General features: G+C 37.6%; 2 protein-coding genes, 1 long non-coding RNA gene and 1 pseudogene across 3 annotated transcripts; 2 read left to right on the forward strand and 2 right to left on the reverse strand.

The window, feature by feature from the left end:
* Positions 1-10,077: 10,077 nt before the first annotated feature.
* LOC135157354 (uncharacterized) lies at positions 10,078-11,410 on the reverse strand (annotated as a pseudogene).
* Positions 11,411-36,868: 25,458 nt separating this feature from the next.
* On the reverse strand, positions 36,869-40,815 carry LOC135157176 (uncharacterized). The gene is made up of 3 exons (XR_010296230.1): positions 40,379-40,815; positions 38,702-38,826; positions 36,869-38,195 (listed from the first exon to the last, which is right to left on the reverse strand). It is a non-coding gene; the product is annotated as an uncharacterized LOC135157176 (long non-coding RNA).
* A 5,030-nt stretch (positions 40,816-45,845) lies between these two features.
* On the forward strand, positions 45,846-51,289 carry LOC135157355 (uncharacterized). Its single transcript, XM_064112585.1, has 2 exons — positions 45,846-49,910; positions 51,266-51,289. Exons 1-2 carry the CDS (start codon positions 45,846-45,848, stop codon positions 51,287-51,289), a joined length of 4,089 nt encoding a protein of 1,362 aa, XP_063968655.1.
* A 19,690-nt stretch (positions 51,290-70,979) lies between these two features.
* LOC129280153 (EGF-like repeat and discoidin I-like domain-containing protein 3) lies at positions 70,980-120,399 on the forward strand. Its single transcript, XM_064112586.1, has 8 exons — positions 70,980-71,004; positions 83,917-84,093; positions 100,625-100,705; positions 102,799-102,879; positions 115,097-115,177; positions 118,144-118,376; positions 119,330-119,428; positions 120,214-120,399. The coding sequence occupies exons 1-8, from the start codon at positions 70,980-70,982 to the stop codon at positions 120,397-120,399; spliced, it is 963 nt and encodes a 320-aa protein (XP_063968656.1).
* The last annotated feature ends 20,422 nt before the right edge of the window (positions 120,400-140,821 follow it).

The following is a 140,821-nucleotide window of genomic DNA, read 5'->3' on the forward strand; positions in this document are numbered from 1 at the left end:
AAATTACGATGCGAAGCCAGCTGGAGATCGTGATTTCGCCTCTGAAAAGTTAAGCATAAACAGCACTCCCAGAACCACGTTTACGATCGGCGTTTTAGATCGACGTTTGAAAACGCTGATTCTGTCCTCGCAATGGAAGCATAAACACACCCTTAGATACTCATCTCCATTCATGTTGTTCTCAAAGAAGAACTTACCGATGACGGCCCCAATACCATAGACACTCCACACAGTCACCTTGCCTCTGTTGTCATTCACGTTGTAGGCAAAGTCAAGCGGTTGCTCTCCGCGGGTCGATATGCCCTGACGTTGTTGGTATTAACCCGTGCGTTCAAGGCAAACCTGCTTCATCTCCTATCAGCAGATCTTCTAGGACATGTAGGAAGCGCTGAAGACGGGCAGGAAGCCACTGGCAATATTCCTAAGCGTAGTTCTCGATCCAGTGGTAGCAGCTGCTGAAGCTTGATCATCTGATATAGATGAAACCACAGATCTAGGCGTGTGATCCTGTTGCGCGTTGAAGAAGAGAGTCTCAGTCCATTGCGCCGGCTTGATACTCCTCCTGCTGGATAATTCTGCAGGGCGTTGTGAAATGCCTGGATATTTGCAGGAGTCCTGCTCATTCTCCTCCCTGAATTTCCCCGGTTTTTGTTCTGGCTTGTTCCCATTTCTGCAATTTTTTTTAAAAACATTTTTGTGCACGGTATCTCTTGAGGGGAATCGTTGGGGGTAAACCTCACGATATCGTTTAAGAGCAGCGGCAACACTGTTGGTACGATGATACTCCCTCACCAAGAAGGAGCTCTGCTGGGGTGAGAATTGTGGCCTATCCTTCTTAATACATGACTACCAAGTAACTTAAGCACTACGGTCATGACGGTATGAGCAAGCTGTGAAAGTGTCGGCATTGTCATTAAGATCTGAAAAATGAAGTGTGTTTTACTTAAAGGGAATTAACAATAACTATGTTAATATATAAGTTCAACCTACATTGTCAAAGTCAAACAGGCCTTAAAGGGATGGTCTGGGCTGAACATATTTATATCTACAAAAATAGAGTTAAATTCACAAAGCAAAATGCTGAAAATTTCATCAAAATCGGATATACAAATAACGAAGTTATTGAGTTTAAAAGTTTATCGATATTTTGTGAAAAAATTCATGTGCACATTGTTATGACTATTCATGAGGTGGGCTGATGATGTCATTTCCCCACTTTCCTTTTTTTATGTTATTACATGAAATCATAATTGTTTCATTTTTTCATACATGTGTAAATGATGTGTCTCCATGATGAATAAAATTGCGGCAATAAATATCTAATGAACTTAATCAGTTGTCTATCCAATTGTTTTGGTTCTTGATAGAAAATTTTGAATAAACCTAATTTCATATAAATATAATAAAAAAAGAACAGTGGGGATATTACACCATCAGCCCACGTAATGAATATTCATAAAGACATGCCTAGAACTGTTTCACCAGAATAATGCAAATCTTTAAAAATCAATAACTTTGTAATTTTTCATCCGATTTTGATCAAATTTTCAGCATTTTGCTCTGTGAATTTTACTCTATTTATTGAGATATAATTATTTCCAACCTGGACCATACCTTTAAGGGCATGGGCAGCAATTAGAATCCAATTACATTCCATTTTCATTCAAATTACATTCCCAATTTCATTTCAAGCTTTACTGAGTGAGAGGAGTCTCTGAATAGTCTGCAATTAACGTTGCAATAATTAAACCTTGGCAAGGCTTGTAATCATCATAACAATAACCATACTGACATTGCGTTGCTCTGGCTATCACTGACTGTGGACCGTCATTGGAATGTAATTGAATATACCGTATTTAGGAATGCAGTTGCTGTCCGTCCCATGTGCTCCTGAAATTTTGTGGAATATCATCATGTTTGAATTATTGCTCTTCAGTATTTGCAAGATGACTTGCAAATTGAAAAAAAAACATTATTAATATTATCTCTTTCTTTTTTCGGGGGGGGGGGGGATCTGAATTAATGCTTCATTTTTGCCATTGTCACCAAATAAATTGATATAACTCTAGGTACTGTGAGCATGTTGAAGATTAAATACTTGTTTACATCGGTTCAGAGCTTATGCAGCACCACTCTGCGAAGGATTCAACTTTGACTATGAAAGAACACAATTCTGTACGCAAATGCATTTCTGGCCAATTGTAAAAAGGTGGGCTGTGCTCACTCACTCATTCATGAAATATTTTCAATAGCAACAGTGTCATCATAAAGGTTAGGTCCATTGTAAAATATCTATAGTAATAAAAAATTAAAAATTCTTGAAATTTTTGTGTATTATATATATTCTAAGTGCCTGCTTTTTTATACACACGGGTATAGTATCATTGATCACTCATGGATTCTAGTGAGATGAAAAAAAAATATAAAAATAAAGGTTTGAACATTTTAGCCCCATAATTTACACAAACAGTTTCATTCATTCATTGTTTAAATAATGTATTGGAAATCATCAATTAATTCACTAAAATATAACTTCACACAAAACCTCAAGTTTTGCTCCCGATTGTATATATTGAGGTTACTTAATTATATTGTCCTGAATGACTACTTATTAAAAGACTTTTCATTAAAAAGGTAGAATTTAGGGGCAATGCTCCCCTTCTGATTGATAAAAGTTCATTGTTTTATTTAGACTGCCCAGTACAACACCCAAGTGCCTGTACAACACACTAGTGTCCCGTACGACACACAAGTGTCCCGTACGACACACAAGTTTCCTGTACGACACACAAGTGTCCCGTACGACACATTATTTTGTTTATGATATATTAACAGAAATATTCAGCCAATTGCGGTTTCTAACATAATGAATGTCTTTAGTTTGATAGGACTATCATTATCATCAGCCAAATAAATTGATTGAAGAAGTCAAAGAGACATAAAGTAAGAAAGTTTGGCTTCAATTTAGAGATGTCCCGTACGACACATTTTGAGTGTCCCGTACGCCACAATGTTCTCGAAAATTGTAATTTGCTTTATTTATTCATGAATGTTTATTTTGCTTTCTTTCATAGATGTGTTTGTTCTTGGGTAATTGAATATCAAATTGAGTTCAGTTTCTATGAAAATTATCTGTCCAACTCACAGACTTTAGAGTACAAACTTGAGGTTTCGAAAAAAGCCAATTTTTCTGCGTCCGTACGACACATTACTATTTTAAATCTGTATTATACAGGATGTGAATTCAAGTCATGTTAAGTCTTGGTTTTTCTAACACTCTGGTAGTACTTGATGATCACCTTTAGTTACTGGAATATTTTTTGTTTTTCTTGTAAAAAAACTGTCAAATGTTTTCTAAATGTCCCGTACGACACGTATGGAATCACCCTAAAGTGGTTTTTTTAAGTCTTAGAACGACCGTTACTGGTTATGTCAGTAATTTTGGATTGATCAAATTAATGTCAATTGTCTATGATCTTGAGCCAATGTTGAATCCTTAACATTAATCTCATCTGGAATGTTATCATAAGACCTCAATAGTTCCTTAGGTGATTTGACCTTGGAACCAATTGACATTGCATTTAGTATTCAGAACAATTAAATACAAGCATTATGCCTACCTGGTGCCCGTTTCATAAAGCTGTTCGTAAAGGCCAGGTGGGTGTTTCATAAAGCTGTTCGTAAAGGCCAGGTGGGTGTTTCATAAAGCTGTTCGTAAAGTTACGCACAACTTTACGCACGACTGGAACATGTTCTTGGGTCATAACTCAATTGCATAGGGATATCACATACCACAAGAAAGGATCACCAGTCGTGCGTAAAGTCATTCGTATCTTACGAACAGCTTTATGAAACACCCACCTGGTCACACCGCCCGAGCGTTGTTGGAGCGGTCGTGGAGCGGTAGGGAGAGAGGGTCGAATTTCGCTCACAAATTTGGAGAAAAATCGAAAACAATTAAAAGTCGAAAAAAAAAATCGACAATGGTGAACGGTAGCGAGCGGTGATGATTTTTTTCTCTCCGCTCCACGACCGCTCGAACAACGCTCGGGCAGTGTGACCAGGCTTTTAGTTAAGAGCGACTTTAAAGGTATTGTTTAACTTTGTGAGCAGCCGATTTAAAAAATTCTCAAACCAAGATGAATCATGTGTACAAGTGCGTGTATTAGAACTTATAAACCCTGAAAACAACCATTATTGAGAATGAAAAGCTAAAACTACAAGGCAAACCCCGATTTTGTAAATAGGCGTCTTATAGACGCCTAAATAGTACACATAAGTGTATGGGATGAAATTAAGATGGTGTTTTCGGTCACTTTATATTTCAATTTTTGAAGCACTAAATAATTATTTTCGAACGCAATTTTTTCTGGGCTTCATTTTTTAAACATATCACAGACACAGGTGACAAGTGTGACCTTCTAGCTCAATGTTAACCAATCACTTTAAGAACGACTGGTGATCCTTTCTTATGCGCTAAACCATCGTCAATGAACATTTTGGTGCATACCATTCGCCACGAGAAAGGGTCACCTGTCGTTCTTAGCTTACGAACAGCGCTCTTAGCTTACGAACAGCTCTATAAAACACCCACCTGGTTTTTACCTCAGATGTAGATCACGAACAGGATAACTCGTGCCTGCAGGATAGAGGGGTGCCTTTGGGGATGGAGAACAGGGACATTCCCGACGAATCACTGGCAGCATCCACCTACGGTCAAAGTAACCACGCTCCCTGGCTGGCCAGGCTTAACCTTGACACTGCGTACGGATGGATACCTACGCTAGAAGATGCAAATCCCTTTCTTGAGGTAAATGGTTTCTTTTATGACCTGTTTGAAGAACTGCCAAATAAAAGGGCATGTATATTTATGAAAATGTGAAGTATATCAGTGACTTAAAAAGAAGGAATGTAGCCTACCGTAAAATCCAGATTCAAGTTACAATATCTTCTGTTGTGATCTACCAACAGTGGGAATTACGCAGAAACGTCATACAGTATGTCTGAATGTAATCATGAGTGTTTCATACTACTAAATATTTGGGTTACAATTTTTTTGTAAGAGTCATTGAATTGAACAAGGTGCATCATTTTGTTTTCCTTCTGGCTGTGCTTACTGAAGCATGACATGGCTTACATTCCCGGAGGGGCCACTTCCATTGACGAATGGATACCATGCGCGACCACGGGATCTTGAAAAACACCCTAAACACGTATTTTTCATATTCTGAAAATGCACCCCTTAACAAGTATTTGCGTGTGAAACCCTACCCTTTACAAGTATTGGAAACAAATACTTTTGGCAAGTATTCCCAGAATTGAGCCCCTAAACAATACAGCGATGTATTTTCATATTCTGAAAATGCACCCCTAACAAGTATTGGAAACAAACGATACTCTTGGCAAGTATTCCCTGAAATGAACCCCTAAACAAGTACAGCGATATTTTATTGTTATGTCACGCGTCCGTCGGTCGTCGGTTTTACCTTTACACACCATTATTTTGGTTTAGTACGGCCCGACCTTCCACACCTCGCGCAAATCGGACTCTAAACACGTAGTGTTTGGGCAAAAAGGACATCCTTTGTAAAACATTTTGATTTTGTTTTAATCATCCACGCATATTTGACCCTAAACACGTATATTTTTCCGAGCGAAATAGATACCCTTTTTTCAATATTTTTGTGTTTTTGACACCTTTATCACGTTACGTACGTAACGTGCCCTATCTTGAAAAAGACATAATTTTTACGTTTTTTTGTAAGTCCCCCCCCCCCCCGGGCTCTGTAGCTAACTGTCGACTTCCCCTTTCGAATTACTCCCGACCTTTCGTTGGAGAACGCAAACGCTTATTTGCGACGATAGTTGATTTTGGAAGAGACTTTTGGGCCCGTCGTCATGGTCGTAAAACTCTGTCCTGCAATGCAAATTGTGTGATATGAGATTTTTTTTCGTTTCGCATCTGGAACAGAAACATTCAATCTGCGTTTCGTGTGCAAAATTATGGTTCCTACACTGTAAAAACTGTGGTGTTAAAACTGACACCAGTTGGTGTTAATAGAGGACCACACCCTGAGGTGTTAAAACTACACCCTATAGATTGAACATAACACAAAAGAGTGTAAATGTAACAACCAAAGGTGTTGTAATAACACCTATGGGTGTAAAACTAACACCACTAATTTAACACCGGTGTAGAACAACTGGTGTGGTCCTATATGTACACCGGTTAACACCACAGTTTTTGCTGTGTACTATGGTAAAAGCGATATCCGATTTAGGACGACTTTCCAAAGCCACCGTAGTTCCTCCCAGAGCTCGAGAGGCCGCCCGGGGGGCCCATCCATTGAAGAGTGGATACCAGGCGCGACCACGCGTAAAAAGGGAAAGAGTGGGCAAGTATGTTACGTATAGGCCTATGTAACGTTATAAGGGTGTCAAAAACGATGTTTAAAATACTGAAAAGGAGGATATGTTTTCAATACTTGTAGGGTTTCACAAGCTAAATACTTGTTAAGAGATGCATTTTCATAATCTGGAAAAGCCTTGCTTCCCTTGTTTAGGGTGCTTTTCGAAACCGCATGGTCGTGCCTGGTATCCACTCATCAATGGAAGTGGTCCCCCGGGAATTCGAATCTAATCCCCCATTTCTGGGGAAAGTAAAACATAATGCCCATTACATTGTGTGCTTGAGGCATATCGTTTGTGTAGGAGTAAACAAAAGAAAAACCCGCAAATTCGGCTGGTACGCATGCGAAATGGTTTCGGCTGGAGAGGTGATTTGACCCATGGAATCAATTGCAAGAGGTCCACCAATAATCCACATTAAATGCAATATCGATTCGATGGACTGTGAATATTTAAGAGGCAGAGGCGTCGATCCTGGGGGGGGGGGGGGCAGGGGGGCAATCGCTCCACCAATGAAGATAATATAAGATAAGATTGATTTTATTTATACACGGTTAAAAAGCCCAAACAGTTCACAGACTGATTTCCATTGGGGCCGTGTGGAACATGATATACAATTGACATAGTAAACATTTTAAAACCAGTGTTTAACGTACAATATATATGAAAATAATATTTTAACCTAAACAGAAGCATCAATGAAATATTACAAAGGAATCATTGAAAGGTGAAGAGGAGGAGAGGAGAAGAAAAAAGGAAGAAGAAGGGAAAAGTGAGAAGGAGAAGAAAAGGACAACGGAGAAGATAACATAAGGAGAAAAGAAGAAGAAAATGATAATAAGAAGAAGGCGAAGAAATTATGTACCGTTCTCAAAAACATCAATAACATACAACATGAAATGTCTATCGGTAATTCGAAAATATTGGGGGGGGGGGCAAACATATCGTTTTGCCCCCCCCCCCAATAATTCCGCATGTGCAAAAAATAAAATAAGATTGTAATGTAACACAGAAATCAGCAAGCGAGATTGAGATACACAACTTGCTCTTTATCTAAAATCGTGCTCAAATGTCCACTTTTCACATTGGAATATAAAAAAATTCAGCTCGCAGTTCACGCTCGCATCATTTATGTAGCAAACCCCATACCTTTCATGATTAAATAGGTGAATAGAATGTCCCATTTTCAGCTCTAAACCTCAAAAGAACTCCCACTTCGATTTGCAATAATCTTTTGTTGGATATATATCTTGTTCTTTATTAAAAATGTCCATTCAACTCAATTTTTTTCAGATCGAAATATCAAAATTTTCAGCTTGCGCTTCGCGCTCGCATCTATTTTTAATTTTTAGATACCCATCTCAATCATTGGTACCAACAGAATATCAAGTTTCAGGTCAGAATATAAAGAAATTTCAGCTCGCGCTTCGCGCTCGGATTAATTTGTCGGTAAGATATGTGTCTCTATCTCATGAGTCATATATATATATAGGCATATGTGTGTGTGTGTGTGTGTGTGAGTTTGTTTGTTTTGTATGATCGAGCGCCTTTGGAAAGTTGATTCATGATTTTGCCCCCCCCCCCCCCAATCTGAAAAATGGATCAAAATAATGATACAAATGTGAATGGTAAAAACAAACAAGATTGATTACGATTAAATCATGCACCTTTAAACATGCATGTATAGAAGTATAAGGTAACCTAAAGGGGAATGAAACCTTTGGAACAAGTAGGCTTCTGTCGCAACAGGAAAATCAAAGAATAAAATCAAAGAAAGTTTGAGAAAAATCGGACAAATAATGAGATTGAAAACGTCAAAACGTTTGAAAGTATACTACAAATTACTCATTAAAGGTCAAGTCCACCTCAGAAAAATGTTGATTTGAATCAATAGAGAAAAATCAGACAAGCACAATGCTGAAAATTTCATTAAAATCGGATGTAAAATAAGAAAGTTATGTCATTTCGCTTATTTTCAACAAAATAGTTATATGAACGAGCCATTTACATCCAAATGAGAGAGTCCATGATGTCACTCACTCACTCTTTCTTTTGTTTTTTATTGTTTGAATAATAAAATATTTCAATTTTTACGAATTTGATGATTAGGACCTCCTTGCCCAAAATGTTAAAACAGTGGAATTCCACGTGTTCAGGATGGAATGAAACTTCATTTCACATGACACTGACGAGAAAATCAAAATATTTTATATTTCATAAAATAAAATACAAAAGAAATAGTGAGTGAGTGATGTCATCAGTTCCCTCATTTGCATACCGACCGAGATGTGCATATTACTGTTTTGTGAAATGAAGCGAAACTTTAAAATGTCATAACTTTCTTATTTTACATCCGATTTTGATGAAATTTGCAGTGTTATGCTAGTTGAATTTTTCTCTTTTTATTCAAATCAAATTTTTGTTGGGGTGGACTTGTCCTTTAATCGCGACTTAATTTTAGAAACAAGAATTTATATCAATGAACAATCAGACCGCAATAGGCCAGATTCATCCAAATCATCTCGTGGCCGAATGCTCTTCCTTGTGATCTCGTGATTCATGAGATTGTCTCATGAATACTTAACCTTACTAACCTTAAGTCAAATTAAATATCATTGCACCATCAGATAGAGTACATATTACTCTTTCATATTGGTCATTTGATTTTGTATAAAATATTTTTATAAATAAGTTAATTTCTGGCCTGAAAATGTGCCTCAAAACTGAATTTTCTTCCTCTATTTTCTTTTGCAAATTGTGCAAAACTTTCCGTTAGATTAAAAATATACAGTTTTACAAATAAAAATGTACAGTATATACAAGCAATATACAATTACGGCTGGTAACCCATATAATTCAGCTGCAACTGTAATTGTTTCTGCTGTTCTTCCTTGGGGCAAGTGCAGTGTAAGACAATATGACAAATCATAACATGAAATAAAGTTTCATTGATAATGATATAACGAATTACAGAACAAAACTATAAAGCCTCAATGATATCTATATCTCCATAAAGCTGAAATTTGGTACTTTCTTACTATGTCACTCTTGATATATAGCACTTTTTAAACGGGTCAAGATCACACTTTTTCCACCAAGTTACAAGACGAGATTTATAAAATTTTGGAGTAGCATGAAATCCATACTTCTGATTGGCTGGATAAGGTTCACAAAACAACAGGCGCGGGTAATTTGAAGAGATTGCCACGTGGTGAGTGTGACCTTGGAGGGCTCAGTGTGGGAATGGTTGGGATTTAAGTTGGTGTGCAATCTCTCTGAACAATCAAAGTGCAGTATTCTTGTTTTTAATCTGCTAAATGTTAAAAATGTTTTAAAGCATACATATTCAGCTTCATCATGACCTAAAATCATTTGGGCTCAAACAATATGAAGTGTAAAATCAACATCTTTTGACAGGTGAAAATAATTATTTTGTAGCATGCTTTAGATCAAAATTTTCACATACATTACAAAATTGTTATATAAATTTAAACACATGACATGAAAGAAGGATTCTTCTTCTTCTTCTTCTTTACAATGATACCAGAATCATGAAATTTGATATAAGTTTAGAACATCAATGGCCGCATAAAAAGAGGTGTTTTGGTTTGCACCCAGCTCATTAAATATTCTAAACCTCTCTAGTCTCTAATATCATGAGGACCTTTACTACTGACTGTGAAAGATTTTGCAGCACGTCTGTCTAAATTGCCGGTAGGTGAATAAATATACAAACACATTGGCGATGTTGTTAATATATTTCATTTGATAGAATGTATAGATGATGACTTGTTTTTTCACTATGTTGAGCTGATGAAAAGGAACCTGGTCGAGGATGACATTAGGTAGCCAGAGGATGAAGAATATGACAGTAATGATGATGACGACCTTAGTGGTCCTATGGTCGGATTGAGTGTTCTGAAGCTTGCTCGATGATGGTTTCGTTTTATTATTGGCAGGGTGATGTGGAGCTTTTCCAGTGTCTTTGATTGACTTCGTGTCAATCGTCAATGGTTGGCTTTTCTTCTTACTGATGGCAAAAAGTCTTCTCGTATTTGAGATTGCAGGTAGTGGTACGGACTCATTTTCTTGAAAGGAAGTCTGGTCATTTCTCGATTCTGCATCAATGTTAATGTTTGACGCAGATTTCTTGAGTATTCTTATCTCGATAGCATCTTCAGCATTTGATGTCGTTTTCATAACGGGCTTTTGTTGGTTGTCACAAATGTCATATCCTAGTTCGTTATTGTATGACAAAGAATAATTGGCCGTCATCTGCCTGTTGGTATCATCAAGTTCTGATATACTCGCGACAGTTGCACAAGAAGCTGGTGATTTTGGCAGTGTCTTGTCATTCACAGTTTTAGCTAGATCTCGACCAACGAAGACAGATCCGATCGTCAATTGCTGACGAATTATCTGATGAGCACGTATGATCTTGTAGATCCGAACGTACAAGACTGAAATGGCCAATGCAGAAACACAAAATACAATGGCCTGTGTTTTGGCGTAAACATCCCGGCCCCAGGGAATGTTGCCGTAGACATGGCATCCGTACTCACTGCCGAGTTTGACTGAGGTGGTGATGAAAAAGAATGGGATATGGAGCACGAAAGCGACTACGGCACACCCGATGGCGATCAAGGTAGCAGTTCGCCTTCCGATTCGCTTATTGAACGGCCGGCCTACACACTGCTTGATACCTATACACGGCCATCCAGATTGTGAGAAACAGTCCAGCATAGAGGGCCGATCTCGCTCCAACGATTTCGACTAAGCACGCCCATGGATGCTCATCGTGGTAAAACACCATGACGATCTTCATCCCGTTGATGATACTGGCGATGAGGTCGACGACGGCAAGGGCGATGAAGGTGATATCTGTGGCATTTTTGATACCCTGACGCGTAAAGACGCCTACAATTACCAGGTTACCAGGCATCCCAAAGACAATCGCCAAACAACCAACAGTCATTCTGAGGATGATAAAATCGGTGAACATGGTGCAGAAAGAGTGTCATCCAACGTCAATCCAAATTTGAAAACAGTGTTGTGTTCAACTCTTATATTCTTCAGAAAGACAAAGATGTTACGTGTCAACAGGTGGCAAAGGGGTTGTGTCCTAAAAACCAAAAGCTGCAATGGTAACTTCTGTCTGCTCGTCTCCGCTGCCTCAACGATCTCGCCAATATATAATGAGAATGAAGAAAACCAAATTTCCATTCAAGTGTGAATCCATCAAATACATAATAGAAGTAGATTTGTGACCTAACGGTAAAATATCTCGTCAATATTTGTTTCATTGTCGATTATAGTATGTCATAGGGTTATTGCCGTCAATCAAGTTTTAATTGGTTCCGTATAAATCAAGATATTGTGTGCAGATGTCATCGGATCATTGCTAAATGCATTAATTTGATACGAGCATTTCATGAACACAACTTGATAATCATAAATGTCATCGGATGTAGTTTTTTTTCTATCGAAAGCTTTGCCAACTAGTCACTTTATATGAAGTTCTACTTTTTATTGAACTCTGGCAAAACTTCGCTTATCAGAGAAACCTCGTCACCCTTAAACTGCTTTTCTTTTTTTCTTTTTTTACCCATTATCAACATCATCAACATCAGTCGCATCAGTGACAGGATGAGTAACCTTTTTTTGAAAGTGAATGCATTTTGTGATTAATCCTTTACCATGTAAATAGTGGAAGAAAGGGGAAGGCCGCAGTTTCATTTCAAGTTATATTTTTTTTATAATTACTTTTGAAGAAAATAAAAATAGATAAAAACCCCTATATTTTAGACTATTAATGGATCAATCATTGTGATCGAAAGCACGATTCCATTTACTAAGCATTTTCAAAGCTTTAGTATTCGTCATTAGATGAAAGAGCATCATTTCAACGAAGTTCTGATGAATAGGATTCAATCAGAATATCCTTGAATAAACTGAGCCTGATTTTCAGTTAAGAAAAATGATATTTCAAATTAAAAAAAATATGCTGAAAGGATCAGCACAATATCAAGAGAAAGTTGCTAAAAGAATCTTAGACACACCATCGCAGTCTGACAAACAAAAACGATTGTGACCGATGTAAGCTTTGTTACATTATTTTGAATGGTATATTATCGGTCGGTTTTGGAGTTGGTTTCGTTGGTATGACTGTATCATAAACTATTCTCTTTTCTATGGCCTTTTAGATTCAATCTCATATCATTGGGAATCGATATTAGGCATTTGCTTTCAGATCAAATTATCAGCAGGTAGGCTATAGAGATTATTGAGGTCAGGTTTGACTGAACCAGATATAACTATAGACGTGACCAACTAGACAGTCAAGAATAAATTATTGTATGGCGCTAGCATCTTCCACTTTTTTAAAGAAGTCTTTCAGAAATAATATAAATATCATAATTAAATGAGAGAGTTACACAAAATTGTAATGGTGAAAAAAGTGATATTCCCTATAAACCCCCAAAAATACAATATATATGTTGACGTAATCAAGGGAGAAGAAAAGAAGGAAAGAGGAAAAGAGGAATAAGAAGGAAAGAGGAAGAAAAGAAGGAGGAGAAAAAGAAGAAGGAAGAAGAAGAAGAATGAGAAGAAGGAGGAGGAGAAGAAGAAGAAGAAGGAGGAGGAGGAGAAGAAGAAGGAGGAGTTGAAGAAGAAAATAAAGAAGAAAAAGAAGAGGGAGAAAAGAAGAATAAGCTGAAGAAGAAGAAGCAGGAGGAGGAGGAAAAGAAGAAGAAGGAGGACGAGAAGAATAAGAAGACAAAGAAGAAGAAGAAGAGGGGGAAGAAGAAGAAGACTGAGGAGGGGGAGAATAAGAAGAATAATCAGGGGAAGGAGAATGAGGAGGAGAAGAAGAGGGAGGAGGGGGGGGGGAAGTAGTAGTAGTACTAGTAGTAGTAGTAGTAGTAGTAGTAGTAGTAGAAGTAGTAGTAGTAGCAGCAGTAGTAGTAGTAGTAGTAGTAGTAGAAGTAGTAGTAGTAGTAGTAGTAGTAGTAGTAGTAGTAGTAGTAGTAGTAGTAGTAGTAGTAGAAGAAGAAGAAGTAGTAGTAGTAGTATAGTAGTAGAAATAGTAGTAGTAGTAGTAGTAGTAGTAGTAGTAGTAGTGGTGGTGGTAGTAAGAGTAGTAGTAGTAGTAGTAGTAGTAGTAGTAGTAGTAGTAGTAGTAGTAGTAATAGTGGTAGTATAGAAGTGGTAGTAGCAGCAGTAGAGGAAGTAGAAGTAGTAGTAGTAGTAGTAGTAGAAGAAGTAGTAGTAGTAGTAGTAGTAGTAGTAGTAGTAGTAGTAGTAGTAGTAAAAGTAGAAGGAGGGGAGGAGAAGACTGGGTAAGCAGACAGCCAAAAACAGATGAGAAAGTGATAAGAAATTGAGAGAAGGGAAATTTTAATAGGATGACATACAAGCCGACATTTGGAAGGTGGGTTTGTAGACCAGGTCAACTTGTGTATAATGGGGGAGCGAACATTTTGAGGAATTATTATATTAATACAAGAAAGAGATGTCTGCATTGAAGTGTAAATTAGATTATCATTGTTATCAATCTAATATAACCCCAGACTCTCCGTAATCACCATACCAACTTAGAATGTTGTACAGTTCAGTTTAACTGTAATTCGTCGGTAAGGGCAAATACAAAGTGGCAATTCGAGAAAACACTAAACTGATTATTTATCTGTTCGTACAGAGATTTCAGCCGTAATAAATTCGAATTTCTAGTATGCATATCAGATTCAAAATTTATTTTTTCATAAATCTCGTTTTCAAAGTCATTTAACCGCGTTATATAAATACCTGGTCCCACTGGCCGACGGGTACATAACGTATTCATGAAGGACACAGCGGATGAGCAAAATTTCGCGGGTGGCTCCATCCGTTTTCATCAGCTCCAGAAAATGACAAAATTAGCAACAACAACAAAAATTGCAAAACAAAACAGACGTGAGTTGTATGTAGCGCGGATGTTAAACGGTTGTCCATCGCAAACCTTGCGGATGAAAATGGATGGAAATGGATGACAGCTCCGAAGTGGTAAGCGGGGGTTTTATTTACGACATGCGTATGCTTATATCCATTTTATTTCCGTGCTACTAACGATGTATAGACGTTCCATGTACGATGTCTTTCCTCCCTCTTTCTGCTGTTCAGCTTCAGTGGATTTGAGTAGCGAGGATGTCCAGAGGATCATGGGCGGAAATCCCAGGGGGGACAGGGGGACGCGCCCCCCTACTCAAAATAGAAGGGGGGCACAATATCAAATGCCCCCCCCTACTATTTTTGCTCTTTTGTGATGAAAAGAAATACATCAATCAATAAAAATCGCGGGCTTACATTCAGCTTCTCGCATTGCATTTTGAGATTCTGTGTGTGGTAGAGTTTGGAGGGGTGCATGAATCGGAATATTCTAAATGTTGCTATCAATCTTTCATCTATATAAAAACTTTCCTTTTGGTTCAATTAAGCCACTGAATATTTCTCCAATGGAGCGTTTCAAGAAACATTAAATGCATGTCCAAAAAAATCAAGGGCAAATTATTTCATTTACTACGGTTTAAAGTTGATTTGCATTCAACGCGACGGTTCAATTGCAACTCAACTTTCTTGCATCACCCAATGCACTCGATATGGAAACTTGCGCTTCATTTTCAAATGAACGATTCTTGCAACACTCTCATTAGTTCTCTCTTGCTTTCGTTTTGAATTAGGTAGATCTCCAGACAAAGCATTTGGTGACTGGCGTGATAACTCAAGGACATCGCGATCTGCAGTGGTGGACTACATCGACTTGGCTAGAGTTCTTTGATGGTCAGTTATGGAAATACATTTACGAGGATGACTGCGGCACCAGAACGGTAAGACGCTACTGAACGGATGGTAATTATGGGGATGGCAAATTTGGGGTTGGGAGGTCTTCCATCATGTCCATCGTGCTCTACCGAAATATGGTGTCAAGGAAAGTGATAAATTCAAAATGATGGCGTCACACCTCAGAATTATACTTCAAACTAACCTTTCAATGAATCTTACATGCAAATTGTTTAGTAAGCAGTTTTAGTATAAAAAAATTCCACCTAGCTAAAAAGGTAATACGTGTATCCATCTTTAAAGATAATTTTCATAACAATTGCGATTATCGTTGTGACTATCATTATTATTGTTGTTGTTTTTTACTCTTATGTTTAAAAGCATTGGTTGACGTGTGATTTGACCCTTACTAAAACCTAATCTGCAAGGCCCCACTTGTCACCTGTTTCTGTGAAAATCAATATCATGAATAAAGTGCTCCAAAAATGTGATCAAATATGGTGAATATAAACTCCATACCTACTTCATCGATCGTATTCATTCCATATACTACAATTGTTATCCCCGAAAAAAGTTAATCATGGTATTTTTTTTGTTACAGATGTTTTAAAGATTCTGCTCCGATTTTTTGTTGTTTCTAATACAACCTACACCTACTTTGAAAATCAATATCATGAATAAAGTGCTCCAAAAATGTGATCAAATATGGTGAAGATAAACTCCATACCTACTTCATCGATCGTATTCATTCCATATACTACAATTGTTATCCCCGAAAAAAGTTAATCATGGTGTTTTTTTTGTTACAGATGTTTTAAAGATTCTGCTCCGATTTTTTTTTGTGCTAATACAACCTACACCTACTTTGAAAATCAATATAATGAATAAAGTGCTCCAAAAATGTGATCAAATATGGTGAAGATAAACTCCATACCTACTTCATCGATCGTATTCATTCCATCTACTACAATTGTTATCCCCGAAATAAGTTAATCATGGTATTTTTTGTTACAGATGTTTTAAAGATTCTGCTCCGATTTTTTGTTGTTGCTAATACAACCTACATCAACATTCAGATTTTTTTAACGAGATCTTTGTAATGTAAAAGAATGTCCTTATTCAAACTCATAATTTTGTGATTATCAATCGCGCATTTTTGTGATTTTTTTTCTGCTTTTTGCTCTCGCCAGATTTTCCCAACCAACTATGACAACAACTCACCTGTCACCATTCTGTTGCCTGTGCCTGTTATTGCAGTGAAAGTCCGCATAGACCCCAAATCCTGGTCTACCCGGATTACCCTTCGCTGTGAAATACTTGGTCGCGAGATAACTAACATGACTGACTTTTTGTAGCCTTGATAACTAAGGCACGTTTAAGAGCATGGAAAACAAATGGGGGCGGGGAGACGAGTCCCCCGCCCTCCCAAGGGACTAAACATCCCACGACACCATTGCTCGTGTCTGTAGGTTATAAATAGACAAGGATTGTGCTGAGATAACACTTCAGTCTGTTCAAGTATACTTTAGATGAAGAATATATAGACAGCAAAAAGTATTTAAAAATGTCGTGTGGCAACTTCTGCTCTCTTACATTTTCATTTTGTAGATGTACTTATAAATATTATACGATTATTCTATGGTGACGTCATAAGCAGATAAGCGTAATTGCCTAGAAAGAGGCGGGGGTAAAAATTTGGAAGGATGAAATCTGCTAGCCAAGAAGGCATCGAGAATTTAAATCTGTTAATTGATTATTCATAACTATTATTGGTTTAAATAAATTATTTCGTATGCTGCAAGTGAGCAGCATACAATCGATCGGTGAGCTGTCAATTAGCAACCAATACTATCTTTTTGGGGGGGTTTCACACCGTCTTTCTTAACCCCATAGCTCCGGGGTTAACACCTTAACCCGGACTATCGCACAGCCACAGCTCATGAATATTGATGAAATTGCCACACAGAGCGTGATTAACATACAGCTTCTGCGATTGGCTAATGCTTAGCCCCAATTTTCCTTAGCTTAGGGGTTCACACTGCATCTCTTAACACCGAAATAAGCCAGCTAACCCTGCCTTGTTGCAGTACCGTACTAATAACGTGCTAGCCCACTTTGCTAAAATCTCGTGTGAAACCAAAGTGGGCTACATGTAAGCTTAAACCCGGGGAAATTGGTGGGGCTAACACCCCCCCCCCCACCCCTTAGCCCCACTAATTTCCCGGGGTTAAGAAAAATATGTGGTGTGAAGAGCATATTTCTGGAGTAAAACAAGTCTAGCACAAACACATCCTAAATTGTAAAGTGTGATTTCATTGGGTTTATAATTAGGCCTACAGGTATTTGAGTCATGACTGGATGAGTCATCTGACGAGTTTATCCAGCATATATTTGTTGAAGACAGTGATAACTACACCAGGATGAAAACAACACTGATAATGAATGGTAGACAAAGTGTAATAGTCGTCTGCCTATTTGTATTCTTGAATTTATTGGCAATCTTAAGTTGTATCACTGATTGCCTGTATTTTTGTAAGCATTTCATTCCATGATCTGCACCTCTACAGTATAAATGTTCTGCTCCAAAATGCCATGTTTTTCATTATTTTGGTTTGATATGAAATCATTTTATTTTTAAGAGAACCCTGGCAATGGGTATTATTCAGCTCTGACAAACTGTCAAATACCGTAATGACAGTAATTATTACAATCATCAATAATCCTCAATTGATTGACTGCCAAAGGCAAAAAGAAGTTATGCTGTGATTTTTTTCACACTCATCAGGCAAAGTGCACTGTAGACAGCTGGCAATTTTTGGCAGGTCTAGCTCAAAAGGGAAGTCTACACGTACAGTACATGTATTACATGTATGCTTTCCACACTGCACTTTATTTCCTCAACCCCGGGAAATTGGTGGGGCTAGGGTGGGAGGGTCTTAGCCCCACCGATTTCCTGGGGTTAAGCTTAATAGCCGACTTCGTTTTCACACTACGTTTTATAGCAAAGTGGGCTAGCACGGTAAATACATGTATGTAGTATGGTATTATCTGGCCCTGCAAAATAGTAGGGTTGTCGGCCAGTGCTATCGGTGCTAAGAGATGCAGTGTGAAACGAAGTAGGGAAAGGAAAAGTGGGACTAAACATAGCCAATCACAGAAGTCGAAATTGCACATTAATCGTGCACTGTCTGGTAAAATCATGAGCTGTGTGATACAGGTAGTCCAGGGTTATTAAATAAAAGGCGTTAACCCCAGCTAAGCAAATAGTATGGGGTTAAGAAAGACAGTGTGAATAAAAAAAGATAGTATGGGGTTAAGGAAAGTCCGGGGTTAAGGATAGTATTAAAAGGAAATGCAGTGTGAAAAGCATATACCTACATGCCCCCCTCAAACTACAGATACAGGCTCAATGGATCAGGTTCACATTGTACACCATTCTCATACTTTCTAAAACTACCTGTAATACTGGAATCGGTTCAAGAAACCAGTTTGGAAGATCGCTTTGCTACCGTTCCCATTTGATCACCCGAGAGTGGTTTTCAAAACCACTTCACGTACAGCGGTCTTGTTGCCATGGGAACACTCTCAGTGGGGTGACATGTTTCACAGGAAATTTGAAACAGTGTAGGCATTCCACAAATGTGCAAAGATTGCTTCCCGAAGAACGGTTGTGTCCTCACAGTACGCTAAAACCAGTTAAACAAGGCAAAGCGATCTTAAAAACTACATGTACCTCGTGAGGTGATATTCTGAACTGGTTTGAAAGATTGCTTCCAAGACCGCTTCGACCGTTCTCATTACAAGTTATTCTAGTTCCATTGAGCCTGCATTAATGGTCACATTCACATCAACTTGCTTTAGGATGCCAAGGTCAGGGACAGTCACTCCAAATGGAATAATCTGTACAAAAAGGGATACAAATTTTCAATAAACTCACAATATTATGGAGCATTTGTGCCTAATATAATGAAACCTAGTGTCATTATCTGTCATACATGACAGTTTGTCAATTTTTCTTATCCTGACCAGCTCACACTCATTTCCATACATCCAAACCAAGAATTTGAGTGATTGATCAATTTGCCATTCTGAACTACATGTAGGCATTTAACAAAAAAAACTCTCCCTCCCCTCATATTTCAAATAGAGAAAGGAACATTTTTTTTTCATGTTGATATGTTTATAATTTATATATTCCGACCATAATGCATGTATATTAGAAGTGATATAATCTTGTATATTTTTTGTACAGTATACATGTATGATCATTTATGATTTTATAATGAATAGGCCTAATTATCTCCAACTATTCCACACACAGCAATTTCACTTTCAGTGTAAAAAAGAGCAGATATTTTTCAAACAAAAACTGAAACTGTGGCCTCTCTTCAATGTCAACAATTATTTTGTTGGGAATGACATGATGAAACAAAGGGCTGTCAATTCTATTTTCATTTTGAGCTTATTCCAATTTAAGATACTTGTAGCCTAGTGACTGGTGACAAAGCAACAAGTGAAGGCCTCCCATTTTTTTAAGGGAAATTTTCTTAAGGCCTGTTTTTCCTTTTGACCAGCCAAACAGCCAGACACATTTATAAAAAATAAAAAATTCCTCAATATACTGTTTGCCCCCATACAATTCACAAAGTCTGAATGATGTGATTTAATGTAGACCTACATGTAAACTGTAATCTCTGCAAATTACCATAGTTACTGAGATACTAGAAGAAAACTAAAAATCCCTGATCTACGGAGAAGGCGGGGGATGGGGGGCATTTGACTTTGTCGCTGTACATAAAAGTCGCACAGCAACTTCCAGCAGTTAAAATAATAATAATAACGGTATATTTACCCAGGGTAGCCACTTCAGTTCCGAAAACTGTTCTCCCAGATCGGGCCCTGCTAATATTATTATTACCCGGCTATTAAAGCTAGGCTACCTATTCAGGTGTGTACACAGCTTTTTAATAGAGGAATTACTTCCTGCTGGTACCCATTTACCTCACCTGGGTCGAGTGCAGCACACTGTTGTTGAATTCCTTGCTGTAGGAAATTACGCCATGGCTGGGATTTGAACCCATGACATGTTTTGAAGTACTAAGAATAATCCACTGGGCCAAGACGCTCCACTTATCAATAAAGGGGCTGTTAAAATTGTCCTTTTGTCCGAATTAGAAACCACGTACTTGTAAGTATGATATGAACGTGTAAACCAGGCTTTAATTGGCAATAAACGGTGAACTTTGTGTCACCAGAAATGGAATTGGAAAACTGTAATGTGGGTGAATCATCATGCTGACAAGAGAGTTTAAACATACACTGTACATGTACAGTATTTAATACCAAATTCATCAATTCAAAGCAAACAGGAGGCGTGTGCATGTCTATTAAAAGTACAGTGTAAAATGTAAATTATACTGGGGATCACAATTCTGTATTAAAGTAATTCATATTGAGCAAAATCCCACATGGAACATGTCAACTGTGTATTTGTGAGAAGCTATGTAAACCCTTAACATTGTAATAAACAGTGAGTATTGACTAAATGTTTCTTAAAATGAAATGAACACATTGACAATGAGTATATAAAGTACTCATGTGCAGTATTTTAAAGGACAAGTCCACCCCATCAAAAAGTAGTGATTTGAATAAAAAGACAAAAATTCAACAAGAATAAGAATGAAAATTTCATCAAAATCGGATGTAAAATAAGAAATTTATGACATTTTAAAGTTTTGCTTAATTTGACAAAACAGTTTTATGTAGGATGATCCTGTTGTGTATGCAAATGAGGAGACTGAGGACATCATCCACTCACTAACTTTCTTTTGTACTTTATTATATAAAATAGGGAATATCCCATTTTTCTCCTCATTGTCAAGTGAAGCAAAGATTAATTCCTCCCTGAACAATTGGAATACTACATAGTATATGATTCTGACAGTCAAGTTGGTCCTTATTGTCAAATCTATAAAAAATGAAATATTGTTTATTTCAAACAATAAAAAACAAGAGGTAATGAGAGACATTGACTGTCTCATTTGAGTTGTGCATATCACTGTTTTGTGAAAAATATTAAAGCAAAACTTTAAAATGTCATAACTTTCTTATTTTACATCCGATTTTGATGAAATTTTCAGCATTTTGCAAGTTTGATTTTTCTCTATTTATTCAAATCAAGATTTTTGTGAGGTGGACTTGACCTTTTATGTATAAAAACAACTAGAAAATATCTTATTTCACCAACATCAATGAGTCCTGAGCAGCACACCAGCAATCATCAGTGTTTCTTAATATGTGTACAATAATTTCTTCTACTTAATTTTCATTAATTATGCAAATTACGCAAAATAACAATTACTTGCCTCTTTTTTTGCCAAATGAAGGTGATCATGATAGATAATTTATATAATTTAGTTGGCATCAAAACAGCATCATGTGGTAGATAATTTTCTTAATGACATTGTTTAAAGTATTGTTTTTGTAATTTCTAATGTATTTCTTTGTTTTTCTGATATAAATTACAAGCTTTTTTCAAGTTTAGTATTGTATGTACAGGGTCTTTTTTGATGTACATAATAAAAATTATCATTCCTTTTGTACTTTGTATGGTATAAAAATACAAGTGTGTTATTTTCTGATGTATTTGATTGTTTCACCAATTCCTTAAAATGTTTCAAAAGAGGTGGTCGATATGTGGTGGTCTCACTTTACTCTGCAATCACTGACGAGTCCTGGGGCCTGTTGCATGAAATGGTCTTTCGTAGAACCATTCTACGTAAGAACGAGATATCGCTCAACTGTTTCACAAAGCCGATTTGGGCGATACGAAGAAGGGTCCTTGGAAAGACACCTCCAGACATGTCCTACGTAGGCATGATCTTCTTTGCACACCGCCCGCCAGCGAATTTTTTTTCCGCACTCGGCATAGCAAATACTCCATGTGCGCATGTGCGTGGAAAACTCAACAAATTATTTATAAATAAAGAAATGTGCACTGGCATTGTTAATAAATAATTATTATTTATAAATAATAGAAAACTTATTTATAAATAATGGAAAAACGAATTGCAATTGTTTATAAATAATGAAGTGTGTAGTGTTATTATTTATAAATAATGAAAAACGAAAATCATTATTTATAAATAATGAAAAACAAATAATCATTATTCATAAATAATGAAAAACAAATAAAAATTATTTATAAATAATGAAAAACAAATAATCATTATTTATAAATAATGAAAAACAAATAAAAATTATTCATAAATAATGAAAAACAAATAATCATTATTTATAAATAATGAAAAACAAATAATCATTATTTATGAATAATGAAAAACAAATAATCATTATTCATAAATAATGAAAAACAAATAAAAATTATTTATAAATAATAAAAAACAAATAATCATTATTTATAAATAATGAAAAACAAATAAAAATTATTCATAAATAATGAAAAACAAATAATCATTATTTATAAATAATGAAAAACAAATAATCATTATTTATAAATAATGAAAAACAAATAATCATTATTTATAAATAATGAAAAACAAATAAAAATTATTTATAAATAATGAAAAACAAATAATGATTATTTATAAATAATAAAAAACAAATAAAAATTATTCTTAAATAATGAAAAACAAATAATCATTATTCATAAATAATGAAAAACAAATAATCATTATTTATAAATAATGAAAAACAAATAATCATTATTTATAAATAATGAAAAACAAATAATCATTATTTATTAATAATGGAATGTCGAACTATTATTATTTGCAAATAATGAAGTATTACTTGGAATTATATATAAATAATTAGAAATGTTATTTTATATAATAGCAATTATTTACAAATAAAATGTAAATTATATATAAATAATAGTTATCATTTTAATAAATAATGATTATATAACAAATAATTGTTCTATATAATATTGGTACAATCGGCGCCTCATGGCGCTCAGCTCCTCCCGACACAATTTTGTCGAACTGTTCAATCAGAGTCTGCGCTTGAAGACTATTGAGCCATCGTGCTGAAGTAGCACATTCATAGTGTACGTATGCGTACATTTTCTATGGCAGAGACATGGGCAGAGACCGGCGAGCAAGTCCACGCACATGCGCACATGGAGTATTTGCTATGCCGAGTGCGGAAAAAAAATTCGCCGCCCGCCACTGTCGGCACTGAGAGAAAATGCGTTTACGGCAAGCCACACTGACATATCACCTTTAAACATATTTTTTAGGGGGTTGATGATGCAACAAAAATATGCAGTAACAAAATAGCTACCGGTAATTGAATTTAAGATACAGATTAGGCCTATAGCTTACGAATCCATCACAATCATTACAAATGAAGATAAGTTCATCAAAGAAAAGATCATGGAAAGTCCATATGAAGAGGCGAGAGGCGCATTTTAAATCGTAGGCCCCTTTCAGCTCCTATGTCATGTTTAAGCAATCGCGGTAGTCTCTACTCCTAAACTTTGAAATGTTGAACATAATAATATATATATATATATATATATTTATATATTCATATATATTTTTTATATTCTCAAACCTTATATTCTTATATAAACTTCCAAAAATTAAGTGATCAACTAGTTTAAATATGACCAACGTTTATGATCATTGTAATTGTTAGCATTATTTCTGTTAATAGTATTTTTTCATTGCGGATTGCACAACTTTTTATATGTTTTAATTATTATTGCAAAGCACTACTTTATTCACTTGGACATGTTTGCAGCAATGTTTATATTTTCTCCGTCTTCTGTTACTCGTCATGCAACTGAGGTACATTGTATGTTTATACTCTAAACACTCAAATTTGTATTTCTTGCGTTATATCTGACAAATAAGATCAATAAATTAGATTTTTCACACGCAGCCTCTCATATTTTCCTTTTTAGCCTCATACAATCAGACACTGTTGATTTTGTTTACTCCATTCAAACCCTATTTTTACCTCAACAAATAACATATTAACGCAAAATTTGCTAAATTATCATTATATAAGTATTCTATATAAATACTGAACTAGGCCTAATAAAATGTCGAAATTACTTAGTTAAATCAATTTTTATATCGGACAAGGGTCTCTTTCGTTGAAATATCAATGAAAGGTGTCTCTAAAACTTAAACTTAAAGGACACCGCGCCGTGTTTAAATAAGGGAAATAATGACAATTTTGATTTTATTCAGTCTTTAGAGTTTTTTCTCTTTTTACCTCATAAAGTAATCTCCATACATCAATTCTACAATCAGTAATGAATAAAATATCATTTGATTTCCTTTTAATGAAATAAATGATTTTAATTTTCATGAAAAGTCGTCATTCGGAAATAAAATTTAAAGGTTCAGGTGACGATGAAGACTAAATTTTTTCCGATACTATCGATATCAAACGATGTCGCGGACTTGGAAGACAAAACTGCCTTCGTGAAACGGTAAGCACTGATTTGTCGCCAATCTTCCTATCGGAAGAATGGTCCTACTCCTAGACCTAGGACGTTTTTACGTATCGCTCATCTCGTCATGTAACAGGCCCCTGGCCTGGGCTCCGGCCCGGGTTACTTCGGCGGCAGAGGTCCTCCACCACTCGAGTTCGTGATACTGCCAATGCCATGGTCGGAGTACAAAGCAAAGACTCGGTCTCAGATGCATCTAATTAACATAATCTAATCTACTGGATTGAATGATGAATTATTTCTCACCTTACTCTCACTGGCATCACTCACATAAAATAGCACAAGATGATCGATAAGTCATAACGGCAGTCAAAATCAAAACATCTTCTAACGTTCATTTTATGACTTCGCACAAGGAAGAAAATCAGTCTCCAGCCTAGCCGGGGCCGTTTCGGTGGATTCTAGGACATCTACCCCCTGGACATCCACCCCCCGGACATCTACCACCCGGGCATCCACCCCCCGGACATTTACCCCCGGACATCTACCCCCCGGACATTTACCCTCCGGACATTTACCCCCGGACATTTACCCCCCGGACAAGTACCCCCCGGACATTTCCCCCCCGGACAAGTACCCCCCGGACATCTACCCCCCGGACATTTACCCCCCGTATCCAAAATATCCGTGAGTAGATGCCCGGGGGTAGCCTGTCTGGGGGGGGGGGTAAATGTCCGGGGGGTGGATGTCCAGGGGGTAGATGTCCGGGGGGTAAATATCCGGGGGTACTTGTCCGGGGGGTAAATGTCCTAGGGGTAGATGTCCGGGGGGTGGATGTCCGGGTGGTGGATGTCCGGGGGGTGGATGTCCAGGGGGTAGATGTCCGGGAGTAGATGTCCGGGGGTAAATGTCCGGGGGGTAAATGTCCGGGGGTAGATGTCCGAGGGGTAGATGTCCGGGGGTAGATGTCCGGGGGGTAGATGTCCGGGGGGTACTTGTCCGGGGGGTAAATGTCCTAGGGGGTACTTGTCCTAGGGGGTAGATGTCCTAAGGGGGTGGATGTCCGGGGGGTGGATGTCTGGGTGGTGGATGTCCGGGGGGTGGATGTCCAGGGGGTAGATGTCCGGATACGGTTTCGGTGATGTAGCTGCGCCCTCTAACGTTATATCTGAGGAGTTCTGAAATACAGCTGTTTGTCAGATGGGACAGCAAAAATACTTGCGAATTCGCAGGCAGTTCATAAAATTGATTGTCTGACTGACTGACTGACTGACTGACTGACTGATTGATTGATTGATTGATAGATAGACTGATTGATTGATTGACCTGGGTTGATTGACCTGGGTTGATTGACTGATTGATTGATTGTTCGCCGATTGATTGATTGATTGATTGAAAAAATGAGAAGAAAAACGCCGGGAAGGAGGAGGAGAAGAAGAAATTAAAGAATAAGCCGAGAAGAAGAAGAAGAAGGGGGATTTATCGATCGAGGAGGAAAAGAAGGAGAAAAAAATGAAGAAGAAGAAAATTAAAGAAGAAGGATAGGAGAAACTGAGGGAAGACTGGTGAAGAATTAAGGAAGAGAATGCCATGCAAGCCAGAAGAAAAAGAAGAAGAAGAAGGAAAAATACCATTCAACCTATTCATACAAGAAACAGCCTCATTCGAGCACATAGTACATACTTTGGCAAAAACGTGAGAATCTGCAGATTACCAGTGATACAACAAAACTCTTTTTTTAGAGTTCCCCCCCCCCCAAAAAAAAAAAAAGGACGACCTTTTTATTGACTTATTACGCCACATCTACTTCCTATATATCATTCTTTATGTCATCGTTCGGAGAAGAGACTCAGACGGAAGACTGAATATATATTTCGACGATTTTGTGAGATAATGGTCAAAATCACTTTTTTTACCTTTTTCGACGATTTTGTTGTTTGCCTATATAGTAACCTACGCTATAATAATTATTTTCAGTTGGCTTATGGGGTAAAAATGCTCCAAGCATAAAAAAACCCAGAAAATATTGAAAGGTATAAAGGCCAAGGAGCCATGTCTTTCAAGATAATTAATGATCAAGGGGTAGGCCAGAGCAACATGCCACCTATATGGCGTTGATTTTTTTTTTCTTTATGGGGAAGATTTTACTGTCACTTTAATTATTGAGTACACGGTCCAGAAATCTTCTTTCCTTTTCTTCACCGTATTCTTCCCTCTCTCTTCCCTTTACTTCTTTTCTTCTGCCTCTTTTTCAATCGTGTGTAGGTCTCGAACGTTTTCTTTTTGGTCCCGCGTCTTTCAATTAAAAACGAATGGTGCCCTATTTTCTATAAAAAAAAACCTTATATTAAAGCTCAAGTCCTGAAGAAAAAATCATGGTGTTGATCATGTTGATGGATCGATGTCCATATTTGAGGTTGATCGGATCAATCGAAGGCCCAAGAAAATTGTTCTTTTGTAAATAATATACGCCTTGGTATAGTTGCTATTGTCAAAGCACCTCATTAGGCGGCTGATCTCGTTCGATCAAAGAGAGAATCGGGTTGAACAGTTGAATGTCCATACTTGGTCCATGCCCTGATTTAGGCCTACTAATGATCATCAAAGGGAACGAGGAGGCTTGTGTCGAAACAGAAAAATCAAAGAATAAGAACAAAGAGAATTTGAGAAATATCGGACAAAATATGAGAAAGTATTGTAGTGATCGCAATATTGAAATGCTCATATATGAGCATTTCAATATTGCGATCACTAATGCCATGGAGATCTTCCTATTTGCAATGCAACAAAGATGTTTGATGTCACGTGAGAACAAGTTTCCATGATGAATTCTTTAAAAATCTGTATTACATGCCCTCCTATAGTCTACTGATAGATGTGATAAAAGAGGCAGTTTAAGTGAATATACACTAAAGTAGATTTTGTTCACAAGTGACATCAAACATTTTTGTCGCATTGCCAATAGAAGGATTTCCATAGGCCTACCAATAGTGATCGCAATATTCAAAAGCTCAGAACTTTTTCATTTTATTTGCCCGATTTTTCTCAAACTTTCGTTGATCTGTTTCTTTGATTTTTCTGTTTTCACACAAGCTAACTTGTTCCAAAGGTTTGATTCTCCTTTAATTCTTTCTGGACATGCATCAGTGGCGTACCCAGAGTTATCAATAGACAGAGTGGCGAAACCGGAAATGTGCTCTGATTGGTCCGATATTTCATGGAGCCCCAATTAGTTCCCTCTGCATATTTTCTGCGCTTGTGATCTTCTGATTGGTGCATGCCTCCGGAAATTTCAATAAACTACACGTTTTCTCACATTTAGTGATTAAATACCTCGACACTTTCAACTCATGGATACATTTTCTAGACGCTAATATTCAATATAAAGTGACCTTTTTGTAGATACATCTGGTGTTATTTTGCATAAATCGGCTTCCAAAATAATGTCGAAAAAGTGTTTGGTAAGAGAGAAAAATTGCATTTTTTCAAGTTTTGTGTAATCACGTGTTGCACAAATTACCTCAACGTGTTGAAATTAGTGTTTTACAATGACTGCCAAGGTTGAATGATCTTTTAACAAGTTGTTTCATATTATTTTGGGGGAAATCCATTTATTTTCTACCAAAAACAGTTCATAAAATTTAGCATATGGGACTACCCTTCATAAGACCCTAGCCAAAGATAAGGAGCTGCGCCGCCGGAGCTTTCGGCGGCGGAAACCTTAGCCCACCCTATATGCCGTAGGCGGTTAATTGCAGGGATAGCGCCACCAACTCAACGGGTGAAGGCACTTTTCAACTTAGTCTAATTAAGTATCATTAAAGGAGAATGAAACTCTTGGAGCAAGTTAGCTTTTGTGAAAGCAGAAAAATCAAAGAATAAGATCAACAAAACTTTGAGTAAAATAGGACTAGCAATAAAAGAGTTATGAGCATTTGAATGTCGAGATCACTAATGCTATGGAGATCCTCCCATTGGCAATGCGACCAAGATCTGTGAGTGTCACACACGTACAACTCTCCCATTTGGACACTGAAAATATACCCCAAAACATCTCTTTTTGCTCATTCTAATCATATGACAAACGATTCATCAATGATATAATGTTGTGAAACCTCTGTACTTGTCATCTCATACAGAGAACACCTCACCTTGTGATAGACTCTATAAAAGTGAGAATATAAGTGAAATAAGTACTAAAGTAATGAGGGAGTTGTACGTGTGTGATATCACGGATCTTGGTCGCATTGCCGATGGGAGGATCTACATGGCACTAGTGATCTCAATATTCAAATGCTCATAACTTTCTTATTATTCATTTAATCTTCCTCAAACTTTCGACAATATGTTTCTTTGATTTTTCTCTTTGATATGGATTCAGCTGGTTTCAAGGGTTTCATTCTCCTTTAAACAGGAATAACCGTCGTTTCTGGGGATTTATTCAACGATTCCTGACATTTTACTATAATCCCCATTTAAATATGTATTGGTGAGTGAGCCAACACAGTTCAGCGGAACAACCAAAATACAGAGAGAGACTGAACGTCTGATGCTTTTGGTCTAGACTAAAGTTAGATCTAATACTAGTCTTAATCTGAATTTTTATATAGATGGAAATATCCCATTAGAAAGGAAAGTATCCCTATATATATTTAGACTCTATTTTGTTATTAAGGCCAAAGTGTAAAAACTCCTGATTTTAGAAAACCTGTATGCCTAGGTCTAATTTAGACCCTAAGACTAGAGATTAAGACTGAAGGCAGCACTGCATGCAGTGCAGTTGAGACGTTACATTAAAATTTTTAATCTAACAAAGGAACTGCAGTGCTCGAGTCTATTTACTCTGGACTAGGGTCTAGTGAAGATCTATAGTAGATGTAGACCTAGTCTAGGCCTAGTAGATTAAAAAAATCCAAGTCCAAGACCAGAGCTTACCTATATCAAGACAGCAGTGATTCAATTAAGATTACTTTATTTATGCAAACAGAAGAAATGATGATTCAAAGTGCTTTGACCTGTGTCCTCACAAGCAATAATGGATCTACATCTACATGTACAAATATCAGATTGATTGCTGCCTGTAACCCATCTGTGTTTGGTGTGTGGTGATTGTCACGAGTTCATCTAGCTATTACTATGTTAGTACGAGTTCAGGGCCTATACTGACAGTACTCACTACTGTACCTTTATTCACTCATAGAGTACGTTAGCTTCGTGTGATTAATTCAATATGTGTTAACGTATGTATATGATTTGACCTCATAACTGTGACAACAACACTTACTTGGACTGATGACGAAAATGGCACAGGTCTAATAGTCACATTATGGATTATCTGCTGGTGATTGTACTTGCTCACTAATTTTGTTATCATAATGGCATGTGCTTTCAAAGATCATGCAATTAAGGTAATGACTTCAGTGACTACAAGTTTTAAGCATCAACTTTGGAAACGACCAGCTGAACAGAGTCCCGGGAACAGAGTTTATTCATTTAAAGGTCATAGACTGTAATCAATAATTATCATTGTTTTCTGGGGTTGCCACGCAGTCAAGATTAGCTTAAAGTGGCAACCCCTGCAATCTTCTAAAAATCATATTTGGTTTATTTGAAGATTTATGTCATTTATATTTTCTGATGTTATGTTTTATTTATTGTAATTATTGTATTATAATTTTTTTGGGGGGAAAAATGAATAAATAAATATATGAAATGAAATAAATGAAATAAAAAATATCAATATGCATTAATATAAAATGCAATTTGTTCAATGTTTTGATCGTCAGTTATCCGTATATTATTATTGTGTTTTCTATGTTAATGTGTTTATGAAAAAGTGTTGCAGAAACCAATATGAAATGAAATGAAATATCTCAGCTGATAATGTTTTAAAACAATTTATCAAGGAATGAATGTTAACACAATCAGAACCTAATGCAAGATCGAACTTAATTAAAATATATGTTCATTCCCCTTTGTAATAATTGTGCAATTTTGAAAGAATGAACAACTTTATATTGATATCAATTTTATGTATAATTGGTTTTTTATTTTCATAAATTGTATTTTCCTTTTTTTCCACAAGTGCATCATGTCATTGGGACTATTGTATGTATTACATTTTCAATAAAATTTCCTTGTCATCACCTTATGTTGTAGGATGTATATTTTTATTTCCATATACCCATATTTTTTTAGGTTATATCAAAATGCATTTCCATACAGTGCCTGTTATTCAAATTTTAAATTCATTAATAAAAATATAGTTTAGTTAAAATCGATTCAACAGTCTGAATGTCTAATTCACTGCATGTGATAATGTAAATGGGAAAATTGAAAAAAAAATTGTTCACCCTTATTCTTTTCACCAAGATATGATTTTCCAATGGAAATTTATTTTCATTTTTATTGTCATTCTAAATAGGCTTATATATAGGATGTGCACGCGCAAATCAAAGTTATTTATGATTATAATCAGTTGAGCTTTAGTGGATGTGAAGGAGGGAGTGGCATAACACAATATTAGTTATTACAAAACAAAGTATTGTTTGGATCCACCTTCTTGTGCATAGAGAAATGTATTTCTTACATGGAAATCACTTATGATATCTTATTTTTTTCTCTTTAAGATAAATCCTATCAGGTTATGCAGTCTAGTTATTTTGTCTCTGATTTTCAATATTCGTCCTTGATCCTGTTAAAGCTATAAGCTTTCCATCTTAAATATGCATTACAAGCGTTTAATTAGTTGAGACTCTGTTTTTCTTTTTTTCTTCTTTTTTTTCATTACACAGTGTTACACCACACAATAGAAAGGAAGAGGGAAATCCATTCGGAGAACGGAAGAGAGAGAGAGAGAGACCCAGAGATGAGAGAGGCAAAGAGAGTGATAGATAAAGGGAGGGGTATATTCACAACTAAAAGATTATTGACAGTTTCCACCATTTGCCAGAATTGTCAGATTAAATCAATCAGAGAAAATGGAAAAAACATTTTTGTTATGTGACAACTATTGCCAATCAGCAAATTCATAATCAAGTGAAATCACGTTTACTAGGAAAATCTAAAAGTGCCGAAAATACACTGTAAAAAATAATGAGTAAAATTTTACCACCATGATGGTGATTATGTGTCCAACCAATTTTGGACAGTATTATTTCTACCATGTTTACCCAATGCGGGAAGCAGATTGTCCAGTGAGGTTAAAAAATAATCAGAAATTACTTTAGAATGGACAAAAAATCATCACACTGGATAAATAAAAATGCCCCAAAGAAATGCCGAATGTAATAGGTCCATGGATGGGCACATAATTACCCTCCCACGTGGCTTACTTTTCACCAAATTTTTATATAGAGTGTTAGAAATGTTTGAGTTTATTATATAGATAATAATTTCAGAATGAGCCAAGATGATTTCACTTAGAATAAAAACATGGCAGCCGCTGATGAAAGGTAGGATATGAACAACTATAGTTTACATTTCTTCAGATATTTACAAGATATTAGGATAATGATGATCGGGCGCCACTGGTTGATCGCCCCTACTTTTTATTAAAATAGTTCAAACAAAGAAGAGAAATTTAGTAATAATACCCCTTATTTTTCGTTTGATAAAAAGTTGATATAACGCTTGGGTCCTTTGTCCCCTATTAAAAAGATAATAGTTTCAAGTTTCAAAATTTATTGATTAGAATCCCCACATATTGGATCATTCTCAATATTACAAATAATACTTTTGATAGTGATGATTGGGTGGGGGCAACAACTGCCTCAACTTTTTTTACTTACAAAAGAAGAGAGAGAAAGAAAGCAGGATATTCACCGCCCTGATGATGATGGTAATTATAACGATGACAATGATCATAACAAAAAAGATTGATTTCAATGATAATAATTAATAGTGACAATATTGATCGTCATATTAATAGTAATAGTAATGAAAACAACAATAAAAAAAAAATAATAATTTACCAGTAACATTCCCCTGTTCGTTATACAAAACAAAGATAAATGGTTAATTTTAATGTGACATAAAAAAGGGTAAGGTTGGTTTAATTTTTGCATAAAAATATTCGGACTGTTGAAATTATTCGAGATCATGAAATTCGATCTGAGTACAATGGTGCTATTTCCATTATTGATTGACAATCAGTGCAGTGAAAAAAGTGTAAGCTAGGAGTTGCCACCTGGGCCCGTCCCCCTAAATCACCACGGATCAATAGCCAATTTTGTCAGGGGACTATATTAAATTATGCTCTAACTTTTAATAAAACATATCATTTGAAAAGTCAAAATATATGCTTTTCCTTTATATTTTGTGATCACTGTACTTTTTTTTCTCTCCTTAATTGTTTATTTTCCACGTACGATATCGGTGGTATGATTGCAAAATTTCAATGCAGTGATTCAGAAGAAGAAAACTGCCCCCAGGCCGGGTGACCAGACGTACGTCCCGTATTTCCCGGGATGGTCCCATTATTTTGCTCCTTTGTCCGACAAACCCTTCCCGGGACGTCTATTTGTCCCGTATTTCAGTATATTGAACAAAATATAGTTAATACATCTAAAAGTGACGAATTTTCATCAAATAACCAACAGATAATCGATTACTAAACTCTTGCAAATTTTTTTTAGTTTTTAAAATTTTAAAATATATTAAAAACAAACCAAATATAATTATTATTTTTGTCAGATGATTGTTTTTGTTCGCTGGAAGTTTGAATTTTTTCCTCTTTCTTTCTTTTATATCCTTCTTTCTTCATCATTCTATCCTTTGCGCTGCTGACACTTTTTTGTTCCATCTATCTTTATTTCCTATCTTTCTTTCCTGATCCTTTCTCTCTGGGCGTTGTGGCGTGCGCCTGTAATCCAAGCTGTGGGGAAGTTACAAATTGATGCAGAGGTTCGAGGTTCGAGCCCTGGTCACGTCTTTCGGATGGTGACGTTAAAGGTCGGTCCCAGACGTAAATAATCATATCTGACAAAACTCAAATAGACACACATACACACTTTCTCTCGCTGTGTGTTCATTTTTCTTTCGTTCCTGCTTTCTTTTATTTGCATTCTTTATTAAATTTCCTTTTTATTATTTCCTTCCTTCTTTCTTTCTTTAAACTGTTCTTTGCTTCCTTCCCATTTCTCTCCTTTTTTCTTTTCGTAATTTTTCTCCTTCCATTATTTTTTCTTTTTTTCATTCTTTCCTCCCTTCATTATTTCCTCCCTCTCTTTTCTCCCTAATTATTTCATTCTTTCATTTTTTCCCTTCTAATTCATTTCCCTTCCATCCTTCTTCCTTCCTTTCTTTTTACCTTCCTTCCCTAGCTTCCCGATGCCTTCTTGTTTTTCTTTTATTGTTTCTTTCAAAGAATGAAAGAAACATTTCTCTTTCCGTCATTTTTTCTTTCCGCTCCTTTTTCTTACTTTCTTTTTTCTTTCTCTCCTTTATTTCGCCTTTCACACATTTGTTCATCTTTCCTTCCTTTCCTTTTCTTTCTTTCTTTCTATATTCATTTCAAAGAATGACGGAAACCTTTTTCTCTCTTATCCTTTTTTATCCTTCTTTTATTCTAACTTTTTTTCCGTTTTCCTTCATTTTTTATTTCTTTATTCTCAATTAATATATATTCCTTCTTTTGTATTTTCTTTCTCTCCTTCTTTCTTTCGTTCACCCTTCCTTCCCATTCTTCATATTTTTTCACTGTTTAGCCTTCTATGTTGATTTTTTTGTCGATTGTCCCATATTTCATTTTGTGAAATCTGGTCACCCTGCTGCCCCCTTCCCCCGAGTTTTCCAGTCCATTATGTCTTCAGCATCACCTTGTTAATTTTTCGTGTACCCATATTCCTTATTTGCCTATTTTCCTCTGTTTCCATTTTTCATTTATTGATCGAGTTAATAAAGTCTCTATAATTCATCACATTAATTTTCAATAAAAAAAGTGGAATTCATCTTGAATCATATTAATGATAATGCCAGACTGTCACAAGTGGATATTCAAAATTAACATTTTGTAATTTATTTTCCTCATTTAGTCTAGGGAGCTTATAATAATTTTCAAGGATTGGATTATTTTAGATAAGCTGTGAAATAGAGTTCTTTGCAGCGAGCGATCTGTTGTAAATATGCTTGATAGGTGATCACTGGTGTAGAACTCTATTCTTTATGACCGCTTGCCCGTGGTAGCATAAATTACGCAAATGAATTTGGGGTAAAGGTCACGAGCCACACCCGTCGCATTAGGTCGGGCAAGGCTACGTGCGTTTGGTTGGGAACCCGTCATTACGTTTCTTGTGTTGATTCGAAAATGTTCTGTTTCAGTTCCTGCCTGCAAGCTTAAGGAAAGCTGAGATGTTTTTTTGTTTTGTTTGAAGCCAGTGTTTGGTAATTTCTGTTGTCGAAGATGACACAGCTAAACCTACACTTCAGTTTCAATACATTCTTCTTTTTTTTTGGAAAACTCACGTGCGGTGGTAAGCCTTCATTTAAATCTTTATTCATTGCTTATCAGGAAATAATTTGTATTTTGAGGTTCTGATGCATTAATCTATTATTACTTATTATACAAGCATGATAGAAGGTATCGCTTATGGTTTAATAGCTTTTTTGGAAATGTTATAGTGTGAAAAATGATCAATTATGACTCAGGCAATAATTGAATTTCATTGCATTCCTCTTATCAACATTTTCATTTGTTTTCTAATCAGATATAGGATTGGTGTGTATGTGTATGAATGCGAGTGGTTGTGCTCAGAGGGCATTCGGTAAATCATAATGGTTTTCAGATGAGATTTCTAGATGAAATTTTGAATTATTCTTTAACAGAGTTTTCGTTGGGGTTTAAAGCTGCTGATAATATGACGTCAAAAGGACAGTCGAAGCATTCACCGATACATACAACGTAGACGTCAGAGGGCGCTGTCTCCGGTGGGGCGCAGGGGGGTGAAACTCCGCTTCTGCATCCGGTTAGACATGGGGAAATTTTGGAAGGTCAAAAGTGCACACTGCTCCCATTTTTCGTGTACAAGCCTATGGACACCACAACTTCATGGCACACCAGCGAAACGGAGGCGTGGTCATAATTGGCCTGCGCGCACAGCATAAAGATATGCAAATAAGTATATTGTTACTAATTAGCATAATGCGCGATGTGATTGATTATGAAATGAATTCATATAGTTGCGTCTTTGGTAAATAATATTAATAAGGTAGATTATGTCATTCATTCCCCCGTTCACCACCCGGTATTCAGTTGTTAATTCATCTTTCCTTGTTTACATATTTTCCTGTCGCGATTATTACTACATCAATTAATAAAATTATTTATTTGCTACAGCTATTTCCCTTGAAGACTGATGTGGAATCTTACAAGGATTTCATTAATAGGATTGAACTTAGGGATCTGCTTGCTCGATCTATTCATGCAGTCATCACTGCATATTATTTCATTACACATCATTAATAGCCATAATTATTTTTATGTTTGGGGGTTTTTTTAGGGGGGGGGTAAATACTTAAAATGATCAGAGAAATCTGAGCAAGAGAGCAAAGCAATTTAGAAGGCCATTTTGTCTTTATTTTGAAATTGAAATGAACAATCTGGAGCAAATCTTATAAAGATTTAAAAAAAAAAAAAATCTGAGTTTGGGATGGGAGCAAAATTAAGACAGCCCAGTACCTCCCCCCTTCCCCCCGCATGAATTCACTCTCATCAAGGCTATCTTAAAAAGGTCACTTCCAAGCAAGATGAAATTATATATTTGTACCTGCCCGCCCCAAAATCTATCCATCGATCCCACCCTTCCCCCCTCTCTCTTCCACACACACACATGCATGTACCACATAATCATGCGAGCAAACAATTATTCTCATATCATTTTTATCCCACTCTTAAATCAAACTCATTTATCTCTTTAGGAAGAATATCTAAATGTCACTGTATGCCATATTTTTATGGGCTATCTTGCCATGCATGCATGGTATTTTGATACTTTATGTTATACTCTTACCTGTTGTCCTAGTATTATACCCATAGATACCTGACAAATAAAATCAATCAATCAATCAGTAGCACCATCATATTACAGTCATATAGAAGTATTCTTCATTATCATCATTACCTACATCACAACACAGTTTGGTAGCAATAACATCATTATCACATATCTTTCACGCAATGTGAATAAATAAATCACGAATATCAAGATTAGAAAGTATATTTCAAATTAAAATATTTATTAAGGAATCAATTTCTGAATATGTGATCAAAATATTCCTATCCTCTTTTTCTCGCCAAAGCATCACATTACATCAGCAAAATGCATATAATGAATGCAACAGAAATTGCAAGGCTGTTACAAGGGAGGGGATGTAATTTTTTTGGTAAAATCTAGAGAAAACAAATTTAAAAAAATCACTTTCATAGGTATTGATAAGCCTTATATAGTCAATATAAGGGGACATCAAGGATGTCATTAAAAAAATTAACGATATACCTCTCTCTCAAAGTCGGTTACTCAAATATCAAGTAATTTTTTTTCAGCATTTGCTGACAAGAAATAGCATGCTAATCTAACCGAGGGCACTTCACAAAAAAGGGAGCACATTGCCACATTTCTCTGAAGTGTACCTTCCCAAATCTGCACATTAGTAAATTAGTAACAAAATTGCTTATTGTCTATTGTTGTGAAGTGCTGCTAGAGCTGTGTTCTATTTCCAACAATTTTTTTTTTTAATTTGAAGAGCTAATTTAGATCATAATACGGGACATGAACAATACAGTGCTACAAGAACAAAAAGAGATTAAAAACGAACAAAACAGTGCAACTTTTCACTTCCCCAAAAAATAAATTCAACAGCTTAATGTCCAGCACTACAGATCCTTGTTTCATAAAGACGTCAATTATGGTAAATTTGCCCCAATTGTAACTAGGAACTAGCATGGGAACCTCAATGTTGATCTGTTACTTTAATATTTCCATGGTAATTACCAGAATGGCAAAGAGTTAGAGTAGTGGTTAGACTTAATGAAATGGGGTCTAGGAGTGAGAGTGATTTCTTAATCCTTTGTTCTGTCACCTTGTTTTTTTTAGTATGCACATTTTCAATGAAAATCCATTATTTCTTATTGTCTTATGTATGTCTGTAGGCATGTACATAGCACAGAACTCAGTAAAGACCCATTCTGAATTGATTATATTACCAGAATACAACTTATCCCTTTCAAACTACTTATATCATTAACAGTTATTTCACTACTACTACATGTAGATGATTAGAACATTAATAAAGGGTGGGTAGGTGTGCCCTTTGGGAAAATATTTCAATCTTGTGTGAAACCTATGGACCTAAATATCAATACTCCAATTTTTTTTCTACAGATGTGTAGTTCAAGCAACATTCTATATGTATTGACATGTTTATTCAAATTCGTTCAATTTTTAAAATGTGTACTTGTGATGAAGTAGCTACTTGTTATGAACTTGGCCTCCATATTTCTTCTTATAATCTGCCCTGGTGATACTCAAACTGCCTGCGGAACCTGCATGGTAAACACAAAAAAGAAAAGAACAAAATGAGCTGCTGATATAAATTATTCTTACTCATCTAGTTCAGTTTATTAACAAGTTTTAAACTTTTAATTAGGCCCTAATCTTCCATGCAATATTGTTTAGATAATGCACATGTAGTAATCTATATAGCCAGATAAAAATCATAGATCACTATTTATAAAGCATTATTCATAGAACTTTTTTGATTAAGTGTGTAAACTCATTCAAATATATATCATAAAATTACTCTCAATATTTTGTCCTTTTTTATTTCTGTCTACAAAGTAACTGAGTTTTAAAGTGATATCACATATGACTCATGTAGATAAGATAAGAGACATGGACAATAAGTATGCATTGATGAGAATGGAAATACTGGTGAATCTGAATCCAAATAAATATTTACTCACAACGGAGCTTTACTTGCTATAGCCCTCCCCCCCCCCCCCCAATAAAAAAGAAATAGGAGGCCTTTTTTTAACGAAAACAAGCATACCTTACAAGTTTTCAGTTCAAATATCCTGTTCCTCATCAGATTGTAACTCTTGGTGATGTGTAAATGGTAGTTGACTTTGTACCTCTGACTGGGCTGGGACTGCTAAGAACTTGATCCCATTGGATCTGCAATTCAAAATACACACAATACATGTACTTTAGTTTAGAATTTTAGAGGTGATAAACAAAATTCCTCTTTTAAAACAATATTTTCAAAATTTCCAGCTAGTCCTATCCTAAGCCTATGAATATTCCCAACTAGAAAAAAGCTGGTCTTGACCGAAAACTTCCTTCTCTATGTATTATGCTCCACTGACGAAATAGGCATAGGCCTACCTGGCTCTGTTTCCACTGACCATCTTCATTGTCAATAAGAGTCAGTAAATGGTTCAAGCATATACGTGGCCTACTATAGCGAGGCCTTTTGTCAATCTTATACACCAAGCCAGCTTTGACAGATGTAGGATAATTATTATTTGTGTGATAAATTGGCTCTCGCTCATTCGTTGTTTTGTTTTTTTAATCGTCTAGATCTATAAACATGTGAATCTCTACATCTAAGTGAGTTCCTCTTTAAGTTTGATTTTGATTTTAAAAAAAAGTTAGCTTGCTTGCAAGTTTAAATGACCCTTTGCCTTTCACCATAAATATGGTCAAGTGAGGAGGACAATAAAGATAAATCAATTGGATCAGCCCTCTCTCTACTTATAGTATACTTATAAAATTCAGAATAGGGCACTTTAAATTTTGTCACCCCTTCCCATAAGAAAATTGCACTCATGGTATACGATAACTGAGCAGTTTGAAACCTGACAAAGAAATGTTGTCCCCAAAAAATAAGAATCATTTAACTTCGTTATATAATTTTAGTCCAACGGTCCAGGCAGGGACTAGAATAAAGTTAATTTAAATCTTCGTAGAAAAAGTCAAACCAGACAGATCTAGAATTTCATTTTTAGAAATCAAGATCTAAGTTAGACCTATCCTAGGGCCTTACTTTTTAGTAAAAAAAGACTAATGTTAAAATCTGTCTCGTGGCAAATCTACCGATATCAATATCATTCCAAATAGATCTAGGCCCTAGTTCATTTAAATAATTGATTTAAAATTAATTTCTTTTTAAATGCAGAGAATTATATTGATTCATATAAAGATGGAATAGCGGTGTCAAAAAATCAGTAGGCTCAGGCCCAACTTTAAACTTCAACTCAAGCTTGTCAGTGACATTAATTCCCAACACCTATTGACCTAGCCTACATCGCCATCGGCAATTTCGCAGCCGGCTGGCACCGGCGGTATCAATGCCCATTTCCCGCTCTGAGTCTGACTATATTATTTGGCTTAGATTTAATGCAGCTTTGCCGTTACTGAACAAGTCCACATCTACCCCTGATATATGACAATGTACTGAAATACAGATTTAATAAGGACGGACATGAAGCATTCTAATTAACCAACTTAGTTCTACGAAAAACTATTATTTTCTGAGAAAATATGTCAGTCAGATCCGGAGTCAGATCTCAGTAACTTAATGGAAATATGGAAATTGTGGTTTCCGTAGTAAACTACACAAAGTACATAAGGCCCTGACTGCGACGCCGAACCAATTAACCAACCCCAGCAGCAAACACATTACAATTACAACCGAGATCAAAGCACGAAATTGAACTTAACTTACTTTTATTTGTATGGAATGCCATTACTTTGATGTAGATGTTCCCTCATAATTTTCTGCTCAACTGAATTTCACTCAGAAATCATGATTCCGGATACTAATTCTATAAACAGATAATTAGTCTTGCTATTGTATTTCAAATGTTGAATTTCGCAGAGTAAAAAAGAACGACACCTCCCACAGATATCGTAGGGAATTGTGGGAAGGAAAAATGTTTAATGCATAAGGACATGAATAAAACATTAGCGTTTTATCCAATCATACAAGTGCATTATGCGTATTTTGACGTCATTACTCATGAATTAAACATTGACCTTCCAAAATCAACCTTCAAATTGGCCAAATGGCAGCCATGTTTGTTATGTACAAAACCTATGGAAAATCAAAAACGCGCGAAAAGAGTTCCCTCTCTAGCTCCCTTCGGGAGCTTACGTATACGTAAGATCGTATCTCTGTGGTGGGGCGCTACGGAATCGTCGAGGAGTCGTCGGTGGATCAGGACATTGCACATGCGTGACATCGATATCGTAGGACTGTTGTGTTTTGGCATGCCACATGTACATCGAGCCCATTCTCGAACTTTTTCAGGTTTTCCCCTTGTATGAATGTGTTTGATTGAGTGAGTGTTTGGGTGATTTATTTAGATGTCATTTCAGATCAACTTGGCCAAAAAGAAATTCATTGTTTAATTTGATATTACTTTATTGATAATGGAATTTCACTGATTGTGTGATATCAGAGAATTGAATTCTATTTGAACTAAATGTACTCAAAATAAATTCAAAGTCTTAAAAGTCTATTATTTGGTCTCTTGTCCTAAGATCTCCTTCTCTTATTTACTGGTTCCTTAACAGGGCCGTGACATTTGGGGGCTTGTCCGGGAGGCGAAATTATTTTTCCCACCGAGTTCTGGACCAACATATGAATATTCATGACTTGCGTCTTCGGATTGAGAGTACGCATGCGCGTGGACTTTGCCTCGACCAGTGCCGATCGTAAGCATTCACGTTGCTCAGAATGAATTAACATGGTCAAATTACCGGTACCCTTACATAGTTACATAGGTCTTATAGGCTTAGATCTATATATATATATATATATATATATCCAATTCTTAAACACTTAATAAACTAGCTGCCATTAATGGCAAGACATGTGCTAGGGTAGGGCTAGCTTAGGCTAGCGCATTAACTTTACCTCAAATCTGGACCTGTCTAATTAATGCCTAGTACTAATCAGTGTTATAATTTCTGAAGGTTTCCATGGCGAAGAAGAATAGTGTAGTAGGTTTCACGGTACACCATGTATCTTTCTTGGGCAGATGTTGGTCCTGAAAAGGACCACCCAATATCGACGTTTCGACAAGTGTGTTCTTGTCTTTTTCTCCTGAGGACGACAAGAACACACTTGTCGAAACGTCGAGATTGGGTGGTCCTTTTCAGGACCAACATCTGCCCAAGAAAGATACATGGTGTACCGTGAAACCTACTACACTAATCAGTGTTGTAGTGCCTTGATGCTCGGCCTTGGCCTTAAGGCGCCTTAATGCCTAGCTACTTTTTCAAAGCCTTGGCCTCGAGAGGGCCTTGGACTTGAGGATTTTGAGCCTTGATTTGTTTTTAAAGGCATTTTCAAGGCATTTTGTATTTTGTACTTTCATTTGTTTTAATAAGTAATTATAAATGTTTCAATTGTTTTTTTAAATATATATTTAATAACACTAATGGTCAATACTACCAATCACCAGTAACAGTAGCAGCAGCAGTAGTAAGTGTACTAGCAGTGTCATCAATTGTAATTGTCACCATTATCAAGAAATTCAAACAAAGAATACATCAGTTATGAAAAATAGCATTATGTATTGGTAATGTGTTGTAATCATATGATGATAATGACAGTAAATAATAATGGTCATGATCAAGATAATAGTGCTTTGATGACAAGAATAATTTTTACATCTGACTGCAATTTTGACAACAATTTTCATACTTTAAACATAGCTAACTCTAAAGAACGATAACAAGGTTGATTTCTATTCCATTAGGATTTTCCTTGTATTATTTTCTTTGGCCAACAAGAAAAGATTTGGTAAACTTGAACACAGTCTCCAATTGTGTCATATCCAAATGGGTTATGTCAATGGCATGATGAGCCAGAAACTTTGAGGGGCCAAGCATGGCATATATAGAGCAAAATTTCTGTCAAAAAAGAAGAAGAAAGCGATTGAAGCGAGCGAGTGAACAAAATTTGTCCCCCTCTTTCTATAAGAAAAGCTAATTCTGCAATAGATTGTTCAAAAAATAATATCACATTTACTCCATCTTTTCCTTTCCCTCCCCCCCCCCTTGTCTAAGTTTATTCTTGGTGGTGGGACTTCTTCTTCTATCTATCTCTCTTTTAAATTTTATATTTGTTTTGGGTCAGATTGACAAAACAAAGGGGAAAAAATGTTTACTTCTTTTTAATCATATATCGTTCAACATTGAATCTCATTTCTCTACAGTTTCAAGGAAATAAACAACGTATCTGTTTTTGTGTCAATATGGTTTCAAGAAATAATAATAAAAAAAAAATAATTTGATAATTAATAATTATTAATATTATCAATAAGTATTAATAATTAATGATTAATTAACTGTTTAAAAAAAGTGGTTGTAAGCAGAAAAAAATATGAAAACTGACAAGAGTCCTAAAAATGACTCATTTTCAGTTTAAGCATTTGAAAATTTGAGCTTGCGCTTTGTGCTCTCTTGCCCCCCCCCAAAAAAAAAATCCCTGTAGGATTTTTTTTTCCAAATGAAATATGCCCTTTTTAAAAAAGAAATACCTTCTTTAATAATAAAACATAATACATTTTAAGGTTCGAAAATCGCAGATTTTGAATCGTGCTTGCATCAATTATTGTTTAGTACAGTACTGCTAATGGTTACAAAAATGTATAGAATGTTGCTTTATGGTTGAAATATCCCAACTATTTGGCTCGCTTCCTGCACTCGCATCAATTATTGTACTCGTTCTCTTCCCGTTCACAAAAAAATGCTTAGAATGTCCAGTTTTCAGGTTGGAATATCACACATTTTTTAGCTCGCGCTTTGCGCTCGCATTATTTTTTATTGGTGAGTTATGTATCTTATTTAAAATGCAGTAATTAACTGCTTAATTAACTGCTTCCTTTACTGGTCAGTATATAAAAAGAATTAGCGAGCGCAAAGTTATTTTTTAGTTAGATACACATCTTTTTCATGATTACAAAACCAGCTCAGAATAAAATAATTTCCATGTCTTATTACACAACATCAGAATTTATTTTTTTTTCAAAACCGCTTGCTCGCTATGCTTTCTCGCTGAGAAGTAAAACCTAAAGCAAAATATCTATCTTATAATTAAAAATCATTTTAGAAGGCCTTTGCTCAACTTAATTTCTTTAAAACACACAATTACTTCACGCAGTTCATAATCTCATTTTGAAAATACATGTATCTGTTTGCACAAAAAAACTCATTTTGATAAATGGGTGCCTTTTTGGCGTTGACCCCCCCCCCATGATAATTTTCTGCTGCCCCTGTCCCAGGAAGTGCATGGAGAAAAACATACGTTGAGAATGCCAGGATCATATGACCGTGGTAATAATAATTATTGCAATGTAAATCGCCTATACAAAAATTATGGATTATGTGTACACAGGTAACTATATCATTATTTTAATAGGTCTCTATCATGAAATTATTTTTGTTTTAAATGTACAAAGGTTAATTTTTTTCTCGCTCAGTCCCCTCGCTCACATACATTTTACCATGTGTGATGTCTGCCGCCTAAGTATTGTTAGTTCATTGTTCTGTATATTGTAAGTTTGAAATGCCTTGGCCTTGAGGTTTTCAGGCCTCGGCCTTGGGTTTCCATGCCTTGGCCTTGGCCTTTGGTATTGAAGCCTTGACCTTGGGTATTAAAGCCTTGGCCTTGGAGGTTTGAGCCTTGACTACAACACTTAATAGCCGACTAATGTCATGGTTAACTTCGAACTGGTTAATTCCGAACTTCACGTTTAATTAGGTTTAGACAAATATCAGCTTATTTGCCATGGTTTAATATGTCTAGTCCGTGTACAAAACCAGTCCTAGATCTAATTTTTTAAAATCTTAGTTCTAGTCTATAGTCTCTATATCTAGACTCTGATCTACGCTGTATCAGCATGGAACCACTAGTGTACCAAGGGGGGAGGGGGGGGGGAAGACTGTCCCTCTGACGAGTCACAACTGATTCAGGGGACGTGCTCCCTTTGAGAAGCCAAATTAATAATTTGGAATGTAAAAATGCAATGAAAAAGACGTATGTCCCCTTTTTTTAACGTGAAGATCTTTTTTTTTTTCAGCTAAGAAATCCATAATTAATTTGGGGTGAATATCCTTTTTTTTTTTTGGGGGGGGGGGGGCTTGTCACATTTTTTCGCGGACGAAATATCCTCTAAAAAATTTGCCCCCCTTTTGGAAAATCCTAGGTACACCAGTGCGTGCATGGAACGTATTCTAACGTCAGGCACAAATTAACGTCAGTGATCTTGATCCCCGTCTTCACCCAAAATTAAGGATTTCGTAGGTGAAAAAAATTTGAAAAGAAAAAAAAGAAAGATTTTTTTCACGTTCAAAAGGGGGGACATACGTCTTTTTTCGTTGCATTTTGACATTACAAATTATTAATTTGGCTTCTCAAGGGGGGGGGGGGGCACGTCCCCTGGATCAGTTGTGACTCGTCAGGGGGGCAGTCTGCCCCCCCCCCCCTTTGGTACACTAGTGGTTCCATGCTGATAGCGCGTAGATCAGAGTCTAGATCTAGAGACTAGACTAGAACTAAGATATTTATTTTAGATCTAGGACTGGTTCTGTATACGGACTAGACATATTAAACCATGGTAAATAAGCTAATATTGGTCCAAACCTAATCAAACGTAAAGTTCGGAATTAACAAGTTCGAAGTTAACCATGGCATTAGTCGGCTATTCATATTAGTATTTTGGCATTAGACAGGTCCAGATTTGAGGTAAAGTTAATGCGCTAGCCTAAGCTAGCCCTACCCTAGCACATGTCTTGCCATTAATGGCAGCTAGTTTGATAAGTGTTTAAGAATTGGATGTATATATAGATCTAAGCCTATAAGGCCTAACTATGTAAGGGTACCGGTAATTTGACGATGCTAATTCATTCTGAGCAGCGTGAATGTACGATCGGCACTGGTCGAGGCCAAGTCCACGCGCATGCGTACTCTCAATCCGAAGACGCAAGTCATGAATATTCATATGTCGGTCCAGAACTCGGTGGGAAAAATAATTTCGCGTCCGGGAGAAGGTGATTTTTGTAGGATAGAGAATAGAACAGACAGGCTTTGACTTTATTCTAGTTTGGCGTTTGTAGGTTTACTGAGTTTATCACTGACTAATCTTTCAATTGTTTATATCTGTTATTGACCTCTCGCAAATATGGAAATTGAGGCATTTATGAAGTTGGGTCAGAAATGTGGCCTTGAAGGTAAAGAATTATTAGATTATGTAGAGTCCAAAGAAAAACAACTAAAGGAAGAAACACGTCAGCAACAAAATGCTGAGCGTGAGGAACGGATGAGGGAAAGACAAGAACGTGAAAAGGAAAGAGAACATGAAATAGAATTAGCTCAATTAAGAGAAAAACAGAATGTTATCAAGGGTCTTTCAGGGAATGTGCCGAGCATGCCAGTGTTCAGAGCAGACTCTGATGAATTAGATGCTTATATTCTAAGGTTCGAGCGTCATGCAAATTTGCAGAAATGGCCGACGGAATATTGGGCATGCGCATTAGGTAATCTGCTGACAGGTCAGGCTTTGGAAGTCTATACTCGGATGCCCACTGAAGACGCAAGCAATTATAGAGCTTTGAAATCTACGCTGCTGCAGCATTTTGCTTTAACAAGCGAGGGATTTCGCCAACGATTTCGGGATGCGAAACGTGGCAGTTCTGAGACGTTTAAGCAATACGCTGCTAGATTAAACAATTACGCGAAGCGCTGGGTAGAGTTAAGCGGGAAAGATGCATCTTATGATTCATTACTTGAACTATTGGTTATGGATCAAGTTCTTGAAAGTTGTGATCGCTCAACCGCAGTTTTCATTAGGGAGCGTAGCCCTAAAAGCTTATCGGAATTGATTGATATTGCAGAGAAATATAGTGCAGCCCATGGAACTACACCACGTGGTTCCAGTAGGAACGCGCAGAGTGGTGAGAAGGCGCGTAAAAGTGTCAACGGAAATGAACGACACGAAAAGAGTCAAAACACTAAAGGCCCTTGTTATGCCTGTGGAAAGCAGGGACACTTAGCGAACAGGTGTCCAGATCGCAAGCGAGATATCAAGGGTAAGCAACCAGACTCATTTCAGTCAGGGGCGCGCAAGCAAATTGTTGGTGCTTGTATCGCTGGATTCTGTCCGGGTTCTGACACTAAGGAATGTGGTCATCGTAGTATGGGTTTTAGTGATGAATCGCAGGCTGTAACCCTACAATGTGGGCATAAACTTCCGGTTATTAGTGCTGGATGCACGGTAGGTACTGATATGCCAGTATATAAAGGCATGCTGGATGGTAAGCCAGCAAGTGTACTGCGGGATTCTGGAAGTAGTATTGTGATTGTCCGTTCTGGGTTAGTAGATGAGGAAAACTTCACTGGTGAAAAACAGTTATGCCTTCTCATAGATAGAACGGTAAGATATGTGCCAATTGCAACAGTGGAGGTAAGAAGTCCTGTATTTACAGGTAAGGTAAATGCCCTTTGCATGACTAACCCACTCTACGATGTTATAATTGGTAATATTCCAGGAGCAAAGAAACTACAGGATCACACTGAGGAACTGACTTTGGAGGCGGGCGAGAAGTTAGAAGTCAACGATAATGGTCAACACTATGTTCCACCCGAGGTTGCTAACGAGTCATCCATCAGCGCAGAGACGACGGAACCGGATGTAACCATTCAGGGAGCAGGAGTAAAGACTCGTGGAATGAAGCAACGTGAGAAGGAGCCATGGAGGCCAATTGGATCTGCAGGAGAGCCTGAGATCGCAGCTACTAGAAAGGACATAATCACCTCCCAGCAGGAAGACAAGTCTCTTGAGAAACTTCGGAAAATTGCTGCCGAAGGAGGTGAGGCTAAAACTGTTGGGAAAGGCAGTAAAGTGCGTTATTTCTATAAAAATGGTCTCCTTTTCCGTGAATATCAGTCATTCCCACAGGTCAACAGACAGGTGTACACCCAGTTGGTAGTTCCAAAGCCTTACAGAAGCCAGGTTATGCGGCTTGCTCACGACTCCGCGCTGGCAGGACATCTCAAGGCGAAGAAGACTACTGAACGGATAATGTCCCATTTCTACTGGCCTGGATTGCAGTCGGACGTCAGACGGTACTGTGCGGCTTGTGACCCTTGTCAACGCACTACTCCTAAAGGAAAGGTCGGTAAAGTACCTTTAGTTATGCCACCCCTGATTGATACATGTTTCAGGAGAATAGCAGTAGATTTTGTAGGTCCCCTTCAACCTATAACAGATCGAGGCAATCGCTACATCCTAACGATCGTTGATTTAGCTACGCGATATCCTGAAGCTGTGGCGCTGCCGAGTATTGAGGCAGAGAGGGTAGCTGAGGCTTTAATGGAAGTCTTTTCTAGGTTAGGAATTCCAAACGAAATTCTTTCTGATAATGGTACCCAATTTGTGTCAGGAGTAATGAGGGAAGTGTCACGCTTACTTGGGGTTAAGCAGTTTCACACAACTCCATATCACCCTATGGCAAATGGTGCCTGTGAAAGGTTCAACGGTACATTGAAGCAAATGCTTAGGAGAATGTGCCAGGAATGTCCTAGGGATTGGGACAGGTATTTACCAGCTCTCTTATTTGCATACCGCGAAGTTCCTCACGAGAGTTTAGGGTATTCACCCTTCGAGTTAATGTATGGAAGGGCAGTTAGGGGTCCTCTAACGATCTTGAAGGAATTATGGTCCGAAGAAATAGCCGAAGAGGATGTGAAATCTACTTACCAATATGTTCTTGACTTACAGGACAGACTGGAGATGACTTGTAAAGTGGCAAAGACTGAGCTTGAGAAGTCGTCGAGGAAATACAAGAAGCATTTCGATGTGAAGGCTAGAGAGCGGAGATTTGAGTGCGACGATCGGGTGCTGTTACTTCTCCCTACTAGTTCGAACAAGCTCTTGATGCAGTGGAAGGGTCCGTTTGACGTAGTAAGCAAGGCTGCTCGCCACAACTATGTGCTGCAGATCGGCAAGAAGAGGAAGACCTTCCACGCTAACCTCATGAAGCTGTATGTAGAGAGATTGCAGGAAGAGCGAGTCGACGACCTCGAGGAGAATATCGATAACGTCGAGGATGTTCACCATGATGTCAAGGAGGATGACGACAATATCGATAAGAATGACCACGACGTTGAGGAAGATGTCCATCACGTAGGAGATGATGTACCTCTGGAAATAGGTAATGCAATTCAAGTCATTGTTGATGACGACGATAACGAGTATGGTGATGGTGTATTAGGGCTTTCCTTCCCGTCAATGGAGCAGACTGAAGGAGTTGATGATGTGAGATTTGGTGAAGGAATTGATGAACCACAGCGAGCGAAAATGGAGAAGCTGATTCGAGAGTTCGCAGATATTATGACAGATGTACCTGGTCAGACGGACATCGTCAGTCACAGCGTGAACCTGAGCACTCAATCCTATATACGTTCAAGACCTTACCAAGTCCCACAAGCGATCCGAAACACAATCAAGGAAGAGGTCGACATGATGTTGAAGATGGGAATCATCGAGAAGTCTACCTCTCCATTCGCGTCACCCGTCGTCATTGTACAGAAGAAGGACGGTAAGAATCGTTTTTGTGTAGACTATCGGAAGATAAACGCCGTAACCGTGGTGGACAATGAGCCCATACCAAACATGGAGGAGATACTTGCAGATGTAGGAGGGGCAAAGTTCTTTTCAAAGATTGATCTGTGCAAAGGATATTGGCAAATATCTGTCCAGGCAAAGGACAGGGAGAAAACTTCCTTTGTAACTCCGGATGGCCAGTATCAATTCAGAGTCCTCCCATTTGGCATGGTTAATGCCCCAGCTCTCTTCACGAGGATGATGAGAATTCTACTTCACGGGATACCACACGTCGTCAACTACATAGACGATATCCTGATCTACAGTTCTACGTGGAATGAACATGTCGATGATGTCAAGAGAGTACTTGCAGCTCTTCGTGCCGCTAATCTCACAGCAAGGCCAACCAAGTGCCACTTCGGTTGTACCACAATCGAATTCCTAGGACACATGGTTGGTAAAGGTGAAGTTACACCCACTCAGGAAGGAGTCGACAAGATGCTCAAGGCGACGAGGCCGACGACTAAGAAGGAGGTAAGAGCTTTGATAGGCCTAGCGAGTTATTATAGAAAGTTCATTCCAAACATGGCGGTAATAGCTGCACCCTTGACAGACCTAACAAAGGACAAGGCATCAAACAAGGTAAGTTGGGGTGAGGCACAAGAGACAGCCTTTCGGGTTCTGAAGGAACGTATAGGCAAGTTTCCAATTCTTCATCTACCAGACTTCGCGAAGGAATTTGTACTCCGTACGGATGCTTCGGATGTAGGTATTGGTGCGGTATTGTTGCAACCACATGAAGAGGTGCTATACCCAATCCAGTTCGCAAGTCGTAAGTTGAACGCTCGAGAACGCGCATATCCAATCATCGAGCGTGAGTGTCTTGCGCTAGTTTGGGCGATCAAGAAATTTGCATATTTCTTGCTAGGACGAAAATTCAGGCTGCAAACCGACCATTTTCCGTTAGCCAATCTTTTTTTTTTTTTTTTTTTTTTTTTTTGGCAGGAGTTTCTGCATTTATTGTAAAGTCAATAATAAAATTTACAATACATAAACATAATCGTTGAAAATACATTGTAAAGTGACAAATTTATAGCAGTGTTATAACAAAATTACGACATGAATACAATTTAAAGATAAGACAAAGCAGTGAAATAAACAAATGCAGTGGCAAACTATATAAGCAAAAAAATGCTTGAGTAATAGCAGCCAAAGTGGGATCAGGGGCTACATGGAAACCAAATATTCTATATGTGTAGGTCTGAAAGAAAATCTTACGTCACAAATCATCAGAAAAGGAGAAAGAAGAAAACGAGAAAGAAGAAATGAAGTGTGCGTGTGTGTGCAAGTGGGTGAATGTGCAGGTGTGATATTTAAGAATACTTCGATAAAAGATATTTCTTTAATGAAGCTTTAAAAGAAAAGATAGATGCAGTAAGTTTAATATCATTTGGCAAATCATTCCAGATGTCTGGGCCATGATGTCTGATCGTTTTGTGTGCTAATATTGTTATCGGGTTTGTGAGGTGGATGTTGGATTGAGTGGCGTGTAGGATATGAATGAATGTTGCTGTTGTAAACAAAAATATCTTGAAAGGGTGTAGGTATAGATTTAGTTGAGAACTTGTACATGAAAATGGCAGTTTGGAAAGTATGAATGTCATGAATTTTTAACGTTTTAAGGTTCCAAAAAATAGGATCAGTATGTGCTAAAAATTGCGAGTGGGAGGAAATGCGGAGTGCTTTCTTTTGAAGGCGTAGAATTGAGTCTATTTTCGTTTTGTTGCAATTACCCCACAGTATGTTGCAATATGATATATGTGACAAAATAAAAGAATTGTACAGCATAAATAGTGATCTTTTGGAAAGACAATATTTCAGTTTGAATATTATGCCAATACCTCTGGCAACAAGTGTGCTAATGTAACGAATGTGGCTATTCCAAGTTAAATTAGAGTCAATTAATACACATAAGAATTTCGATTCTTGTTTTTCAGCAAGATGGATGTTATCGATGTTAATGGAGCCACGAAATATATGATTAGAATTGATGTGTTTAAAGTACATGAAATTTGTTTTGTTAATGTTTAAGGAGAGTTTATTTGATTTAAACCACATGGACAATTTATTTAATTCAATATTTAGTACTGCTACAAGCGTGTCTAAGTTACTGTGTGAAAAAAATACGTTAGTATCATCAGCAAAAAGAACATAAGTAAGTAAGGGTGAAGCATTGATTGTATCATTCATATAAATTAAAAATAACAAAGGGCCTAAGATAGAACCCTGTGGTACTCCACACTTAACATTACAAACTTCAGAAGATTTAGAGTTAAAATTAACATATTGATATCTATTGTATAGATAATCTTTAAACAATGATAAAACAATTCCTCTAATCCCATATGTTTTTAATTTACTCAATAGTATATGATGATCGATAGTATCGAATGCTTTCGATAGGTCCATGAAAACCCCGACAGTGTGCTCTTTTTTTGAAAGTGAATCTGTTATTTTGTCGTATAATTGTAAAATTGCATAGGCAGTTGAGTGATGTGTCCTGAAACCGTATTGATTAGGAATTAATAGTTCATTTGTGTCCAAAAAAGAATATAGTCGTTTGTAAATTATTTTTTCAAGTATTTTAGATATGCTTGGTCATAATGAAATAGGGCGGTAGTTGGCGATTTGGCAAGGGTCTTCTTTTTTGTATATGGGAATTATTTTTGCAATTTTAAGTTGATCCGGGAAAATTCCATTTGTGAGAGATAAATTGAATATATGTGAAAGTGGAGAAGCCACAAAATGAATTATTTGTTTAAGTAAATGTACACTGATACCGTCATGACCACTAGATTTAGTAGGTTTAAATGATCGAACTATTTCTATAATTTCATAAATATTAGTGGGGTTGAAAAATAAGGAATGTTCAGTATGGTTATCTAAATATTTTGTAAAGTCGTTAGCATTAGTTACTATTTTAGATGAAAGATTAGGGCCAACATTGGTGAAAAAAGAATTGAATGCATTAGCAATTTCGGAAGGATCTTGCGTTTTATGCCCGTTTAGAAGGAAATCAACATTATTAAGACCATGCATTTTTTTACCTAACATTTCATTGACTGTGTTCCACAATGTTTTGTTATTATCTTTGTTGTTTTCTATTTTGTTAGAAAAATATGATTTACGGGCTTGACGGATTATTGATGTTAATTTATTTCGATATTTTTTGTATTTGTGTATATGTTCTTGAGTGGGAGATTTAAGCGATATCTTATATAATCGATTACGAGTGAATATTGATTTAATTATACCTTGGGTGATCCATGGTTGTTTATTCTTCTTTTTATTTGGGTTAATTCTCGTCAGAGGTATATTTTTGTCATAGTATTGAAGAAGTTTATTAAGAAATATATCATATGATTTGTTAACATTATCTTCTCTAAAAACATCTTGCCAGCCCTCTGCACTCAAATCAGTTTTGAGAGCATCTATGTTATGTTTAGTTTCTTTTCGCCGGGTGACTTTTCCTTTATTGTGTGGTTTATGTAAATGTTTATAATCTCGGCATATCGTAAAGATTGGTAGATGGTCAGAAATGTCGTAGTAAATTATTCCGTTGTTGTTGTTATTATTATCTAATAAATTTGCATTGCAAAATATGTTATCTATTATTGTGTGTGATGTACTTGTTATCCGCGTTGGTTTATTTATGAGAGGTTTAAAGGAAAATGATGAAAACAAATTAATTAACTGTTGGCCAAGAGGAGAGTAAGGCATTGATATGTCTATGTTAAAATCTCCCATGAGATAAATGTCCTTGTTTTCGTGTGATATTGTTTCAAGACAGGATTCCAATTTATCGAAAAATATGTTAGCGATGTTATTTGGTGGTCTATAGACTACACCGACTAATTTGTTTTTATTGTTATTGTAGCATAATGAGTTATACCTTTAAGTTATATGTCATAATTTGATCGTAGAGGGCGATATGTTTATGTTGTGATACTGGTATGGAAAAGTACGTCAGTTCGCTCGGAGCTGTGATGACGTGCAGTTGTGAATAGTAGCTCCCGATATTAAACTAAGACTTACACCGTACATTAGATCTTTCCACTGTGCTTTCTTTATAAGGTGAGTGTTAGTGCTTGATGCTACATGTATTTCAGAGAGGTCTGAGAGGAAGAGAGTGTACCACGTTGCACAATAGACTTTTGTGAGAGAATCTGCCCCCCAAAACAATTGAATGAGTGAAGAACAGCGTGGACCGGGTTCTAGAGACTGCGAGACGGCAGAACGCTACCCCAACAGAGCTCGGTTACGCCACACTAGTGGCCGCGGTGGGATTGAACAACGTGGTATTGGAAGCTCAGACAACTTAGGCGCCTGTATTACAGGGAGCGCCACGTATATCTCCTATGAAGATCGCCAGGAGAGAGGGGTAAAGAGAGCCGAGGAAGGGTGCCTGGAGAGAGGCAAGAAGAGAGCGCCTATGCCCGTTGGTGAATAGCACCACGAGTGTGTGTGTTGGCGACAGCGTGGATAGCGCAGAGGAAGGGAGCCTGGAGAGAGGCAAGAAGAGAGCGCCGATGCACATGGTGAATAGCACCCGGAGTGTGTGTGTTGGCGACAGCGTGGATAGCGCAGAGGAAGGGAGCCTGGAGAGAGGCAAGAAGAGATAGTGCCTACACACGTTGGTGAATAGCGCCCTGGGTGTGTGTGGCGGAGATAGTGCCTACACACGTTGGTGAATAGCGCCCTGGATGTGTGTGGCGGAGATAGTGCCTACACACGTTGGTGAATAGCGCCCTGGATGTGTGTGGCGGAGATAGTGCCTACACACGTTGGTGAATAGCGCCCTGGATGTGTGTGGCGGAGATAGTGCCTACACACGTTGGTGAATAGCGCCCTGGATGTGTGTGGCGGAGACAGTGCCTACACACGTTGGTGAATGGCGCACTGGATGTGTGTGGCGGAGATAGTGCCTACACACGTTGGTGAATAGCGCCCTGGATGTGTGTGGCGGAGATAGTGCCTACACACGTTGGTGAATAGCGCCCTGGATATTGGGGCGGAGATAGTGCCTACACACGTTGGTGAATAGCGCCCTGGGTGTGTGTGGCGGAGATAGTGCCTACACACGTTGGTGAATAGCGCCCTGGATGTGTGTGGCGGAGATAGTGCCTACACACGTTGGTGAATAGCGCCCTGGATGTGTGTGGCGGAGATAGTGCCTACACACGTTGGTGAATAGCGCCCTGGGTGTGTGTGGCGGAGATAGTGCCTACACACGTTGGTGAATAGCGCCCTGGGTGTGTGTGGCGGAGATAGTGCCTACACACGTTGGTGAATAGCGCCCTGGGTGTGTGTGGCGGAGATAGTGCCTACACACGTTGGTGAATAGCGCCCTGGATGTGTGTGGCGGAGATAGTGCCTACACACGTTGGTGAATAGCGCCCTGGATGTGTGTGGCGGAGATAGTGCCTACACACGTTGGTGAATAGCGCCCTGGGTGTGTGTGGCGGAGATAGTGCCTACACACGTTGGTGAATAGCGCCCTGGGTGTGTGTGGCGGAGATAGTGCCTACATACGTTGGTGAATAGCGCCCTGAGTGTGTGTGGCTGTAAATGCTACTGCATACATTTTAGGCTGAAAATATATAGTGCCTGATTGGAGTTTTGTTGTATACATAACATATAGTGCTGAAATGGACAACCAACAAGTGGCTATGGAGGAGGAAATTGACATTCTTGCAGCAGAAGTGCAGCGGGGAGATGAGGATCTCCGAAAGTCAAAGACTGAGAATGAACATCTCCTCGAGCAGAATAGGCTACTGATGAGGGAACTGGATAGATTGCGTAGAAGTCAATCTCCAGTAAGTTTCCCCAACCGTTTTCAGGGTGAAAGACCATCTATGGCAGTCCGCCAAGGATGTGAGTCGATGGAGACTCATCCGGGGACCACAAGAATGTCAGTTTCACCTGCCAATTACGGTGCCAGCCGTATTGATAAAGGCGCAACTATGAGGATTGGGCATGAGGAGACATTAGAAGATAGAATGGACAATTTCCATTCTACAATGCTACCTTCCAGCAGCACACCAGCAGCTGGTCCAGTACGAGATATTGGAACGCCTGTGGCAAGCTTCCTGCACAGGCGTGACTTGGACAATCCAGATGCAGTCATACCAATGAGGGGACCAGTGGATCATGGGATGCGTAGGCTTGATCTGCCTACAGAACAGGTGGCAGTCCAGCGCCAGCCTATGGTGACTTTAAGTAAGCCTAATATAACTCCCGACAGATTCGATGGGAAGACTCCCTGGAGGGATTATGTTAGCCATTTTGATGCCTGTAGGATGGCAAATAACTGGAGTGATAGCCAGGCAAAGGTTTTCCTCGCAGCGAGTCTAAGGGGGTCAGCACTCAAGATTTTGGGCAACAAGACTGTAGATACGGCCCAGATTACGTATCGAGAACTTGTGAGTCTCTTGGGTAAGAGATTTGGCCCTGGTCAGCTAGCGGAGAACTACCTCCTTGAGCTGCGGCATAGACGTCAAGGGCCAAGGGAAACAATTCAGGAGCTTGGGCAGGCCATCAGGGAGTTGGCAACCTTGGCATACCCTGAGCTCAGTGAGGATGCCCAGGATCGATTGGCTAGGACACATTTCTCTGAGGCAATAGAAGACTAGTCCATCAGAGAAGGGGTGTTCAGATCTAAGCCAGAAACGATGGATGAGGCCATTCAAGCGGCCCTTGCCACGGACAATTTCTTCAGGCTGGAAGAACAGCGGTCTGGTAGAAGGCATCGGCAATCCAGATCAGTAGATGTTGATCCAATGGCCACAATCAGTGAGATCTGGAAAGAACTCAAAAGGATTGAACGAAAAATTCCGAAGCAGGAATCATCCAGTAGGGCTGGACAAATGAGGCCCAGTTCATACCGGCGGAGGAAAGCAGCCGAGTCGGATGAATGTTACAGGTGTCATGAACAGGGACACTTTTAACGGGACTGCCCTCAGGGAAGGGAAGGTCAGGGTTCTTCGGGAAACGATATTCAGCCAACTCAGATGCCCGGGAGAAGGCTGGAGGAGAACAAGGGCCCAGGAGAGACACAGGATCTCTAGATAGAATGCCTTCTGTAGAACAAGTGACTGTAAACTATAGACCAGATAAGGCAAGAAGTGGACTATTTGTTGAAGTGGAGGTTCGGGGAGTGAAGGCCAGACTTTTGGCAGATTCAGGAGCGACCGATACAATTTTGTCGTCATCCCTGTATCACAGAATTTCTTCAACAAATAGACCAAGCCTCAGGAAAGTGGGTGTTAGGAATGCCGACGGTAGCACAATGGATACCCTAGGTAGTGCTTGGCTGGAGCTTGGGGTTGGAAAATGCATTTTTCCTCTTCAAGTTGTTTTTGGTAATACTGACCAGATAGATGGACTTTTGGGATTAGATTTTCTAATTCCTAATGAGGCAACTCTGGATTTCAAGACCATGGAACTTCGGATCAGGGGAGCAAGAATCAAATGCACTGATGGACGAGGAGGTGCATTTTGCTCAAGGGTCGTTGTTGGGTCTAACGTCAGTGTACCACCTGGTCAGGAAGTGGTGCTTCCAGGTCATGCAACAGGGGTCCCGATAGGGATGGGTCTTGCTCTTATAGAACCCGCGGAAGATGGTGAACTTCTCCACAAGGGGATTGCCGTTGCACGGGTAGTTGTAGGAACCGGGAAGGCAACCCTACCTGTTCGAGTGTTCAATCCTGGCACCAAGGCATGCATGATTCGCAAGGGTACCTTGGCGGGACACCTGTCTCTCATCAGTGAGGAAGATATAGAAGAGTGTGAATCCAACGCACAGCCCATGGCTGGTACCTATGAAGTTCCTGAACATCTGAAAGATCTCTTTGAAAGGAGCAAAGAAGGAACTGACAAGGTGTACCATGGGAGAATTGCCAAGCTGTTGTGTGAGAACCAAGACATTTTTGCAAAGTCCGACGCGGACATAGGAAAAACATGTCTTGTGAAACATCAGATCAACACCGGAAATAGCCCTCCAATCCGTGAGAGGCCTCGAAGATTCCCTCCTAAGGAACAGGAAGAAATTGATCGGCAGATCAAGGACATGCTGGCGAATGGCAGGATAGAGCCATCATCCAGTCCATGGGCTTCCAATGTTGTTCTTGTAAAGAAGAAGGACGGTTCAAAGAGGTTCTGTGAAGACTATCGCAAGTTAAACAACTTGACGATCAAGGATGGATACCCGATTCCCCGCATTGGTGATTCGCTGGATGCACTTGGAGGTGCAAAATGGTTTTCGACTCTTGACCTGGCCTCTGGGTATTGGCAGGTGGAGTTGGATGAAGAAGTGAAGAAGAAATCAGCTTTTGTTGTGAGGGGAGGACTCTACAGTTGGAAGGTGATGCCTTTCGGCTTGTGTAATGCCCCCTCGACATTTGAAAGATTGATGGAACGGGTCCTTGGAGGTCTACATTGGGAAGTGCTCTTGGTGTATCTAGATGATGTGATTGTATTTGCAAAGACAATCGAGGAAGAATTGACTCGACTTGACATGGTCTTCCAGAGATTACGACAGGCAGGTCTGAAACTGAAACCGAAGAAATGCCATTTGTTTCGGGAGAGTGTCTTGTACTTGGGGCATGTAGTGTCTGGTGAAGGCATTTCAACAGATCCAGAGAAGATTAGAGTGGTGAGGGAGTGGCCAGTCCCTAGAAGTGTCAAGGACGTACAGAGTTTCCTTGGACTTGCCTCTTACTATCGCAGATTTATAGCTGGATTCGCTGATATTGCCCGTCCATTACATAACCTAACCAAGAAAGGTCAGACGTTCTCCTGGACGGCAGAGTGCGAAGCTGCCTTCCAAGAACTCAAGAAGCGATTGCAGGAGTCACCCATTTTGGCGTACCCTGACCCAAAAGATGAGTACATATTGGATACAGATGCTAGCAATGAGGGGATTGGAGCTGTCCTGTCTCAAGTGGTGGACGGGAAGGAACGTGTCATATCCTATGCTAGCAGGGCGCTGCATAAGGCAGAAAAGAACTACTGCGTGACTCGGAAAGAGTTACTGGCCGTGGTAGTATTTCTGAAGCAGTTCCGACAGTACTTATACGGGCAGAGGTTTACGGTCAGAACGGATCATGGGGCACTTCGTTGGCTCTTGAACTTCCGAGATCCGCAAGGTCAGATGGCTCGTTGGCTGCAAGTGATAGCAGAGTACGACCTCAAAATCGTACATCGTGCAGGGAAATCACATGCCAACGCTGATAGCCTTTCAAGACGACCTTGTCCTCAGTGCAAGCGGGACTTTGAGGACCGAGAAGATTCAGAGGCAGAGATAACTGAAGATAACTTTGCAGAGGCCAAGGCAGTAACAGTGACACCGGGCATTAGCAATGAACAGATGAGGGAATACCAACAGCAAGATCCTTCGCTGAGGTGGATCATGGAAGCAAAGCAGGAGTCATTAGACTGATTGGTCAACGGTGGCTTCCAAGTCTAGTGTGGAGAAGTCCTATTGGAGGATGTGGGCACAGCTAGACATGAAGCAGGAAATACTCCACAGGAAGTGGGAGTGTGACCAAGGTCAGAATGTGACCTGGCATGTGGTGCTTCCAACTGTACTTCGGACAGATATTGTGAAGGAATTGCATGGTGGCAAATCAAGTGGGCACCTTGGCCAGAACAAGACAAGAGAAAAGGTCAGGATGAGGTTCTATTGGGTGGGAATGGATGCCGACATCCGGTCGATGGTACGGCAATGTAATGTCTGTGCCTCAAAGAAGTCTCCAGTGAAGAGACGGAGAGCCCCCTTGCAACAGGATTCTGTTGGGATGCCAATGGAAAGGGTTGCGCTCGATATTGTTGGTCCCCTCCCAGAGACGGAAAGAGGAAACAAGTACATCCTGGTGGTGGGTGACTACTTTACCAAGTGGATGGAAGCCTACCCAATACCGGATCAGACAGCTGAGACAGTTGCCAACAAATTTGTCAATGAGTTCGTCTGACGGTTTGGTGTCCCTACAGTCCTACATTCAGACCAGGGCCGGAATTTCGAGTCATGTGTCTTCCGGGAAATGTGCCATATCCTTGGCATTCGCAAAACCCGCACTACCCCCTACAATCCGAAATCCGATGGCCTCATTGAGAAGTTCAATGGCACTTTGTTGAACATGATTTCAATGATGATCGAACCACATAAGCGGCAACGAGATTGGGATGAGAAGCTGGCAGTGGCAGTATTTGCCTACCGCAGTGCCCCCCAGGACTCCACAAAAGAGACGCCAAACATGCTCATGTTAGGGCGGGAGATCCATCTTCCTATTGATCTCACGACGGAGGTATTGAGGAGTGGGGAGGAAGAGGAGACTGATGTGGAGACGGATTACGCATTTGTTTTGAGGAAACGAATGCAAGAAGCGCACCAAAGAGCCCGAGACAACTTTGCAGAGAGTGCCCGCCGGCAAAAGAAGACCTATGATGCGAAAGCGGAGGGAAGCCCTTTGGTGGTTGGGAAGTTTGCCTGGCTCCATAACAAAGCGAAGACTAAAGGCTTGTCCCCAAAGCTACAGAGAAAGTGGGAAGGTCCATACTTAATCATTCAACAATTGTCGGATGTTACTTGCCGGATTCAGGAGAAGAAGAATGGCAAGAAGAAGGTAGTACATGTGGACAGGTTGAAGCCCTACGAGGGAGTGCCGCTTCAGTCCTGGTTAGAGGCTCATGAAAATGAGCATGGAGTTCTCGATAAGAGTGAGGGACTCCAGGTAGGAGAGGAGGGAATATACCCAATTGTGAGGGAAGGTTCAGGAGTTGAGGAGCCTCCCGTACCAGCTCCGCGAAAGGCTCCTGTTCCGGCAATAAGAAGGAATCCCCCAAGAGCTAGAAATCCGCCAGCTAGATATGTGATTTAATGTGTAGCATGTAACCTGTGACAGATGTGATATATTCTGACATTTTGAGACAGAATTCAATCAATTTTGTTTTGTTTGTGTTCTTCTGATTACAGTGATTCAAGATGAGGCACCGGGTGGCGTCTGACTTTGAATGCTTCGACTGTGGAGCGAGGTTCTCACATAAACGGAGTCTGCACCGACACATCGACGAGAGTCATCGACGTCAAAGGCTGTATACTTGTGACATTTGTGAGATGGGGTATTCCCGCAGAGATAACCTTAGGGCCCACATGGTGAGTCATGAGAGACGTTCAAAAGTGAGGTCGGAAGTCCACTTGAGCGACAAAGGAGGAAGAGAACGTGAACGTGAAAAAGGTCGGGAAACTCGAGAACATGAGGAGAAGACAACAACTCGGATCTGCAGTGAGGTACAAGAGCCAACCATTGCTGAAGCAGAGATTCAAGTCGACGTCTCTCCTGGCACTGTGGAAGCGGTAAATTCTTGGAAAATGGGCCCAGGACTCAGTGGGAAACCACTTAGCCTCCTGCGTCAACAGGTGCAGGATGAGCAGTCTGAGGAGTCTGAGTCCGATCTTGAAGATGAAGAGGAGGGGGGCATGGACTTGCCTGAGAAAGTGAAGTTGGGAAAGCCTATCGGTGACCAGAAACCGACCAGGATTTTAGCAGGGAACTTAGTCCGAGTAGCCGAACATAGTTCGGCATACGTGTTTTCCGGAGGATCGAAATCTATTTACGAGGAAAAGGCACGGACCTACCACATGGTGGTGGTAAAAGCTGTCGAGTCGGTCCCTGAAGCTTCATACACCAAGATTAATCATGTACGTGAGGGGCATGTGGGTCCGGCTATGTCCGTAGAGGATTTGGAGCGTGGACTTATCGGAAACCTAAAAACTATCACCGAAAAAACCACGCGCCGAGTGTTCCGAAATGGAGAATTAGTATCGGAGGACGAAGTCATAAAGGAGTTTACGGTGGATATGATGGTGGGAACAACCAAGGCCGAAACAGATTGATCAGCTAAAGATCTCATCATCCAGAACACTTTTAAGAACTTTTGTTATATATAAAAAACAGTATCTCTTCCGTGAGAAACATTCCGTCTTGTTGTTTTGTATTCCGATTTATTGCCTTGATGTATGTTATACCCTATGTCTTCCTTGCCTTTCTTCTTATCTTTTCTATATCCTCCTCATCTTGACATTTTTCCTCTCTACAACTCTCTTCGCTTTTTCTATATATTTCTGTACATATATCATTTTGTTCTTGTTTTGTGAGGACAGTGCTTGATTAAAGTTATATTTTGATGTCATCGATCATGCAGTTGAAAAAAAAGATCAGTATCTACTTTTTATACAAAACATTTGATACCTCATGTTTGGACATGAAACTCAAAATGTTATTTGGTTTTCTTTAGAGATGTCTTAGAGATGTCTTCAAACTCATAAGTGTGTTAAGAAGAGTGCTTTCTTTTTATTCTATACCTGTATATACCTGTATATTCTTAACGATATTTTTTTTTTTAATTTTTTTTTTGTACTTATTGTTTCTGCCAAAGATGTTTCACTCTTGAAGGGTGAGTTGAGTTTTGAAAGGATTTATTTTAGGTCTTTTTAGTTTTATACCTGGTCCGAGGACAGCCCAGACTTCGCTCGGAGCTGTGATGACGTGCAGTTGTGAATAGTAGCTCCCGATATTAAACTAAGACTTACACCGTACATTAGATCTTTCCACTGTGCTTTCTTTATAAGGTGAGTGTTAGTGCTTGATGCTACATGTATTTCAGAGAGGTCTGAGAGGAAGAGAGTGTACCACGTTGCACAATAGACTTTTGTGAGAGAATCTGCTCCCCAAAACAATTGAATGAGTGAAGAACAGCGTGGACCGGGTTCTAGAGACTGCGAGACGGCAGAACGCTACCCCAACATAGCTCGGTTACGCCACATTATCATCAATAATTTCTATGAATAAAGATTCTATACCTTCAAATTGAATGTCATGTCTTATTTTGAAATGTAAATCATTGTGAATATAAAAAGCGACACCCCCTCCCATTCCACGTTTACGATCACTATGTTTAAATGTATAATTGTCAATATTGAAAATGGTTGGTGAAGTTGAATGTAACCAGGTTTCTGATATGGCGATTAAGGAAAAAGGAAATGTATTCAATATAGATAAAAACTCACTGAAAGTATCAACATTTCTTTGCAAGCTTCTGATATGTATGTGCATAAGGCTAAAGTCGGTTGGTTTATCAATTTTGGCTGTATTGAAAGCTGAATTAAATTCGTTTGCAGTGTAGTATTTACATTGGGGTGTAAAGACTTCATTATTCATGAATACGTCGTTTATATTCATAAAAGGTTGAATAAACTTCGGTTTGAAATAAGGAGTAGTGAATTTGGGGTGAAAGGTGCGTGCAGGTGAGAGTGAAAGTGATATATGTACATAATAATAAGGGTGTGTCGGATGTTTTGAGCGTACATGATTGTATGACGAACAGACTCCGGGCTGCACAGTAACAAACACGAGAAAAAAAGGGGGGGGTCCTCCGGAATATTGTTAACCTGTACAAGTACATGTATTTGGTTTAGATAAAATTCAAAGATTCATTAGTCTTAGGACAATATAAAAAAGGTGAAATCTAAGTTGGCATAATACAATGAGTACTAACAATGTTCTATATAACCTCATGGATAGGATCGTTAACCGAAAAAAAAATTCCAATTTACCAGTCATTCAAGCGTATTATGGAATGTAAGAGCGAGGAAATAAAATTGTTTGCAAAAGTGAAGTATGTTGACGATGAGGATATTCATTTACATAAGAATTGTGTCCATGTCATTAATCTACAATATAGGCCTATACTGTCAAGTATGTTAACATGCATGTAGCCTACATAGACATTGACAAATCACAGTGAAAGCGAGATACTAAATGGAACAAGGTGCAACAGGGTAGCATGAATAGGCAAACGTTGACATGGAATACAAAAGGTATGCAAACGATTAATACAAGCAGGGAGATAATATAGCAAAGGCATAGATACTATAGAAATTACATTCGACAAGGGATCTCATTTGCATAATGATTGTGAGAAAATTCCAGTAAGAGTAATATGCACATGTACCACACTTTAGATACTAGTATTCAAACTGGATAGAGCTTCATGGAATCTTGCATGTAATAAGCTTTTACATGTATATAAAGAAAACTTAGATTTGCACACTTTGTGCAGCGAGTTCAAGCGAAACCAAAAGATTAGATATGTTTAGCATAATAGAATTGAAATAGACCCCTAATGTGGAAAAAACAGAATTAATAAAAAAATGTTTTTAGACAATTCAACAGATAACAAAATGACCATTTGAGAATATTGCAATAAAAGAATCGCTTAGTGTTATAGAGTCCTTTTCATAAATAAATTCGAGATACCAGGGGTTACATATCGTAACAACAGAAAATTTTTATGGAGAATGAGAAAAAAAAATGTGGTCCTGTATTGAGAATTGAAAAGTGTCATCAATTTTAGAATGTCAGTTATGTTCAAGAACGTTTTTTTTTTAAATAAAGAAATGAGCGTAATACACGAGGAAGACTAACTCTGATTCAATGAAATCCTAATTTTATTATGAATGTGTTGAAAAGGTCAACTGTTTCGGAAATCGTCACAACAGAAAAAAAAATCAAATTCTTTTTTTCCTACTTGGTTACAGATTTTGCAGAAAGAGCAACGTTTCAGATGCAAAAATGATTTTTTTTTTTTTACCATATACCTTTACCAAATAAAAAAATCTCAATATTTCAAAATAAGAGAATGTGTCATTTATAATTCATGTTCATGTAATATTGATCTGACATAGATAAACTGTCAACCTATCACAATATAACTATTTTTACTAATATTACATCGACCGTATCAGAGAGATTCTGAAGATCTTGATTGAAATAGACAGAGATAGACCCTGTGAAAGGAAGAATATCTAAATGGGTTTTCATTTCAGTTACAAACAAGCTAGACAATTCTGAAAGTAGGATAATAAAGAGATACTATTAGATTGGTTTAATTTTGGTTTGAATGTGGTGAAATGTTTAGATTAAACTAGCTGACATAATAATGTAAACTGTCATATTATCACTAACAAATTGAGTCATGATACATAAGATTCAAAGGTGTACATATATAGACAAAATTATATGTAGACTATTCTGACAGCATAATAATATCTCGGTTATATTGAAAAAAAATATTTAAAAAAGTCAAGAAATAAAAAGGGAAATGTCTTTCCCTGACTACAGTTGTTTTAAGAAACAGCTTGACTAGTTAATAGTGAAGGCTATTGAAATAACCAAAGATTTCAAATATGACTTATTCTGGCTACATAAACATATATCAGTGTATATACATCTGATCATTTTAATATGATAGAAAATTCCAAAAGTATATACTCAGAGTGAAGAACAAAATAGTATATTAAGCTGGTTAAGTGTTGAATGTAAGTATCAACCGTTTTCAATGTGTTTGACCACTTGTCCGGTACGCGAAATTATTTTTCCCACCGAGTTCTGGACCGACATATGAATATTCATGACTTGCGTCTTCGGATTGAGAGTACGCATGCGCGTGGACTTGGCCTCGACCAGTGCCGATCGTACATTCACGCTGCTCAGAATGAATTAGCATCGTCAAATTACCGGTACCCTTACATAGTTAGGCCTTATAGGCTTAGATCTATATATACATCCAATTCTTAAACACTTATCAAACTAGCTGCCATTAATGGCAAGACATGTGCTAGGGTAGGGCTAGCTTAGGCTAGCGCATTAACTTTACCTCAAATCTGGACCTGTCTAATGCCAAAATACTAATATGAATAGCCGACTAATGCCATGGTTAACTTCGAACTTGTTAATTCCGAACTTTACGTTTGATTAGGTTTGGACCAATATTAGCTTATTTACCATGGTTTAATATGTCTAGTCCGTATACAGAACCAGTCCTAGATCTAAAATAAATATCTTAGTTCTAGTCTAGTCTCTAGATCTAGACTCTGATCTACGCGCTATCAGCATGGAACCACTAGTGTACCAAAGGGGGGGGGGGGCAGACTGCCCCCCTGACGAGTCACAACTGATCCAGGGGACGTGCCCCCCCCCCCCCTTGAGAAGCCAAATTAATAATTTGTAATGTCAAAATGCAACGAAAAAAGACGTATGTCCCCCCTTTTGAACGTGAAAAAAATCTTTCTTTTTTTTCTTTTCAAATTTTTTTCACCTACGAAATCCTTAATTTTGGGTGAAGACGGGGATCAAGATCACTGACGTTAATTTGTGCCTGACGTTAGAATACGTTCCATGCACGCACTGGTGTACCTAGGATTTTCCAAAAGGGGGGCAAATTTTTTAGAGGATATTTCGTCCGCGAAAAAATGTGACAAGCCCCCCCCCCCCCAAAAAAAAAAAAGGATATTCACCCCAAATTAATTATGGATTTCTTAGCTGAAAAAAAAAAAGATCTTCACGTTAAAAAAAGGGGACATACGTCTTTTTCATTGCATTTTTACATTCCAAATTATTAATTTGGCTTCTCAAAGGGAGCACGTCCCCTGAATCAGTTGTGACTCGTCAGAGGGACAGTCTTCCCCCCCCCCTCCCCCCTTGGTACACTAGTGGTTCCATGCTGATACAGCGTAGATCAGAGTCTAGATATAGAGACTATAGACTAGAACTAAGATTTTAAAAAATTAGATCTAGGACTGGTTTTGTACACGGACTAGACATATTAAACCATGGCAAATAAGCTGATATTTGTCTAAACCTAATTAAACGTGAAGTTCGGAATTAACCAGTTCGAAGTTAACCATGACATTAGTCGGCTATTAAGTGTTGTAGTCAAGGCTCAAACCTCCAAGGCCAAGGCTTTAATACCCAAGGTCAAGGCTTCAATACCAAAGGCCAAGGCCAAGGCATGGAAACCCAAGGCCGAGGCCTGAAAACCTCAAGGCCAAGGCATTTCAAACTTACAATATACAGAACAATGAACTAACAATACTTAGGCGGCAGACATCACACATGGTAAAATGTATGTGAGCGAGGGGACTGAGCGAGAAAAAAATTAACCTTTGTACATTTAAAACAAAAATAATTTCATGATAGAGACCTATTAAAATAATGATATAGTTACCTGTGTACACATAATCCATAATTTTTGTATAGGCGATTTACATTGCAATAATTATTATTACCACGGTCATATGATCCTGGCATTCTCAACGTATGTTTTTCTCCATGCACTTCCTGGGACAGGGGCAGCAGAAAATTATCATGGGGGGGGGGTCAACGCCAAAAAGGCACCCATTTATCAAAATGAGTTTTTTTGTGCAAACAGATACATGTATTTTCAAAATGAGATTATGAACTGCGTGAAGTAATTGTGTGTTTTAAAGAAATTAAGTTGAGCAAAGGCCTTCTAAAATGATTTTTAATTATAAGATAGATATTTTGCTTTAGGTTTTACTTCTCAGCGAGAAAGCATAGCGAGCAAGCGGTTTTGAAAAAAAAATAAATTCTGATGTTGTGTAATAAGACATGGAAATTATTTTATTCTGAGCTGGTTTTGTAATCATGAAAAAGATGTGTATCTAACTAAAAAATAACTTTGCGCTCGCTAATTCTTTTTATATACTGACCAGTAAAGGAAGCAGTTAATTAAGCAGTTAATTACTGCATTTTAAATAAGATACATAACTCACCAATAAAAAATAATGCGAGCGCAAAGCGCGAGCTAAAAAATGTGTGATATTCCAACCTGAAAACTGGACATTCTAAGCATTTTTTTGTGAACGGGAAGAGAACGAGTACAATAATTGATGCGAGTGCAGGAAGCGAGCCAAATAGTTGGGATATTTCAACCATAAAGCAACATTCTATACATTTTTGTAACCATTAGCAGTACTGTACTAAACAATAATTGATGCAAGCACGATTCAAAATCTGCGATTTTCGAACCTTAAAATGTATTATGTTTTATTATTAAAGAAGGTATTTCTTTTTTAAAAAGGGCATATTTCATTTGGAAAAAAAAATCCTACAGGGATTTTTTTTTTGGGGGGGGGCAAGAGAGCACAAAGCGCAAGCTCAAATTTTCAAATGCTTAAACTGAAAATGAGTCATTTTTAGGACTCTTGTCAGTTTTCATATTTTTTTCTGCTTACAACCACTTTTTTTAAACAGTTAATTAATCATTAATTATTAATACTTATTGATAATATTAATAATTATTAATTATCAAATTATTTTTTTTTTATTATTATTTCTTGAAACCATATTGACACAAAAACAGATACGTTGTTTATTTCCTTGAAACTGTAGAGAAATGAGATTCAATGTTGAACGATATATGATTAAAAAGAAGTAAACATTTTTTCCCCTTTGTTTTGTCAATCTGACCCAAAACAAATATAAAATTTAAAAGAGAGATAGATAGAAGAAGAAGTCCCACCACCAAGAATAAACTTAGACAAGGGGGGGGGAGGGAAAGGAAAAGATGGAGTAAATGTGATATTATTTTTTGAACAATCTATTGCAGAATTAGCTTTTCTTATAGAAAGAGGGGGACAAATTTTGTTCACTCGCTCGCTTCAATCGCTTTCTTCTTCTTTTTTGACAGAAATTTTGCTCTATATATGCCATGCTTGGCCCCTCAAAGTTTCTGGCTCATCATGCCATTGACATAACCCATTTGGATATGACACAATTGGAGACTGTGTTCAAGTTTACCAAATCTTTTCTTGTTGGCCAAAGAAAATAATACAAGGAAAATCCTAATGGAATAGAAATCAACCTTGTTATCGTTCTTTAGAGTTAGCTATGTTTAAAGTATGAAAATTGTTGTCAAAATTGCAGTCAGATGTAAAAATTATTCTTGTCATCAAAGCACTATTATCTTGATCATGACCATTATTATTTACTGTCATTATCATCATATGATTACAACACATTACCAATACATAATGCTATTTTTCATAACTGATGTATTCTTTGTTTGAATTTCTTGATAATGGTGACAATTACAATTGATGACACTGCTAGTACACTTACTACTGCTGCTGCTACTGTTACTGGTGATTGGTAGTATTGACCATTAGTGTTATTAAATATATATTTAAAAAAACAATTGAAACATTTATAATTACTTATTAAAACAAATGAAAGTACAAAATACAAAATGCCTTGAAAATGCCTTTAAAAACAAATCAAGGCTCAAAATCCTCAAGTCCAAGGCCCTCTCGAGGCCAAGGCTTTGAAAAAGTAGCTAGGCATTAAGGCGCCTTAAGGCCAAGGCCGAGCATCAAGGCACTACAACACTGATTAGTGTAGTAGGTTTCACGGTACACCATGTATCTTTCTTGGGCAGATGTTGGTCCTGAAAAGGACCACCCAATCTCGACGTTTCGACAAGTGTGTTCTTGTCGTCCTCAGGAGAAAAAGACAAGAACACACTTGTCGAAACGTCGATATTGGGTGGTCCTTTTCAGGACCAACATCTGCCCAAGAAAGATACATGGTGTACCGTGAAACCTACTACACTATTCTTCTTCGCCATGGAAACCTTCAGAAATTATAACACTGATTAGTACTAGGCATTAATTAGACAGGTCCAGATTTGAGGTAAAGTTAATGCGCTAGCCTAAGCTAGCCCTACCCTAGCACATGTCTTGCCATTAATGGCAGCTAGTTTATTAAGTGTTTAAGAATTGGATATATATATATATATATATATATAGATCTAAGCCTATAAGACCTATGTAACTATGTAAGGGTACCGGTAATTTGACCATGTTAATTCATTCTGAGCAACGTGAATGCTTACGATCGGCACTGGTCGAGGCAAAGTCCACGCGCATGCGTACTCTCAATCCGAAGACGCAAGTCATGAATATTCATATGTTGGTCCAGAACTCGGTGGGAAAAATAATTTCGCGTCCGGTACAGCATATTCAAAACGTCTTAGTGCCTGATGGGCGTCTATGACGATTTGTTTTCGGTTTCATTTTTCCAAAAGTAAGAATATGTACATAAGGGATAACTTCCAAAATCAGATAAATCTACGTATATTATTGAACTGACGTGAATAAATGTCAGTTTGACGCACAGAAAATGAAATAAATCACAAATCATTCAGAATAGGGTTATAGGCAAAAAAGGCAGAATATCTCGATTACATCAACGAGAGAGACTCCAGTGAAAACATCAAAAAGGTATATACTCCAATGTGTGACCAAAAGGAGTTTGAAATACCCATACAATAGTTAGACTGTATAAATTGTTGCTGTTTTTAAATAAATTTTTAAACAAATAAAATAAAGGAAACTTGGAACTTTAGACAAACATCTGCTATTTCAGAAAATGGAATAACCAAAGTATTTGGCATATATACCCAACTGTATATTCTATTCATGATAAATACAGGCATGGATAAAAAAAAATTGCATGGAATGTAAGCAAAATCAGCCTTTTCAGGAAGTTGAGTAACCAAACTAACTGACAGATTCGATTATGTATGTCGTGATGAATTACATGTATATTTTATCGTATATGTAAGGACAAACGTCAACAACAAAATAGCAACGAATTAAGAAAAAGTTTAAGCAAAACATTAGCAATGTGGGAATATCTCGTAACATCAACGAGGTGGATTCCAATAAATTAGAATAATTGAAAAAAGGCTTGAATAACCCCCAAAGAAGTCAAATGCTTTATAAAAGTAGACAATTTTTGGCAAATTATAACAAAACAAACACATTTAGGAAATGGAGTAACCAAGTTTAGTCATGATAAATGAAGGTATATGTTTTCAGTTGGTGCATCTTGAGTCTGAAGAGTATGAAATACCACTTGGGAAGTAAGATGCTACAATTTTATTTCCATTTTTTTATATTGTAAACAAGAGCAGCCATTTGTGCATGGTGGAGTAACCACAGCAACTGAGGGGTTAAACAACAAAAGTATGATAAATATCGGTATCTTCAGTGAATACATCTTAAGTCTGAAGAGTATGAAATACCACTTGAAGATGCTACCGCATTTTTAAAGTATAAATTGTAACCTAACATGACTAAAACAACCATTTCTGGAAATGGAGTAACCAAAGCAACTAAGGGGTTAGACAGTACATAAAGAAACATAGGTTTACTGTTCGTACGTCTTTTAAGAGTCTGAAGAGTACGGAATGCCCCCTAAAGAAGATGCTACAAAGTTGATTTATTTTTTCTGTATGAATTGTAAACCAAAGCATCATTTCTAGAAGCATGGGAAGTGATGTAACCATAGTATCTGAGTGGTTGAACTGTATGCAAGTAAGTACATGTAGTTACTAGTCATAAAAATACATGTATTTGTTTTCCGCTCATATTTCATAAATATAGAAAATCGATTTATGAGAATGGAGAAATATCTGTCAAAAACTTGCTTGAATATCTTAAGGTAAACAGCAAATCATTGTTAGATTCCTTTTTCTTGCTTGATAACAGATTTCTTTTTTTTTCAAACATACATGAAAATAATCATGAAGAAGAATTTCATTTACTCATCCTGGTGCTGATAGTCATTCCAAGCGGATGCTCCTTTGGGTTTCCATTGAAGACAAACCTTAGTGTTCTTAAGAAATATCTTGGTCGACACGCCATCCTTTTTTCTCATGTCATATGCAACTTTTGCGAGATGACCGCGTCTGGCCTTGAGGGCAGGGGGGAGGTCGGTGCGGATCGAGATGCGTTTTGGAGTAGGACTACCAGGTATGGGTTGCGCGTTGACTCGTGGTCGTCGATCTCTATTCTCGAAGGCGGATAGAACTTTATTTCGGTCGGTCATATACACAAATTTGACAATTATTGGGTTGGGCGCTGTGGGTTGAAAGCTTGCGTCATTAGTCTGTCAAAGATGCAGTCTGTCATGAATCTGTCAAAGATGCAAACAAAAAATCCACGAGTGATGCGCTAAGCATTGGCAATGCAGGCACATCAGTATGTTGTGGAAATAATCAAAGGCTCAGAAAACATTGGGCCAGACTACTTGAGTCGATGCCCTGAGTAAATCAGTGTATGGTAACTTTTCTTGTGGCTATTTTGTTTTTTTCAGTTTAAGGTTACTGGAAAATAAATCAAAATGACAATTTTAGGTTGAGGGGCAAATGTCACTCAAGTGGATATTCAAAATTAACATTTTGTAATTTATTTTCCTCATTTAGTATAGGGAGCTTATAATAATTTTCAAGGATTGGATTATTTTAGATAAGCTGTGAAATAGAGTTCTTTGCAGCGAGCGATCTGTTGTAAATATGCTTGATAGGTGATCACTGGTGTAGAACTCTATTCTTTATGACCGCATGCCCGTGGTAGCATAAATTACGCAAATGAATTTGGGGTAAAGGTCACGAGCCACACCCGTCGCATTAGGTCGGGCAAGGCTACGTGCGTTTGGTTGGGAACCCGTCATTACGTTTCTTGTGTTGATTCGAAAATGTTCTGTTTCAGTTCCTGCCTGCAAGCTTAAGGAAAGCTGAGATGTTTTTTTGTTTTGTTTGAAGCCAGTGTTTGGTAATTTCTGTTGTCGAAGATGACACAGCTAAACCTACACTTCAGTTCCAATACATTCTTTTTTTTTTGGAAAACTCACGTGCGGTGGTAAGCGTTCATTTAAATCTTTATTCATTGCTTATCAGGAAATAATTTGTATTTTGAGGTTCTGAAGCATTAATCTATTATTACTTATTATACAAGCATGATAGAAGGTATCGCTTATGGTTTAATAGCTTTTTTGGAAATGTTATAGTGTGAAAAATGATCAATTATGACTCAAGCAATAATTGAATTTCATTGCATTCCTCTTATCAACATTTCCATTTGTTTTCTAATCAGATATAGGATTGGTGTGTATGTGTATGAATGCGAGTGGTTGTGCTCAGAGGGCATTCGGTAAATCATAATGGTTTTCAGATGAGATTTCTAGATGAAATTTTGAATTATTCTTTAACAGAGTTTCCGTTGGGGTTTAAAGCTGCTGATAATATGACGTCAAAAGGACAGTCGAAGCATTTACCGATACATACAACGTAGACGTCAGAGGGCGCTGTCTCCGGTGGGGCGCTACGGAATCGTCGAGGAGTCGTCGGTGGATCAGGACATTGCACATGCGTGACATCGATATCGTAGGACTGTTGTGTTTTGGCATGCCACATGTACATCGAGCCCATTCTCGAACTTTTTCAGGTTTTCCCCTTGTATGAATGTGTTTGATTGAGTGAGTGTTTGGGTGATTTATTTAGATGTCATTTCAGATCAACTTGGCCAAAAAGAAATTCATTGTTTAATTTGATATTACTTTATTGATAATGGAATTTCACTGATTGTGTGATATCAGAGAATTGAATTCTATTTGAACTAAATGTACTCAAAATAAATTCAAAGTCTTAAAAGTCTATTATTTGGTCTCTTGTCCTAAGATCTCCTTCTCTTATTTACTGGTTCCTTAACAGGGCCGTGACACAGACAAACCTAAATGGGGGATCCATCATGAAGCTCTAAACCAAAGAGAAGAAATTACATTATATTCATTATTATTTCTTCCGGACCTAGGCTAGTTTGTCGAAAATCAATTATATTAATCAGGAATGATAATAGCGATGATTGCCTAATCATTGCATGAACTAATCAGCCCCCCATGTCTGACCTTTGACCGCGCTTATCCTGTTTTCAGTGCGCGTGTCGCCACTCTGTCTATTGATAACTCTGGGCGTACCTATATAGGATTTTCCACAGGGGGGGGGGGGCAAATTCGTCCGCCAAAAAAAATGACAAGCAAAAAAAAGGTCTTCAACCACAAATAAAGGATTTCGTACGAGACAACAATTTGACAAGCATGACATCGGCATATATTATTTGACCGATAAACTGATCGGGCAATTAAATTAGAACAATATTTCTGTTTCTGTTTGTGGTAACTCCCGTAGGAACTCGGCAGGACAGCATATTTGCTGGTAAACGCCAAGCTGGTATATAACCAATTACCTATGAAACATTTTACGTCTAGGTTTATCAGTCATAGTGGCTGACGTTATAGACGACAGATATCACTCTCGGGCCTTTTTATCAAAGTGGAGACAATGGCAGAGTTGGGGTTCGAATTAACTCACAACCTTGCGATTATGAGTCCGATGCTCTAACCACTGGACCACACGACCCGGAACAACACCGGAACCAGATCAGATCCTTTGGGATCCATAGCACTGAAAGGTACGTTTTATATTCTTGGTCGCAACTTATCATTACGTTCTATATCATAAAACGTATTCTTCCACTCGAGACGCATTCAAAATTAATACAGTAAATCTAATTTTTTAATGACATTTTGAAATAAACTTTGACAAAAATATAGGAATATACATGGGAATGCTTTAAAAAAAACATAGTAAAAAGATGATGGACGGGGTTACTACGCAATGTCTGCCACGCACGTGACTTAATCCATGGTGATTGTAATTACTAGTACACTTACTTTGCAAAGTGCATGAAACATTTATGGCGTTATACAGGGTGTATCAAAAAAAAAGTTTACACTTGGAAAAAATCCTGTAAAATCATACATTTGTCATATTCTGAAGATTTTTCCACATTTTAATATTGGTACAGATCCATTTAAGCAAATGACGATATAACTGTCGAAAAAATATTTCCACTTGAGTGAGCACCACTTACTTTCGAAAAGTTGGTGAAAAATGATTTGCGCAGAACTGTGAAATAGTTATGCGAATAAAAGTAGACCATAATCATGAAGAAAACATGGAATTTTGCTAGTAAAATTGATTTGAAGATATATTTTACCTTTTTTTTTTACTTGTTTCCTTGTCAAAAACACTTCGAAGAGTGCTTTGCACCCCACTCCCTCACACACCGAGGCCATCGTGACGATATTTGCTTTACACTGAGCTGTGATGTACATGAAATGGCTTAGGCTTGATTCTCATTTTGTTAATCATTGTCAAGCATGTAAAAGTGTGGAGAAACAAGTATTAAATGAAAAATGAAATGTAAACCCACTTTAATTTATAAAAACATTGTGAAAAATGCTGGAGATGTCTGATATAAAATTTTGTTCAGATTCAGTTGCCCTCATATCCAGCTGGCACAAAAAGGGTGAAGGTTGTGCTCATTGGCGGCGGAAGCCAAACAAATTAAGGGGGTTCCACCTGAAATTTTGTGGCGGACACATGTAAAAAAAATTGACATGCAAAAAAAAAAAAGGTTATCAACTAAAAATTCAGGGGGGGACCACCTGAAATTTGTGATGGACACATGTAAAAAAAAAATTGACAAGCAAAAAAAAAAAGGTTATCAACTAAAAAATTCCCCCCTCCCCCCACCCACTAGCGTACCTACGGGGAGGGGCAGAGGGGCAGTCTGCCCCCCTGACGAGCCACCACCCATGCATGTATCACTGCACCCCCTGACGAGCTTGAAAGACCTTTTTGCCCCCCCCTGACGAAAATCCTGGAAAATCCTAGGTACGCCACTGCCCCCACCTCAAATTGAGGGGGGCATTCCCCCCGTCCCCCCCCCCCCCCCCCCGCCGGAAGCGAAATTATTTTTCCCACCGAGTTCTGGACCAACATATGAATATTCATGACTTGCGTCTTCGGATTGAGAGTACGCATGCGCGTGGACTTTGCCTCGACCAGTGCCGATCGTAAGCATTCACGTTGCTCAGAATGAATTAACATGGTCAAATTACCGGTACCCTTACATAGTTACATAGGTCTTATAGGCTTAGATCTATATATATATATATATATATATATCCAATTCTTAAACACTTAATAAACTAGCTGCCATTAATGGCAAGACATGTGCTAGGGTAGGGCTAGCTTAGGCTAGCGCATTAACTTTACCTCAAATCTGGACCTGTCTAATTAATGCCTAGTACTAATCAGTGTTATAATTTCTGAAGGTTTCCATGGCGAAGAAGAATAGTGTAGTAGGTTTCACGGTACACCATGTATCTTTCTTGGGCAGATGTTGGTCCTGAAAAGGACCACCCAATATCGACGTTTCGACAAGTGTGTTCTTGTCTTTTTCTCCTGAGGACGACAAGAACACACTTGTCGAAACGTCGAGATTGGGTGGTCCTTTTCAGGACCAACATCTGCCCAAGAAAGATACATGGTGTACCGTGAAACCTACTACACTAATCAGTGTTGTAGTGCCTTGATGCTCGGCCTTGGCCTTAAGGCGCCTTAATGCCTAGCTACTTTTTCAAAGCCTTGGCCTCGAGAGGGCCTTGGACTTGAGGATTTTGAGCCTTGATTTGTTTTTAAAGGCATTTTCAAGGCATTTTGTATTTTGTACTTTCATTTGTTTTAATAAGTAATTATAAATGTTTCAATTGTTTTTTTAAATATATATTTAATAACACTAATGGTCAATACTACCAATCACCAGTAACAGTAGCAGCAGCAGTAGTAAGTGTACTAGCAGTGTCATCAATTGTAATTGTCACCATTATCAAGAAATTCAAACAAAGAATACATCAGTTATGAAAAATAGCATTATGTATTGGTAATGTGTTGTAATCATATGATGATAATGACAGTAAATAATAATGGTCATGATCAAGATAATAGTGCTTTGATGACAAGAATAATTTTTACATCTGACTGCAATTTTGACAACAATTTTCATACTTTAAACATAGCTAACTCTAAAGAACGATAACAAGGTTGATTTCTATTCCATTAGGATTTTCCTTGTATTATTTTCTTTGGCCAACAAGAAAAGATTTGGTAAACTTGAACACAGTCTCCAATTGTGTCATATCCAAATGGGTTATGTCAATGGCATGATGAGCCAGAAACTTTGAGGGGCCAAGCATGGCATATATAGAGCAAAATTTCTGTCAAAAAAGAAGAAGAAAGCGATTGAAGCGAGCGAGTGAACAAAATTTGTCCCCCTCTTTCTATAAGAAAAGCTAATTCTGCAATAGATTGTTCAAAAAATAATATCACATTTACTCCATCTTTTCCTTTCCCTTCCCCCCCTTGTCTAAGTTTATTCTTGGTGGTGGGACTTCTTCTTCTATCTATCTCTCTTTTAAATTTTATATTTGTTTTGGGTCAGATTGACAAAACAAAGGGGAAAAAATGTTTACTTCTTTTTAATCATATATCGTTCAACATTGAATCTCATTTCTCTACAGTTTCAAGGAAATAAACAACGTATCTGTTTTTGTGTCAATATGGTTTCAAGAAATAATAATAAAAAAAAAATAATTTGATAATTAATAATTATTAATATTATCAATAAGTATTAATAATTAATGATTAATTAACTGTTTAAAAAAAGTGGTTGTAAGCAGAAAAAAATATGAAAACTGACAAGAGTCCTAAAAATGACTCATTTTCAGTTTAAGCATTTGAAAATTTGAGCTTGCGCTTTGTGCTCTCTTGCCCCCCCCCCAAAAAAAAAAATCCCTGTAGGATTTTTTTTTCCAAATGAAATATGCCCTTTTTAAAAAAGAAATACCTTCTTTAATAATAAAACATAATACATTTTAAGGTTCGAAAATCGCAGATTTTGAATCGTGCTTGCATCAATTATTGTTTAGTACAGTACTGCTAATGGTTACAAAAATGTATAGAATGTTGCTTTATGGTTGAAATATCCCAACTATTTGGCTCGCTTCCTGCACTCGCATCAATTATTGTACTCGTTCTCTTCCCGTTCACAAAAAAATGCTTAGAATGTCCAGTTTTCAGGTTGGAATATCACACATTTTTTAGCTCGCGCTTTGCGCTCGCATTATTTTTTATTGGTGAGTTATGTATCTTATTTAAAATGCAGTAATTAACTGCTTAATTAACTGCTTCCTTTACTGGTCAGTATATAAAAAGAATTAGCGAGCGCAAAGTTATTTTTTAGTTAGATACACATCTTTTTCATGATTACAAAACCAGCTCAGAATAAAATAATTTCCATGTCTTATTACACAACATCAGAATTTATTTTTTTTTCAAAACCGCTTGCTCGCTATGCTTTCTCGCTGAGAAGTAAAACCTAAAGCAAAATATCTATCTTATAATTAAAAATCATTTTAGAAGGCCTTTGCTCAACTTAATTTCTTTAAAACACACAATTACTTCACGCAGTTCATAATCTCATTTTGAAAATACATGTATCTGTTTGCACAAAAAAACTCATTTTGATAAATGGGTGCCTTTTTGGCGTTGACCCCCCCCCCCATGATAATTTTCTGCTGCCCCTGTCCCAGGAAGTGCATGGAGAAAAACATACGTTGAGAATGCCAGGATCATATGACCGTGGTAATAATAATTATTGCAATGTAAATCGCCTATACAAAAATTATGGATTATGTGTACACAGGTAACTATATCATTATTTTAATAGGTCTCTATCATGAAATTATTTTTGTTTTAAATGTACAAAGGTTAATTTTTTTCTCGCTCAGTCCCCTCGCTCACATACATTTTACCATGTGTGATGTCTGCCGCCTAAGTATTGTTAGTTCATTGTTCTGTATATTGTAAGTTTGAAATGCCTTGGCCTTGAGGTTTTCAGGCCTCGGCCTTGGGTTTCCATGCCTTGGCCTTGGCCTTTGGTATTGAAGCCTTGACCTTGGGTATTAAAGCCTTGGCCTTGGAGGTTTGAGCCTTGACTACAACACTTAATAGCCGACTAATGTCATGGTTAACTTCGAACTGGTTAATTCCGAACTTCACGTTTAATTAGGTTTAGACAAATATCAGCTTATTTGCCATGGTTTAATATGTCTAGTCCGTGTACAAAACCAGTCCTAGATCTAATTTTTTAAAATCTTAGTTCTAGTCTATAGTCTCTATATCTAGACTCTGATCTACGCTGTATCAGCATGGAACCACTAGTGTACCAAGGGGGAGGGGGGGGGAAGACTGTCCCTCTGACGAGTCACAACTGATTCAGGGGACGTGCTCCCTTTGAGAAGCCAAATTAATAATTTGGAATGTAAAAATGCAATGAAAAAGACGTATGTCCCCTTTTTTTAACGTGAAGATCTTTTTTTTTTCAGCTAAGAAATCCATAATTAATTTGGGGTGAATATCCTTTTTTTTTTTTGGGGGGGGGGGGCTTGTCACATTTTTTCGCGGACGAAATATCCTCTAAAAAATTTGCCCCCCTTTTGGAAAATCCTAGGTACACCAGTGCGTGCATGGAACGTATTCTAACGTCAGGCACAAATTAACGTCAGTGATCTTGATCCCCGTCTTCACCCAAAATTAAGGATTTCGTAGGTGAAAAAAATTTGAAAAGAAAAAAAAGAAAGATTTTTTTCACGTTCAAAAGGGGGAACATTCGTTGCATTTTGACATTACAAATTATTAATTTGGCTTCTCAAGGGGGGGGGGGCACGTCCCCTGGATCAGTTGTGACTCGTCAGGGGGGCAGTCTGCCCCCCCCCCCCCTTTGGTACACTAGTGGTTCCATGCTGATAGCGCGTAGATCAGAGTCTAGATCTAGAGACTAGACTAGAACTAAGATATTTATTTTAGATCTAGGACTGGTTCTGTATACGGACTAGACATATTAAACCATGGTAAATAAGCTAATATTGGTCCAAACCTAATCAAACGTAAAGTTCGGAATTAACAAGTTCGAAGTTAACCATGGCATTAGTCGGCTATTCATATTAGTATTTTGGCATTAGACAGGTCCAGATTTGAGGTAAAGTTAATGCGCTAGCCTAAGCTAGCCCTACCCTAGCACATGTCTTGCCATTAATGGCAGCTAGTTTGATAAGTGTTTAAGAATTGGATGTATATATAGATCTAAGCCTATAAGGCCTAACTATGTAAGGGTACCGGTAATTTGACGATGCTAATTCATTCTGAGCAGCGTGAATGTACGATCGGCACTGGTCGAGGCCAAGTCCACGCGCATGCGTACTCTCAATCCGAAGACGCAAGTCATGAATATTCATATGTCGGTCCAGAACTCGGTGGGAAAAATAATTTCGCCCCCCGGAAGCGGGGGGGGGGGGATTGTGCTTACTAAGTGTTGAAATTTCATTTTGGGTGGAAAATTTTTTACAAAATGCTTGAATGTTTCTGTTTTATTTCAGTTGACTAAAATTGCAAGGGAAATGTATGAGAAATGTTGTGCAGGGTAAGTTTGATTTCGCCCTTACCCCTTGACACAGCATGAAAACAAGCATTTCTGCGCAAACAGATTTCTGCGAGCTTCACAAAAACGGATAGTGCTCACTCAAGTGTAACATTCTGTCAAAACTTTTTAATTTCACTGGATAGATGAGACCCAAACCCAAGATTGTATGTGAGAAAATTACCCACATGTTGAATATTTATTAATTTCAAGGGCTTTTTCAAAATGTAAACTTTTTTTGATACGCACTGTAGATTCAACTCAGCAGTGACATGGATCTGCTCTGGGGGCTACACAGACAGAAAATTAAGTTTAACACGTACTGTCATTTGTTGTAACAATATCGACAGGATGGATGGCAATCGACAAAGGGTAAGATAATCATGTTTTTTATTGTTTTTACTCCAACATCATTTTATAAATTATTTATAATTATGTTCATAGGCTATACTAAGTGCAATACACATATAATTCTTTTATGTTTTTTTTTTCTTTTTCGTTTTATTTTTACAAAATAATATACAAAAGTTGTTGGCCTGGTTAGGAATTAACTATAAGAGCTTTAAACCAATAATATTGATTTATTTTTAAAAATAACTTATCTTACATGAATGTACATCAGCTCGTTTATCATGTTTATGATCTATTACTAGCATGGGTTTTTTTGTCTCGCCTGTTTTTTTCTGCAGACGTTTTTCTATATCATTGTGTTCATCTGCAGCACGCCACATGTAACAGGTAGGGTGTAATATATATATATATATATATATATATATATATATATATATATATATATATATATATATATATATATATATATATATGCATAATATAATATAATATAACATAATATAATATAAATATGTGAAAATATGATGGTGATGATGATGATAATGATGGTAGTGTTGGTGCTGAGGATACCAAACTTGATAACATTGAAGATGATGACAGGGCCGTAGCCAGAAGCATTTTGTTGGGGGGGGGGTGTACCAGCTAAATTTGCCAACTAAATTTGGCGTGACAGCGCCAACGTGAGCACAGGGGGGGGGGTCTGATGGGGGATGTGCCCCCCCCCCTACAATAATCACATGCTAAAATATTTTGAATTTTTAGAATTGAATTAGTGGCATTTGGTGAATACTTTAAATATACAAAGACATTTGCACTGTAAAAATAAACATTTATGATCAAAATAGAAAGGCTAGTGTGCCGTAGTTACTAACTTGCAGTATAATGATATACCCTATGCATTAATAATATCAAAATAAAAGATTTGTTAATTTTTAATTGACCTTCTGTGCAATATGTCTCAACTAAAATTTCAAGAGTGCTACTGCTGACAGTGGCGTACCGTGGGTCACAGCATTGTGAGGGGGCACCAGCAAAAATGTTGAGTCATTAAGTGGGCGCGCGAAGAGCGCTCAATTGCCAGGTATACTGACCTAATAGAGACATTTTAAGGATTGTGCCATTAAACGGATATGTATCTTAGTGATCAAATAATGCGAGCGCGAAGCGCGAGCTGAAAATGTTTCATATTCAGTCCTAAAAAGGGACATTATAAGCAAAGTTTTGTAATCATGATACGTACCTGTCTCACAAAGAAACAATGCCACACCCCCATACCCCCCCCCCCCCTCTAGCTACGGCCCTGTATGATGATGATGATGTTGATTATGATGAAGGTGATGATAAGTTCGGAATTCCCCCCTTCTTCGCTCCGTGAAATTTACAGCATTATTTTTTTTTAATATTCCTTCAAATCTCAATTATTCCAGTAGGTGGGAATTTCATAAAGGTGTTTGTAAGTTGTGAGCGAAATTTACAAACGACATGGTTATTCTATGCAACATTCAATGCAAACTACAGACCCATATCATTATTATCAACTTTTTCAAAAATATTAGAAAAGATATTTTTTTCACGTACAATTGACTTTTTGAATAATAACGAAATTCTAACTTGTTGTCAGTTTGGTTTTAGAAAACATCATAATACATCTCATGCTATCTTGTCCCTAATCAACAAAGTAGCTAACTCTTTTGACAAAGGCTCCCATACGATAGGAATGTTTTTAGATTTTTCTAAAGCGTTCGACACAATAGATCACCAAATTCTTTTATATAAACTGTCACATTATGGTATTAGAGGTATTGCGTTAGACTGGTTCCGTAATTATTTACACGAACGCCAACAATATGTTAGCATTGGAAATCATGCGTCACAATTGAGAAATATTAATTGTGGTGTCCCTCAGGGTTCAATACTTGGCCCGCTGCTTTTCATACTTTATATCAACGACTTTAACAGATTCTCGGACTAATTTTCATTTATTATGTATGCAGATGATACCAATCTTTTTTTTCACACACAAACATAGAAACTCTTTATCAGATAGTCAACTCCGAATTAAACTTTGTGTCAACATGGGTTAAGGCCAACAAATTATCCCTAAATCTAGAGAAAACTAATTTCATGCTATTTAGCAACACATTTAATGAACTACCTTATCCAATTCTAATAGATAACATACAAATAAAACAGGCAACTACAACAAAAATTTTAGGAACATTCAGTGATGACAAACTTTCATGGAAATATCACATTAATAATATATGCAAGGTAATATCTAGAAATGTTGGTGTAATAAACAAGCTCAAATGGGTATTCCCCCCTAACATTCTGAAATCTTTATATTCAACATTAGTTTTACCCCCACTTGAATTACGGAATACTCGCCTGGGGAAACAGTGCAACATATATGTTAAATAAAGTATTACTCTTACAAAAAAAAGCTATGCGGATCATAAATCAGGTTGATTTTAGACATCATACAGACGGTCTTTTCCAATCAAACAATATTCTAAAAATTTACGATATTTATCGATTGAATCTTGCGATTCTTATGTATCAGTATAACAACCAAGGGTTACCCTCCATTTTTAACAACATATTTCGAGTCAATAATGAAATTCACCGTTACCCAACTAGACAAATCAATTTGTATCATCTGCCAAGGACTCGTACAGCATTTACACAGAACACTTTTATATTTACTGCCCCCAAATTTTGGAATTCCCTTCCCCTAAATACGAGAGAGAGCTTAAGTATAGGTACATTTAAATTAAAGGTTAAAAATTCACTACTTCCCCCTACTCACAACAAACCTCAATTACTTGATAATCATACAGATCCCACCTCCCCCCGACCCCTTTCCCCCACTCCCTCTTCCTTATTTGTCTTTTCCTTATCGTTTTTTTTTTTTTTCTTATTCTTTCTCCTTGTCCCCCGTCCATCGTTCTGTTTGTTTTGTTTTGTTTTGTTTGTTTGTTTGTTTTTTTGTTTGTTATATCATCCATGGCCATGTATTTATCTTCCATATGTTCAGCGATTTTCCTACTATTGATGAATGATCATTTACCAAGTTTACATTATATTACGTTATTTACATTATTTACGAATTCGAGAGATCAGCGTCCAACGAGCCTAGCTTCTCAGTTGGTCTCTCTTTTTATTTCACCCCTTTCTTTTTTAACAAACACACGAATACTCAAGCTTTTAAGAATGTTAAGTTTTATAAAATGAGGATATATAAGTATCGTATTTTGTTCGTATAATTACCCAATCTTTGCAAATGTATAAGGTCGTTACTTTTGTTCATTTTTGTAATTGTATTTATGTATTTGTATTTATGTATTTTTGACTTGTATGTGAAAAATGGAAAGAAAAGAAATGGAATAAATCAATAAATCTAAATCTAAAAAATCTATACACCAAATTTTATTGATGTTGATTTAGCGCAAAAGAAAGGATCACTAGTCGTACGTAAAGTCGCTCATAACTTGCGAAAAGCTTTCTGAAACACCCACGAGATGTGTAGTTATCAACTTAATATTGGATGAGCCTATTAATATTTTTAGCAGAAATATGGCGCAATATAACTGCTGTGGATCATCATCATAATGATCATGATGCTAAATCGCCTGTATGATAAAAAATCATAATGGTGATCAGAAAATCATGATAATATATGGTCTTGATGAAAACAATTGCTCTCCAATGTTATATATCGTTTGTAAACTGTCTCAATAACAAGAATAAATCATCAGCAATAGAAAGATAACGTACGAATCTTATGCACTTAATTTATATGATATCAATGCAATTCAATAACAAAAATGGGAAATAACATAGAAATGTACTACACAAAAGTACACATGATATATAACATCAAAATGAACATTTTTTAACGTACAATTACCCTCGTTTGCATAATTATTCTTCTTCAATTGGCTCAAAGGATCGTTCTGTAAAAAATGAAGTGCTAATTTAGCACTTTTTCATTTTTACAGTGGAGAGAGTAGAGTTTTGTATTCCATAAAAGTTACCAAACGTTTATTGAAATATTTGTGAATTTATTCGTTTATTCATTCATTTATTTATTTGTTTATCATTTAATGATGTTTTTATTCATTCATCCATCTGTCTATTTATTCATGACAGGTGCATCGGAGAGCCTAGGGTCATGCCCGTACCTAATACCGTCCTGCCCACGTGTTGAAGTCAATGGCAACGTCATTCAGTACGTCGCGAAATTGACCCCCTTCGTCCCTGAGATGCTGGCAAATGTTGTTCCCGAAGGGGCAAGGGGAGGGACATATTATGCTTGTACCAGACCAGGTAAGTCACGTGATTTAGAGTAAACTTGATACATGTAACTGTTATCAATTTCACTATCAATCAAACCAGGGGGTCGTTTCATAAAGCTGTTCATAAATTAAGAGCGACTTTAAGAACGACTGGTGATCCTTTCTTTCGCGCTAAAGCATCTCCAATGAATCTACCATTTACCACAAGAAAGGATCACCAGTCGTTCTTAAAGTCGCTCTTAACTTACGAACAGCTTTATGAAACACCACCCAGGGACCCGTTGCATAAATGGTATTTTGTTTGCCAGAGTTTTTTACGGCAAAAAGTTTTATGCAAGTGGTCCCAGTAGGATTTTTTTCGCTTCAACGACGCCTAAAAGAACATAGAATATGTATTGCCAATGCCCTTTATGACAAAGCACAACCAATAAGCCTTTGTCGAAAATGGGTGAAACAGCCGTTTTGTCCTGGACTCTGGACAAAGGACGGAACTGCTGTTCTGGCTCATAAATCTTCGACAAAGTCCTCACAGCTGTTCATTGAATTTTGAGAGCATTTTTTAGTACATTTACTGTGTTCTTGAATCCGTCCCCGTTACAGTTGCGAAAAGTCGCTATTGATGCAGACACACTCCAACGAACCTACTCTGAACCAACCGAACCGCCATTCAAATGTGCATAATTGTACGTTATGAAATAGGGGTGACAGTATATGCGTCTTGCCAATAACACATTTTATTGATCTCAAATTCTCGATATAGTAGAAAATTCTTTTTGTTTCAATGGGGGCTTCAAAATGGTGCATTTTGCAATTCATGTAAAGGCTGTGCTTCTACTTCAGGACATCGTAATAACCCTATCCTGACAAAGACGTAGGACGTCGAAAATTAGAGGTTAATGAGTGTTTTATTTCCAAAGACGCAGTAACTGTCACCACTATTTTTTACTATCGATGCCAATACCTGAAGTTGTGAAATACTTGTAGATATTACAGATATAGACATGTAAATTCATTCAAAGATTTTGAAAAATAACGTGAAGCAGATCATATTTTTATAATACTTCTTTGTTCATGTAGACCTATTGCCCATCATTTGAATATTACCGTATTTAAAAAAATAAGCGAATCTTTTAAATGCAATAATTTTCTTACACTACATTTTTTTGGAGAAAAATGACAATGTTATGTTTGTTTAAACTCAACTGGGCGTTGTGGCGTGCGCCTGTAATCCAAGCTATGTGGGGAAGTTACAAATTGATGCAGAGGTTCGAGCCCTGGTCACGTCTTTCGGATGGTGACGTTAAAGGTCGGTCCCAGACGTAAATAATCATTTCTGATTGATACACGTCTGACAAAACTCAAATACACACACTGCAAAATGTCATTGTGGACTGATAAACTCTAAAAAATATTGGGTAAAAATGCTCCATGAGGGTAATTGTGTGTCAAACCAACATTGGGCATTTTTATTGATCCAGTGTGATGAGAATTTTGCTCATTCTTAAGTAATTGCTGCTTATTTTTTAACCTTACTGGACAATATACTTCACGCATTAGGTAAAATACTGCCTAAAATTGGTTGGACACATAATTACCCTAGTGTTGGTTAAAATTTTACCCAATATTTTTAAGAGTGTAGCAATATTCTATTGTTGTTTGAATCCTCCCTGTCTCACATAAACTAGACAGTTGAGTTTAATGGCATTGTCTCGCATGTGTTTCTGTTTATGGTAACTCCCGTAGGAACTCGACAGGACAGTACTTTGCTGGTAAACGCCAAGCTGGTATATAACCAATTACCTAGGAAACATTTTACATCTAGTTTATAGTGGATGACCTTATAAACGACAGATATCACTCTCGGGCCTTTTTATCAAAGTGAAAACAATGGCAGAGTTGGGATTCGAACTTACAACCTTGCGATTATGAGTCCAATGCTCTAACCACTGGATCACACGACCCTTGTTCAAGGTGCCTTGCGGTGTTCTGGTGTTATAGCCGCATACCGACCTTCCATCACACACATGCATGCACTATGAAATTTTCGGAGTGTTAAATAGTAATTGCATAGCGTTATTAACAATTTAATTTGTTTGCATGTATGTACAATTTTCAATATTATGATATTATATTTTCCATCTTTATGTATACTTAATATTAAATCAATTGGAAAACAAATTTATTTGTATGCACACGTCGACCAAGAAAAGAATCTTGAACCTTAACCCCAGTTCCAGTGTTTTCGTCATATGTGTTTTATGACAAACTATTCCATTTTACCTTCGTGTCTTATACTCTCATTTCACACACATAATATGTAGAGTTATAAGCTTCAGCCATCCGTTAACATCTCATAATTATTACGAGCTTCGACATCGCCTTGAAATACAATCAAGAATATACAGATGAAAATATAGCTGCGGAATTATCACGCTGTCCAACAACAACAAAGTGAATTAACAAGAGTGCCCCGAGTTTGTTTATTAATTAATAACAACAAATCTTCATATCCTTTAGGATTCCAGCCATTTCTTCTCCAGTCAACGGTAGCAATCGTTACAATGTTGGAGGACATGTCATAGACACTGGCGGATACGGGGGGGGGGGGAACAGCCGGCCCGTGCCCCCCCCCCCCCCCTTGAGATGCACAATTGAAATTTGTAATGTAAAAATGCCGTAAAAACAGAAGTGTGCTCCCTCCCCTTCTGAATATGATAGTGAAAACTTTTTTTGCTTGTCCAATTTTTCTTCGGGAAAATGTGCCCCCCTATTGGAAAATCCTGGATCCGCCCCTGGTCCTACAACTATTTCGATTCGTGATACAATATGGGCGACGTTTATTGTTAACGCTACTCCAGGTTAAAGTAATTAAGGCAATCTAACTTCCATGTTTTTTAAATAGTTTCATCAAATCAAAACAAAACTAAATTGGGTAATTGTTACTGCCTTTTCACATGGCCTTTCTTTATTGGTGAGACATATTGATAATGGTGAATATTTTTTAAACACTCAATATAGAAATTATCAGTGTTTGAGCTCAGGAAAGTGTTCATTAGGTGATCGAAATTAATTGAACACTATGTCAACTAACAATTAAATTGCTCGTCTGGTTACTGATCACACATATTGTTGATTTGCTTTGTGTATGATTTGACAGTTTATATATTTAGTCATTTTATGTCGGGTAATTCACAACAAACAAGCTTTATTGAACAAACAATCGGTCCTGTAAAGAGTTTTGATTAGAAAATATCTGGAAAAGACACTTTCTCTTTCAAATTATTAAGATGTGGATATTCAATTCACTGTTCTCGTATATGGACAGTTTGTCCAATTTGATCGCTGTTATTAAAGATGTTCTTTAAGATTTTTGTTTTTGTTGTGTTTGTCAGCTCAAGATTTTCTATTTCAACGTTCAAAGAATTACGCCTCACCTTGAATTTATGCTGTGGCAATTTTTTGTTCATTGTCCCACTGGCTCCGGAGATAAATGAATATTGGTATATTTGTATATGTTACCCCAACCTTGCGAAGTAGAGAGGTACCCTCCCCCCCCCCCCCCCCCCCGGATGTTCACAAATACGACCCTGAGTACCCATAATGAGGAAGAAAGTTTCCAACGGCCGTGGACATGCAAGAGAAAATGCCAAAAGACCTTTTGTAGCATATCCTTTAAATATTGCATGATTCGATTGTCTGTTTTGGCCATGGAATTTGTTTAATTAATTCAATTTAATTAACCTTTGGTTGTAATAGAAAAGTGAAATAGTCAAAATTTAAAAAACGACAACGAGCCATCAATGATCATCATTTCGTGTCAATTTCACGAAGGACGCTTTTTTAATTATTTTTCGAGAAAATTAATGACGATTTGAAGAATGCTTTGCAACCATAATGCCGCATCATCATCAAATGTCTTTCAGATAGGATGCAGTATGGGCATGCATTTTATTCATTTATCTATTTATTTCAGTCTTATTTAAAAAATCTTTTCAGAACCAAGAGGCTTGCTTTTCAAAAGAGCCCTGTTACATGAATATTTCAATACAAATGAGAACTTATAATGTACAAAACCATACAGATAGAACTACACAAAATAACACAACACATATGTAATTAAACTTAATTGAACTAAAATAAACTAAACTGAACTAAACTAAACTAGACTAAAAACTTAACTAAAAACATAACAAAACAAGACATAAAAAGGGAAAAGGAAACCGGTAACCAGCACGACATCAAAAGTATTGGCTTCTATTATTATAATAAAAATGAACCAGAAAATGTCCTGCATTATTTTAACAATGATGACAGGTTGATTGTGCGTATTTGGGTCTTAAAATAATTGAGTGTAGTTGCTGTACGAATATAGGTTGGTAGTTTGTTGTAGATACTTGGGGCTACAAATCAAAATGATCTTTTTCAAATTCAGTACGGGGTTTTGGTATGAACAGTGGATTTAATGTAGAATGGCGGGTGACGTTTTGTGGCAAGACCATTCAAGTAATAGGGTGCTAAGTCATTAAGTATTTTAAAGACTGAGATACAATACTGATAGTTAATTCTACTGTCAACGCTTTGCCATCCGAGACTGTTTAGTAAAGTTTCTTTGGTGTGTTGTCTGCGTTAAGAACTAGTCTTGCATATCTGTTCTGGGTGCGTTGCAGTTTTATCAAGTCCGTTTTGTTACATTTTCCCCAAACCACCGAACAATAGTCTATGTGGGGTAGAATAAACGAGTAATATAGCTGTGCAAGGATTTTCTCTGTTAAAAATGACTTTATCCTCCTAATGCACGCTATTGCTCTATTTATCTTTCTAATTGTATTCGATATATGTAATGACCAGTGGGGACATCCCGATAGACCGCGGGTCCGATAGACCGCGGGTCCGTTAGACCGCGGGTCCGATAGACCGCGGGTCCGATAGACCGCGGGTCCGTTAGACCGCGGGTCCGATAGACCGCGGGTCCGATAGTCCGCTGGTCCGATAGACCGCGGTGTGTGTAAAATTATGATCAGGATCTAGTGAATTCCAATGTCATCAAGAGGTCAAATGATACGAGGCCATGGGGTTCTATCAGGTGCGGATCCATGGGGGGCCGAGGGGGAACTGCCTCACCCCCAGCTCAAAAAAGAGGGGGTAGAGGGGAAAAGGGAGAGAATAAAAAAGAAAGAGGAAGATGGGAAAAGAAGAGAATAGAAAAGAGAGTAAGGAGAAAGGAAGAGAAGAAAAAAAAGAGAAGAAAAAGGGGAAAGGAAAGACATAGAAAAAGGGAGAAGAAAAGGGCAAAGAAGAGAAAAAAGAGAGGAGGGAAAAGGAAGAGAAGAAAAGAAAGGAGAAAGGAAAAGGAGGAAAAAGAAAAAAAGAGGAAGGAAGAGAAGAATATTTAAATAGAGAGGAAGATGGGAAGAAAGATAAGAAAAAAGAGAGAGAGAGGAAGAGGCCGGGGAAAAGAAGAGAAGAAAGAGAGAGAGGGAGGAAGGGGTGGGAGAGAAGAAAAAAAATATTAAAAGAGAAAAAGGGGAAAAGGAAAGAAAAAAAGGGAGAAGTAAAGGGGGAAAGAGAAAAAAAGTGGAAGAGGGAAAAGAAAGAAAAGAAAAGAACGGAGTAAGGAAAAGGGGGAAAAGAAGAAAAAAAGAGGGAGGAAGCGAATATTATTTAAAGAGAGAGGAAGATGGGAAGAAAGATAAGAAAAGAGAGAGAGAGAGGAAAAGAGGGAAAGAAAAGACAGAAAAAAGAGAAGAAAAGGGGGAAAGAAAAGAGGGGGAAAAAGAGAAGAAAAGGGGGAAAGGAAGAGGGGGAAAGAAAGAGAGAAAGAATGAGGATAAGAGAAAGAAAAAAGAAAGAAAAGGAGATGGGAAACGGAAGAGGGAGATGTTGACCTGGACGTCGATTTGATGGCTCCAAAATGACGTTCGAACTATGGGGCGCCGAACTGATGTTTGAACTGGGAGGGGGCGCCAAATTGATGTTCGAACTATGGGAGCGCTAATTTGAATTTTGACCATAATGCGACAAATACATGTTTCAGAGAGGGGAGGGAGGGCAAAGTTATATTTCACATGGGGGCGCCAAGTTTATGTTCAACCGAGGGCGCCAAATTGACCTTGAACTTAGAGGGCTTCATGGAAATTCATTTTCGACCGGGGCTCAACATTGCTCGTATTGCCTGTTTATACTGAAATATAATATGTCCTGCCCAAAAAACTTAAATTAATGCAGCTGAATTAAAATATCCCGTTTTTACGATAACAGACAAAAACAATGTTTTCGAGTTTTTAGTCTGTTTAGCGAGATAGATACCCTGTTCAGGCTCACAAAAAAGGGTTATTATCAAATTCAGCTCGCGCTACGCGCTCGCAATATTTGATTAATGAGGTATGCATCCTCTGCTTCAATCCCACATGTAAGTGTTAGTGTTTTTCAAGTCAACATACATAGGCCGATCCAGGGGGCAAAGATTTCCCCCCCCCCCCCATGGTGGCGCAAAAAAGGGGTAAGAAACAGAAAAAAAGAAGAGAAAAGGGACAGGCAATTAGAATAGGAATTATACCTTAGTCCTTCTTAAGTCAGTATATAAAAAATTTGAGCTCGCGCTTCGCGCTGGCATCAATAAAATTGTTTAGTTATATACGCATCCCGACCTTACAGATTTTTATGCTAACGAGAAGCACAAGCTGAAAATATTTGATATTCTACCTGACAACTGAAAATGTATTTTTCATTTGATCATTATAAAAGTTTTCAGCTAGCGCTTCGCGGTCGCATTCATTTCTTAATAGATATGCATCGTGTTCATCATAACAACTACTAACATAGGCGGATCGAGGCGGCCCGAGGCCAACCTCCCCCCTATTGACAGAGCAAATAAATTGGGAAAAACGGTAAAAGAAAAAAAAGGGGAAAGAAAGGAGAAAAAAGAAGACGAAACATAAAAGGAGGAAGACGAGTGAATAAAATAAGGTCAGGAGTAGACTTGGAAAACAATTTTTGAAAATATTTAATGTCACTATATTAAAGTTTCGCTCGCGCATCGCGCTCGCAATGCCTGCTCGATGAGATACATATCTTGCTCAATAGGCTGATATGTAGTTATCAAGTTTTTATATCAATATACAAAACATAATTCAGCTCGGACATCGATCTTTCATTTTGTTTTATTTACCAATTTATGTTTTTAAGTGCTCTGGAAAATGTCCGTTTTATGGTTTGAATCAACAATTGCAACATTTTGTGCGCTCGCACTATTTGCCAAGTAGGCCTACCTATTGTATTTTTGTTTTTCATATAAGATTCTCTAAATATACCTTTTCAGGTGTCTCGATCGTAAACAAATAATAAAGGCCTATGAGCTAGCGCTGCCTATATATTAATTCTATAACAAACTACTCAAATCCCCTCATTAAAAAATTCCGGATCGCGATTTGCGCTCGCATTATTTGCTACAATTATATCAACCAAAGAATCCTATTCATGATTACAAAAATACTTAAAATATCCAGTTTTCAGGCCTCATGCACTGTCAACATATTTCACACACTCATTAGGCTTAACAGATTAATAAATGTGAAATAAAATGTCTATGAATTCATAACAACTAAATTGTCCCTTTTCAGAAATAGATATTAACAAGTTTTAGGAAAAGAAATAGAAGATAGTCATCATTCTTATATGATGACAAAATGTCCTTAGGCCTAAAATGTCTCGATCCTAGGTCAAAATAATAATAACATATCAGCTCGCGCTTCGCGCTCGCATTATTTATATAGTGCTATCAAATTTCCCTATATACACAGTGCTGTAAACAGTGCTTAAATTGACCCTTTTCATATCGGAGTTTCAAATATTATTTTCAGCTCGGGCTCTGCGCTCGCATTATTGATTTTTATGATGAAAAATGAAATGTATTCAGATTGCCAGGATTCTGTCTAACTTTAAAACACGCACACGCATGTTTTTTGAGATACAAAGCTGGATCTTATTCAAAACGTGCTAAAATTATCCAGTTTCGAATCAGAATATCAAAAATTTTCAGCTCGCGCTTTGCGCTCGCATTATTATTGTAGGAAGATACCAAAAATTACCCATCCTTTTTCATGATTGACAAACATGAATCGAATGTCCCATTGGGGGATTTGAAATCTCATCTTTTTAGGTTGGAATATCAAAAATGTTCAGCTCGCGCTTCGCGCTCGCATTATGTTGCTTATAAAGTAAATCTAGGAAATGACTGTTAGGACATGGGCGTTTTGCCCTCCCAAAAAAAGAGAGAATCAAGACTGAGAAAAAATAGAGAGAAAAGGAAAGGGACTAGGATGAAATATAATATTGTTTTCCAAATATTATGTCAAAATCTATCACAACCTTGTATTCTTGTAATAGAAATGTCAACATATTTGCTTGCTCGCTTCGCTCACTGGCAACTTCTTATCAATTTTATGCGATACGCCATATCGAGCCCCCTCGAAATTGTTGGCTCATTACGGCACTGGGACAACCCCTCTCAAAGAAAAAAAAATCAACTTTGAGCGGCCGATCGGGGAAAATATGGGTGAAAAAAATGGCCCCTTCCCCCTATAGGCGGAAGCTGGGTCCGCCCCTGACTTAGGCTTTCAGGAAAAATAAAAAAAAATCAGATCGCGCTTCGCGTTCTCATTATTTATTTAGGCCTTGTGAGATACCTCAGTGTGTTTTTAGGAATAAAATCTCAGATTTTCTTTAACGTCTACCCCCTTTCCATTTCATTTATTTTTTTTATCTTGGTGCCCTCGCCCCCCCCCCCCCCCCCCGTGCACCTATGCTAAATAAATACGCCACTGATGAGGAGAATTAGTCGAGATTGCATTATTCCCAAGAGGTTATCATTAATATTATTGAAGGGTATACTAAAACAACAGTACAGAAACTATACAGCTCCCGTTCACACAATATTCTAGTAGTGCCTACATTGGTGAGTAGTTAAACCAAATTGAAAGCCCCCAAAATCGCTCGTGCTTCGCGCTCCCATTGATATTACATTATATATTCATGGATTTTTTTTTTCAAGAACGCAGTTAAAAGTGGTCTTTATTTTTTTTTAAATGTGATTATAAGATAATTCAAAATCCATTTAAGGCACTTAGGATAGCCTGGCCGGGAGGGAGTGGGCGCCATTTTTCGAAAAGTACACATGGACGCCAAACATCAGGTAAAATTTGCCCCCCCCCCCCCCACGAAATCCTGGATCCGCGCCTGGGTTCTATAACAATAACCCAATTAGGTCAATCACCCCCTGACAACTACTTCAAGGAAAATTTCATCCCCATATTTTTACCGCCGGGGACTGTTACCCCCCCCCCCCCGGAAATTTACCCTCCAGACAATTACCCCGGATAATTACCCCTAGTACGGAGCCGTGAAAATGCCATCAACGTGACGACATGGCGTGGTACTTTGTCTTACCATGTCTTAATTAATCATTGGTGGCGGAAGGCAAAACATTTACGGGGTCCACCTGAAATTTTGGGATGGACACAGGTAAAAATTTGACAAGCAAATCAACCAAACTTTTAGTAGGGACCACCAAATTTTTTTGACAAGAAAAAAAAGGTTATCAACCAAAATTAGGGGGACAAAAATATTTTAGGGGGGTCTACCTCAATTTAGGGGGGGGACGTAGAAAAAAAATGACAAGCAAAAAAAAAAGGTTCTCAACTAAAAATTTAGGGGGGACCGTCCCCCACCTCAAATTTAGGGGGAAATGTCTCCCCCCGCTTCCGCCGCCTAAGTAATTAATAAGCTTATTATTTCGACACAGCGATATATTCAATCTTGTCAAGTCGATATGTCCGCATGGCGAGATGTGTACAAGTCCCGGCAAGAAACCCGATATATCGCCATGTGACATGTAACTTATTTAAGTCGACTTGGCAACATAAAATATCTCACCATGATGACATATAACTTTCTATAAGAGGACTGACTTGGCAGGATAATGTATCTCGCCATGCGGACATAATATGCTTATTTAGTCGACATGGCAAGATAAAGTATCTCGCCATGTCGTCAAGTCGATGGCATTTTAGAGGCTTCGTATGGCGTCTAGAGGGTAAATTTCCGGGGGGGGGTAACAATCCCCGACGATAAAAATATGGGGATGATATTTTCCTTGAAGTAGATGTCAGGGGGCGATTGTCCTGTGGGTCATCGTTATAGAACCCCATGGACTCGTATCATCGACCTTTTGACCTCTTGATGACACTGGAATTCAATAGATCCTGATCATAATTTTACACACACCGCGGTCTATCGGACCCGCGGACTATCGGACCCGCGGTCTATCGGACCCGCGGTCTAACGGACCCGCGGTCTATCGGACCCGCGGTCTATCGGGCTGTAACCTGACCAGTTTAGACTCTGGTCAAGAGTAGGTAGTTAGTATGCGTTACGTTACATACATGCGTATTCCAGGGCCCCACGGGAGACCAGTTTATTGCTGAGTGGGCTACCCTGGTTAAATATATTGAAATAAAAAAAAAATAAAAAAAAATACATTCTCGAGGTAATCTTCCCCGTGAGAAATTCTGAGAATCTGATTTTTTACTTTACGTTTGGTGCCAAATACCATGACTTTTGTTTTAGTAGCATTTATTTCCATTAGATTAATTTTGAACCATTGACGCAATAAATCGTATTCCTTTTGCATGATGTGCATTTTAAACAGACGCGCAAATTAAGCTGTTTATTGTGATAAGGAGTCGTTACAAAGATACTAATCATGCTTTCAAGGGAAATTTAACTAAAAAGTGATATATACCCTGATTGAATAGAACCGCAAATGTATCGAGACTGAAAATGGAACAAATTAATAATGAAATAAAAGGATTTTAGAGTGAAGGGTGGTTAGAGGAAACTTGTTTTGACAATATAAAAAAGGTAATCACTCCAGTCTTTCTTTAACTTTATATCCAAACTAAAGGCCCCCAAACAGAAAAACAAAATTAGGTTTTCACTTCAAAATTTGGTATATTATCATCATCACTTAAAAAATAGAACATGTCGCACAACACATCGCAGGGCAAAAGTATTCTTTGCAAATTCAGATGAGGGGGGGGGCGGTCGTATGGCCAGTGCCGCCTCTGCACATTCGCCTGGTACAATAATCCATGCAATCGTATAGGGGCGTTGATTTGTTCCCAGTTTTGACTATTGAAAACCACAATTTCTACAAGCCACTTGAGTAAGAGAAAAACGAAATGAAAGAAATATATACAAATGTCTTTTTTCCATCTTTTGCCAATTTGTTCCCCCATTTCTATTGGGCGAGTTTTCTGCCCCTTCTAAATGGAGCATAAAGCTTCACCTACCCCCCTATTTGCCGTCTTAGATGTTAGAGGTCTCACATGCCTAATTCATTCCCCATAGACTCGTGTGTTAAATTGGCACTTTAAAAAATTCATAAAAAATAAGGATGAAATTCGGGGGTCGAATGTTTACTACCAGTGGATAGGATATATACCTGGCAATCCATATCTGACCAGAAAAGGGTCCCTCGACCGGCTCATTTTAAAAATAAATTGGCGTGTTTGAAGACACCGTCGGGGGGAGCAGATTCATCACCTCAAACAGCAAAATAGCCCTAATCCTTCCGCCAGTCAAAATATAGTCCAAAGTTGGTGATATTTCTTCCCAATTTGGGAAAAGGAAGTTCAATAATTACCAAAAATAGAATCAGTGTTACAGTGCCGGCCGCAGGAAACGTCACGCCCGAGCACGCAAACACCCGAGGGGGCTTTCGCGTCTAACCGAGGGTATTCAAGGGGAGCAGACTAGGGCGTTTAGACGCGCCCGCAGTTTCCTGCGTGCTATATAATATTGGCCGTGCCCGCACTTATCCTCGGGTACCCTAGGGTACATTGCATTATGTTTACATGTGCATGTACTTTGGTTATCTTGTGATAGACCATTATGTTTTTAAACTAGCGTGATCGGAATCTATTGTAGATTATTATTTTTTTTTTTTGATGTTATTTTTATTTTATTTTTTTTATTCTGTTTTCCCTTTTAATTCTTTTCCCTTATTCCCTCTTTCCCTTTCTTCCTTCATGTTTTCTTCTGTCTCTGTTTCTTTCAAATAATGAATGAATTCTTTTTCTTTCCTTCTTTCTCTTTTCCTCCATTTTTCTTACTTTTCTCTTTTCTCCCCTTATGTTTTTTCTTTCACACATTTATTCATCTTCCCTTCCTTTATTTTATTTTTTCTTTCTTTATTCATTACAATTAATAACGGAAACCGTTCTCTCTTTTATTCAAACTTTTTTCCTTTTAATTTTTCCTTTTTTTCTTTCCTCTAAATTCATTTCTTGTTTCCTCATTATTTTTCTCTTTTCTTTCTTCCGCTCACCCTCCCTTCCCCTTTCTTAATATATTTTGTTAACAAGTCTAACATTGTGTAGCCTTTTTGTTGATTTTTTGGCCTGGCTCGGTCGATCCGATGGTACATAGTGCTTTGTCGATTGTCCCGTATTTAATTTTGTGTAATCTGGTCACCCTGCCTGGAGCATCGAAATTATTGTTTTTCATTTACCGCAATGATTCTAATCAATTAATCTAATTTGATGCCTTATGTAAACTTTTTTCCTTACGCCTTGCGTGGGAGGCATACATGTATCGTACAAACTTGTTTATAAAAATATAACACAATGGAGATCAATTCTCTATCTTTTGGGATAATTTTTTTCCATACGTACCCATTCCTCTCCTTTCAGCGTAAACTATACACCTAATCCCATCTCCTTATTATGAACAGTGTAATAACTAGAAAACATTTGAAACATTCTTCCTTGAGTTTGATGGGGTGCACAGGGTGGAATCAGGAAAGAAGAAAGAAAGGCATATCAACAAAAAATAATTGAAATAGATAAAAAGCATTAATAAGCAGACTTGATTTTTTTGTTAATCAAAATTGACAAGTTATTAACAGAGTGAATGTTAACAAACATTAATGACAAACTTAAAATAAAACAGAATTATGAATATCAAGGGCATTTGCGAATTCTCATTACGTTAAAACAAACGTGCGGTCAATATTGGGATCGTCAATTCGTTGACATGGTTGATAAAACCCTAATAGAGGGAATGAAAGGTACGTGAAAACGAATACTAGTATGACGAAGATCATATAAAGTAGACGTGCAAAAAGCAAACACCAGCAAAACTGGTTGTGCTCATCGATTTTTTATTTGGTTCTTTTGTTATTGTCAACAGTCTGGTAGAGTCTTGCTCCCCGCCCACACATTTGATCTCCTTTGATCACATCCGCTTCCCAATTTATGACAGGATGTTCATAGAAATGAGGGGGGGGGGATTAATTTGTTGATGCGCTAACAACAATAAATGAGGATGTTCTTTTCATTTCGGTTCAAATCGGGTCTCTAAAACCGTCACCTTATAAAAAATATAAATTTACCTAAATGTAATAGATGTAACAGATTTATCTTTTTGCTAAAACATCTGATTACATTACCTGCTCTCTATTGCGGTTTTTAAGTTACATTGGTAGATATTCGAATTGGGAAGAGATGAAAGTGGAGGAAATAATAAAGGAGAAGAAGGAAGAGGAGGATGAAAAAAGTGAAGAGGGGTTCCAGCTTCATAGTGAGAACAACGCATAAATTTCGCGCAATTTTATACAAAATTATAGATGGGATTAAAACGAATATTAATATCCCTGATACACCTACATGATGATAATAACACGAATAATTGACGTCGAAGTAAAGATTTAATTATCATATTTACGAACTGCGGTTTTATATTGATAGATTTGTCGGACATCAATTAAAGTTATAAACATTATTTATATATTTATTTTATTTCAGTAAAGCAAGATTTTCCTTCGAAATATATTTTGTCATGAATTGGAAATTATAAAACCAAGTCACAACTTGGTATAATACAGAATTCAGTGTTATATGGCAGCTAAAAATAATAATACATGACATTTGTAAAGTGCACTTTCCATCTTGATTGCTCAATGCGCTTCAGAGCAAATCAGCAAAAGCTATTTACATAATGTAACTATTTAAAAAAAATCTAGCACATTTAGCTTCAATGTTTAAACACATACCCAAGTAAAAGTATGTTTTCGAAAGCTACTATGACGTAGTGTGTGCAATGGGTACTTAACGAATTAATTATCACTTGCCGACAAAGCAAGAATGGAGCTATACAAACCATTCTTTTCTTTTAAGAGTTTTGGTGGGTGCTCACGCAAACGCTAACTATCAAACCTAACAATTCTTTTCGGGGAACAAAGGAGTTAGTCAAGCCAAGTTAAAGAATGAAAGCCCCGTCCCGGTTCACCTCTATATAGTCGAAAACCCTTTTAATCATCACGCGTGAGCATTACTGGGTAAAACAAGTTTCATAACTAAGTACTGCAGAACTATAGGGTATCCATATTACAAATGAAACAATAAGCCCCCTCTGTTTTCTCTTTCTCCCCTTTCCCCTTCTTTTCTTCGCTCCCTTCTCCTTCTCTCACTTTTTCTATTTTCCTTCTCATTTTCCTTCGATCCCTTCCTTTTTGCCTTTTTCTTTCATTTGTCTTTCTTCTTTCTTGAATGAGTGGATGTTAATTCGGGACAAGTTTTTAATTGATGCAACGAGAGCAGGAAATTGTGAGCATGGTGAGAGAAAATAATTACAAGATTGAGCGCAACAATGTTCAATACTTGTCATCAGCGTAAAAATTGGCAGATGCAAGTTACTAAAGTATTTTCTGACATGAAAAACTGGACAATATCCCAAAATTTTCTTCCCGCTTTCTCTCTTTTCCTCTACTTCCCACTTCTTTTGTCCCATGTACTTCTTACCTTTTCCTGCACCCTTCCTTCTCTTCCCTCCTCCGTTTATTTACTCCATTTTATTATGTCTCCCTTCTTCATTTTATTAAATTTTCCCCTCCTTATCCTTCTCTCTTTTTCATTCTGTCCTTCTTCCTTTTCTTCCTCTGTCTCTTCTTTTCCCCTTCGATTTTCAATCTATTTTCCTTTTCTCCTTTTCCCTCTTTTCTTTCTTTCTCACCATCCCTTCTGTTTTCTTCTCCATTTCACCTTTTCCTTATTTCTTTTCTTTACCCCCTCTCTCTCTTTCTCCTCTTCGCCCCCCCCCCCCCACCACCTTTTTTTTTCTTCTCTTTCTCCCCTTTTTCCCCTTCTCTCACTTTTTCTATTTCTCTTATCTCTTTCCTTCTCATCTTCCTTTTCGCATTTTCTTTCATTTTTGCTTTCTTCTTCTCCCTTTTATCTGCATCTCGTAGATCCGCACCTGAAAGGCATGTCAGGGTATATAAAAAAAAAAAAGGATGACCATGCAGGGAAAGAAGAGTAAATAGTTCTAGGACGACCTCCGGAATGTAGGGTCAACATCGACAAATACCTGCTCCTTTGTCAGAAACTCATTTACGATCACGACTAACCATGTCAGTGAATGAAATAACGGACACCACGGAATAATATTCATAGGAAAGGACCCTTTACGCTGGTGCCAGTGTGTAATCGAACACAATAAGTCATTCGATGAAAAAGCCTAAAATCCCAGTTATCAACCCAAAACTTTGTAATTTTCTTAACAGATTTTATCCACGATAAATGATCAAAAACTTATGCTTGATATGAGATAAAAATCACATGCAGTCTTGAACGAATGTGTCAAATCAGACCTCCTATTTCGACCAAGAATGCACGGCCGAACATCCTAGGGAAACACCCAAGGATAGACGCCCGGCGCTCCCCTAGGGCACTCATGTCCTAGGGGAGTGGACGCGGGCGTCTTCCCTCGTCCGCTCCCCTCAAATGTCCGCTACGGGCTACCTCGTTCGCCCTAGCGGGCACTGTGACGTTTCCCACGGCCGGCACTGTAGATGGACAATCATATGCATACACTTTGTCAATCAGCCATATCAAAATAAAAAAAATAGCAATGGGTTGGCTCGAATGAATTTCTATGGCCTGCCACTAGTGATTAGGCCCGTGTAGCCGCAAGTGTTGTATTAACTCGCATGTAATTCCGTCGCCTCCTGCTATTACCGGGCAGGTTTACCAGACATAATGATATTAGCGAGTTTTCGATTTGCACGTCGACTAGTGGACTGCGACAAAAGTGCGTCATAATAGTCTGCTTTACGGTATACAGAACGCTGGAGTAAATCACCACGTGGCTTCAATCAATGGGCAAGGATTTGATTGCTCGTTTACTACATATCGAACGAGCGTGATCTGAGCGAAATCCACGTTCGTCATCATGAAGTTGACGTGTCAGGAATGGCTTGCACATGCTCAGTGTCTTCCAATCATGTGCTCGACTGACTTTGTATACCATCAACACAAAGCAGACTCTTATGACGTACTTTCGTCGCAATCCACTAGTCGACGTGCATATCGAAAACTCCCTATTATCATCGCTGGAGCATCAGTGTGATTAAAACAGAATGTGGTGTATTATCATGATTTGAATCGTGCATAATTTAATTCAATTTTTATGGGAGCTTTTGTTGCTATTCTTTACGCTTTTTGCAGCGTGTCTTTCTAACCCGTGTCCGCCTGATGAAGTTTGCGAGGAAACGACGACTGGATTCAGCTGTCAGATCAACGAAACAGGTAACTGTGCTCATTGTTTATTCAGTAGCGGGGATGAGCAAGAAACATAAGACGAAGAGAAAGCACAGCAAGGAAAAAGATGAAAACAGATTAAAAAAAGAAAGAAAGAAAGGAACAAAGGAAGGAAAATAAAATGAAAGAAAGAAAAGAAGGGAGGGAGGAAGGAATGAAGGAAGAAAGGGAGAAAGAAAGAAGGAAAGAAAGAAAGAAAAAAAGAAAGAAAGGAAGAAAGAAAGAAAAGAAGAGAGGAAGGAAGGAAGGGAGAAAGAAAGAAAGAAAGAAAGAAAGAAAGAAAGAAAGAAAGGGAGAAAGAAAGAAAGAAAGAAAGGAAAGGGAAAGAAAGAAGGAATGGAGAGAGAAAGAAAGAAAGAAATGAAAGGAGAAAGGAAGGAGGGAGGAAAGATTGAAAGAAATAAGGAAGGAAAGAAAGAAAGAATATAATTATGTAAAACGTCAAGGGTAAAGTGAACGACAAATGGGCCTTGAGGGGTCACAGGTAACACCAAACAAAAGAGCATGGGGGGACAGCATATGATTTGCTAAACTTCAATTAGAATGTTTTTACCGCCGTATATTATAAGGTCGACTATGACTGTAGTTTTCATCACATGGTAGACGTATTATATCATACTATATTTTACTATTCTAATATGTGATATTAGAGTATATTAAATAGATGTATCTTGTCAATAAAAAATAATCTAAAAGCTATGCGTGGGCATTGATGGGGTTTCACAATCGCTCTTGCGATCGTTTGCGATCATTTGGTTACAATAAGTTGTACACAATCGCAACGGTTGTAAGCAGTCGCACCACCAATTGTGAAAGGGGCTTTAATTATTAACGTGGAGACATGTGCAATTTTTCTGTAAGTGACAGGGCATTATGCCAGGGCCCTGAAGAAAACAGGTTTTTCACTACTACATGGAGGTCAACTTCGAAAAGGGGGTCCACTGCAAAATTAATGCAATTTTCGTTACATTTTTTGCAATTTTTACACATCTTCCGGAATACCTGGGGGTGCTGCCTATGGAGAATAGGCCTAATACACGCAGCATACCTAAGGATTTTTTTTGCATCCCCGCTTCCTAAGGCCATGCTTTATGTATGCTCCTGTGACATTTTCGCCCGTCTCAATATCTCATAGGGCATAGGGTAGTTCGAATTCTAATAGAGTCTTTAGTTCAGAAAAAAAATGTAACGATAAGGGGGTAAGGTTTTCGGCTTAACGTGCAGATTTGCATCGGGACAATTATTGCCGGAGCATGCGAAATTTCTTGAAACCCATCTGTTAACGACCACTAATACGCACGACATGGTTGAATGCCTACCCTGTCAGAACAAGTTCATATCTACTGATGATTGTGTACATTTTCCCATCCAAAGAACCTTTGTCCCCTTTACAGCGTAGACAGTAGGGAGTTGTTGCTCCGCGGAGCACAACGGATTCAAGTAAACAGTAAATATTTTGAAAAATGTCCACCAAATGACAAAGCACAGCTTGGAAGTCTTTGTCGAAGATAGGTGAACCGGAACAGCAGTTTCGGAGCTGAGGGAAAAAAAATGCAAATATGTCGTTTGTCTAGAACCCAGGACAAAACTGTTCTTTTTATTCTCTAACTTTCGACGAAGAATTCTTGGTTCTTATTTATTGACATGAAGAACATTTAACAATACATTTTCTATGTTCTTGTACCATTCGTTAGTCGTGGAGCGAAACTGTCTAATATAGGATTTAAAGGGAAATTAAAGGGATTTGATTGCTCGTTTACTACATTTCGAACGAGCGTGATCTGAACGAAATCCACGTTCGTCATCATGAAGTTGACGTGTCAGGAATGGCTTGCACATGCTCAGTGTCTTCCAATCATGTGCTCGACTGACTTTGTATACCATCAACACAAAGCAGAATATTATGACGTACTTTCGTCGCAGTCCACTAGTCGACGTGCATATCGAAAAATCCCTATTATCATCGCTGGAGCATCAGTGTGATTAAAACAGAATGTGGTGTATTATCATGATTTCAATCGTGCATAATTTAATTCAATTTTTATGGGAGCTTTTGTTGCTATTCTTCACGCTTTTTTCAGCATGTCTTTCTAACCCGTGTCCGCCTGATGAAGTTTGCGAGGAAACAACGACTGGATTCAGCTGTCAGGTCAACGAAACAGGTAACTGTGCTCATTGTTTATTCAGTAGCGGGGATGAGCAAGAAACATAAGACGAAGAGAAAGCACAGCAAGGAAAAAGATGAAAACAGATTAAAAAAAGAAAGAAAGAAAGGAAGAAAGGAAGGAAAATAAAATGAAAGAAAGAAAAGAAGGGAGGGAGGAAGGAATGAAGGAAGAAAGGGAGAAAGAAAGAAGGAAAGAAAGAAAGAAAAGAAAAGAAAGAAAGGAAGAAAGAAAGAAAAGAAGAGAGGAAGGAAGGAAGGGAGAAAGACAGAAAGAAAGGAAGGGAGAAAGAAAGAAAGAAAGAAAGAAAGAAAGAAAGAAAGAAAGAAAGAAAGAAAGAAAGAAAGAAAGAAAGAAAGAAAGAAAGGAAAAGGGAAGGAAAGAAGGAATGGAGAGAGAAAGAAAGAAAGAAATGAAAGGAGAAAGGAAGGAGAGAGGAAAGAAAGAAAGAAATAAAGAAGGAAAGAAAGAAAGAATATAATTATGTAAAACGTCAAGGGTAAAGTGAACGACAAATGGGCCTTGAGGGGTCACAGGTAACACCAAACAAAAGAGCATGGGGGGACAGCATATGATTTGCTAAACTTCAATTAGAATGTTTTTACCGCCGTATATTTAAGGTCGACTATGACTGTAGTTTTCATCACATGGTAGACGTATTATATCATACTATATTTTACTATTCTAATATGTGATATTAGAGTATATTAAATAGATGTATCTTGTCAATAAAAAATAATCTAAAAGCTATGCGTGGGCATTGATGGGGTTTCACAATCGCTCTTGCGATCGTTTGCGATCATTTGGTTACAATATGTTGTACACAATCGCAACGGTTGTAAGCAGTCGCACCACCAATTGTGAAAGGGGCTTTAATTATTAACGTGGAGACATGTGCAATTTTTCTGTAAGTGACAGGGCATTATGCCAGGGCCCTGAAGAAAACAGGTTTTCACTACTACATGGAGGTCAACTTCGTTCGGAGGAATTTGAAAAGCAAAAAAGGGGGTTCACTGCAAAATTAATGCAATTTTCGTTACATTTTTTTTCAATTTCTACACATCTTCCGGAATACCTGGGGGTGCTGCCTATGGAGAATAGGCCTAATACACGCAGCATACCCAAGGATTTTTTTTTGCATCCCCGCTTCCTAAGGCCATGCTTTATGTATGCTCCTGTGACATTTTCGCCCGTCTCAATATCTCATAGGGCATAGGGTAGTTCGAATTCTAATAGAGTCTTTAGTTCAGAAAAAAAATGTAACGATAAGGGGGTAAGGTTTTCGGCTTAACGTGCAGATTTGCATCGGGACAATTATTGCCGGAGCATGCGAAATTTCTTGAAACCCATCTGTTAACGACCACTAATACGCACGACATGGTTGAATGCCTACCCTGTCAGAACAAGTTCATATCTACTGATGATTGTGTACATTTTCCCATCCAAAGAACCTTTGTCCCCTTTACAGCGTAGACAGTAGGGAATTGTCGCTCCGCGGAGCACAACGGATTCAAGTAAACAGTAAATATTTTGAAAAATGTCCACCAAATGACAAAGCACAGCTTGGAAGTCTTTGTCGAAGATAGGTGAACCGGAACAGCAGTTTCGGAGCTGACGAAAAAAATGCAAATATGTCGTTTGTCTAGAACCCAGAACAAAACTGTTCTTTTTATTCTCTAACTTTCGACAAAGAATTCTTGGTTCTTATTTATTGACATGAAGAACATTTAACAATGCATTTTCTATGTTCGTGAACCATTCGTAAGTCGTGGAGCAAAACTGTCTAATATAGGATTTAAAGGGAAATCTTACCATGGTCTTATAATGATGTATTATAGAGAGGGTGAATAGAAGAAGAAAAAAACCAAGAATTATGAAAGCTTACGAAAGTCTGACAAGATATAAGAAAGTTATAGATGTTTTAAAATTGAGTTCACAAAGACTACATGTATGTAAATTCGGTAAGTATCATAAATATTGAAAAGCAATAGGGACAACTTTCCCATTTCTCACAAGTATCCTCTGGGGTTTTGATAAAAAAATATGAGACAGATAACATGTTGTTATATGGAACAGTTCTATGATCAAAGTTATTGCGCATTCTTTTCCATTCAGCATGTTCAGTCCGAGCTCCGACCGTTCATTTTTTGATCATTTCGATTCGAAAGGTATTGGATTTTCTTTTCACTTGTGCCATTGCACTTTTTCTCCCCTATTCTCTGGAATGAAAAGCATGTAGCTCAAATCCATGTGAAGAGGGCGGTACATGTACTGTGACGCAAGATGGATATCTCTGCGATTGTCCGGATGGATTCACCGGCAATGAATGTCAGAAAGGTATTTGTTTCCTTCTCCCGTCAGATTACTTAAATCTATTTATTTATTCAGTTATTCATATATCTATTTATTTATTTGTTTTCTGTATTTAAAAGTCTCTAAAATATACTGATTATCAATCATGTCTGTTTTGGGGTATTTTATTCTATCATTGATACATAAATGCTGACATGGGTATACACTGAGATGTATATTTTAGAATAAGAACAGATTTTGGAAGATCTCCGAGGACGGGCGTGGTGTAAGTGTGTGTATGTGTGTGAGGGAGAGATGGCGGTGTGTAAGTGTGTGTGTGTGTATGTGTGTGAGAGAGAGGGCGGTGTGTAAGTGCGTGTGTGAATGCTTAAGCGTGTGTGCGTATTTCATAGGAGAATGGAATGCTTCATTGGGGGAGGTGCTGTGATCAAATTATCCAAAGAGCCCGACTACAACATGGAAGTCCAGGGTTCGATTCTCACCGCTCGCCTTGAGCAAGGCTTTTTACATCTTCTTGCATCAAACAAGGCATTTTAATTCTTGCATCAAGTAAATTACAAATTTCATATACAGTGCCGGCCGCAGGAAACGTCACGCCCGAGCACGCAAACACCCTAGGGGGCTTTTGCGTCTAACCGAGGGTATTCAAGGGGAGCCCCCTAGGGTGTTTAGCCGCGCCCGCAGTTTCCTGCGTGCTATTAGTCCAGGATAGGCCCCATAGAGAAGGGGTCGAACCTTGTTTTTTTAGATATACAATGTTTTTTAATGGTTTCTTGTCAATTCGAGGGTGCTGATTCCGAATCTGAAGATGCCACTTTTGTAACCTTGAGCATTTTCCGCAAATTGGCAAAATTCAATATGGCCACCAAAATATGCAAATTACCCATGAAAATCATAAAATTGCCCACACATTATTTATAAAATGCATGTAGTTGTTTTGCAGAAGTGAAATACTCGTTGGAAAAATTATATTTGGAAAAATATTTATTTCACTGATATTCAAAATGGCCGCCATAGGCCTCTGTATACGCTATTATGTAGAATATGATTGGGGAAAAATAATTTTAAAACAAGAACACTATAATTGCATGTGATTGTGACCAACGAGTGGACTACTGTCTGAAAACCTGATTATTAACAAAACTATGTCATTTGTATACTATATAATGTGATAAATGCTGTATTATGACATTCAAAATGGCTGTCATTGAAGCCTTACACTGTTACAATATATAAAAGAGGGACAAATAATTTTCACAACATTTGAATTTGCTTGAATATAAAATGCAAATTTTGGTGTAACAATGTCTGACAACATAATTTCTAACGAGACATATCATTTCCCTTGCCATTTCGGTAATAATGCTGTATGTTGACATTCAAAATGGCGGCCATAGGCCCTACCTGTATTATGAATAAAGCGAATGAAGAAACTAATTTTCACAAGAGTAAGAACAATAAAATGAATGTAATTGTAATCTAAGAGTGAAATATTGTTTGAAAACATGTTTTCTAGCGAAACATTTTGTTTGTCGTGCATGAGATAAATGCTGTATTGTGAAATTCAAAATGGCCTCTAAGGGCCCTTACAGCATTTTCTACAATGTAAATGGGGACAAATAATTTTGTAAGAATTAGGATTTGCCTGACTATGAAATCCATATAATTCTGTTGTATGAGGAAAATACTGTTTAAAAAAGCGATTTTTATGAAATATAACATTTCCTCTCCCATGTAGGTGATAAATACTGTATTTTGACTTTCAAAATGGCCGGTACAAGCCCTAACTAAATTATGTAACATGCGTATAGGGAAACTAATTTTCACAATGAGAACCAAAAATGCACGTAACTATGTAATGTATAAGTAAAATATTGTCTTGAACATGATTTCTAACTAAATACATCATATATTGGTCGAGAAGGTGATAAATACCTTACTCTGAAATTTAAAATGGCTGCCATAGGACCCCAAAGTATTATGTACATTCTAACTGGGGACAGATTATTTTGACATAATTTTTACTATAAAAATTGCTTAATTTTTATGTAAGTGTAAAGTATTGTCTAAACCCAATGGTTTCTAACGAAATATATCATAGCTTGTGTCCGAAAGGTGACAAATGCTGCATTTTGAAATTGCAAATGGCCGCCATAGTCCCTTACCGTAATATGTAAAATGGGGAAAGATAATTTCCACAAAAAAGCATATTGCAGCCATTTTCAAATTTCAAAATATAGCATTTATCACCTTAATAAAATAAGAAATGATCTATTTCGTTAGAAATCACATTTTCAGACAATATTTCACTCATACATGCAACACCATTAAGTCAAACAAAGCAAAATTCTGTTAAAATTATTTGTTCTTATTCCCATAGTACATCATATAGGCCTACCCTCAGGTCCTGTAGCGGCCATTTTGACTTTCAAAATACATTATTTATCACCTCCCTGGCAGAATAAATGATATATCTTGTTAGAAATTATGTTTTTAGACAATATTTTACTCTAAGATCACAATTATATGCATTTTATGGTGCTGACTCCTGTGAAAATCGGTTTCCCAGATCGAATGTACATAATACAGTCAATGTCTTTGGCGGCCATTTTGAAAGTCAAAATACAATAATTGACACAAATATGAAACCCGAATAATACATTTCGTTGAAAATTATATGTTAAAGTATATTATTCCACTAATTTACCACAAAAACATGTATTTTAGCGCTTACCTTGTGATTGTTTTTTTCCTCTCTAACATCTTCCATAATACTTCTAGGGACTTTGGCGGCCATTTTAGATATCAAAATACAGGATTTATCATAATTATACATGGCATGTTAAATAATAAATTTCGTTAACAATACGATTTTAGTCAGTATTCCACTCGTTTATCTTAATAAAATGCATTTAGTGCTCACTCTTGTGATTTTTTTGTCCCCATTCATATTGTACATAATAGTGTTAGGGCTTTTGGCGGCCATTTTGAATATCAAAGTACAATGATTTATCACATACATGACATAAAAAAATGAAATATATCTTTAGCAATCATGTTTGCAGACATTACTTCACTCATAGATCATTATTACTAGCAATTTAGTGCTCACTTTTGTGAAAACTAATTTTCCCCATTCATATTGTACAGGGGTCTAAGTCGGCCATTTTGAATATCAAGAAAATAAATATTTTGTCAAAAATCATTTTTTTCAGATAGTATTTCATTCCGGGAGCAAATTGCATGTACTCTATAGCCAATGTGTGGACAATTTTATGATTTTCATGGGTAATTTGAATATTTTGGCGGCCATATTGGATTTTGCCAATTTGCAGAAAATGCTCAAGGTTACATAAGTGGCATCATTCGGATTCGGAATCAGCACCCTCGAATTGACAAGAAACCATAAAAAAACATTGTATATCTAAAAAAACAAGGTTCGACTCCTTCTATCCTGGACTATATACAATATTGGCCGTGCCCGCACTTATCCTCGGGTACCCTAGGGTACGTACATTGCATTATGTTTACATGTGCATGTACTTTGGTTATGTTGTGATAGACCATTATATTTTTAAACTAGCGTGATCAGAATCTATTCTAGATTTTTTTTTTTTTTAGATGTTATGTGTTTTCTTTTCTTTCATTTTTTCATTTCTGTTTTCCCTTTTAATTCTTTTCCCTTATTCCCTCTTTCCTTTCTTCCTTGCTTCATGTTTTCTTCTGTCTTTGTTTCTTTCAAATAATGAAGGAATTCTTTTTCTTTCTTTCTTTCTCTTTTCCTCCATTTTTCTTACTTTTCTCTTTTTTCTCCTTATGTTTTTGCTTTCACACATTTATTCATCTTTCCTTCCTTTATATTAATTCTTTCTTTCTTTATTCATTTCAAGTAATGACGGAAACTGTTATCTGTCTTTTATTCTTTCTTTCATCCTTTTATTCAAACTTTTTTCCTTTTAATTTTTCCTTATTTTTTTCTTTCCTCTCAATTCATTTCTTGTTTCCTCATTTTTTTCTCTTTTGTTTCTTCCGCTCACCCTCCCTTCCCCTTTCTTAATATATTTTGTTAACAAGTCTAACATTGTGTAGCCTTTTTGTTGATTTTTTGGCCTGGCTCGGTCGATCCGATTGTACATAGTGCTTTGTCGATTGTCCCGTATTTAATTTTGTGAAATCTGGTCACCCTTGCTGGAACATCGAATTTATTGTTTTTCATTTACCGCAATGAATCTAATTAATTAATCTAATTTGATGCATTATGTAAACTTATTTTCCTTACGCCTTACGTGGGAGGCATACATGTATCATAAAAACTTGTAAAAAAAAATAGGACACAATTGTGATTTAATGTCATGGAGATCAATTCTTTATCTTTTGTGATAAGTTTTTTTTTCTCTCCAAACGTACCCATTCCTCTCCCTTCAGCGTGAACTTTACACCTAATCCCATCTTCTTATTATGAACAGTGTAAGAACTAGAAAACATTTGAAATATTTTTCCTTGAGTTTTAACGGGGTGCACAGGGTGGAATCAGGAAAGAAGAAAGAAAGGCATATCAACAACAAAAAATAATTAAAATAGACAAAAGACATTAATAAGCAGACATGATTTTTTTTTGTAAATCAAAATTGACAAGTTATTAACAGAGTGAATGTTAACAAACATTAATGACAAACTTAAAATAAAACAGAATTATGAATATCAAGGGCATTTGCGAATTCTCATTATGTTAAAACAAACGTGCGGTCAATATTGGGATCGTCAATTCGTTGACATGGTTGATAAAACCCTAATAAAGGGAATGAAAGGTACGTGAAAACGAGTAGACGTGCAAAAAGCGAACACCAGCAAAACTGGTTGTGCTCATCGATTTGTTATTTGGTTCTTTTGTTATTGTCAACAGTCTGGTAGAGTCTTGCTCCCCGCCCACACCTTTGATCTCCTTTGATCACATCCGCTTCCCAATTTATGACAGGATGTTCGTAGAAATGGGGGGGGGGGTTAATTTGTTGATGCGTTAACAACAATAAATGAGGATGTTCTTTTCATTTCGGTTCAAATCGGGTCTCTAAAACCCTCACCCTATAAAAAGTATAAATTTACCTAAATGGAACAGATTTATCTTTTTGCTAAAACATCTGATTACATTACCTGCACTCTATTGCGGTTTTTAAGTTACATTGGTAGATATTCGAATTGGGAAGAGATGAAAGTGGTGGAAATAATAAATGAGAAGAAGGAAGAAATATACTTTGTTATATGAATTGGAAATGATATAACCAAGTCGCAACTTGGTATAATACAGAATTCAGTGTTATATGGCAGCTAAAAATAATAATACATGGCATTTGTAAAGCGCACTTTCCATCTTGATTGGATGCTCAATGCGCTTCAGAGCAAAGCAACCAAAGCTATTTACATAATGTAACTATTTAAAAAAATTCTAGCGCATTTGGCTTCAATGTTTAAACACATACCCTAGTAAAAGTATGTTTTCGAAAGCTACTATGAAGTAGTGTGTGGAATGGGTACTTAAAGGACAAGTCCACCCCAACAAAAAGTTGATTTGAATAAAAAGAGAAAAATCCAACAAGCAAAACACAGAAAATTTCATCAAAATCGGATGTAAAATAAGAAAGTTATGACATTTTAAAGTTTTGCTTAATTTCACAAAACAGTTATATGCACATCCTGGCTGGTATGCAAATGAGGAGACTGATGATGTCATCCACTCACTATTTCTTTTGTATTTTATTAATTAAAATATGAAATATTCTCATTTTCTCCTCATTGTCAAGTGATACAACAATTGATTCCTCCCTGAACATGTGGAATTAGCATTGTTTAATACTATATGGTTCAGTCAAGTTGGTCTTTATTGTCAAATCTATAAAAAATGAAATATTGTATAATTCAAACAATAAAAAACAAAAGAAATAGTGAGTGAGTGACATCATCGACTCTCTCATTTGGACGTGACTGGCTCGTTCATATAACTATTTTGTTAAAAATAAGCGAAACTTTGAAATGTCATAACTTTCTTATTTTACATCCGATTTTGATGAAATTTTCAGCACTATGCTAGTTTAATTTTTCTCTATTTATTCAAGTCAGCATTTTCTTGGGGTGGACTTGACCTTTAACGAGTTAATTATCACTTGCCGACAAAGCAAGAATGGAGCAGCTATACAAACCATTCTTTTCTTTTCTTAAGAGTTTTGGTGGGTGCTCACGCAAACGCTAACTATCAAACCTAACAATTCTTTTGGGGGAACAAAGGAGTCGGTCAAGCCAAGTTAAAGAATGAAAGCCCCGTCCCGGTTCACCTTTATATAGTCGAAAATCCTTTTAATCATCACGCGTGAGCATTACTGAGTAAAACAAGTTTTATAACTAAGTACTGCAGAACTATATGGTATCCATATTATTATGAAACAATAAGCCCCCTCTATTTTCTCTTTCTCCCCTTTCCCCTTCGTTTCTTCGCTCCCTTCTGCTTCTCTCACTTTTTCTATTTCCTTCTCATTTTCCCTCCATCCCTTCCTATTTGCCTTTTTCTTTCATTTTTCTTTCTTCTTTCTTGAATGAGCGGATGTTAATTCGGGACAAGTTTTTAATTGATGCAACGAGAGCAGGAAATTGTGAGCATGGTGAGAGAAAATAATTACAAGATTGAGCGCAAGAATGTTCAATACTTGTCATCAGCGTAAAAATGGGCATATGCGAGTTACTAACGTATTTTCTGACATGAAAATCTGGACAAATTCCCAAATTTTTCTTCCCACTTTCTCTCTTTTCCTCTACTTTTTCTTAAGTCCCACTTCTATTGTCCCCTGTACTTCTTACCTTTTCCTGCGCCCTTCCTTCTCTTCCCTTTTTCGCTTTTTTACTCCATTTTATTATGTCTCCCTTCTTCATTTTATTTAATTTCCCCCTCCTTATCATTCTCTCTTTCTCATTCTGTCCTTCCTTTTCTTCCTTTGTCTCTTCTTCTCCCCTTCGATTTTCAATCTATTTTCCTTTTCTCCTTCTCCCTCTTTTCTTTCTGCCTCACCTTCCCTTTTTTATCCCCTCTGTTTCTCTTTCTTCCCTTTCCCCTTCTCTCACTTTTTCTATTTCTCTTAACTCTTTCCTTCTCGTCTTCAATCCATCCCTTCATTTTCGCCTTTTCTTTCATTTTTGCTTTCTTCTTCTCCCTTTTATCTGCATCTCGTTGATCCGCGCCTGAAAGGCATGTCAGGGTATATAAAAAAGGATGACCATGTAGGGAAAGAATAGAGTAAATAGTTCTAGGACGACCTCTGGAATGTAGGGTCAACATCGACAAATACCTGCTCCTTCGTCAGAAACTCATTTACGATCACGACTAACCATGTCAGTGAATGAAATAACGGACAACCCAAAATTTGTAATTTTCATAACATATTTTATCCACGATAAATTATCGAAAACTTATGCTTGATATGAGATAAAAATCACATGCAGTCTTGAACGAATGTGTCAAATCAGACCTCCTCTTTCGACCAAGAATGCACGGCTGAACATCCTAGGGAAACACCCTAGGATAGACGCGGGCACTATCCTCGGGCGCTCCCCTAGGGCACTCATGTCCTAGGGGAGCGGACGCGGGCGTCTTCCCTCGTCCGCTCCCCTCAAATGTCCGCTACGGGCTACCGCGTTCGCCCTAGGGGGCACTGTGACGTTTCCCGCGGCCGGCACTGTACATTATTGATATCAACGTGTGCACGTAAATGTTGGTGTTTGCAGCATTACTGGGTAAAACAAGTTTCATAACTAAGTACTGCAGAACTATAGGGTATCCATATTACAAATGAAACAATAAGCCCCCTCTGTTTTCTCTTTCTCCCCTTTCCCCTTCTTTTCTTCGCTCCCTTCTCCTTCTCTCACTTTTTCTATTTTCCTTCTCATTTTCCTTCGATCCCTTCCTTTTTGCCTTTTTCTTTCATTTTTCTTTCTTCTTTCTTGAATGAGTGGATGTTAATTCGGGACAAGTTTTTAATTGATGCAACGAGAGCAGGAAATTGTGAGCATGGTGAGAGAAAATAATTACAAGATTGAGCGCAAGAATGTTCAATACTTGTCATCAGCGTAAAAATTGGCAGATGCAAGTTACTAAAGTATTTTCTGACATGAAAAACTGGACAATATCCCAAAATTTTCTTCCCGCTTTCTCTCTTTTCCTCTACTTCCCACTTCTTTTGTCCCATGTACTTCTTACCTTTTCCTGCACCCTTCCTTCTCTTCCCTCCTCCGTTTATTTACTCCATTTTATTATGTCTCCCTTCTTCATTCTGTCCTTCTTCCTTTTCTTCCTCTGTCTCTTCTTCTCCCCTTCGATTTTCAATCTATTTTCCTTTTCTCCTTTTCCCTCTTTTCTTTCTTTCTCACCATCCCTTCTGTTTTCTTCTCCATTTCACCTTTTCCTTATTTCTTTTCTTTACCCCCTCTCTCTCTTTCTCCTCTTCGCCCCCCCCCCCCCCCCCATCACCTTTTTTTCTTCTCTTTCTCCCCTTTTTCCCCTTCTCTCACTTTTTCTATTTCTCTTATCTCTTTCCTTCTCATCTCCCTTTTCGCATTTTCTTTCATTTTTGCTTTCTTCTTCTCCCTTTTATCTGCATCTCGTAGATCCGCGCCTGAAAGGCATGTCAGGGTATATAAAAAAAGGATGACCATGCAGGGAAAGAAGAGTAAATAGTTCTAGGACGACCTCCGGAATGTAGGGTCAACATCGACAAATACCTGCTCCTTTGTCAGAAACTCATTTACGATCACGACTAACCATGTCAGTGAATGAAATAACGGACACCACGGGAAGAATATTCATAGGAAAAAGACCCTTTACGCTGGTGCCAGTGTGTAATCGAACACAATAAGTCATTCGATGAAAAAGCCTAAAATCCCAGTTATCAACCCAAAACTTTGTAATTTTCTTAACAGATTTTATCCACGATAAATGATCAAAAACTTATGCTTGATATGAGATAAAAATCACATGCAGTCTTGAACGAATGTGTCAAATCAGACCTCCTATTTCGACCAAGAATGCACGGCCGAACATCCTAGGGAAACACCCAAGGATAGACGCCCGGCGCTCCCCTAGGGCACTCATGTCCTAGGGGAGTGGACGCGGGCGTCTTCCCTCGTCCGCTCCCCTCAAATGTCCGCTACGGGCTACCTCGTTCGCCCTAGCGGGCACTGTGACGTTTCCCACGGCCGGCACTGTAGATGGACAATCATATGCATACACTTTGTCAATCAGCCATATCAAAATAAAAAAAATAGCAATGGGTTGGATCGAATGAATTTCTATTGCCTGCCACTACTGATTAGGCCCGTGTAGCCGCAAGTGTTGTATTAACTCGCATGTAATTCCGTCGCCTCCTGCTATTACCGGGCAGGTTTACCAGACATAATGATATTAGCGAGTTTTTGATTTGCACGTCGACTAGTGGACTGCGACAAAAGTGCGTCATAATAGTCTGCTTTAGGGTATACAGAACGCTTGAGTAAATCACCACGTGGCTTCAATCAATGGGCAAGGATTTGATTGCTCGTTTACTTCATATCGAACGAGCGTGATCTGAGCGTAATCCACGTTCGTCATCATTAAGTTGACGTGTCAGGAATGGCTTGCACATGCTCAGTGTCTTCCAATCATGTGCTCGACTGACTTTGTATACCATCAACACAAAGCAGACTCTTATGACGTACTTTCGTCGCAATCCACTAGTCGACGTGCATATCGAAAACTCCCTATTATCATCGCTGGAGCATCAGTGTGATTAAAACAGAATGTGGTGTATTATCATGATTTGAATCGTGCATATTTTAATTCAATTTTTATGGGAGCTTTTGTTGCTATTCTTTACGCTTTTTGCAGCATGTCTTTCTAACCCGTGTCCGCCTGATGAAGTTTGCGAGGAAACGACGACTGGATTCAGCTGTCAGATCAACGAAACAGGTAACTGTGCTCATTGTTTATTCAGTAGCGGGGATGAGCAAGAAACATAAGACGAAGAGAAAGCACAGCAAGGAAAAAGATTAAAACAGATTAAAAAAAGAAAGGAAGAAAGGAAGGAAAATAAAATGAAAGAAAGAAAAGAAGGGAGGGAGGAAGGAATGAAGGAAGAAAGGGAGAAAGAAAGAAGGAAAGAAAGAAAGAAAAAAAGAAAGAAAGGAAGAAAGAAAGAAAAGAAGAGAGGAAGGAAGGAAGGGAGAAAGAAAGAAAGAAAGAAAGGAAGGGAGAAAGAAAGAAAGAAAGAAAGAAAGAAAGAAAGAAAGAAAGAAAGAAAGAAAGAAAGGAAAAGGGAAGGAAAGAAGGAATGGAGAGAGAAAGAAAGAAAGAAATGAAAGGAGAAAGGAAGGAGAGAGGAAAGAAAGAAAGAATATAATTATGTAAAACGTCAAGGGTAAAGTGAACGACAAATGGGCCTTGAGGGGTCACAGGTAACACCAAACAAAAGAGCATGGGGGACAGCATATGATTTGCTAAACTTCAATTAGAATGTTTTTACCGCCGTATATTATAAGGTCGACTATGACTGTAGTTTTCATCACATGGTAGACGTATTATATCATACTATATTTTACTATTCTAATATGTGATATTAGAGTATATTAAATAGATGTATCTTGTCAATAAAAAATAATCTAAAAGCTATGCGTGGGCATTGATGGGGTTTCACAATCGCTCTTGCGATCGTTTGCGATCATTTGGTTACAATATGTTGTACACAATCGCAACGGTTGTAAGCAGTCGCACCACCAATTGTGAAAGGGGCTTTAATTATTAACGTGGAGACATGTGCAATTTTTCTGTAAGTGACAGGGTATTATGCCAGGGCCCTGAAGAAAACAGGTTTTTCACTACTACATGGAGGTCAACTTCGTTCGGGGAATTTGAAAAGCAAAAAAGGGGGTTCACTGCAAAATTAATGCATTTTTCGTTACATTTTTTTTTCAATTTCTACACATCTTCCGGAATACCTGGGGGTGCTGCCTATGGAGAATAGGCCTAATACACGCAGCATACCCAAGGATTTTTTTTGCATCCCCGCTTCCTAAGGCCATGCTTTATGTATGCTCCTGTGACATTTTCGCCCGTCTCAATATCTCATAGGGCATAGGGTAGTTCGAATTCTAATAGAGTCTTTAGTTCAGAAAAAAATGTAACGATAAGGGGGTAAGGTTTTCGGTTTAACGTGCAGATTTGCATCGGGACAATTATTGCCGGAGCATGCGAAATTTCTTGAAACCCATCTGTTAACGACCACTAATACGCACGACATGGTTGGATGCCTACCCTGTCAGAACAAGTTCATATCTACCGATGATTGTGTACATTTTCCCATCCAAAGAACCTTTGTCCCCTTTACAGCGTAGACAGTAGGGAGTTGTCGCTCCGCGGAGCACAACGGATTCAAGTAAACAGTAAATATTTTGAAAAATGTCCACCAAATGACAAAGCACAGCTTGGAAGTCTTTGTCGAAGATAGGTGAACCGGAACAGCAGTTTCGGAGCTGACGAAAAAAATGCAAATATGTCGTTTGTCTAGAACCCAGAACGAAACTGTTTTTTTTTATTCTCTAACTTTCGACAAAGAATTCTTGGTTCTTATTTATTGACATGAAGAACATTTAACAATGCATTTTCTATGTTCGTGAACCATTCGTAAGTCGTGGAGCAAAACTGTCTAATATAGGATTTAAAGGGAAATCTTACCATGGTCTTATAATGATGTATTATAGAGAGGGTGAATAGAAGAAGAAAAAAAACCAAGAATTATGAAAGCTTACGAAAGTCTGACAAGATATAAGAAAGTTATAGATGTTTTAAAATTGAGTTCACAAAGACTACATGTATGTAAATTCGGTAAGTATCATAAATATTGAAAAGCAATAGGGACAACTTTCCCATTTCTCACAAGTATCCTCTGGGGTTTTGATTAAAAAAATATGAGACAGATAACATGTTGTTATATGGAACAGTTCTATGATCAAAGTTATTGCGCATTCTTTTCCATTCAGCATGTTCAGTCCGAGCTCCGACCGTTCACTTTTTGATCATTTCGATTCGAAAGGTATTGGATTTTCTTTTCACTTGTGCCATTGCACTTTTTCTCCCCTATTCTCTGGAATGAAAAGCATGTAGCTCAAATCCATGTGAAGAGGGCGGTACATGTACTGTGACGCCAGATGGATATCTCTGCGATTGTCCGGATGGATTCACCGGCGATGAATGTCAGAAAGGTATTTGTTTCCTTCTCCCGTCAGATTACTTAAATCTATTTATTTATTCAGTTATTCATATATCTATTTATTTATTTGTTTTCTGTATTTAAAAGTCTCTAAAATATACTGATTATCAATCATGTCTGTTTTGGGGTATTTTATTCTATCATTGATACATAAATGCTGACATGGGTATACACTGAGATGTATATTTTAGAATAAGAACAGATTTTGGAAGATCTCCGAGGACGGGCGTGGTGTAAGTGTGTGTATGTGTGTGAGGGAGAGATGGCGGTGTGTAAGTATGTGTGTGTGTATGTGTGTGAGAGAGAGGGCGGTGTGTAAGTGCGTGTGTGAATGCTTAAGCGTGTGTGCGTATTTCATAGGAGAATGGAATGATTCATTGGGGGAGGTGCTGTGATCAAATTATCCAAAGAGCCCGACTACAACATGGAAGTCCAGGGTTCGATTCTCACCGCTCGCCTTGAGCAAGGCTTTTTACATCTTCTTGCATCAAACAAGGCATTTTAATTCTTGCATCAAGTAAATTACAAATTTCATATACATTATTGATATCAACGTGTGCACGTAAATGTTGGTGTTTGCATGGCGTATTTGTTTACATTTTAGTTGAAAGCAAAAGTTCACCTTACGAACATTTCCATCATGTTTTTTTTTACTTATGCATACATAAAGACAGACACCTGAGGAATGTAAGTCTGCTAGGAGGCAGTGATGCCTCGGAAGGCAGAGTTGGGTTTACAGCAGACTTCGCCTTAAATGAAAATATGTATATGAGTAGGTATGCATGGCCAATGCAGTTATCACATAAAGTGTGCCGACATTTTGGATTCACTGGTGCCGCTGCGACGCTAAGTGGGAACATCTTCCATCGGTCTTACGCCGAGATGGAGGACCCTACAGTTGGGGTGATCCATTGTCCAACAGATAACACAAACCTGTCAGATTGTTGGTTCACCAAAGTATTTATGCGGAGCACCAGTCCAGAGTATCATGTAGCCGTGAAGTGTTGCACACGTGAGTTATGTATTTTTCTAAATTCATTTTCCGTTCACAAAATAAAAGCAAAGAAACGTCACCTAACAAAATAATAAACGAGACAAGCATAGAAATCATAATTATTCATAACAAAATGTAGGGAAAGATAAGCTGGAACTTGGCTAAGATTTAAGTGACTTCTCAAATGTAAGTTACAAAGAACAGACATGACAGAGGGGCTTGCTTGTTTGATTGTCATCATCCATTTTCTCATTTTCTTTTAGTAGCTTCTTAATGGATGGTATTTTATGGGTATTGAAATAAAAAGAAGGTTTTGATTGTGCTAAAAAATACCCCTCTACAATATATTATATTGCCTTTCAATTATTCTACGCCACCGAATTCAGTTATATTGGAAAGTATGATGTATTTTTTCCTTCGAATTAAAACTAATTGTGGATCACATGAAAGAAGGTGTCTTTCGTCTGTAAAAATATTTTATATTAGCCAAAATGGGAAAATATTTTGCCAAGTCTAATGTTGACATGACGCTTTTAAGTCGACTTCGCAAGATAGATCCTCTCGTCAGGTCGATGGCACTTTAATGCTTCGGTGATAACGGACCGTTTTCTTACCTTAATTCAAAGTAACATCTATAGACGGGAACTGTTCGCCTCCTGGTGTCGCCCTTGGGATCGAGTCTGGTGATATAGTCGTTGACGACATCACAACGTCATCATGTTCAGATGGGTCCGTAGGGTGCAGTGAAGGCGTGCGTCTTAACTCGATACTGGCATGGAAAGCAGCTCCAGACGATCAAACAAATGCATTTATCCAGGTGCATATTTTGATGTATCACATGATCACTGCTATAATCACACAGGGTGGAGCTAACGGATTGGTGACTTCGTTCAAGATTTCATACGGTCCTAAGGAAACTGAATTGACATTTTATGAAGATGCGGTTGATGGCATTGAAATGGTGAGTCAAGAAAATTTGATTTTTTTTCTTGTGATAATCCTGTGACTTTACCGATGTACATGTGTCGATGAAATAATTCAGATCTCTGAAAAGATAGCAAACGTCCTCATTCTAAATTCTGCCCTCCTCTCATCTCAATGATCCGGCACCATTGGGCTCAGCTTACCCGAGATTGTCCCGACTAGCTGTATCAGAACTCCGAACATGTAATCGAGTATGTGCAAACAATTTCCTCGTACCAGGTTGCAGAAGCAGTGCACAGCAGTCATAGCAAGTGCTGCAAACTGTTACAGGATTTGATTCAAGATTCCACATGGCTAAGCAGTCGCAAGTGTGCATGATATCTCAAAATCATGCCGCACGGGACCAGTCTTGCAACCTAGGTACTACTCTCATTATCGCAGCAAATATTTGGACGACATACCACTCTCTTCAAAAACATGCCCCATGATACGCGTCTTTCCCCAATGAGGTTATACAATAGTGCTCTTACCAATGAAGTTTTCCTTTTCTATTTTCGTAATATTCATGTGACCAAATGTAAAAGGATGTCAAGATCAGCTTTAAAACAGTTTCCGCTAGCAATAGTTTTCTGAGGAAGTCGCAAGTTTGATGCGCTCTCTGCTAATAACATGTTTAAAGTCGGTAGCTCGAACCGAAGAAAGTGGTTATTTCGCTTAGACCTACGGTTCGACAAGGCTCTAAACATGCATGTTCCCCCTCTTTACGTGCCAAGAATTAATATCATCTAATGCATATAACTCATTACTTCTATTCCTTTGAAGGTTTTTCCGGGAAATTACGATTCTCATACACCAGTTACAACTTCTTTTACCCCATATATCCTGGCCAAGTACTTTCGAATACACCCCAAATCAAGTGTGACTTCTGTAAGCATGCGATTTGAGCTCATAGGATATGGGCCACTGCCCGACGACATTGGTGAGTTAAAATTACCGTTCTACCGATAATCAATATCATCTAATGCATATAACTCATTACTTCTATTCCTTTGAAGGTTTTTCCAGGAAATTACGATTCTCATACACCAGTTACAACTTCTTTTACCCCATATATCCTGGCCAAGTGTTCCGTGTTCCCTTCGAATACACCCCAAATCAAGTGTGACTTCTGTAAGCATGCGATTTGAGATCATAGGATATGGGCCACTGCCCGACGACATTCGTGAGTTAAAATTACCGTTCTACCGTGTGTATAAAAAAGCAGGCACTCAAAAAAATTCCTGAATTCATACGAAGTATTATGAGAGTGATATTTTCACGTTTTGTTAATTTTTAGGGTCTACTTGATGAGATTGTATCACCAGTGGTATGAGTATTTCATGCATGACTGGGCATGAGCAACCTTTGTGGAATGTGTAAAAATTGACTTGCGCACAGAATACTCTCTGACACTGGAGGTTAAAAACGACAAGGCACTTTTATGCTATCACATGAAGTGTTTCATTCTTCTTTTCATGATTCTTTCATGTAGCGTATTGTTCTTTTGGTTATTTCAGATAAATTAATTATTCAACATAAATATATTATACATATGCAAATATTTACATTGAACTGGAAAAAGAATGAAATTATCTGAAAGTGCATTTGAGGCAAATAAAATAATTAAAAAGTTTCAGCTCCATTTCGAACTCAGTTTTGAAAGTTCTTTCTTAATCCCCCGCGTGTCATCCACGTCTTTCAATGCACAACGTCGCTCTCCTCATCATGCCGTCGACGGCGCGCCGAATGTTGGCCCTGTCCTGCCTGAGGGTGTCCACCTCTGTCATAATTCTCTGATGAAGCTCTTGCAGATTCGCTGGTGGAGTGGCGAATACCTTCGACTTGAGATGTCTCCCGAAGAAAAGGTCAAGTGGGGTCAGGTCGGATGATCTCACTGGTTCAGGACGATTTCACGTTCCCCAGCTCAGTCAGCGCTCTGTGACGACTCTCCTTCTGTGTGCTGGGGCACCATCCTGTGCCCACCAGACACGATGGAACTGTCTATTCCTAGCTCGAGGTGACCTTGTCATCTGCTCAATGACCGGAACAACGTCATCGTCAATCATTCTTAGATACTCATCTCCATTCAGGTTGTTCTCAAAGAAGAACTTACCGATGACGGCCCCAATACCATAGACACTCCACACAGTCACATTGCCTCTGTTGTCATTCACGTTGTAGGCAAAGTCTAGCGGTTGCTCTCCGCGGGTCGATATGCCCTGACGTTGTTGGTATAAACCCGTGCGTTCAAGGCAAACCTGCTTCATCTGCTATCAGCAGATCTTCTAGGACATGTAGGAAGTGCTGAAGACGGGCAGGAAGCCACTGGCAATATTCCTAAGAGTAGTTCTCGATCCAGTGGTAGCAGCTGCTGAAGCTTGATCATCTGATATAGATGAAACCACAGATCTAGGCGTGTGATCCTGTTGCGCGTTGAAGAAGAGAGTCTCAGTCCATTGCGCCGGCTTGATACTCCTCCTGCTGGATAATTCTGCAGGGCGTTGTGAAATGCCTGGATATTTGCAGGAGTCCTGCTCATTCTCCTCCCTGAATTTCCCCGGTTTTTGTTCTGGCTTGTTCCCATTTCTGCACATTTTTTTAAAAACATTTTTGTGCACGGTATCTCTTGAGGGGAATCGTTGGGGGTAAACCTCACGATATCGTTTAAGAGCAGCGGCAACACTGTTGGTACGATGATACTCCCTCACCAAGAAGGAGCTCTGCTGGGGTGAGAATTGTGGCCTATCCTTCTTAATACATGACTACCAAGTAACTTAAGCACTACGGTCATGACGGTATGAGCAAGCTGTGAAAGTGTCGGCATTGTCATTAAGATCTGAAAAATGAAGTGTGTTTTACTTAAAGGGAATTAACAATAACTATGTTAATTTATAAGTTCAACCTACATTGTCAAAGTCAAACAGGCCTTAAAGGGATGGTCTGGGCTGAAAATATTTATATCTACAAAAATAGAGTTAAATTCACAAAGCAAAATACTGAAAATTTCATCAAAATCGGATATACAAATAACGAAGTTATTGAGTTTAAAAGTTTATCGATATTTTGTGAAAAAAATTCATGTACACATTGTTATGACTATTCATGAGGTGGGCTGATGATGTCATTTCCCCACTTTCCTTTTTTTATGTTATTACATGAAATCATAATTGTTTCATTTTTTCATACATGTGTAAATGATGTGTCTCCATGATGAATAAAATTGCGGCAATAAATATCTAATGAACTTAATCAGTTGTCTATCCAATTGTTTTGGTTCTTGATAGAAAATTTTGAATAAACCTAATTTCATATAAATATAATAAAAAAAGAACAGTGGGGATATTACACCATCAGCCCACGTAATGAATATTCATAAAGACATGCCTAGAACTGTTTCACCAGAATAATGCAAATCTTTAAAAATCAATAACTTTGTAATTTTTCATCCGATTTTGATCAAATTTTCAGCATTTTGCTCTGTGAATTTTACTCTATTTATTGAGATATAATTATTTCCAACCTGGACCATACCTTGAAGGGCATGGGCAGCAATTATAATCCAATTACATTCCATTTTCATTCAAATTACATTCCCAATTTCATTTCAAGCTTTACTGAGTGAGAGGAGTCTCTGAATAGTCTGCAATTAACGTTGCAATAATTAAACCTTGGCAAGGCATGTAATCATCATAACAATAACCATACTGACATTGCGTTGCTCTGGCTATTACTGACTGTGGACTGTCATTGGAATGTAATTGAATATACCGTATTTAGGAATGCAGTTGCTGTCCGTCCCATGTGCTCCTGAAATTTTGTGGAATATCATCATGTTTGAATTATTGCTCTTCAGTATTTGCAAGATGACTTTCAAATTGAAAAAAAAACATTATTAATATTATCTCTTTCTTTTTTCGGGGGGGGGGGATCTGAATTAATGCTTCATTTTTGCCATTGTCACCAAATAAATTGATATAACTCTAGGTACTGTGAGCATGTTGAAGATTAAATACTTGTTTACATCGGTTCAGAGCTTATGCAGCACCACTCTGCGAAGGATTCAACTTTGACTATGAAAGAACACAATTCTGTACGCAAATGCATTTCTGGCCAAGTGTATAAAGGTGGGCTGTGCTCACTCACTCATTCATGAAATATTTTCAATAGCAACAGTGTCATCATAAAGGTTAGGTCCATTGTAAAATATCTATAGTAATAAAAAATAAAAAATTCTTGAAATTTTTGTGTATTATATATATTCTAAGTGCCTGCTTTTTTAAACACACGGGTATAGTATCATTGATCACTCATGGATTCTAGTGAGATGAAAAAAAAAGATAAAAATAAAGGTTTGAACGGAGACGGTGCCGCTGGGGGGGGGGGGTTTCTAGTAGTGGGTTTGACATAGTGAGAAAGCAGGGAAAAGATAATGAATTGGAGAGGTCTGGGTTGTGTATACTGTCTCTAGAATGACCTTATAATTGAATTATTAAGAAGGAAAAACGCGATGTAAGTTCTAGGTCATCCCCTCTCAAAATAACTTGGTGGTGCCCCTGATAAATTCTTTTAAAAATGTCTAGCACAATGTTTCGATTTTTTAGGGTTTCGCATACAATTCCATTTCCATGCGCCTCCTCGTAGACAGGGAATTCAGACTCCTTTCATGTTCGTCATAACCAGGAGTAGGCCTTTAAGGATTGTGTCAAGTTGGAAGGTGATTACTGGCCTCAATATTCAAGCCATTTGTTTATCCAAAATAGAATAAAGTGTTTTTTTAAGTCTTAGAACGACCGTTACTGGTTATGTCAGTAATTTTGGATTGATCAAATTAATGTCAATTGTCTATGATCTTGAGCAAATGTTGAATCCTTAACATTAATCTCATCTGGAATGTTATCATAAGACCTCAATAGTTCCTTAGGTGATTTGACCTCGGAACCAATTGACATTGCATTCAGTATTCAGAACAATTATGCCTACCTGGTGCCCGTTTCATAAAGCTGTTCGTAAAGGCCTGGTCACACCGCCCGAGCGTTGTTGGAGCGGTCGTGGAGCGGTAGGGAGAGAGGGTCGAATTTCGCTCACAAATTTGGGGAAAAATCGAAAACAAAAGTCGAAAAAAAAAATCGATAATGGTGAACGGTAGCGGGCGGTGATGATTTTTTTCTCTCCGCTCCACGACCGCTCGAACAACGCTCGGGCAGTGTGACCAGGCCTTTAGTTAAGAGCGACTTTAAGAACGACTGGTGATCCTTTCTTATGCGCTAAACCATCGTCAATGAACATTTTGGTGCATACCATTCACCACGAGAAAAGGTCACCTGTCGTTCTTAAAAGCGCTCTTAGTACGAACAGCTCTATAAAACACCCACCTGGTTTTTACCTCAGATGGAGATCACGAACAGGATAACTCGTGCCTGCAGGATAGAGGGGTGCCTTTGTGGATGGAGAACAGGGACGTTCCCGATGAATCGCTGGCAGCATCCACCTACGGTCAAAGTAACCACGCTCCCTGGCTGGCCAGGCTTAACCTTGACACTGCGTACGGATGGATACCTACGCTAGAAGATGCAAATCCCTTTCTTGAGGTAAATGGTTTCTTTTATGACCTGTTTGAAGAACTGCCAAATAAAAGGGCATGTATATTTATGAAAATGTGAAGTATATTAGTGACTTAAAAAGAGGGAATGTAGCCTACCGTAAAATCCAGATTCAAGTTACAATATCTTCTGTTGTGATCTATCAACAGTGGGAATTACGCAGAAACGTCATACAGTATGTCTGAATGTAATCATGAGTGTTTCATACTACTAAATATTTGGGTTACAAATTTTTTGTAAGAGTCATTGAATTGAACAAGGTGCATCATTTTGTTTTCCTTCTGGCTGTGCTTACTGAAGCATGACATGGCTTACATTCCCGGAGGGGCCACTTCCATTGACGAATGGATACCATGCGCGACCACGGGATCTTGAAAAACACCCTAAACACGTATTTTCCATATTCTGAAAATGCACCCCTTAACAAGTATTGGCGTGTGAAACCCTACCCTTTACAAGTATTGGAAACAAATACTTTTGGCAAGTATTCCCAGAATTGAGCCCCTAAACAATACAGCGATGTATTTTCCATATTCTGAAAATGCACCCCTTAACAAGTATTGGAAACAAACGATACTCTTGGCAAGTATTCCCTGAAATGAACCCCTAAACAAGTACAGCGATATTTTATTGTTATGTCACGCGTCCGTCGGTCGTCGGTTTTACCTTTACACACCATTATTTTGGTTTAGTACGGCCCGACCTTCCACACCTCGCGCAAATCGGACTCTAAACACGTAGTGTTTGGGCAAAAAGGACATCCTTTGTAAAACATTTTGATTTTGTTTTAATCATCCACGCATATTTGACCCTAAACACGTATATTTTTCCGAGCGAAATAGATACCCTTTTTTCAATATTTTTGTGTTTTTGACACCTTTATCACGTTACTTACTCCCAACCTTTCGTTGGAGAACGCAAACGCTTATTTGCGACGATAGTTGATTTTGGAAGAGACTTTTGGGCCCGTCGTCATGGTCGTAAAACTCTGTCCTGCAATGCAAATTGTGTGACATGAGATTTTTTTTCGTTTCGCATCTGGAACAGAAACATTCAATCTGCGTTTCGTGTGCAAAATTATGGTTCCTACACTGTAAAAACTGTGGTGTTAAAACTGACACCAGTTGGTGTTAATAGAGGACCACACCCTGAGGTGTTAAAACTACACCCTATAGATTGAACATAACACAAAAGAGTGTAAATGTAACAACCAAATGTGTTGTAATAACACCTATGGGTGTAAAACTAACACCACTAATTTAACACCGGTGTAAAACAACTGGTGTGGTCCTATATGTACACCGGTTAACACCACAGTTTTTGCTGTGTACTATGGTAAAAGCGATATCCGATTTAGGACGACTTTCCAAAGCCACCGTAGTTCCTCCCAGAGCTCGAGAGGCCGCCCGGGGGGCCCATCCATTGAAGAGTGGATACCAGGCGCGACCACGCGTAAAAAGGGAAAGAGTGGGCAAGTATGTTACGTATAGGCCTATGTAACGTTATAAGGGTGTCAAAAACGATGTTTAAAATACTGAAAAGGAGGATATGTTTTCAATACTTGTAGGGTTTCACAAGCTAAATACTTGTTAAGAGATGCATTTTCATAATCTGGAAAAGCCTTGCTTCCCTTGTTTAGGGTGCTTTTCGAAACCGCATGGTCGTGCCTGGTATCCACTCATCAATGGAAGTGGTCCCCCGGGAATTCGAATCTAATCCCCCATTTCTGGGGAAAGTAAAACATAATGCCCATTACATTGTGTGCTTGAGGCATATCGTTTGTGTAGGAGTAAACAAAAGAAAAACCCGCAAATTCGGCTGGTACGCATGCGAAATGGTTTCGGCTGGAGAGGTGATTTGACCCATGGAATCAATTGCAAGAGATCCACCAATAATCCACATAAAATGCAATATCGATTCGATGGACTGTGAATATTTAAGAGGCAGAGGCGTCGATCCTGGGGGGGGGGGGGCAGGGGGGCAATCGCTCCACCAATGAAGATAATATAAGATAAGATTGATTTTATTTATACACGGTTAAAAAGCCCAAACAGTTCACAGACTGATTTCCATTGGGGCCGTGTGGAACATAATATACAATTGACATAGTAAACATTTTAAAACCAGTGTTTAACGTACAATATATATAAAAATAATATTTTAACCTAAACAGAAGCATCAATGAAATATTACAAAGGAATCATTGAAAGGTGAAGAGGAGGAGAGGAGAAGAAAAAAGGAAGAAGAAGGGAAAAGTGAGAAGGAGAAGAAAAGGACAACGGAGAAGATAACATAAGGAGAAAAGAAGAAGAAAATGATAATAAGAAGAAGGCGAAGAAATTATGTACCGTTCTCAAAAACATCAATAACATACAACATGAAATGTCTATCGGTAATTCGAAAATATTGGGGGGGGGGGCAAACATATCGTTTTGCCCCCCCCCCCCCCCAATAATTCCGCATGTGCAAAAAATAAAATAAGATTGTAATGTAACACAGAAATCAGCAAGCGAGATTGAGATACACAACTTGCTCTTTATCTAAAATCGTGCTCAAAATGTCCACTTTTCACATTGGAATATAAAAAAATTCAGCTCGCAGTTCGCGCTCGCATCATTTATGTAGCAAAACCCATACCTTTCATGATTAAATAGGTGAATAGAATGTCCCATTTTCAGCTCTAAACCTCAAAAGAACTCCCACTTCGATTTGCAATAATCTTTTGTCGGATATATATCTTGTTCTTTATTAAAAATGTCCATTCAACTCAATTTTTGTCAGATCGAAATATCAAAATTTTCAGCTCGCGCTTCGCGCTCGCATCTATTTTTAATTTTTAGATACCCATCTCAATCATTGGTACCAACAGAATATCAAGTTTCAGGTCAGAATATAAAGAAATTTCAGCTCGCGCTTCGCGCTCGGATTAATTTGTCGGTAAGATATGTGTCTCTATCTCATGAGTCATATATATATATATATATATATATATATATATATGCATATGTGTGTGTGTGTGTGTGTGTGTGTGTGTGTGTGTGTGTGAGTTTGTTTGTTTTGTATGATCGAGCGCCTTTGGAAAGTTGATTCATGATTTTGCCCCCCCCCCCCCAATCTGAAAAATGGATCAAAATAATGATACAAATGTGAATGGTAAAAACAAACAAGATTGATTACGATTAAATCATGCACCTTTAAACATGCATGTATAGAAGTATAAGGTAACCTAAAGGGGAATGAAACCTTTGGAACAAGTAGGCTTCTGTCGCAACAGGAAAATCAAAGAATAAGATCAAAGAAAGTTTGAGAAAAATCGGACAAATAATGAGAAAGTTATGAGCATTTGAATATTGCAATCCAGGCTAATGCTATGGAAATCCTCCCGTTGGCAATGCGACAAGGATGTGTGATGTCACATGTGAACAACTTTCCCTGTGATGGACTAAAAAATACCCCCAAATTGTCTCTTTTTGGCTTTGCTTATGGTGATACAATCACTTTATCCATGATGTATTCTTTAAAAATCTGTAATACATGCCCTCCTATAAAAAGACAAATGACATCACACATATTTGTTGCATTGCCAATGTGAGGATCTCCATAGCATTAGTGATAGCAATAATTAAATGCTCATAACTTTCTCATTATTTGTCCCATTTTTCTCAAACTTTCGTTGATCTGTTTCTTTGATTTTTATGTGTTCACGCAAGCTATCTTGTTCACAAGGTTTCATTCACCTTTAAGTTAAATTTAGGCTATTATGTTATATTCTGTATTTTGTGCTTGCAATCCTGATGAAGATCAGTTATGATTGAAAGCTATAGTAGTAGTAGTAGTAGTAGTAGTAGTAGTAGTAGTAGTAGAAGTAGTAGTAGTAGCAGTAGTAGTAGTAGTAGTAGTAGTAGTAGCAGCAGTAATAGTAGTAGCAGTAGTAGTAGTAGAAGACTAGAAGTAGTAGTAGTAGTAGTAGTAGTAGTAGTAGTAGAAGAAGAAGAAGTAGTAGTAGTAGTATAGTAGTAGAAATAGTAGTAGTAGTAGTAGTAGTAGTAGTAGTAGTAGTAGTAGTAGTGGTGGTGGTAGTAAGAGTAGTAGTAGTAGTAGTAGTAGTAGTAGTAGTAGTAGTAGTGGTAGTATAGAAGTGGTAGTAGCAGCAGTAGCAGTAGAGGAAGTAGTAGTAGTAGTAGTAGTAGTAGTAGTAGTAGTAGTAGTAGTAGAAGAAGTAGTAGTAGTAGTAGTAGTAGTAGTAGTAGTAGTAGTAGTAGTAGTAGTAGTAGAAGAAGTAGTAGTAGTAGTAGTAGTAGTAGTAGTAGTAGTAGTAGTAGTAGTAGTAGTAGTAGTAAAAGTAGAAGGAGGGGAGGAGAAGACTGGGTAAGCAGACAGCCAAAAACAGATGAGAAAGTGATAAGAAATTGAGAGAAGGGAAATTTTAATAGGATGACATACAAGCCGACATTTGGAAGGTGGGTTTGTAGACCAAGTCAACTTGCGTATAATGGGGGAGCGAACATTTTGAGGAATTATTATATTAATACAAGAAAGAGATGTCTGCATTGAAGTGTAAATTAGATTATCATTTTTATCAATCTAATATAACCCAAGACTCTCCGTAATCACCATACCAACTTAGAATGTTGTACAGTTCAGTTTAACTGTAATTCGTCGGTAAGGGCAAATACAAAGTGGCAATTCGAGAAAACACTAAACTGATTATTTATCTGATCGTACAGAGATTTCAGCCGTAATAAATTCGAATTTCTAGTATGCATATCAGATTCAAAATTTATTTTTTCATAAATCTCGTTTTCAAAGTCATTTAACCGCGTTATATAAATACCTGGTCCCACTGGCCGACGGGTACATAACGTATTCATGGAGGACACAGCGGATGAGCAAAATTTCGCGGGTGGCTCCATCCGTTTTCATCAGCTCCAGAAAATGACAAAATTAGCAACAACAACAAAAATTGCAAAACAAAACAGACGTGAGTTGTATGTAGCGCGGATGTTAAACGGTTGTCCATCGCAAACCTTGCGGATGAAAATGGATGGAAATGGATGACAGCTCCGAAGTGGTAAGCGGGGGTTTTATTTACGACATGCGTACGCTTATATCCATTTTATTTCCGTGCTACTAACGATGTATAGACGTTCCATGTACCATGTCTTTCCTCCCTCTTTCTGCTGTTCAGCTTCAGTGGATTTGAGTAGCGAGGATGTCCAGAGGATCATGGGCGGAAATCCCAGGGGGGGACAGGGGGACGCGCCCCCCTACTCAAAATAGTAGGGGGGCACAATATCAAATGTCCCCCTACTATTTTTGCTCTTTTGTGATGAAAAGAAATACATCAATCAATAAAAATCGCGGGCTTACATTCAGCTTCTCGCATTGCATTTTGAGATTCTGTGTGTGGTAGAGTTTGGAGGGGTGCATGAATCGGAATATTCTAAATGTTGCTATCAATCTTTCATCTCTATAAAAACTTTCCTTTTGGTTCAATTAAGCCACTGAATATTTCTCCAATGGAGCGTTTCAAGAAACATTAAATGCATGTCCAAAAAATCAAGGGCGAATTCTTTCATTTACTACGGTTTAAAGTTGATTTGCATTCAACGCGACGGTTCAATTGCAACTCAACTTTCTTGCATCACCCAATGCACTCGATATGGAAACTTGCGCTTCATTTTCAAATGAGCGGTTCTTGCAACACTCTCATTAGTTCTCTCTTGATTTCGTCTTGAATTAGGTAGATCTCCAGACAAAGCATTTGGTGACTGGCGTGATAACTCGAGGACATCGCGATCTGCAGTGGTGGACTACATCGACTTGGCTAGAGTTCTTTGATGGTCAGTTTTGGAAATACATTTACGAGGATGACTGCGGCTCTAGAACGGTAAGACGCTACTTACCCCCGTCGATTCTGTTTTGAAAATGATGATAAAGATGGTGATGGCAAATTGGGGGTTTTGGGAGGTCTTTCATCTTGTCCATCGTGGTATACCGAAATATGGTGTCAAAGAAAATGCTAAATGCAAAATTGGAAAAGTGATGACGTCACACTTCGGAACTCTACTTCAAACTACTCTTTCAATGAATCTTACACGCAAATTGTTTAGTAAGCAGTTTTAGTAAAACTACCTAGCTAAAAAGGTAATACGTGCATCCATCTTTAAAGATAATTTTCATAATAACTGTGATTATCATTATTATTGTTGTTGTTTTTTACTATTATGTTTAAAAGCATTGGTTAACGTGTGATTTGACCCTTACTAAAACCTAATCTGCAAGGTCCCACTTGTCACCTGTTTCAGTGAAAATCAATATCATGAATAAAGTGCTCCAAAAATGTGATCAAATATGGTGAAGATAAACTCCATACCTACTTCATCGTATTCATTCCATATAGTACAATTGTTATCCCCGAAAAAAAGTTAATTATGGTATCTTTTTGTTACAGATGTCTCAAAGATTCTGCTCCGATTTTCTTTTTTGCTAATACAACACACATCAACATTCAGATTTTTTCTTTTACGAGATCTTTGTGATGTAAAATAATGTCCTTATTCAAACTCATAATTTTGTGATTATCAATCGCGCCATTTTATAATTTGTTTCTGCTTGTTGCTCTCACCAGATTTTCCCAACCAATTATGACAACAACTCACCGGTCACCATTCTGTTGCCTGTGCCTGTTATTGCAGTGAAAGTCCGCATATACCCAAAATCCTGGTCTACCCGGATTACACTTCGCTGTGAAATACTTGGTCGCGAGATAACTAACATGACTGACTAATATAGCCTTGATAGCTAAGGCACGTTTAAACTTTGAAAGCATGGACGACAAATGGGGTGGGGAGACGAGCCCCCCCCCCCCCCCACCCCCGTCCTCCCAAGGGACCAAACATCCCACGACACCATTGCTCATGTCTGAAAGTTATAAATAGACAAGGATTATGCTGAGATAACACTTCAGTCTGTTCAAGTATACTTTAGATGAAGAATATATAGACAGCAAGAAGTATTCAAAAATGTCGTGTGGCAACTTTTGCTCTCTTACATTTTCATTTTGTAGATGTACTTATAAATATTCTACGGTTATTCTATGGTGACGTCATAAGCAGATAAGCGTAATTGCCTAGAAAGAGGCGGGGGTAAAAATTGGGAAGGAGGAAATCTGCTAGTCAAGAAGGCATCGAGAATTTAAATCTGTTAATTGATTATTCATAACTATAATTGGTTTAAATAAATTATTTCGTATGCTGCAAGTGAGCAGCATTCAATCGATCGGTGAGCTGTCAATTAGCAACCAATACCTGAGCGAATGGACTATATGCGTGCAAAGCATACTTTCGCCCGCACGAATACTGTGAAACAAAAGCAATTCTTGGTGAGATGATATTTGACGGTTTGCATGGTGATATGGACAATCGCGGGCTATGACATCATCAGCTCACCTAATGAATATTCATGTAGACATACCTAGAACTGTTTCGCCGTAATAATGCATTTTTAGGTGGTATGTCTTTGACAGATCACCTATTAAGGACGTTCCACAGTTATGTTTGTGCGCATTATGATCTGCGCATAGTTTACACTCTGCGCGCTGACGTCACAATGGATGAACAGGTGATTAATTAGCTGCGGGTATGAGCTGATTTTTCTCATCTTCTGCACTTTAACTGCAGATCCGATGTGTTATTTCATGAAGCTAAAAAGTGGAATTATTCCATGGACGATAAAAAAAAAAATTCTCTACAATTTCAAAATACTTTACTCTGCAGTGCTGCCAAGAATCACGAATATTACCCCGAGTTTGAATAAATGGTAGAGTGGTTTTGATTTTTTCTTCACATAGATACAAAGTATTCGGCGCATTTTTTGTGTTTTAAAAAGCACAATTGCTCTAATAAAAATGCTGATAGTTTAAAAACAAGCACATGAACCCCTATTTTTTAATGTTTGTACCTCTTAGGTATACCTTCCTTTACAACTCTGCAAATTTTGGTGAAAATGACATGGATTTTGAATTAAGTGCAGCATTTATTGTACGTTTGTAGTTTGTTACTGAAATTTCACATTTTTTAGATTGGGATTTTGTTATCTTTTACGCCATTTTTAAGAACTGGCAGTGCTGTTAAACTAAAAATTGCAAACAAATATCACTATAGATAAATTCTCCATTTTAACGATCCAATTATTACCTCTCTTGCGAAATTTGATGACTTTTTCATGTATTTTGACTGAGTAATAAAGGTTTAAACTCATTGGCCCGTATTCTGATAGCGTGGTTTAACTTAACCCTAGTCTAAGTGTGGTAATAAACTGCCATATTTAAACCTAGGTTTAAATTTCGTATTCCGATAGCAAGGTTTAAGTTAACCCTGGTCTAAGTGTGGTAATAAATCCTCAAAAAGTTAAACTCGCGCAGGGGGTAGTTTAAGCCTGGTTTAAATCCAACAAATCATGGCCAACAATTTTTTAGAATTTATGCCTATATTGCATTTCGAGCTACTTCCTCAGTTTTTAACAGATTCTCATGAAATTTGGAACACACTTTGGTCTCAAGGTAAGGAGGTGTAAGAATTTTTTGTTCCCTTTTTCGGAAATTGTGTTGCCATGGTAACAGTATATTATGGTTCAAAATTTTGCCGTTTAAAATACTTAATCAGTTTTCTACCAATTCTCAAGAAAGTTGGCTAACACATTGATTTTGAGGTAAAGATGTGCAAGACTCATTTTTGCATGTGTCGGAAATTGTGTTGCCATGGTAACGGTATAGTATGACAAAAACTAAGCATAAATCTTGCTGTTCCAACTACTTCCTCAGTTTTTAACCAATTCTCGTGAAATTTGGCACAAACATTAGTCTTAATGTGAAGATGTGCAAAACATATTCTATGCCTAAAGTATATAAAAAATCGCGTTGCCATGGTAACATATCAAATATCGAAAATTAGGTGAAAAACTTGTGGTTGTAATTACTTTATAATTTTCAAACCATTTCTCATGATATTTGGCACAGACATAAGTCTTGAGGTGAAGATTTGCAAGACACATTTTTGCATGTGTTGGAAATTGTGTTGCCATGGAAACGGTATATTATGGCAAAAACTATGTAAAATCTTGCAATTCCAACTACTTCCTAAGTTTTAACCAATTCTCATGAAATGTGGTACAAACATTAGTCTTGATGTGAAGATGTGCAAAAAATATTTTATGTCTTTATAAAAAAAAATCATGTTGCCATGGTAACAAATCAAATATAAAAAATTAGATGAAAATCTTGTGATTTGAACTGCTTTATCAGTTTCCAACTGGTCAATTCTCTTAAAAATTTGGCACATACATTAATGTTGAGGTGAAGATGTCTGACATATTTTTGCCTGTATCAGAATCGTGTTGCCATGGTAACAACATATTATATAACGAAAATAAGGTGAAAATTTTGTAGTTCGAACTCCTTCATTAGTTTTCATTTTTCAACCAATTCTTATAAAAGTTGGCTCACACATTGGTTTTGAGGTATAGATCTGCAAGACATATATTTGGGTGTATCAGAAATCGTGTTGCCATGGTAACAACATATTACATAATGAAATTAGGTGAAAATCTTGCGGTTTGAACTCCTTCATTAGTTTTCATTTTTCAACCAATTCTTATAAAAGTCGGCTCACACATTGGTTTTGAGGTATAGATCTGCAAGACATATATTTGTGTGTGTTGGAAACTTTGTTGCCATGGTAACATCATATTAAATCAATAAATGTGTAAACACATCTCGTGGATTGAACTTCTTCATTTTATGACATAGGCCTATGCTCATGAGAGTTAGAACACATAGGTTTTGAGGTAAAATAATCTGCAAGACACATTTTCTCATTCATCAAAATATGTGTTTGTATGGTAACTACACACACCAAAATAAGATTAAGACAATAGTCAATGCTAACTGTTGTTTGGCTACATAGAGAACTACATGTAGCTGTAGGCTTAGTTCTAGTTTTAAGGGGGGTGCTAGACCTCTAGATCTCGAACTACAGTCCCTAGCTTTAGATCTAGGCCTAGATCTAGATTCTTTAGATCTAGTAATAATCCGTTAGATCTCTAGCCTACTTCTTTTGTCATGCCTAAGGTTAGATGAGTAGATCTACTGTAGACTAGCCTACATTTACTATTTTTCGATTTAGAATCTAAATTGAGAGTCTACAAATCTCTAGATCTAGACCTATTACATGTAGACCTAGATTGATACAGATCTAGTTCTAGATCTAGATAGGGTCTAAGTTATTTAGTCTAGAACTAGGCCAGCGTTAGAGATTCTAGATCATACAGTAAGTCAGTAGACTAGATAGCACAGACTAACGTAAGGCCTAGATCTAAATTCTTACATAAATCTAGGCCTGGCCTAGTCTAGTCAAGACTAAGCTGTTGTTGGTCTAGGTTTAGGCCTGTTTTTTAGTCCTGGACCTGGAAACCTAAACAAGTCCCCAAAAATATTTAAATAAAATAAAAACTCTTCAAAGAAACAGATATGGACCTAAAACAGGAGTAGAGAGATGTCATTTAGCCAGGCCTAGTTACTTGGCAAGTAATGGCAATGCATACATAGCAATAGTCAGATCTAACACTGTCTGTAGACAGGAATAACCGTCGTTTCTGGGGATTTATTGAAAAAATTCTGACATTTTATTGTCATATCACATTGCCTTGGTGAGAGAGGCCAACGGCAACGTAGACTGTCATACTCATCATAGACTCAGCGGAACAATACAGAGACTGAAGCTCTTTGTCTAAGACAAATCAGATCTATTCTACTAGATTCTAACTAAGACTAAGGTTAGAATATAGATCTATATCTATCCCTGTCCCAAGGCTAAGCCAGCCTAATTCCTGAATGATGTTCTAGGCCTAGACCAATACTATAAATATGTATAATGTAGCCTCAGTCTCGGTTGCTCCACTAGACTACGGTTTGCTTCAGGAAAGTAAAAAAAGTCAAAACAATGTTCAATTCTCCTCCAAACAATTGGGCCTAAGCTAGATCTAACTATACTAGCCTAGGCCTAATGTTAGACCCAAGACTACTCTCAAAAGTTACAAAAATTTCCCCTTACATAAAGTTAGAATAAAGATGTCGACCTCTTAACTTATTGTTTTAGATCTATAGGACTAGAGTCTAGACTCTAGTCTAGAGTGGGTGAGGTGAATCTATTCAATTTAGATTTTGACAAACATGAAAAGCAATCAATGGGACTGATACACACAAAACTATGCAGGTCACTCGGTTTGGGATTGAAATGTTTTAGTAATTAAAAAAATATAAAGATAATCTGAATGAAAATTTCTTACCATATATGGGTGATGAATGCTTTTCTTTCACTACAATAGTTGTAATTAGTTTCCATAAAATTTAAATTTTTAAGAAAAAACAACTTTAGTGACATTTTTTCAACTTTGTTGCAATCATCCCTGCAGCACTAATTTACCAAAAAGGTGCTAGTCTTGGTTAAAAGAGGATTATTATTTCCAAAAAGAATTTAAACCCGGGTTTAACCCAGGTTTAGTTAAACCTGGCTATCAGAATACCAAAATAATTAAACTACACTTAGACCAGAGGTGAGGTTTAGAGGAGGTTTAGTTAAACCAGGGTTAACTTTAGACTAGGGTTAAGTTAAACCTGCTATCAGAATACGGGCCATTGTAGTAATCTTGGGCGGTCTAAAAATGCCAAATTCTTTTGAATGCGCAATTTTTAAGAACATCAATTTAGGTGAACTTTGAAGCTCTATAGCAAAAAATCAAGCACATGGACCTATGTTAATTTTTGCATATTTCGAATATTAAGGTTCTAAAGTATCTATGAGCAAAGTTTGGTGAAAATGACATGGATTTCACTTTAACTGTGGAACGACCTTAATTTCGTCAAAATTTTTCTTTATTTATTTTTAATGGCTACATATTTGTTGCCAAGATATCTCAAACTTGGCCATGTCAATTTCATTGAATTTCATGTCATCAATAGGATCTGTCATGGAAACGTACAAATAAGCTTTTCAATGTCATCAGGTCATGATGACGTCATCTAGACGCCATTTTGTAAAATCACATTATCAATCATATCTCCATTATCAATTATCAAAATATAACAATATTTACATCACATCAACTTCAGGTTAAAGGTCATCAGGTCATGTCATCATAGGTCACCTGAAGGTCACGACGCGCGCGTACGTGCGCGTCAAAATTTTAAAATGCTCAAAATCACTTTTTGACCAAAGTAGAGTACGTTTCAGGTCATTTTAAGCATTTCAAAAATTTGCGCGCACACACGTATGCGCGCGCGTTTCCGCGCGTAACGCCATAACGCAACGCAGAAACACCATTTTTTTATATCATTGCATTGATAATATAATTCTGAGCAATTTGATACCTTGATCAACCTTCTACGACCATTAATAACGAAATTAACACCCGTTAAACTTTGCAGCACGTGTGCGCGCGAGCTCTCACTACAGGCCATATATGGGCAAAAACATGTCTATTGAAAATTCACTGTAGCTCTTTAAATAGTCCGTTGACCCCAATTTTTTATTTCATATATCGATAGAGTATGAGTTGTAGATTTAATTTCATGTCACCATTGTCGCTCAATTTGATCATGACGTCATCAAAATTGCGCCTAAACTGAAAATTTTATTTTTTTCAAAAATGACGTCATCAAATTTATGCAAATTTGATCATAACTCCGTAAATATTGATCGTTTTTCGCCCAGATTTCGATATAATGTAGTTCAGATGGTAGTCTTTTTCCTTAATAACATGAATTTTCATTTTGAAAAACGCATCATGGCGTAAAATAGCGATGAAAAGAGGCATGTCATTTTTCCTCATTTTGCGTGTAATCTCTATGGGACATGACTTTTTCTCAAAACTAGATTCTACATTCCTCTATTTCGTGAGATATATCTCAATTTTTTCTTCTTAGTTATCCCTGAGCTTTTATAATGATGTAGCTGAGATTCTAAGCTTTCGGAAGTGTGCACTTCATTTTTTGATCAGATGCCGGGATCATGCCCGTTTTTCGCTTGCAAAATTGGATTTGCAATTCTCAAATTTGCTTACTTGTAATCTCTATGGTGAATATCGTGGCTCAATGGATAACGCACTTGACTTGCGTTCTCGGGGGCGCAGGTTCGAGTCCTGGGGTGAACAAGATGATTTTTTTTTTCTTTCTTTCTTTTTACCACCTCGTACATGATCCTTTATGATAATTAAAAGGTATGAAAGTTAAAAGTTAGCAAGATAAAACAGATTATAATTACTTTTTTCATATCACATGTATTTTCATATATCAAAGAGACCCTTTTCACAGTGCTTTATCATCTCCCGTCTTTCACAAGTATTCCATCCATAATGAACATTCCGTTGTCATCATGAAGATCATATTGATCTCCATGAACATGGCAATGGTGATCATGATGGCGAGAATAAGGACAGACCACCTAATTCGTCCGCATGACGAATTAAAATCTAGTTTAATTTGTTTTTTCTTTCGTCTGCATAGTACTGTGAAAAGAAAGCTATTCTTGGTGAGATGATATTTGACGGTTTGCATGGTGATATGGCCAATCGCGGAAGTATCTTGCAGTGGCTAGTCCTAAAAAGGACTAAGAAAAACGGACAGGGGTTGAAGACAAAATCGATAGGCGAGGAAGTGGATGTTATAAAAAGTAGAATATCTTTCGGAATTGAGTGTACTCAGTGTGTACAATCATTATTCTTTTGGTTCTGTAGAACCAGTATTCTTTGTGCTTTCTAACATTCTGCCATAAAAAGTGTGAATAATTCGATTTGAAGAAATCAGTCCCAGTTTAGTAACAACATAAGCATTACACTTTTTCGTTGGTGACGTTTGTTTTACCTGACTACTGAGAAAGCATGAATGTACGTAGGTAAGCAACCAGAGGACCGAAGGCTTCAGGTCCTCTTTGAGGGACCTGGTAATGAGTACAGATGCCTTCCCAAAAGGCAGTGGCAAAGTGGGAATCGAACGCAGGTCAATGAAATCAGAAACACTTGCTCTATACCGACAGAGCTTTGACATCTTCATTTCATAGTCTTGGTCTACGACTCGATTCTGGAATAAAGTGGCGTAACATTTGTGTCAAATCTCTTGATTTTAAAATCCTACTCTGTAAGGGTCTAAATAATCATAATGTACACTTTTGTTCAAATCCATGACAATGATACCCTTCTTAGTAGAATAAAAGTATATTCAGTATCTAATCGCAATGAAATTTGATCGTTACTCCAGAAAAGGCTTGTAATCATCAAAAATTTATATTAATACTAAATTAGTATTTTAAAAGTTAATTTGAACCTCTAGTAAAAATATTCTATGCAGTCATACAAAAGGAAAATGCGTTTTGTTCCGAAATTGTATCGTAGAATGGTCACAAGGTGTGTCGTGGCCTAGGCATACGATGGCATATAAAATTACTTTGGTGATATGCATGTTATTGATATATTGATTTATTTCTTTCGTCTTTCTTACTGTCAGGATGTAGAGGCAGGTAAGTGGTCTGGGCCCAGTAACACAAAGGTTAGCGATTAATAGAACAATTCTGATTGGTTTCTAGTCAGTCTACTGAGCGAAATGCGCATGTAACAATCAATGATGTGTGACTCAAGTAAGGTCTCGGACTCAGGTCTTTCAGGATATGTCTATTCAAGATATATATATATATATATGTTCTTGCCGCGACTAAATATGAAAGTTGACGTATTAAACAAAAGGATTTCTTGGCGTTCAAATGTTAAGTAATTGCAACTCTCGACATAAAGGGACTCTTATGTTTCTTGACGGATTAACTCCCTCTACGTTCGCTGGTGATCATATCACACTCTCTCACTACATGATAGATTTACAAGACAAAACGTCAAGTCATTAGAATATATGCTTCACTTGTTCATTTAAATAATTAAATTCAATAAATTATTCTCAGTATCAGTGTTTCTTTCCTTCATTTCAAAACTTTTTTTCGTTGTGGCGGGGGGGGGGGGGTATTCAGTGCCGTTCGACATAGGAGTGGAAGGGTATACTGGTGGGTGTTTCATAAATCTGGAAGTTTGAGACTTAAAACACGACTGGGGTTCCTTTCTTTTGGTATATAGTATACACCATTGGCGATAGTTTAGCGCATAAGAAAGGTTCACCTGTCGTTCTTTAAGTTGCTCTCAACTTACGAACAGCTTTATGAAACACCCACCAGAATTGAGAATACATTGTCACACGGTGTCCACAAAGTAGCCTTTATGAAGACGCCATTCATCCTGTTAAAGGGCTCTGACTTAACAGCGTGAAGATAGTTTTACACTGTGGATAACTCGACACTGTGAATTGTCTTAGTGTTTTCGTATTAAAGTGAACTATGTGAAAATTTGATTCACACTTTCAAAATGCTCAAACTTGTCAGCCTGAAAACACTGCGGGACGCTGTACTTCCAGTAGGTTATATAATATAGATATCCAATCCATTAAAGAGTAATGAGACACACAAAAATACTCATCAAGTCCTTTTAATGTTTCCTCTGATTTCATTTGCCAAACTGTCCAACTCAAAAACATATAGATGTTGATCAATATGGCATAATTATCTTTATTGATTTCGATATTGATGATCTCGTGAGTTTATCTGGAGCACTCAGACCTTGCCATTGTTCATTTCTTCAATATTCGGAAGAAGCAGATCATTCCCTTATCAGGAAACGTATTTATGACTTGCTGAATACAT

This window comes from Lytechinus pictus, chromosome 17 (assembly GCF_037042905.1).
Source record: "Lytechinus pictus isolate F3 Inbred chromosome 17, Lp3.0, whole genome shotgun sequence".
NCBI classification, from domain to species: domain Eukaryota; kingdom Metazoa; phylum Echinodermata; class Echinoidea; order Temnopleuroida; family Toxopneustidae; genus Lytechinus; species Lytechinus pictus.

Excerpts from the sequence above, each read along its gene's own strand:
- LOC135157355 (XM_064112585.1), top strand. The coding sequence starts at position 45,846 with ATGGAAATTGAGGCATTTATGAAGTTGGGTCAGAAATGTGGCCTTGAA. Across the intron at positions 49,911-51,265 it reads AGGACAAGGCATCAAACAAG|CAAGATGGATGTTATCGATG; the intron begins GTAAGTTGGGGT and ends CTTGTTTTTCAG.
- LOC129280153 (XM_064112586.1), top strand. The coding sequence starts at position 70,980 with ATGCGTTTTGGAGTAGGACTACCAG. Across the intron at positions 100,706-102,798 it reads CTGTCAGATCAACGAAACAG|CATGTCTTTCTAACCCGTGT; the intron begins GTAACTGTGCTC and ends CGCTTTTTTCAG. Across the intron at positions 118,377-119,329 it reads TGGAGGACCCTACAGTTGGG|GGTGGAGCTAACGGATTGGT; the intron begins GTGATCCATTGT and ends ATAATCACACAG.